Raw genomic sequence first — 103,149 nt, forward strand, 5'->3', positions numbered from 1 at the left:
GGGATTGTCCCACACTCTTCCTCTTCCTCACTCACCTTCTAAACTTTATTCGCCGACCTTCCTCTTTGCAAGGGCAATTAAAAACAAGAGTGATTGCTCTTGAGAGGGTCGGAGACAATCAGCATCTCAATCAGACAAACCAGGTCCACAATCTCCAGAACCATAATTTCAGCTAATCACAGTGAACTGCTTCCCAGTCAGTGTATCCACTGTTTTGTGGGGGTTCTTTGGAAGTCTGACACCTCCCGTCCAAGGTTCCAACTGCCTGACCGCTCAAAGGCCACAGTCCTCCACATGAACAACTTTCCTTCCTTCTCTGTCCGTCCACTGCCCACACCAGCCATCCAGTCAGTGTCCAAGCCCTGCTTTCAGGCCCCTTGGAGAATGAACGATGCCCCCACCCTGGACTATGGGATGCTGCTGGCCCCGGTGGGCTCCTCTGTCCCGGGGGGCCCTGGTGGCAGCAGCAGCATCAGTCCCCCTCTTGCCCTGATCGGAGGGGACGCTGAGCAGCGCACCGCCTTGGCCTTCGTCGGCCTCCTCATGCTCTTCCTGGTCTTCTTGCTGGTGAGGTGCTTCAGGATCCTGCTGGACCCCTACAGCCGTATGCCATCATCGTCCTGGACCGACCACAAGGAGGGGCTAGAGAGGGGCCAGTTTGACTACGCCCTGGTATAGGTTGGATGGAATGGAGTACAGTGGGCATGGAGAGGGGACTTCTGGGTATTTCAGTGTTCAGGGCAGAGAAAGTGAAAGATTTAATTATTTCAATATAGACATTCGCCCAAACTAATTTGCACTAATGAAATAATTTATTTAAAAGTTTCTAAATATAAAAAGGGGAATAGTAAGCCATACAATTAATTTAGCATGATCTAATTTGCTAGTTACATCATTTATTTAATTTCTCCTTCGTTTATATGCCACATTTCTTGGGAGTAGGGGGGGGGGGTGGATCCTTCAAGGCAAAAAAGGTTTGAATATCGCTGTTCTAGTGCATCAAGAGTCACACAGGATAGAGCTGCACCGCTGCCTTAACCCGTTCCGACTGTTCTGGCTCCATGCACCTGCATCACCCCCACAACACTTTTCAGGTTTTCAAATTCTTGAGCGTAAGGTTTTCAAATACATGCAGTGTGCTTTTGGGGTCAGTCCCGACACACCATAGTTCATCATGTCGATTTGATAGAGATAGCAGAGTACAGAGCAATCCTAAATCACAGTGTTTACACATGAGCAGCTCGCCCTTTAATAACCTGAGGTCTGTTATGACACATCCTAAAGTGGAGTGCTGATTAAGGATCTTCTGTATTCATTCTAAACAAATCAAAAATTCCATAAGCAGCACGCCATTTTTTGATGGTTTATGAAGTCCCAGGGATTTTTTCCCCTCGATATTATATGTTGTGAGTGTACGTTTGGTGTGTTATTGTGTCTTCATGTAGGTATAACTCAGAAAGCCATATCTTAAAGTATATACTCTCTTATTACTGCAATCTCTGGCTTTTATGTTGTGCGCTTGCCCCCTTTGCTCTAGCTAACATGCCAAGCTTGGCAAAGACGCTGTACATCAAACTGCAACTATAGTGAAAAAAAATCTGTATTTTTCTATCCTTGGACCCAAGTTTGGGAGTCGCCTTTTTTGCTATTGTTCTCAGTGTCCCCAACCTGAGTGGGGACACTGAGAATTGTTGGGACATTGACAACAGGATGCCCCCTGTCTGAGATAGGGATGCACCCATACCGTCACCGGTTCAAAGTTCCTACTCCAAAATAAAATGAAGAAGCAAGATTTGCAGGCTCCATTCCACAGAAATTTTCAATTAAGACTAATAAACACTCAGTCTTCAAAACGAGTCTCTATTCTAACTATTGTGTTCACGGAAATTCGCAGTATTATTAAAAGTACTATTATCGGTGGATCCCGTTTTTTTTAAGGAGGCATCCGTACATGTCCTGGTCCACATTTGGAGGCAAAGCAGTAGCTTTGCTTTTTGTGTTTTGTAAGTAGAGACTTTTCCGAGTAGCTGCTTTGTTTTTGCTATACTGGGTTGAATCAGTGCAAATAAAAAAAAGATTGTCCTTCTTCCACTACTGCTTCTAATTTCCCTTTGTAGGTGAACTGCAGATCGACCGTGTTGTTCATCCCGGAAAATCAATAACGCTCACAGCTCAGCGCTCTAATCACTGCTGTTTATCACTTTTATCTCCTGTGCACATTCACCCACCAGAACAGGGAGAAAAGAAAAGAGCAAACAATCCTATAAAAATATAACCCACAATACTTTTATTGCCGTTTATGTCGCAGGACAAGGGTTCACAAAATACTATTTGAATCACTGGAATTGTACAGATTGCAAATGCGTGTGATAAAGCTTTGGATCCGTCCTTGCATAGAGAATAGTTCAGCCAATTACAAGATTCCTGGAGAGCTGATCAGCCTCAGATAATCGATCAATCAGATGATTGATATGCTGTGACTGAATGATTGTCACTTTCACCGTCATGAGAACATTTTAACATCTAGGAATTCACACTTCTTGTTATTTTTTTTTTCTAAAATAAAAAAAGCACTTGTCAGTTACATCATTAGCGATAATGACAGCATTGTTGTTGTTTCAAGTTTGACACTAAAGCTGAGATACAGTACGCACACGTAACATTCTTCTTTTTTCTTTTTAAATGTAGTGGCAAATAAAATAAGAGAAACAATTACTGGCAAAAAAGATACAAAAGTATACAAAGTTCCCAGGTTTTTTCTAAAAATGGTTATGTGTTATAAATATTTGCCCAGACTGTTGGACAGTGCAGCAACCTTGGATGTTCAGACTGAAAGGATGGTTTAGCACCAGAGACAGACAGAGTAAGAGATGGCTTGGTCTAGTTCGAGATCTAAAGACAGTGTCAACTCACAATACTGAAATTAAACATCCACCTTAATTCCTTTTTTACGGTTCAACAAAGACCAGGATTATTTATTTAAACGCCCCATAGGGATGAGCTAAGAGATGAATTATCAATGACTTGATTGGTTGACAGCGATGCTAAAGGCACAGATTACCAGGAAAAGATGTCACATTTGTCATTTGTCTAGTTTTTTCGTTTCTTTTTTTCTGAGCAAAACAAAGTTAACAGCACTTTCAGGACTTCAATCTTGGGGTTTTTGTTTTTTTTCTAACTTTTCAGTAAATATTTGCTTTGGCAGCCATGACTCTATTTAAAGCACAACAAAACATAAAAAAAAAAAAAAATCTACATTTCACTTAAAAATATACAATTTAATTTTCAAGAAGCAAAGTTTGATAATATTGTTTTTCAGCATCAAGACAATACAAAAGACGGACACAAACAACAATACAACCTAGTACAAAATGTCACTTTTTGCAATCCGGATTTGAGACTGCATTTTCCTTTTGTACAGCTTTAAAAGATGGTATTCATTTGTCTAGCACCTTTTTCTTTTCTCTTTGAGAAAAAAATAAAACAAACAAACATGAAAACTGGAGGCCGACCTGATGTGTGTTTGAAGGAGGTTTGGTGTTCGCCCTGTGCGCGTCTTTAAATATCTGACATCAATCCCTAATACGTGCAGCTATCATGCTGTACCACTGTGTGTTTATCTCCAGTCGTGTTTCTCTTCATGTTTGCGGAGATGTTGCACCCACAAAACACGAGGTTCAAATCCCGCTTAAAGAAAAGTATACAGAGTTACTTGAAGTCTACTTACAAGTCGTCGAGCTCAGCCTCTGTCGGGTGACAAACTTCAGTGAAAATGGTCGGAAAATTTGGGGTTCGAAAAGTAAAATACAACTCCAAAATTTGGAGTCAATCGTGTGGATTCCCTAATTAGCAACTGTGGCTAATTGGCTGGAGCAAAAACAGGACTTTCTAAAGCTGAAACTATTATTGTTATTATTATTATTATTCATAATAATAATATTAATAAACTACGGCCAACAAGCTTTGGTAAACACAAAACAGTTGCCGAACTCTAAAGAAACTGATTTTAAACTTCCCGTTGCTAAGCTAACACTTTAGCATAAACTCAACTATGACCTGAGCGCCTGTTGCTGCTGTTCTACCTGGACATTGTAGTAGACGCTGAGCGACCAGAGCGCCCTCTGTTGGTTTGCAGGCAGCATTACAACCTGGGTTTCCATTGATGGATATCGTGAGGAGCACTGAGGTAACGGAACGTGACACACAAACACACACATGCGGAAACCCACTCAATCCCTGTTTGTCAGCACGTGGAGGCGTGACAAAGGTAAATTGTGTTTAAAAATGGATGAATAACGCTTGTTGCCTACTCTGGAAACTAGTCGGGGTGAAGAGCCTGGAACGCTGTGTAGATGATGCAGTCCTTTGTGTGAACATTTTTTTTTGAGCAATACAAATATATTAAAAACGACAAACTACAATACTGAATAGGGCAGAGAAGTGACAAACCTTGCTCCCCAGTGTTGTGATTTTTACCTGGATTACAGAGAGGCCGGAGAACGCTAAGACCACACGGTGCTTCACAACAGAATCCTGAGACCCAAACCTCACCACGCTACGGTGCAGAGGAAGAAGAATTAAATCGCTCACCACTGTACCGCAATTTAAAACCATCTTTGGCCGCTCTCAGCACCTTCTCACGCTCCAATAAGAACTCAACTATGTGCGATTCCTTTGGTTGATTCTAGAAGTGCTTGGCGCACCTTATGTCAGCCATTTTGTGTTGAGTCTGACGTGTCGGACGGGGTGGCTGTGGTCTAAACACTGACCGCCTCTCTGTCATCTCCACCACCCCCGCCTTCCAGCTCTCGGGTAGAACTGGGTGGGGGGGTCGTTTGGGGGGGGGGGGGGGGGGGGTCGTCATGTGACAGAACATTAAAACATAAGACAATTAAAATAAAACAGTAACAAAGTGGTGGTAGAGTTGGGCCGGGTTGACTCAGTCTTTCGTAGCCCTTTGTTTACCCCCCACGGTCGGTGGGGATGGTCCAGGTTGTGCGGGGACGGGGGGATAGGGGGGCGGGGGCGGGGTTGCAGGATAAATGGGTCAGGTTAGAATACAAAGGTCAATTAGGGGTGTTTAGGGTTCTGGGGTTAGTCCAGGGCAGCTCAGCGCTCGGAGCTCAGTGCAGGTGGATGTGGAGCTTGATGCGGAGGGCGTCCCCGATCTCCCCCAGTAGGTAGTCGCTGTCGTGCTGGTTCTCCAGCTGCCGCAGCTTGCGGGGCCCAAACAGCGGCAGGCTGGCGATCTCCAGCCGGTAGTAGCCGGCGGGTGGCGGCCTCCTGCCCAGCCGCAACACACTCTTGCCGTCGCGGCGCTCCAGCAGGCGGAAGTACTCGTCGCCGTTGCCGTGGGTGATGACGTAGCGCACGTGGTGCTCCAGCGGCTGCAGCGCTGGCAGCAGTTCCAGAAGAGGCTCCTTGTTCAGCAGAGCAGACAGTGAGAGGTTCATGGGGATGGACGCCTGGGTGTCCACACTGGCCATGCTCACCACCGGCTCCTAGGGGAAGAAAGATGAGAGGGAGGGTTGGAGAGAGAGAGAGCGAGGCGACAAGAGGCTACAAATATACTATACCAGGGCCCAACTAACTTTGAGAAAAGGTTGGCAACTTGGCAACCATTTTGACCGAAACGTCTGCCAAAGTGGTTGCCAAAGTGACAGATAGTCACTTTATTCGATACATTTATTTTACTTGCAACTTTCAAGAGTCCCTTCTATTTTAAATTAGATAATGAACAAAATAAGCCAATTCAACAAGATTTCTGAATAAAAAAAGGGTTGAGCTGAAAGTGTGATTTATATGAATTAACCCCAACCCTGAAACTGTGACCAAACCAGAGTCCAAAACACGAGTCCACGTTAAACACTGTACCTGGTTGAGATCGTTGTCTCCAGCGTTTCTTCTGTGCCGTCCATTCTTTCCTCCTCCATTGATCTTGCACTCGTAGCAGGCCTCAGGAGACAAGCTGTCGTCATCTTCACCTTCTCCTCCTCCGAAGTCGCCTGAGAAACCTGCTCCTGTTATACAGTGACTGGGGAGGGAGAAGGTTCAAGAAAGATCAGTTCTACATCACTAGGCATAACTTGACCACACATCGTTTAGTGTTTTACTATTGAAGTGGTCATTTTTTAATCTATATTATTTCATTGAAAAAATTCAGTATTTTATAATTCTTCTAGCTGGTACTTTATAAACAACATCTATTCAATGTATGCTCCATCCTCCTGTTTCCATTGTTAGTGGCTAGGTCCGCCACATGCAAGAAGTGAAAGGCAGCCACATGGAATTTTATAAAGCGTGTAGCATTCTGTGTCGAGTTCTGGGTGTATAATTCGACCAACACAGACAATTTTACGGAATGCCACTATTCCAAGAATATTACAATGACAGCAGTGCCTCCTTGCCCTGATCTGCCACATAAACATCCTTGGTGTCACTCCTGTAAGATATTTAACTATATCTGTTATTGATGACCAAAATCAGAAATTATTATTGTTTAAGCAATTTATTAATTCTTTTTTTCATACATTTCTTCTGCCCGCTAAAACTCACCCCTGTCCGGCCCGGTAGTACCCTCCAGGGCAGCCGCACAGATAGCCTCCGTCTGTGTTAGAGCAGCCGTAGCTGCAGGGGTTGCTGCCCAGCGAGCACTCGTTGACGTCCTGGCATCCGCCCTGCTCGAAGTCGAAGCCGGATGGACACACACACTTGAAGCTGCCCAGCGTGTTGTAGCAGGAGGCCGAGCCACACACCGAGCCGCCCTGGCACTCATTTTCATCTGGAGGAAGGAGGGAAGAGAGGAGGGGGAGGGAGAGCAAGAGGAGCAGAAGGAGTGAGGAAATGTAGACAGCAATAATAATAATAATAAATATAGCGGCAGGCAGCAATACACGTCCAGTTTAGTCGCGTTAGGTACAGCTTTCTGAGTTTCTGTAATGCTGTGATCAGAGTGTTTCTGGGCTGTGATACGAGGTCTGTACGGTGCTGTAACGGTGAGCCACTCCTCCTCTCGCTCTGGGCTAATTCGCTGCCAAAGGGGATTGGATTTGGGTCAGGTCGGGTCACGCTGAGGAAAACCTGTTGTGATCGGGGGTCGCTCCCAGTCCACCAGGTCCAATGCGAGGTCGGGGCGGAGGGACGCGTTTTTTTTTTTTAACGTACATTTAATATTTTTTTTATAAATTGCGTATGAATGAAGACACGTTGACTTTGAATGAAGTATCTTATTTTCCATGTGTTCGACCAATCACTGTGGACTTACGTCACTGAATGTTCCCCTTGTGTCGTTTAGCTTAAAGGTCCCTCAAGAACGGTGTTTTAACATTTACGATCATTCCTGGCTCATGCATTGCCGACACAAAAGAAAGGGTCGGTTCCTCCAAGGTTCTTATAGTTTAGCTTTCTGAGCTTTCTGATCATAGTTTTCGGAGTTTTGTGAAACGCAGCATGGGTTACAGTTTTCCGAGTTTCCTTTAAACGCAGCATTGGCTCATTGTCTGTCTATGTGTTGCTAGTGGCTGAATTCTTCTACTTCTGGCAAATTACAACAGTTTTTCACAAATTTCCAAATATAGATCGATATTGATCAAACTCGAACGAAAAGATGTCTGAAACATCCCTGTTCGAACGAGACCTCAACCATGTCTGTGCATACTGTGATTGTTGTGTTCCAGATACCTTTAGCCGGAAAAATGCCAAGAAGATTAAAAAAAAAAATACAATAATCAAATAATATCAATTCATATTTACATTATAAGATATACATTAATAGAAGGAAAATAATAATAATTTAAAAAAGCAAAGAAGCAAAGCATATGAAATGCATTTGATAACAGAGTAAATAGTCCACAAAATGACCACATTTATCTCTATAGTTACATCAATATCTAGTCATATCTAGTCTTACCATGACTAAAATAGACTCACCAACACACTGGTTCCACTGGTAATGTTGGACGTAGCCCTGGGGGCAGCCGCAGCGGAAACCTCCCAGCATGTTCTGGCAGCCGTGCTGGCAGCGATTGTTGTTGTTGCACTCGTCCACATCTGAGGAAACCACAAACAGGGAATCATCAGAGAGTGATTCAATTTAATACTGTTGAGATGTTTTTAAAGACAAAAAAAAATGTAACATAGCTCGTTGGACAAATCATCTCTCTTAAGTATAAAAGTATCTTCTGTAACATTTGGTTTTATAACATTAGAAACATTGTTCCTGATGCAGAACTTGACCAAACTTGACAGAAAATCAATACACTGATAAATAAAATCAGACTTTAATATGAAATTAAGAGCTCAAAAATTCTAGTGTAAGACTATGCAATGACTTTTACGGACCAATATTTTTTCAACTGAATTTAAGACATTTTAAAACTTTTCAGGACCTCTAAGGACCTGCAGACCCCTCTGTGGTGGGAAAAGGGAGTGAGGGACCTTTGTCAACACGTTTTAGAAAAGAAAGTGCATCAACAAACAGCCTGCTCAGAAAGATGTGAACAGCTTCCCCACTGTGAGTCAGACTGCCAGGAGATCCAGTTTGCATTGTGTGGTTCAGGTCTTACCTTCGCACTCCAGGCCGGTGGTGTCCAGGGAGAAGCCTTTGGAACATTCACAGTTGAAGCTTCCCGGGGTGTTGATGCAGGCGGCCCGTGAGCCGCACATGCTGCTCTGCGCCGTACACTCATTGTTGTCTGAAGAACAAAGGATTGGTGAAGTTTCAAATCTAATTTTATGTCCTTCAACTTTACAAAAATCTATGGGAAACATTGATATTCAACGTCTTGCTCAGAGTAACTTAAATTGCCCTCCGGCCCCATGCTGAGGACCAGATCTTATTCACTAACTAGTTTTGTTCATTTAGTCTCCACCTCTCACCTTGCTCTTGCAGGTATTGCACTAGTTGAGCGGAAAGTAAGATTAATACAATTGTGGAAAATAAATAAATAAATAAACAAACAAACAAACAAATAAATAAATAACATAAATACATTTAATTTAATTTAAAAAATGCAAATGTAATTTAATGTGATTCAAAAAATAATGAGCTTGTGCGCTAGCCATTAAAATAAGATTTATATTGTATATTAATAATGGCCTGAAAACTGGCCATTTGATTTTGCCACTCTCTAAAATGGCTGGTATTGTTTGCGGTTGGAAGGGGGCGTGATAGGCCATTTTTGCTGTTTGTTTGGTGTGAATGAGGAACATTTCTTGACTCCCGCCCTCCACTCACCGATGCAGGCGGTCTGATGCTGGGTGAAGCCGGGGGGGCACTTGCAAGTGAAGCCCCCAATGGTGTTGACGCAGAGGAACTGGCAGTTGTGCTGCTTGGTGGAGCACTCATCCAGATCTGGAGAGAGACCAGAAGGCAGAACTGAGTACCCAACAACCATCTGAGGGCAATCTGAACATGCACTAGTCAGGTTTGTGGTAAATTTTAAATATTTTTTCATAAGAAAAATGTCAGAGGCTCAATACCTTCATATACAAATTCTATACGCAAAAAAATGATTTTCACCATTTGAGGACACAGGTCAATTGAGATTTCACACCTTTGCAAGTCTTTCCGTCGGGCTGCAGGGTGTATCCTCTGGGGCAGGAGCACAGATAGCTACCCTCTGTGTTCTTACACAGGAAGTTACAGGGCTTAGGGGACTGCGCACATTCGTCCATATCTGGAAGAAAATACAGAAAGGGAAAGGGAACGAGAGAGAATATGAGTGGGTAGTGAGGTGAGACTTTCACAGCTTCCTTCAAAAGTTGGAAGTGGGAAATGTGCCGTACCAACGCAGGCGGTTCCGGTGTAGTCAGTTTTGTAGCCCACATTACAGTGGCAGCGGAAGGAGCCGATGGTGTTGATGCACTGGCCGTTCTTACAGAGCTCTGGAACCACCTGGCACTCGTTGATGTCTTGGTGAGAAAACAAAAGAATAGTGAGTATTTATATCAGACCATAGCCAGTTATTCCAAGAAATGTCATTGTGTCGTTAAGCTCCTTTTACGATGAAGCAATAAAAGCACAGACTGTCTCCACTTAATGCTGTTCCTCTGACGTACAAATTCAATTTACAGCAATTATAGATGACTCATTTGTGCTGTGGACCCGTAGAAATAAAATGTCATGACAATAACCTGGCTGAGGTAAACGTAAATGTATTTTTCAGTATTTATGTTCATTGCATTTATATGAGCACAAGCCCATTTTTAGGTCCCAAAATTCTTGCAACCAGTTGGAGACAGTACCACTATTTTTATGCGTTACAATTTACATTTGCGTAACAATTCACATTTCGGAAAAACGATGAAATCACAATGGCCTTGTTTTAGCTGCTACTAGACGTTGAAAAACAGCTGCTGTTCTCACCTCTGCCATCGGTGGTGTACCCGGGCCCCAGCGGGCACATCTTCTTGTACTGCACAGTGCCGGGCAGCGGGCACAGCTCACACTGCGGTCCCCAGCCCCGGCCCACGTTGCAGCAGCACTCGGACTTGGTGACACTGTTCCTGTTGGTGGAGGTCTGCTGGCACATGGTTTGCAGGACCTCTGTGTAGCAGAAACCCTGACGGTTGTCTGCCGAGAAGGAGAGACGGAGGTTAGAGAGCGTGGACAAGTGAAAGACAGAAAGTCTGTATAAATATGAAGCTACTGGTAATTCACAGCTTTATTCATCAATCATCTCACCGATGCACTCGACTCCCGTGGAGCTGGGTTCAAAGCCGTCGTTGCACTCGCAGCGGTAGCTTCCCACAGTATTGACACAGCGCCCGTTCTTGCAGATGCCGGGTTTGGCTCGACACTCATTTAGGTCTGACCATCAAACCGAAAAGACAGAGAGATAGAAGAGAGCTCTGCGGTTAATTTTTTATTTTTATTTTTGTAAACTCTGCGGTTGTTTTATCTTGCTGCTGAAAAAGAAAATGTCTAGTGTCTCAACATTTAAGACGCTCAACTCACCCATGCACCCCTCTCCGTCAGGCCTACGCTGCATGCCGGGCGGACAGATGCACATAAAAGTACCGATAAGATTCTTGCAGGTCATTCCCTTGGAGTCACAGTCGTCCAGACCCTCTGAACACTCATCCTGGTCTGAGGTGGGGGACACAGACACAGTATTGTGAAAAACAACAACAAACAAACAAATATGTTACTTAAGACAACTGATTTATTATCACAATTTCATGGACAATATTTATGAAAGTCTTATTGATAGAGCACAAGTCTTGTTGGTAGTGGAGAGTAAGAGTGAGATAAAATGAAAGGGTGTGAGAGGAACTGTGAGAGAGACCTTACTTAATGGTATATGTACGTATATGTACACCGATCAGCCACAACATTAAAACCACTGACAGGTAAAGTGAATAACATTGCTCATCTCGTTCCAATTGCACTTGTCAAGGGGTGGGATAAATTAGGGGCCAAGGATCAGAGTGGCTGGATACCAGTTGCTCCTTGGTTGGTCTAATGAACAACAAGTAAAAGCCCCATCTCCACACACACTCAGGAGAGGAGCCCTTGTCATGACACATGTCTATCTGGCCCTGGGCTAATTCAATCCAGCCCACTCTCTACAATAAACTGTGTTTCTGAATCCCCGTCGTCTTTGTCTCTGTGCTGGAGGTCCCTGACAACACCACTCGGGTAGCGTGTGGTGGGCAAAACGGCCACAATAATATAATCTCATAGAGAAAAATTTTGATTTATTTTGTTTCCTTAGTTTCTCACTTATATGGAAAATCAAAAAGGTAAACCTAGCTCAGATAATTAGAGCAAAGTTTTTTTTGTTTCTCCTCCAGACAGCGGTGCACGCCGGCTCCCGTGCCTGTCTTTTTATTTTAGATCTATTTATTTCCGTTTGTTTACTACATGTATGAAGGCAATTTTTTAAAAACAACTGAGTTAAGGGACTGTCCAAGTCCTTACTCCGTACTGTTCCAAAACAGTACTGTTCTCCACGTTGCTTTCCATTGCTATGGGACTTATTTTAGTGAAAGCTGGGGCTCAAAGCTAGTTTTTGTATTAAATAATTTACTTGTAAATAATAAATCCTGCACTTCTGGAACAGGGAAACCGTATTTTGCCACATAACATTATGTTCTATGCGCGCGCAAACCCTACTGCACGCGCGCGCCACTGATAAAATCGTATATCGCTGATCGCTTCCCCAGTGATTGGCGATTGGAATTTTGCACGATCGCCCAAGCCTAACAGCCACTGAAACCAAAGATGCAAATGTATCATCACGGCCACACAATGCGCCCAGACGACACTAAACAAGCTTACTTTGGTCAAAAACTACAAGTATTTAGTGGTACTAAAACTGCTGTTTGTTATATTGAGTGGATCCTTCAACATTTAAACTTTAGTAATATGAAACTACCCCCCCAAGAAACCCCAAAAAACGTTCATGTTGATTTGCGGAATTCAAGTTTCCCGACATGGTCCACCATTCACCAGTCACGGTTATATATACTAGCATGTGGCATGTTTTCTCACCTCTGCACATGCGATGGTCGTCTCGCAGCACATAGCCAGACGGACACATACACTCGTAGGAGCCAAAGGTGTTCACACAACGGAATGCACACAGCAGAGGATTCTGGGAACACTCGTTGATGTCTGGAGAGAGAGAAGGCGAGAGGGAGAGAGAGAGAGGGAAAGAGAGGTTAAGGTGCTTGACAAAGTCACACCCATTAATATGTTTTTAATACATGACTGTGTGTGTGTGTGTGTGTGTGTGTGTGTGTGTGCGTGCGTGCGTGCGCCGTACCGCACCTTCACAGGTCATCATGGATCCGGGCTCGAATCCCTCCTGGCAGGAACACTCAAAACCTCCCACAACATTGGTACAGGTTCCATTCCCACATGGGTTCCCAATGGAACACTCATCAGTGTCTGGGAGAGGATGGAGAGAGGAAAGGGGGCAGAGGGAGAATGAGAGGGCGAGAGTTAGTGATTAATATGTTTTCATCACAATATTCCATACTTTAAGCTAAATTGTTTCTGACGATAGTGAATGAGTCATAATAAAGGTCATAACATAACACCTCACTGTATGTTATTGCTACATTGCCAAATTCATATTGTTAATTTTTTATTATACATTTTGAGGTTCATTGTATATTTAACAATTGTCTATCTTCTTCTTCTTCTTATTTGAGGTTAACTGTATATTGGCAACTTTTCAGCAATTCTTTAGGTTTATTTAAATATTGCCATTTTCTTTTTTCTGTTTGTAATCCTATTACTTTAGCTATGTTGTGTGGGGGTGGTGTGGTTTAAGCAGCCACACCTGTCTTGGGTCTAGGTAATTGGGCCACGGATCAGGGTGGCTGTGAGGTAAAACCCCTACCTCAACACACACACACAGGAAAGGAAAACCTGTCATGACATGTTTTCCATCTGCTCCGGGCTTGTTCCACCTTGCCCACCGCCAGCGCCACTTTTGCCTGCTACACCGGTGTGTAGCAGGCAAAAGTGCTATATCCATCTATCTATCTATCTATCTATCTATCTATCTATCTATCTATCTATCTATCTATCTATCTATCTATCTATCTATCTATCTATCTATCTATCCATCTATCTATCTATCTATCTATCTATCTATCTATCTATCTATCTATCTATCTATCTATCTATCTATCTATCTATCTATCTATCTATCTATCTATCCATCCATCTATCTATCTTTATTCATATGGTTAATATGATATGTGATAACCTAGGGCATGTACAGGTTTAGAGCTATCTATCTATCTATCTATCTATCTATCTATCTATCTATCTATCTATCTATCTATCTATCTATCTATCTATCTATCTATCTATCTATCTATCTATCCATCTATCTATTTATTTATTGCAAGGAGCCCCCCAATCTTTTGAGGAGCTAAGACACTTTTGTAAAACATGCTTTTTGATCATCATACTTTAATAAGGAGGGAATATCAACAAAATGCCTGACCACCAGGGGCTGATGACTGTTGGACAGTTTCTTTACATTGGATGGTCTGTTTTCATTCTAGACTTCATCAAAAAGAGGGTCTCCTCACCGATGCACTTGATTCCGGTGTAGTCCAGGTTGTATCCGAAGGGACACTCGCAGCGGAACGAGGTGTCCGTGTTGATGCAGATGCCATTCTGGCAGATTCCAGGATTGTCCAGACACTCATTCAAATCTGGAAAAAAAAGTATTATTATTATTATTATTACCAATATTATTATTATTATTATTATTATTATTATTATATTATTATATTATTATTATTATTAAAGAATATTTTATCACAACCTACCAATCTACCAAGACACTGTTACATTCTTTGGAAATTCAGGTCAAGTCAGGTCAAGGTTAGATAGTGAGAGGAATTGGTAGTATGATGAAATCAATGGAAACAAAAATGGACAACTGGGAGTTTTTTTCAAAATGGGAGTGAAAGATTGTGGTCATTGTGTTTTAACTCACCTTCCCTTGTGTCTCCCAACCCAGGCCGGGCTCCGTGGCCGTAGGGACACAAGCTGTGGAAAGCAGCTGCAGAACAGGACACAGTTTTTTTTATGGAGTGTAGTTTATTGTAATTTATGATAATTTCAATTATTACTCAAATTGTGTTTGATTTGGGATTTTGCATATACCGGTATGTTTATGTGCGTATATTTGTGTGCATCTGTGTGTGTTGGGATTTAGGGTTTCTGTTTATGTGCATACATAAGTTTGGGGTGTGTGTGTGTGTGTGTGTGTGTGTGTGTGTGTGTGTGTGTGTGTGTGTGTGTGTGTGTGTGCGCCCCCACTTACCCTCTGTCTCCCTGGGACATAGCTCGCAGGGCAGCCCCCAGCCCTCCCCTGGCATCTTGCTGCAGCAGCACTTGGCCTTGGTGGTGTTGAAGGCCTTGGGCACGGAGCATTTCCCCACCTCAAACTTGGTGAAACAGAAGCTCTCCCTGGTGTCTGTGGCGAGACGGGGAAAGAATCAGATCCAAAAAAGTTCGGCCTCTGGCCAAAACAATATACTAAATTCTAGCAACTTATTTCACCACAACTCCCAGGGATGGAAGTGTTGTTCTCACAGAATTCACTTCAGAACTGTCCTTAGTTGGTCTTTTAAGTGCCATCATAACCTTGCCCCTTCCTACGTTAGTGACATGATGTTCAGATACGCTCCAAACAGATCCCTCAGGTCAGCAAATAATATATTCATAATACATGTCTGATTAGTTGAGAATCGTCCTTCAGCCAATAAGGAGCTAAACCTCTCATCCAGAAAACCAGAGAGCCATTGAATCAATTAACACCTTTGAAAAAAAGAGCATAAAAACACAGGTATTCAAACTGACTTTTCAGTAACACAGTACATTTGCTTCTTCTGTTCCTTAAATTATTATTTAATTAAATCATTATATTGTTTCATCAGTCTATTTTAATCCCCATTAAAAATCACTCTAATGGCACTGCGGAGTTCTGAGCCACGGCATCTGACACAAGAAACAGAGGACAGAGGGGGAGGGGTGGGGCCTAGTCAGAGATGTGTGTAGTATAGAATATAATATAATAGTATAGAGTATAGAATATGAACCAATGTGACGCACTGTCCCTTCTTTATGGGCTGGCCGTTGGACATTTTATTAAAAAATTTTAATCAAAAATGATAAAGACCCCAAGGTGCACCGGGCAACCGGGAAAATGCCCGGTAGGCCAGATTACCAGAACACCCTGGGCAGGACTTCTGGGCATGGCTCACTATGTTTTCATACATTGAAAGTAAATCATGCAAACTATGACATGCACTTTGGTTTGGTTCTGGATATAATGTAGAAAACAGTCTATATTCAGTTACACAACTATGACATCCTAAAATAACAGGTTGTAGAGTATAGACAAAGGTTGGTTGAGGTTCTTGTTTCTTTACCAAAGCACCGGCGCCCGTTCTCAGAGAGCACGAATCCCGGCTGGCAGATGCACTGGAAGCTGCCAGGGGTGTTGGTGCACGTCCCAAACTGACAGATGTTGGGTTCCACCTCACACTCATTGATATCTGGGAGGAGGGGAGAGAGAGAGAGAGAGAGAGAGAGAGAAAAAAGAAGAGGTTATGTGTAATATTGCGTGCGTGCACGTGTGTGTGTGTGTGTGTGTGTGTGTGTGTGTGTGTGTGTGTGTGTGTGTGTGTGTGTGTGTGTCAGCCCAGATGGCTGGGTTGCTGGTGTCTGTGCACCCTGGTGTTAGTACCAGTTTGAACAGGTGGGTTAGAATATCTGTGGAAAGCACAGAGCCATCATCTCTGTAGTTTTCTCTGGTGTATTTAAAGTGCATCTGCAGGTTGTCCAAGGGTCAATGATGTGATGCTTGTTTTTTTGTGTCCACATAAATTATCATAAAGAGTAAAATCCAAAATCAACTGGGGAGTCTGAAATGTCCTGGTGATGCAACCAAATGAATAAAAGTGCAATAAAAAAAATTATTCTCCACCAAGAATTCGATTGAGATTCTTGGTATAAATAGCTTCACATCCTTCAGTAGCTCAAAAAATAGCAAAAGACGATTGATTGCTTTTATGTCTGCTTAAAAAAAAAACCTTTGTCCCAAAAAGTATAAGTCTCTTGATGTCAAGGTTTTTGACACCTTAAGACTGGAAAGAATTTCACTCCTTGAAAGCTCCAAAAGACTGTCAAGCTTCTACTAAGACTCTACTGATACAACCTTTGACATTATGTTCGCTCATGATATCTGATTACACTAATGGATTTATTTAGTGCGTGCGTGTGTGCGTGTGTGTGTGTATGTGTCTTACCTATGCACTGGTCGTTCTGCACCTCGTACCCTGGAGGACAGATACACCTGAAGGATCCGTCTAGATTCTGGCAGAATCCAGGGGAGCAGGTCCCAGGCAGACTCACACACTCATTGATATCTGTGTGTACGTGTATGAGTGTGTGTGATTGAGAGAAAGGGAAAGAGAGGGCCATAGAGAAACGTGAAATGTGAAGAAAGACAAAGAGAGAGTGAGACTTTCTTTATTAATTTTCAAATGCACTTTATTCATATGGTTAATGTGATAACCTAGTGTACAGGTTTAGAGCTATCTATCTATCTATCTATCTATCTATCTATCTATCTATCTATCTATCTATCAATCAATCAATCAATCAATCAATCAATCAATCAATCAATCAATCTATCTATCTATCTATCTATCTATCTATCTATCTATCTATCTATCTATCTATCTATCTATCAATCAATAACAAATAAATTATACATACCAGGATACAAACCACAAAATACAGAAACACAACTTACACAAAACAGAAAAAAAGACAGAGAGAGAGAGAGAGTACAAAAGACAACGAGATTCTTCTGGTCCGAGACCCTCCGATTGATCACAATCACAATTGAGGTGTAAAAGCTTGGGACTCACCGACGCAGTTCTTTCCGTCAGGCGTGTTCTCGTAGCCCTCCTGGCAAAAGCACTGGAAGGAGCCCAAGCCATTGATGCACTGTCCGTTTCTGCACACCTGACCCTGCAGGGTGCTGCACTCATCAATATCTGTACCCAAAAACACCAGGACACAGTGTTTAAAAAACACAAATCCACCAAGACATTCAGCAGCACACTGGTGCAGAGCAGCTGTGTTCAACTAGAATGCGTTGCTACAGTAAAAAATTGGAACCAGGAATACCGGGCATACAGGAATGACAATGGATCGTATGACCTAAACATGAATGAATATACATAAAATTCTTCCTAAATCTATGTGTTTCTAAATCTATCTACAGTACATTTCCCCTCTGAGGTTTTCAAGCGTTTCAAATCTAGTTTTTCCTTTTGGAAGGGGTCCTTGCCTGTCTGAGTGCACCCTTTCCTCTATTTGCTGAAAAGTAGGCTTGAGCTCTAATAATCATTGTGGTTTAGCGGTACAGACCCATGCAGTCGTTGTTGTGCGTGAGCTCGAAACCGAGGAAGCAGAGGCAGTTGTAGGATCCCACTGTGTTCTTGCAGGTTCCATTTCCACACGGCTGCCGGTCACACTCATCGATGTCTGGGATGAGAAAAAGCATCATAAGAGGTGTGGGACTCTCTACCCACTGGTATTGGTTTAGGGAGAGAGATGGAGTCTTTCTGACAGTTTTATTTATAATTACAAACAAAAAAGCTTACTGGCCAAAATGATAAATAATAAACAATACTAATAATAATAATAATGATAATTATCAGTCTGGGCCCTGCACCGAGGAAAGAAGTGGGAAAGAAGCCGCGGCTTAACCGTGGCGCTTGGTCCGCCACAAGAGGTCATTCAAGACACCAATTAAGAAACTATATTACAGGTTTGACTGGAAGATGTGTTACTTTTATATTAGACTCTCACCCATGCACATGGTCTGGTCGGACGTGGCCTTGTAGCCATTGTGGCAGAGGCAGCGGTAGCTTCCCTGAGTGTCGATACACTCTCCATGACTGCACACGTTGGGGATCTCCTGACATTCATCACGGTCTGAGAGAGAGAGAGAGAGAGAGAGAGAGAGAGAGAGAGAGAGAGAGAGAGATTGTGAGTTATGATTTGGTCCAAACACGATAGTTGTTTATCATTTTGAGATGGCACTTTCCACCCAGACCAGACTCACCCACACAGGCCCCGCTGGGCGATAGTTTAAACCCAGGCGAGCACTCGCAGCGGTAGCTGCCCGGGATGTTGATGCAGTTGGCGTTGCGTTGGCACAAGTTGTCCCCACTGTTGCACTCGTCGATATCTGAAGGAGGGAAAGAAAAAAGACGTTATCGATCAATCACAGGGTCCATAAGTGTTGGCTGGGGAGCAAACACAGAGGCGCCACTTTGGCTCTGGTACAGGACAGTCATTCCCTTAATGTTATAGGGCGATTTAAGGTCCTAGTGGGCGACTCTGGGCTTCCATAAAGAGCCAATTTACAAGCTTTAAAAGGGGATAATTCATAAATCATGTGGAAAAAGGCAGCGTTAGTGCTGGTAAAATGTCTCACTGTGAGAGCTCGTGTGTGACTGTATTAAAGGTGTGTATTTGTGTGGTGTTAAAATAAAATTATACTGTATATAATATACAGTTTATCATTATAATATATTAGATAACATACTGCATGTATATATTTTATATATAATACTATTATTATTATTTTAGTTATATACTATTATTTTATAATATCCAATATATAGTATATATTATTATAATGTAATATATTATAAAATAATATATCTAATTATGTGTGTGTGTAGTTGAGATACGTAGATGTTATACATAAAATATATAGTGTGAATTGTTTTTTATAGATATTAAATTTTTTTACAGCTTGTTATTGGTTTTCCCTGAGAACAGGGGAAAGAAAGAAAGAAAAGAAAAGAAAAGCTCTATAAACATATTGGTTTTACCTTCACAGATGAGCAGTATATTGTTGTAGCTGAAGCCCATGGGACACTCGCAGCGGAAGCTTCCGATCTGGTTGATGCACACCCCGTTGGCGCAGATCCCCGGAATCTCCCGACACTCATCGATATCTGAACAAAACAGTGATAAATCATTATAAAGCATGGACAACTAACTGAAGTTTGAACATGGTGCTAAGAGGATGAACTTTGACCTTGAGATGACCTTACCGATGGGTTTTCCAGTGTGGATGTCAATGATGAAGCCAGGAGCCTGGTTTCCACAGAGCAACTGGTACTCAGCTGGAAAAGAGGGTGTTATTATATAGTGTGTGTATATAAATATATATATACACATATATACATATAGACATATATACAGTGTATAAATGTCTATATTAACATTTGTATATACATTACACAATATGCAACTCAAAGTTCTTTAGATTAAGAGAATGCAATCAAATTGTAACAACAACAGTAATAATCATTGTAATAATACAAATCATTTAATAATAAATAAGCAACCAAACAAAATGCATTTAATGGAATTAAGTAAATATTATATCCATTTCAGTTTTGGCTGATCAATTTAGAACGAGAAATTAAAGGCTCATTCCTTAGCGTCAAAATGATCTTATTACTTACTAGTCCAAGCAATGATTCTCAAATAATTCTCAAAATAATCCTCACAGTAGTTTAGGGCCCTTTAATATTAGATATTTGATTACAGACTTTGACAATCATGTATGCATCACGGACAAGATGTCAACATGACAAGATGACTTGTTATCAACATGTAATATTGCGCAAATCGCTCATGCAACAGATTCACTTCACTGTGTGAGTGAGGACACTGGAGGTCAGTATTGGGACTCACGTGTGGCGGGCGTTGGGCAGGACTCGCAGGGCTTGTTCCAGCCCTTCCCCACGTTGTAGGCACAACAGCACATCTTCTTGGTCATGTTGAAGGACAGCTCGTTCTCACACGTGTCATTGAAATTTCGGTAGCACACGCTCTTCCTCATATCTGCGATGCATGAGGAGGAGTAGAAACAAAGTCAAATCTGTAACTGTAGATTTTATTCTGAGCAGCAACATATAGAGACCCAGTGATATGTTTGTTCTTAGGGATGGCAAGATCAAAACATTTCGAGACATTCAACATCAACGCTTGTTTCGAGATCTTCTAAAGGTTTCCAAACCACTGACATCTACTGGCAGATGCAGTCATTGCAGCTGTTAATTATAAGTGCTTTGAAGACTCTCTTTTGTCAGACCCATTACCCACATCATTGAAGAGGAAAATAAAAAAACATAATCAAACCACTTATTTATTTAGTTCTTGGATGAGATGACTGACGATCATGTGACTACAAGTTTAGAAACAGTGGTTGAAATGCTGAATGAAAAGCGGAGGAGATTAAACGCTTCCAACCGATTCAATCTTCCGACTCAAAATTTGCTATCTCTAGCTGTTTACTCACCCATGCAGTTATTCCCCCCGTTGACCTGCATGTACTCGGGCGGGCAGACGCAGGTGTAGTTTCCCAGTGTGTTGTAGCAGGTTCCTGGACCACAGATCCCAATGTGCGCTGTACACTCGTCAATATCTGCAACAGAACAAAAACAGAGAGAAATCAGTTCTGGTTTCTGTACTTCAATGGAGACTGAGGGATGGATTCATTTGAAGTTTTTTTTTTTACAGGAGATTCCTGCAATGTAAATATCAGGGTAAAATAAATCTACAGTTTAATCTGTACATATCTGGCTCATGAAAATGGCCTAAAAACAAGTAAATAAATAAATAATAATAATAATAATAATAACTACATACACAATGAATTTATTATACAAACGTCCTTAAAAATGAATTTCATTCAACTAGTAATACAAGTCATATCTAATGGAGCTCTCTACTGAACACAATTTTTCCGTCTTTATGTTCTCACCTTCACAAATGCGTGTCTCCTCATTCAGGTAGTATCCTGCAGGGCACTCACACTGAAAACTGCCAAACGTGTTGACACAGTTCCCTCCCTGACACAGCCCTGGGAGCTCCTGGCACTCATCGATATCTGGAAAACAAAATAGATGTTCAAACAATTTAGATTTGTATATAGAGTAGCCAGACTCATCTGTATTTTCTGCTGATGGCATCTAACAGTAATACTAGCGGATCCAATGAATAAAGTAAATACAGAAGATAGAAAATAGATGGAAAGTGATAGTACTTGGTTCTATAAAGAGCTGGGAAAGACATCGGATTTCAAGGTCAATGTTTTAATTGTTTTCTATGTTTTTTACAAGAATTGTATAATGCATTACTGCCACAAAGAATTGACAATTAAAATTGAAAGGGAATTTATTGATTATTAAGATAAAAATGAATCAGAATGAAAAAATTCATTTTAAAATTTACAATGAAAAGTCGAAATATATGGTTTTTGGTATGATATTTTTTTGGCAATAACACAAAATTGCTGCCCTTTCAAAACTCCAAGAAGCCAGTTGATCCCTTACCTTCCAGGATGACCGTGATGGGGTTCGGCCTGAATCCTTCTCCTCCAGGACAGAGAGTCTTGTATTCCGCTGCAGAAAAGACAGAAATCAAACTTTCACCTTCCCCTAAACCTCACCTGACACTTAAAACGTGGGTTAAAAACAGTGGGTACTAAAGCACCGTACTGGAGTTGGCGGGTGGACACATCTCACAGGGGTTGCCCCAGGCACGGCCCAGCGAGCAGCAGCAGGACGCTCTGGCCACGCCCACGCCAATCTCCACGCTGCAGGAGATCCCTCCATCACCACGGGCCAGTGTGTCCAGGAAACAGTTGCCCACACGGGTGTCTAAAATACAAAATACACATTTACATGGATGCAGGATAGACCTGAGGTGGACTGGCTGGAGTCCTGAACCCCCCCAGACCGGACCTGATGCTAAGCTACATCTCTACGTCAGCCACACATCACCAACAACACACTCCCATTCTAATAATGCTGTATCCATTACAGCCTAGTCCTCCTAAAAGGGGAATCATTCTCTTTGTGACCCATTCTCCAAGATTCTTACATTTTCTATTCCCAAGTGAAATCTATGGGAGATTTTCCTTCCCCGGGTGGGGAAGGAAAATGTTGACGTATGAATCTGACAGATTTGCCACTGCCCGTCGTTTTTTGGCCAGATCGCCTCGGACGGCCACGCAAGGAGTTAAATGTAAATAACATTGATGTTGCTCGGTGGTGCAATTTCCGTGATTCTCCGTCATTATTTCAGTTCAGAGCCACTCACCCACACAGCCTACTCCGGTGGGGTTGAGCTCAAAGTCGGTGGGGCAGTTGCACAGATAGCTTCCTGGAGTGTTCACACACAGCCCGTTGATGCAGTTCACCGGGTCTGCGCACTCATTGATATCTGCAATAAGAAATCATATATACGTACACCCAAAATCCAAAGGCAAACAAGGAAAGAAAGGGTTATACTATTCTTGTTTTCAACCTGATTTTGAAGATTAAGATTCAAGAGAAAATCAGTGATGAAGGGAATAAACTGACATCATCAAAACATCTGACATCATCTAAACATCATCTATCCCTAACCCGATTACTATTATTTAATAACTGAAAGTATATACTGTACATTGTAATGAATCAAAAAATATTTTCAATATAAATTGAAGCTTTATTTAGATTTAACAAAATAATATTGGTTAAATAGGTTCATTAAATATTACACTTTGTTCATTTATACTGATACTTTTGGGATGATCTGTGCTAGTAGTCGCTCTGCATGTCACACAGTATAAAATAAAATAAAATTGATAAATTTGATTCTAAATGTGTAGCCTGGAGAGCAAATCAAGGGCCAGGGATAAAACCATTCACTCATTATCATGATTCACTGATTTTTATTTGAAGTCTATTTTTAGGGGGAATGTAAAGCCTATAATGATTGTATCACCATCATCATTGTGACATTTCTGGAGTTTCTGGAGATCCAAGAGCTACGTTTGGATTTATCCTGTACTTACCAGTACAGTTTCCACCGCTGCGGTCTAGTTCATAACCATCATCACAGACACAGCGGAACATCCCTGGAAGGTTCTGGCACGTCCCGAACACACAGATGTTCTGGAAGTTACACTCATCAATGTCTATGACAAAGGGGGGGGGGAAATGTGTAAGTATTTGTTTTTATTGTAGACCTTATCCATCCTGGAAGGGGAACCCCTCTTTGGGATCCCACCTCAAGACCTTGAGCTTTCCTTGCACAAACAGTCCTTTGAATGTGGTTTTGTCAAGCCCACTGATTGTATCTGTGATAAAGGGTTATACAAATAAATTCCAACTGACTAGAAGTTGATATTTGATTATCAATAAACATTTGATGAAAGCATATGAAGAACAAGGTTCATTGGATCCCATTGAACATTGGATTCCAAAAAAAATAACAACCCTCAGCTCAAAATGGCAACTGAGGGCTGTTACTTATTATAGCGAAGTGTATCTCTACCTTGACAGGCCTTGCTGTCCTCTGTCGGGGTGAAGCCCATCTCACACTCGCAGCGGTAGCCTCCTGGGGCGTTCAGGCACTGGCCGTTCTCACACAGGTTCACGTTGTCCGCACACTCATCCATATCTGAAACGGAGTTTGTTGTGAACGGATGATCCAATATCAAATTAAATAATACCTCATCGAGAGTGATTTAAAGGCTTCTGAGTCATACCTGAGCAGGAGAAGCCATCCCCGTTGAAGCCCTCCTTACAGGTACAGCGGTACGAGCCTGGCGTGTTGACGCAGTCTGCATTGGGGTTACAGTTGTGGTCTTCTGCTGAGCACTCATCCTGGTCTGCAGAGAGAAAAAACACAAAAATAATATGTGCCTCTTTTTAAAATAATAATAATATAATTCTGACTGAGTTTTTGGTAAAGTTCTTTCTTTGTTTGCAGTATACTGTCTTCAGAACAAAGTGGGTAAGGAAGCAGGAGGAGATGATCTTAGAAGTTGAATGGCTTGCATACAGGCTTTTCTCAGCTTCTTTAGACTGTATCTTCTTTCCATCTAAATGATCTCATAATATATTAGATATGTAGTGTTTACAACTCTGAGATTTACCAGACGAATCACTCACCCACGCATTTGATTCCGTCTCCGATCCAGCCGTCTCGGCACCGGCATTTGAAGCTTCCAGGAACGTTCACGCAGGCGGCGTTCATGTCGCAGTTATGAGCTCCAATCTCACACTCGTCGATATCTGTGGGTATGGGGACTTAGATTAGCATGCCTTCCAAAAAATAAACATATTTTACTGGCTGTTCATTTTTCACCTACAAACATCAAATAAAGAAATAGTTTTGTTTCCTTATTGGTACAAATACTGACAGAATGTGTGTATATTTTAGTCTTTATTTTATTTTCTTTGGCATTAAACACCACATTGTTTGGGATGCAATGTAATTAAATAACTGGGAAAATGTTTTCACTTAATGTTGGTAGGATTGACGGACATTTTTAAACTACCAAATTATTGCAATAATAAAACATCAAGGCCATATTAGAGGGGTTTTTTTTTTGTCAGAAAAGAGACTGGTAGAGTAGTTTTTGCATACTACACATCATACATAAATGATTTGTTTTAAAAATCGAGTTCAGTTAAGGCTCCATTGTATGCATGGATAAAATGAATCTCTTTTTACCTGGACTGATAGAGACCCACATAACAGGAGTGTGTGTGTGTGTGTGCACGTGTGTGTGCACCTGTGCAGCCCGTCGACCCCTTCTTGACGAAGTATCCCAGCTGACAGTGGCAGATGAAGGAGCCCTTGGTGTTCTCGCAGTCGCCGTGGAGACAGATGTTTGGGTTCAGGTCGCACTCGTTCACATCTGCACAGAGAAGGAGACGCACACACACATATACACACACAATCAATATGAACATTCTGGCTCTGGAGAACACAGTGACAGAAACAAAAGTGACAGAGCGAGTCACAAAGATAGATGGCAAATCAAATTAGGAATACATATATTAATGAAGCGTTTAAAAATAAATATGAAGTATAGTATATCCTTTATAGTCTTTTTTAATTATTATATTGTAGAAATATATGTTAATTATATATTTTCTATTCATAATATATTTATTGTTTATTATATATTTATTATATGTATATATATTTATTGATACAATTTCCTACTTTTGTCAGAATGTGAATTTTTATAAATTTTTAGGTTTATTTTATATTGATAATTCTGTCTCTCTATCGCTTTATCTATCTAACTATCTAGAATGAAGGGAAGGAGAAAGAAGAAGAGACAATAGCAAGACAAATACAACTTGAAATTAAAACATTTTAGAAAAGTTAAAGTTAAAGCGACAAATTATTAAATTATAAACAGGCCGGTCAAATTGTCAGATAATAATGCTCATACAAAACGTAGCCCCCCCACCCCCCACGGGACAGAGGAGGAAGGCAAGTGATGCACCTGGCACCCACACTTAAGCTGGCACATGCCGGCACTCACTTTCATTACACCACAGGGTTTGTTTCACCCTCTGACTTGTACATGCAAGTTGATCTGCCAGGCCAAGCACATCTGGTACCTACACCAGTACTAGGGGGTCGATCCCCAAGCCCTCTCCCCTCCCAGCTTCACGGACTCAGTCCGCGGCTCCGGGAAGTAGCGAGGTCCATGCAAGGGCTGCTGTAATCTAGGTGTACATTATATTTGTGTTTGTAACATAGATGTTATTTAAATGTGACCGATAAGGTTCAACATGGTCCGGTAATAAAATATATTTTCTGACACAAGTTTTACGACAGTGCTGTAAAAAATAAAAATCAAAATAAACTCTCGGGGCACCAAATCCAAAATACTAAAGTTATATAGTGCTGCTTTAAAGAGTCAATTGTTCCAATCAATTGATAAATGATCGATTTATTGTTATCTCACCGATGCAGGTCCTCATGTCCATGGAGGCCATGAAGCCGTCATAGCACAGGCAGCGGTATTCTCCTGGAATGTTGGTGCACTGGCCTCCATCACAGATGTCCGGGCTCTCCTCACACTCGTCGATATCTGAACGACAACAAAGAAACAATTATTGACCTGTAAATAATAATATATTTACAGATAAAAAGAAACTGTACAAACTGGATAAAGACCTACGTATATTTTGACTTTCTTAAGTGCCAAATTGATTTGATTTCACAGTGCTCCTCTTACTATAGTGCCTACCATTATTTTCACAATTTTATTATCACCATAATGCTGCAATCTACCCATTCAAATTCCCTGTATATGTAGTTCACTGTTAGTAGTATTAGAATTACATTATTATTATTATTATTATCACCATTCTACTGTTCATCACTCCATAGATAGATATATTCTACAATACTACACTCAACAATACTTTATATTGGGATCACGAGTTAGTTCAGTAAGTTGTACAATTGCTGTTAACTTCTGTTTATATGTCTCCATATATTTTAGTTCAAATTTTTATGTTTTTTCACTTGCATTGCTCTGCCAACTTCTGCTGCTGTAACATTTTGAATTTCCTATTTTATCTAATATCTTAAATGACTAATTAATGCCAGTGGACAACAGGTATAAAATACCTGCACAGGTTCGGAGGTCGGGCATGAGGGCGTATCCTTCACTGCAGCTGCACTCATACTTTCCCTCCGAGTTGGTGCAGTGTGTGTCGCAGCCTCCGTTCATGATGGTGCATTCATCAATATCTGCATTGATAAATAAAAAAATTACACCGTTAGAATTGAACAACAGGAACAGATGTAATAATTCATAATTAATAATTAAAACCTTATTTTAACATTAAGATACATGGAAAGTATAACAATACGAAAATGAAAAATACAAGAAATGTAAATGTTCTAAAAGTTAATAATAAAATGAGGGAGAATAATGAAGAAGCATTAAAAATCAAATAAAATGGGTGTCGAAGTCTCCCAATGTAGTTATATGGAACCGTGGAGCTCAACATAGAAGCATGTTGTATTTTTCGGTGTGTGTGTGTGTGTGTGATCCACTCACCCACACAGCCCTGGCGGTCAGGTGTTGCCTGGTAACCGGTGTCGCAGGCACACTGGTAGGTGCCGACCATGTTGACACAATGCCCATTCTTACACAGGTTCTCACTCAGCTGGCACTCGTTCACATCTGGAGGGACGGAGAAATACAGATTCTACTCATCGACTGGGTTCTATAAAATAAGTTATGTCCAGAGATCTAGATGAATGATGAAGAATTAAGATTCTGCTGGGGGCTACATTTCCAAATGATTGCCACTTTAGTGTTCTTCCAAATTTTTTTGTGGCTACAATTTCTACATTTTACTACACCAAAAATTTTAAACCCTATAACTGTATTTTTTGGATATTATTCTCTCTTATTATTTTATACTGCTTTTGCATGGATGTGTTATTTTAATTACATTCAGCCAGCATGTATTTCTGACATTGAAACATTTTGTAACTGGCATTTCCCAACTTATCAATGTTTTCTCACTTGGTCCCGTGTTTCCCAGCCAAATAACACAAATAGGCCAGAATATTAGAAGAATTACAGTAGTTTGATGGAAAGCAAATAATTGGTTGAGATGTCAGTGGCGGGACAACAAAAGTCAGGTGGGACAACAAGAAAAACTGACTCTTTTTATTCAAGGACATTTAGTCATATTTAGTTACATTATCTAGTGAAATTAAAATGTAGAAATATTTTGTTTTGACCCAATGTTCCAATTTTTATGGCATTACCACACCCCTTAACGCTAACGTTCTGTCGTATTCAGAGGGCCAATCTACATTAAATCAGGCCAAATTAGAAACCCTCAGTTGAATAGTTAACAAAATCGCTACCATATGATATAAGAATGACATGATAATGTATAATACAATAATGACAATATAAAATATTGTACTCTGTGAACAAAATTTTTCAAAAATAATTTATTGCTGTTACTAGTCTAGGTTTCATAATAGAGTCCAGATGAGAATGAGATGATCTATAGCACCGAGTGCGTGTGTGTGTGTGCTTGTGTGTGTGCATGGCCCACCTTCGCAGGCCGCCCCGTCGGGGGTGAGCGCGTGCCCGGGCGGACACTCGCACTCGTAGCTTCCCTCTGTGTTCAGACACGTTCCTCCATGACACAACAGGGGATTCCTTTCACATTCGTCAATGTCTGAGAAAAAGAGAGGGAGGGAGAGCAAGAAAAGGGGGGTGCAGAAAAAATGAACGGGGGAATAATACACAGAAAGAGAGATGGAGATGTACAGAATAAAAACAATGTGTTGAAATTAGTCTTAGTGGACCCTATAATCAGGATCTGCATGAGCACCATCTGCAGCAGGAGCTACAGTAGCACTTTATGAAATATTTTAGACTCGGCACTGACGACACTAAATCTGACAATTTACTTAAAATAGTTTCAGTACATTTAAGAGCAAGTACTTAAATACTTTTACTTCAGTGGAAATGTCAATGTGGTACTTTCTCTTTCACAAGAGTAATTTTGTCTCAGGGTATTTGTAGTTTTACTACAGTAGAAAGTCTGAGTACTTCCTCCACTGCTGTCACACTGCGTGAGTGTGTGTCTGAGTGAGTTAGCGTCACGGCTTACCCATGCAGTTCTTCATCATCATGAAGCCACTCTCGTAGCCTTCGAAGCACTCGCACTCGAAGCTGCCGGGCGTGTTAACACAGGTACCGTGGCCACACAGGTCCGGCGAGATGCGGCACTCATCGATGTCTGCACACACAGGAAAGCATCGTCGAAACATTGATTTCTATGCTCAGTACTCAAAAGATACTGGATACTTCAGTTTGTCTGTTCGGTGCTGCTTCAGTACCCGTGCAGTTCCTCTCCTCTGCCGTGAGCGCAAAACCACTGCTGCACCGACACTTGAAGCTGCCGATGGTGTTCCGGCAGGTTCCGTGTGTGCACAGACCCTGGAACACCTTACACTCGTTCACATCTGTTGAGAAGGGGAGCCCAGGATTAGATTAACAACCTTTTACATCAGTAGACCTGATTTTCCACTTTGACCCCCTCATACTAAGTCATCTGGGTAAATACTAAGTAAGGTATAATGTACAGTCCGGCAGACTGTACATTATACCTGTGGAGCCATATGAGGGTCGTGATCCCAGGCGGAGAAGTGGCACACTGTGACAACTATCATTGTTGACAGATCAGTGGTCTTTATCGAGAAATAATTTATGGCTATTACTCCAAAGAGCCATGTAATAACTTTATGAGAACAGTGTAAAAATCCTCAAACTGAACCTCCCCTCTCACCTTTGTAGAAGGGTCTTCCGGTCAGAATATCCCCCCTGTTGGCAAAGCCGGGTCCTCTGGGGCAGATGGCCCTGTACTCGGCCGTGTCTGCTTTGGGACACTCCTCGCAGTCGATACCCCAGGCGGCGCCCACCGAGCAGCAGCACATGTCCACACGGTATCGCCCTGGCAATGGTTCCCCGCACTCATCCTCGTGCCACTTCATGTAGCACTGCTCGCTGCGGACGTCTGCAAAGAGCCGGGTCAGCGGTTGGATGAGACCAAGTAGAAGGACGCAATCAACTTAGGCAAACAGTTTGGCGCAAAAGGGTTAAACTTAACTGTAAACCTTAACTGTAAAAAATGACAAGGCACTTTGACTTAAAACACTTGACTTGGAAATGTCGCCTACACTTCTAAAACTTCGGTAAGTAGGCCATTTTAGGTCAAATATTAAAGTTGTGCCAACTTACAACCACAGCACCTCTGGAGTTTTTATCTCAAATGAGACAACTCAACTGTGTAGTTAATATAACTCATTCATATACACTAAAGACAGTGTCCTCTTTTACAGTGGTTGCAATAAAGTTGCGTGCCAGAACATTGTTCAACTAAATCAAAACAAATACGAAAATAATTTGATGTATCATATATTATCTTATGCATCATATGTGTCATACTGTAGTTGTTTGTGGATTGAGTGGTATTTTCCTCTCACCCACGCAGGTGCGTCCGTTGCCGTCCAGCGTGAGGCCTTCCGCACACTCGCAGTTGAACGAGCCCTGTGTGTTTACACAGCGACCGTTGGTGCAAACCCCCGGGAACACCTCACACTCGTTTATATCTGGAGGGAGACAGACATGACAGACACATTATCACCATGAGGGACACGCACCCAGGCATACGACATGCTTAATGCCCAGCTAATTAACACAGAGAACATGAAGGGACATCAATTGATAATTACGGTGATTCGAATACGACTGGGAGGGTCATGAGAGCAGAACAGTGAACTCTGACGTCCTTCACGGCATCTTTATCTTACCTTCGCAGATGAGTCCCTTCATACGAGCAAATCCTCGAGAACAAGCGGTGTCTGGGGAAACGGAGAGAGAGAGGGATCAACGTGTCTGTCGGTCCAATACGTATGCGTGTCTTTCACCGTTCCTTCGTTCATGTTTTCATGTCTTTGTGTCTGTACTGACCGATCTCGCATCGTTCGCAGGGGCTTCCCCACGCCGCACCCAGCGTCGAACAACATTCCGACTTGAGCGTTGCTCCATTGATGTTGACCTCGCAGCGGCCATCTTGGAGGTTCAGCCAACATGTGCCCTTCATACTGTCTGTAGTAGTAAAGAAGTGGAAAAGGGGCAGAGATGCTTTATTCAGTGATGAGTCCTAGTGCACCACATGAACATCGAGGCAGGTGAAGCTCTTTCAGTGGTTTTCTCTTTGCTGCTAAAAATCCAGTTGGTTGCATTCCTAATAGACAGAACAAATCTTCGATCATTGCGGAAAAAAAAACACTTTTCCCCCAAAATCGCAAGGCCAACTGAGTAAAAGAAAAAAAACAAAACAATGTACTCTCTCTTTCATCCATACCTGAGGGACGGAGCCTTAAATCAAAAACAGAGACCGAACCAGAGGAAAGCCTCTCTGCTCCTACATTATGTATTTATCTAATGATTCATTCCCCGGTTCCTGGAACAATAACATCTGCCGTCCGCACATTTCTCTGAGACTCTTCCAATTTCCCAAACCAGACGAACCTCCAACGATGTGCATTTTCCTCCTGCGATACTTTACAGGCTGCCAAACATGTCAGACCTCGGTACAAGGTCCTGAGGAAACACTGTAAGTCATTCTGAATCACGGTTGTGTTTGTCTTCTAAAACCTTCTTTTTTTTTTTTGGCAATAATCAAGACCAGATTTATGAAGATATTGATCTAATGAATCCTTTAACTTTGCCTTTTCTCATTCAATCTGTAGATGATCATGGGATGGCTCCTGGAAAACTGGGCCAGGGCCGCGTTTATTTACATGACACAAGAATAAATGTTGACTTAAATAAACTACAATTATTCAGGCTGAAATTACAAAAATTACTTTATATCGGAGATCCACTCTCAAGTCTATTCAGTCCCCTGAGGTGCTGTTGTAGCTTTTTTGTTCATTTTGGGGGCAGCCTTACCCACGCAGATGGTGTTGGTGGAGTCTAGTTTGCTGCCACGGGAACACTCGCAGTTGAAAGACCCAACCACGTTGCGACACACTCCGTTCACACAGGGGCTGGACTCACACTCGTTGATATCTGCACAACACATGAACACACACATGGCAGGAAACACTGTGGGTCAGGGACGGAAATATAATATACAGTATGTCAAAATATGTAATTATTTGGCTCTAGAGTGTGTACATAGTTTGTCTTTGAGCAACACAGTTACTGGAAATACACTGCAGCGCATCTGGCGATAATAATCACTACATAATGGTTAATGTTTAGGTGTTTGAGTCTTATGTGTGCGTACAAAGTCCCATTGAGATTTAGAATCTCTTTTTCAAGAGAGAAGCAGCCAAGACAGGCAGCAGAATAACATATGGGAGAAGGGTTCTAGTTCTCAGTAAGAAAGCAATGACTTAGGGATGCAATGATACATGGTATGTTATCGAAACGTTCAGTAAGCATACATAATCGCTGTATTACGATATCAAGGTAGAAGCCCACACAATAACCCCAAAATAAACCCCTGGGATGGCGGTGTCCCTTTTTATTACGAACTTCTCTTCAATCGCTTCCACTCGCACAGGGCGCTCGCTTCACTTCTCTCTCTCCTCTCCTCCTCTCCACTCTGACTCTCCGTGGAAACCCGCCCCCTAGACAACTGGGCCAATTACCCACTGTCCTGGACACCTCCCCTCCAATCAGAGGAACTTGTGCAAATAATAACAACCCACCAATGAATTTGAACCCCCGTCTCCCCCCTCTCTCCGCAGTCATACACACAGCGTTACACTAGTTATTTATGCCAGACTACTATAAAAAGGTTTTTTACGCATTTTAACTTTATTTTTTTTCTTCAATATAAAGATACCGAAACTTTACTCTTACTGTGACCCAAAAACCATGATGCATACCGAACCATGGGCCCGCTGTACCGTTACATCCCTATTATGTACAGTGGCATCCTAACGATGTAGCCTCCAATTCTTTCATTTTAGATTTAAAAACATTTCAAGAAATCAATTTGGTGACTTTTAAATAATTCATCAAACACTTCCAGTGTATAAATGACCTTTGTTGCACATACATCAGGGACAGAGATAAAGAAGACATCATTGTGTACCATAATTTGCATGTTCTTCTACATGTGTTCAGGAGCATCTCACCTTCGCAGGTCTCTGAGTCGGGTTTGAAGACAAAGCCCTTGGGACAGGAGCAGGTATAGGATCCAGGAGTGTTTCGGCACAGGCCATTATCGCATAGCAGGCGGTTCACCAGACACTCATTGATGTCTGAAACAGGGAAGAGATAATATATAAACACAGTATATATATATATATATATATATATTGAATATGTCCTACAGTTGATGGATTAACCATGAGTTAATAGGACTTTTTAACTCATAAATCATACACTGAATCGGTCACTAGCCGGCTTACCGACGCAGTTCTTGCCACTGGTGTCAGACTCGTAGCCAATGTTGCAGATACAGCGGTAGCTTCCTCTCAGATTCTCACACATGCCGTTCTGACAGATGTCTGGGTCCAGGGCACACTCGTTGATATCTGGACAGGGTGAGAAATACATATACGCATACTTATATATATTTATATATATATATATATATATATATATATATATATATATATATATATATATATATATATACACATATACAGTCCATATTGTTGTAATAACATATTTAAAACAATATTTATACAGTATATATATATATATACACACACACACACATATATATATATATACAGTATATATGTATGTATGTATGTATATGTGTGTGCATGTGTATATATATATATATGTATATATATATATATATACATACACACACACACACACACACACACACACACATATACATACATACTGTGTGTATATATATATATATATATATACACACTGTATAAATATATGTTATCTCTTATCTCAATAGCATTGTTAGTACAAAAATGAGGACTGTTGCCCACCTCTGCCATCAGCAGTGATGCCGATCCCGCTGCTACACACAGCCTGGAACTCAGCTGAAAAATAAACATAAAAACGTTGATCAGAGTGAGAATCAGAATCAGGATTTAGTGTACAGTATTTATAGTTTGCACATACATATATTGGTGGTTGTCACTGACTCTCAGTTCATTACAGAACATACAGGGAAAAAAAAGTAAAGCAAACTTTATGAAAACTACAGTCCCACCTTAATTCATAAGAAAAATAGAATCATCAACAGCCTTAAAGTTGATTCCTCTCCCCAAATCGACCAGTGATCGCCCTAATCAGTAAAATGTTTGTTTTCCAGATATGTTTTTATTGCGAGTCAAAAAAGCATTGTTAACATGCAGCTGGTCATTGGAATTGAATTAGCTCCAATGTTGTTGAAATTATGTTAAAAATATTATTTTTCCTGTCTACCAATCTATATTTGATATTAAAAGTAAAAGTTGAATCAATGTCTTTTTGATGTTGATGAGAAGCATACAAATGGAAATTTGAACCAAAATAGACAGAGCTAAAAAGTTAATTTTTGACATTTATTTTATGGCTAAATGATGTCCCGTGTTTGGGGGTGGGGTTGCTGGCTCCTCACCAGAGTTTCGGGCGGGGCATGGGTGGCAGGGCTCTCCGAACCCGTGTTCAGGGTTGGCACAGCAGCACTCGGACTTGGTCACAGCACCGGGGAACGGCCTTGAGCATGTTCCCATCTTGATGGCTCCGTAGCAGGTGGTCCTCATGTGCGTGTCCACACACACCCGGCCATCCACGCCGATGGCCAGGCCCGGGGGGCACTCGCAGCGGAACGAGCCCTCCGAGTTGATGCAGCGACCGTTCATGCAGATTCCAGGCGTCTGGCACTCATCAATATCTTTGAAAAACCATTAGGGTAAAGACAGAAAGTGTTATTAGTTCAGCTTGTGATTTAATAACATTTTTGGAAGATCGTTAGAACATGCAAATTAAAGAAAATATTTTTCTGTTTGATCCAACACCCATGTACATATTTCAGGCAAGGCACGTTTATTTATGTGGCATATATCATACACAAGTGCTTTACATAACACATTAAAGGAAATATATAGAGCTACAATAACTTCTGCATAATATGGAACATGAAAGCAAGTTCCTTTCAATAATCTCTTCCGGAGATGATTATGAGATGATTGTAATGAATGATCAAAAAAAGCGAACAAACTTAGAACTCTTTGGGAAACAGGACAGAGTTTCTGTGGTTTTTCTGTACATACCGGTGCAGTAGCGTCCATTGGGTGCGAGGGCAAAGCCAGGTTTACAGATGCACTTGAAGCTACCGTCTTCGTTGATACACATCCCGTTCAGACACATGTTAGTGGTGGCACACTCATCGTGGTCTGCCGCAAAATAAGATCGGAAAATTGACAAAGTCAAAGTTTAAGCAAAGGCTGTTCACTCTTAACACAACTTTCAAAGGATAGTCATCTCACTCTAAGGTTTCTCATGCATATCACCATTTACATTTCATATTTGGAGTTAAAGAGTTATGGTCAAGTTTCAAATATAAAACTATACATTACTATAAAAACTCAGTATCTTCTTGGACTGATACTAGTGGATGGTGAGGAATTTCTGTCTCACCGATGCAGTTTTTTCTGTCCGGTGTGAGCTCGAAGCCGGCATTGCAGATGCACTGGAAACTTCCCTCGGTGTTGACGCAGCGCCCATTACGGCACATCACTCCGTTAACAATGCACTCATCGATATCTGCACGGAGCAGGAGGAGAAGGGGAAACAATAAGGACAGATTGGTACAATTATTTATTTGTCGCTGTCATATGTCTCATATCCCTCAAAATATTAAAGAACATAGAGTACTTAAAATTAAATTGTGTGTTGTTGTTTTTTAAACATTTCCTTGGCTGCTGGTTGTAAAAAGTGAATGCTTACATATTGACTATTCATTAATGAGAAAAAATGTAACTTAAAAAATAATTATATTGGGATATTTTCAGGGGTTTCATTCAACAGCGATGAAATGTTTCATTGAAAGGTCTTAATATTATTGCAATAAAACACAATTAATAAAAGTCATCTCTATCATGAAAAATGCAATTGATGGTATATTATTCTTTGGTAAGTTGAAAGCTAGAATGTACCAATGCAGGCCTGTTTGGTGGGGGTGCCCTGATAGCCCTCACGGCACTTGCAGTGGTACGACCCGGGCGTGTTGACACAGTCTCCATTGATGCAGGGGTTACTCACACACTCGTCGACATCTGGAGAGAGAACAGACATATAGAAAGTCATTTGAATGCATATAACTAATGCATCAGTTTATTTTATTGTTGACCATTAGATTTATTGTAGTGTATGCTGACTTATTTTTCAGATTTATTGTGTATTGGTAGGTTTTACTTGAATTTTTCGTTCGTACTTTTACGGTATATTGACAAATATTTCGTTTTCATGGTTAACTTTTATGTTTATTACATGCCATTAATTCAAATTTTCTATGATATTACTTCATAATTATTGCCAATTTTTCAATTTATCGATCAAGCTATCTATCAATTTATTCACTTATTTAAATGTATAAGTATGTGGTTGTGTATACTGTACATATAGTGCTCAAACCATTGTCGGGGTTAAAGTATTTTCATGAGTTGTATTCATAGTGGAATTGTTATTCATTAACGCCTACTTATTGTGTACAGTTCTTTAAATGAGCAACAGGTGGCAGTGCAGTGCATATAATTAACCAGCGTTAGATTGAGCTTATCTGTCTGCATAGAAAACAGTTCGGTTCCAGCCAAACTCTCATCCCATGACAATCAAGCTTAACATGTGCAAATGTGTATGTGTGTAGAATTCTCACCGATACATTCCCCGCGGACGTCCTGCCTGTAACCCATGTTGCACTCGCAGCGGTAGCTGGTGGGCGTTGGCGTGCAGCGCCCGTTCAGACACAGGTTTGTGAAATGCTTGCACACATCAATGGTTTCATTCACGGAAACAGTGCCTGCAACACACAACAGATAACAGATAAAACCAATTCAGATCTCTAGATCAGAGGTTCTCAACATTTGATAACTTTTTGTCTCTGGGATCACAATTTAAGATTTCTATTGTTATAGATGATTTAGTGTCTGTACTCTCGTTAGGGAGATAACGGTGACACTATGATCAAATCAGTCGATATAGTACATCAGTGGTTCTCAACCGTTTTGCTGCCAAGGCCCCCCCGTGTCCCAAAAATATTATATACAGGGCCCTGATACATATGATACAGACTTTCACCCTGCTGTCTTCAACCAGCATCTGTATCTACAAAGATGATGCAAGTGTTTGCTTTAAAAATAAAGTTAGATAAAAAGTTGAATGTTTTTGCTCCAAAAATAAGAAATAAATCCAAATTCCAAAAACCAAAAATGTCATAAAAATAAATACAGAAAAACAACCGTATTATTATCAAAAGTATTTTGAATGTTTATTTGACATTTGTAACTCAGTGTGAGCACTGCAGGATCTTTGACCAGGCAACATGCATGATGGATCAACCAGAGTCTATATACACAAATTTTATATATATTTTGTTTTCAGTGCTGTCATGGCTGATAATCAAGTTTCACACAGATATGTGCTGCTGAATGGTATCAATACCTTATCAGCTGCATCATGAGCTACTTGGAACTTTTTAATTGTACATCTGTTCTCACCGTCCGTGACAGATATTGGTGCAGTCTCGCTGGTTGAAGTTTGTTGATAAGGTAATGGTCGACTGTAACTTGTAATTGACAAGTTAGGTATTTCTCCATTTTGTGTGAGAAAAAATGTAACCTATAGACTTGTTACACGGTGGCGCGCAGTGGACCGCTGCTCGGTGGCACGCGGTGACGGATCATTCAGAGCAAGAGATTTGATCAAATTAAAATATGTTTAGATAATATTAAATTGGAAGAATATTTATCCTTTAGTTATTTTGTTGTTTCCATGATTTTTGTCATTTTCTATATTTTCAAGAATTTTTATAGTATTAAAGAAATATTCCCAGACATCTCAAGTCCCCCCTAGCAACTCTCGGGGGCCCCCTAGTGGGTCCGGGAAAGCCCCGGTTGAGAAAGGCTGTTGTACACTCTCTAATGGTGCTTACGTGTTGTAAATAAAATAATGATGAAGTTCAACTATTAATAATTTTGCTGGGGACCCCCTGGAACCTCTTGAAGGACCCCTTGGGGCTCCCGGGACCCCAATGCTGAGAACTACTGCTAAATAATAACTCACCTATAATCGGGGGGGTCAGGAGTCCTCCTCCGTTTCCTCCGAATCCGCCGTTTCCTCCGAACCCTCCTCCCCCAACTCCTCCTCCATTGCCGCCGATGCCTCCCCCATTCCCATTGCCGTTTCCGTTGGGGAACTTGTAGCCATAGCCGTAGCCGTTTCCGTTCCCGTTGGGGAAGTGTCCGTTAGGCGTGTGTCCGTTGGGGTAGCCGTTGGGGAAGCCATGGCCCTGTGGGACGCCAGCAATGCACAGGCGTCTGTACTCATCTGCAGGAGGACAGAAGGGAAATCAGTGGAGATCATTCTTATTGTTCAGGAAGGAAGCTTATTTTGAATCTTAAATGGATCAAAACTAAGTAAGGGAAAAAGGGAAGCCACTCATACCGCTCATACATGACTACTTGTATGAATAAAATAATAAAATAATACATTGAGACGGAATAATGATACTAAATGATTTTAAAACTAATATGCCTAGTTTAAGCTTCTACTAAGAAGAATAGTTGACAGCCATGTAGTGTGTCATGTAAGGTTGGAGTATAAACTGAGGTATAGTCTGAGTTATAGTCTCTATATGGACTAGATACACACATACACATACACACACATGTACAGTCCGCAGTTAAGCAAAATCACTCTGTGACGGATCAGATATAGTATGAACAACCAGGTCTGATGCACAGAGCCCTTGAAGAGACAGGGGTCATTTTTCTGACCCAAATTTCTTTTATCTTTGTGGGTTTTTTTGTGTATCAGTTTGAGTGGCAACTCGTGCACACACACACACACACACACACACACACACACACACACACACACCAGATGAAGACACACTAACAACACACATGATAGTCCTGTCTTGTAGTGCTTAGTTCTGTAATTTGGTTAATTTGGTTGATTGTTTGTATCCTGTCGAGGCTTTCTGAAGCGTGACAGTGTTCACGGACAAGTCACAGACAGGGCATCATGTGGAGTTTGTCAGTTGTTCAAATCATCAGAGGAAGTGAGGGTGCATCATCTAAGACATCTAAGAAGCAAAGGATCTGAGAAACTATTGAGTCTTTGATAAAGGCAAACAAGTTGCAGTCCCTGTCTTTAATGTTGAGTGACACTGATTGTGCAGAATGCATTTTTGTGTGACTGAGTTTGTGCATGCTTGTGTGTGTGTATGAGCCCTTACCTGACCCTCTAACCGGGCACATTTCTGGGATCTGCCCGAGGGCCCAGCAGCGGCCATTATCGCAGCAGCACTGCATCTTGGTGTATTGGCCGCTCAGCTCGGCAGCGCAGCGCCCATTCGCCAACGCCGAAAAACAGGTTCCCACGCGTTGGTCTGAGGGAGAGAGGGATGAGAAGGAGAGAGAGAGAGAGAGAGAGAGAAAGAGAGGAAGGGAAAAAAATCTGACCACTTCATAACTTAATAACTAAATTATTTGACAGTCCATTGGGCGATGGTCTATTAGAAAAAAATAGATATCAATGAATGATTAGTGATTTAATGTGATGTATTATAGATATAACAGAGTAGAGATACAGTATACCATGAGAATGGATGAGAGTCACACACACACACACACACAGCCACACACAGCCACACACACACACACACACACACACACACACACACACACACACACACACACACACACACACACAAACACACACACACACACACACACACACCCCTGTCCTTTCTAGGTCAGCTAGAGAGGAAGCTGCTTTATTGTCTGGGAGAGGGATGGTTTGCCCAGGTTCTCAGCTAACAAACATCTAACAGGCATCTAAAGGGCCTCCTTAAAGGGGCCCTACTTGTTACAGTTACCCAGGTCAGACTCAGTGGGGCAGAAGATGGGGGGCCAAGGTTCAGAGAGTGTGTGGAAGGGGGAAATGGAAAAGACAGGGGTAAGGGGTCCCTAGGCATTTGGGCTTGGTATGAGTGTGTGTAGTAATATTGTGTGAGCATGAAAATGTTTTCTTGAACGTATCTGTGTGCGTGTGTGAGTGTACGTGTTTATTTGTGCTTGTGTGTGTGTACCCATGTCTTCAAATGTGTGTGTACATGCCTGAGCGTTATGGACGCCGCCGAATGTGTGCAGTGTGTGTGTCTGTAGTTTGACAAAGTCAACACATAAGAAAGAACATATTTTGTGGATTCAGAGGAAGAAAGAGGGGGAGGATGAAAAGTCATGGTGGGGGTGTGTGTGTGTGTGTGTGTGTGTGTGTGTGTGTGTGTGTGTGTGTGTGTGTGTGTGTGTGTGTGTGTGTGTGTGTGTGTGTGTGTGTGTGTGTGTGTGTGTGTGTGCGTGCGTGTGTGTGTCAGTAGAGGAGGGGGGCGGCGCAAGTCGATTAACTCCGCTAATGAGGCAGCAGTCTGGAATTAATCAGTTCCATGTGGAGCAATCCTTCCCAATTAAATACGACATGAGAGGCTACACTGTGTCTGGGAACGACAGATACATACACACACATAGTACACACACATATACAGTACACACACAGAATGAACACACATTCATCTAGAAATAGGAACTAAAATACATTTAACTGGAGGCACAAACAGGTATACGTGTTTTATGTGCATAAAAATGGATATTCATACAGAAATACACACAGACATTCATATCTAACACTGAGAACTTTAATGTTACTTGTTCTTAACATTTCAGTCTTTGTTGTGATGACTGAGATAGACAGACAGATATCCAACATAAACCTGGAGCAATTTTACACTGAGCGGCCCGCAGAGAAACTACTAGCAAAAAGTATCCTAAAATGGTACAAAAGCTTAAGGTTTTGTTAACCTATTTGGCCAATATGATAACTGAAAATCATACATCAATGAAGGCCACACCTGGGGCTGCAGGTGAGCAAACCCCTGGCTTACTGTCACAAGATGTCGCTTTGGATAAAAGTGTCTTCTAAAACCACAGACTAGTAGGGCTGCCCCCTGAAAGTCGACTGAGATTCTTCAAGTTGAGCAGTCGTTTTTTTTTTTGTTTGTTTTTTCAGTCAGTGTGCATTACAATACCAGGACAAAACAAATAGGAGCTTACAAAATGCACATCTTCCTATAGGAAGAGCCCCCCCCCACCCCCCCGACTTCCCCGCGAGCAAATCGTCGAATATTCGCATTGGACAGCCAAATCCGATTTGACTAACAAAATTCGAGTTGGGTACAGCCCTACTAAATATTTAATGGAATTGTAAATACACATACCAGACATACAAGACAATACAATAACCCACAAACAGCACAACTTCTACACATCCAGGCGTAGACATAGCCCAAGTGGAGGAAGTTGTGAGTGAGAAGGAGAGGTTGAAATAAACAATGGTAAAAAGAAAAAGGGAGAAAGGAGAGAAACGGCGGCTACAGTAAGTGAAAGGTCTGGTGGATGGATTGGGGGGGTTGATGATGACTCAAATTGGATCCAGGCCTCAGTGCTGCCCGGCTTCACAGCACGGACTGACTGGGACAGGGGCTTTCGCAGCCTTTCACCTTGAAACAGGGCATTAGGCTCTGATTACTGACAGCTCCCAAAAACAACTCCCATCAGCCTCAAACCCCCCAAACCATCACCCCCTAAATAGCACACCGTTCCAGGCCAACAAACACAAAGACAGTTTGTCTCCTGTTGAAAAACACACATCCTGGTTCAGCCCTGATATTAATATCCGTAATGGGAAAATGAGCAAACAAACCATGTTACGGTCTCACGGAAATCCAAAATAAGAGACATATCTAGTCGCCAGTCAATGATGGTCGATGCAGCGTAATTTGGTTTTCGGCGCTCAGTCTGGAGGCAAACGTGTATTTGGATCACACTCTCTTCCATTTCATTCAAGCTTAACTCGATCTGGAACGCACAGAGGTGATATTTGATGAAAAAAATGACTTTGTGGTTCTAATTTACTCGGCCTAGCGTTGGTCTTGCTGGATCTGGTCTAACCCAATTTTTGGACCCGGACCTGAGACAAAGGCAGGAAATTTGAGGGGGTTTGAGTCTAACGTCTGCAGCCTTGATACCGAATCTGGCATCTGGTTTTTTTTGTTCTCGTGGGTTTCTCTCTCATCCTCTCTCTCTCTCTCTCTCTCTCGTTCTCTCTCCTTCCCTCTCCTTCCCTTTTTCGCCTCAGTGGGCTCCACAAGAATGATGGCTGTTACGGGTGAGAAATCACAAACCGAGCGAATGAGTGTTACATGATCCAGAGATCGGGGGGGGGGGGTTGATAAATGATGGTTGGAGATGGAAGGGCAGAAAGCGAGAAAAGGGAGGTCTGAGGATGAACTATGCACTAATCTCCAATCTCTAAAGCATTGGAGTTTGGAGAGGAAGAATGAACAATGGGGACAGTGTAGGAGAGGTAGAGAATGTGTCCATGACCCTAAACAAGCTATAAGTGAATGATAAGATATTTACATATTTAATATTTACAAATATGTATTTACATATTGTAAATATCATGATCATACTTTTCTGGATTGGTTGTATTTGTGTCCTATGTTTTCAACAGTCAGAAGAACACTTGTGGATCCAATAACCATTAAGATACGTGAACAATAGGTTATTCTATAACCTAACCCAGAGTTGTATGGGTATTGTACGAGGGTCCCTCCTGTAATGACTGAATTTGTTAGCTGAAGGAAATGGCTCATATCTCACTCTAGTGCTGTTCTGGCAAAAAAATAAAAAATAAACATTTTACCCTGTAGGTCAAAGTGGAACAGGTTCAGCTGGTTTAAATGAAAAAATACTGAGAGACAAAATGACGGACAGATGTAACACCTTTGGGGAAGGGGGGCTCAAGGTGCGCGCGCGCACACACACACACACACACACACACACACACACACACACACACACACACACACACACACACACACACACTATCCAAAGATACACAAACAACACAGCCAGCCAGTAAGCCTCCCCAACAGCTAATTTCCGACAGGCATGTTTCCAATCAATTCTCTCTTCACTTTCTCTCCCTCTGTAGAACTCTCTCTCTCTCTTTATCTCTTCACCACTCTGTCTTTTGTTGAGGACAACATAAACCAGTAGTTTATATAGTCCCAATAGTTTTTTTCGACTATTTTCTCATGCTCTCTCTACTTCTTGACTTTCCCTTTTGTCCGGTCATTCCTCCTCCTCTCTCCCGAAATGTCAAAAGCCATATTATTGGTCCCATATTGGTCCCACATCGTCATGGTCAGTATTGTCATCCTTTTTGCTTCTCTGTGTTCTTCTAAGTGAGACCAGATGACCGTTACCTTGAAGCTGGACACATGCTTGCATGGTTTATCTGTGAGAAGAGCTTTCAACTCTTTGTTTGTGGATATGCAAAATGTGTGTGTGATTTTGTGAAGTTTATGACCCCATCCGTTGTTCTCTTGGCATTTAAAACCACCATTTCCCCCCTCAAACTTTTCCAAAATGACAACAGACAAGCCCAGATATTTTCAGCAGATGCTGGAAGATGGCTTGCATGAAAAGGAGAAAATTGTATTATGTGACAGATTGGGGTAGGAGGCTCCAGCCATATTTAAGTTCCTCCAATCAAACAACCCGGCTCTTCAGCAAATGCCCCAAAGTGAAAGGGAATTCGGGTTAGTCATTTGATACTGATCGGGGGAAACAGAGTGGCCCTGAGCTGTCCATTTTTGGGCTGAAGCTTGAAACAATATATCGACACCTGGGGGGGTTTCGCGGCGATGGCCATGTTGGTTTAGATGGTGGGGTAAGGATTTCAGGAATATAGAGTACATTAACACCTGGTAGTGTTTCGAAGCAGACGTCAGTGAACTATGCTTTTGTATGATTGCATGTGTGTGTGTATGCAACTTTTTGTTTGTAATGTTAGAATAGAGCAATACTATCAAGGCCAAGGACAGAGTGCACATGGCTGGAGTGCACGTGGCAAACACAGGCCCGTGGGCCAGCTTGACTCATCAGAACACCATTCATAGGAATAACAGAGGGAGAGATGGCAAGAGGGTGAGAGGGAGCGAAGTTGCACTCCAGATGTGGAGGAAGACAACTCTGTGTGTTCATGAATAGTGTGTGTGTCTGTGTGTGTGTGTGTGTGTGTGTGTGTGTGTGTGTGTGTGTGTGTGTGTGTGTGCGCGCGCGTGCATCACATCATAGACTGGATCAGAGGTTGTGTAAAATTGCACATACACGTCTGCATTTGCATGACACGGTGTATGTGTGTGTATGTTTGTGTCTGTGTCTGTGTATTTTTGGATCTGTGTGTTTGCATGCGTGCACACCTGAGAATGTGTATGTGTACGCCAGATGTTTGTGTGCGTGTTCATTGTGTTAACTCACCCACACATCTGGAGCCGTCTGTGCTGGTGATGTAGCCTCGTGGGCAGGTGCAGACATAGCTGCCAGCGGTGTTGGTGCATTCGCCTCCGTCACACACACCTGAGATGGTGCTACACTCATCGATGTCTGGAAATATCAGCATGCAAACACATTTTAATCATAAATACCTCCATCATAAATACTGCCTCCATCATCCTGCATTAAGTCATTGGCATGCCTTGAGTTTTCCCCCTAACAAAATGTTCTCCCTGTGTTCTTCTGGGTGCTCTGGTTTCTCCTCACACCAAAAGATGTGCAATGGAAAAAAAAGTATGGCCTTGAGGAAGTCACTGGCTTCAGAACTGGAGTTTGTACCCACTGCTTCTCACAGTTAGTGTGGGTTAAATGCAGCAGACAAATTATGGGTTTATGCAAAGTGTACTTGGCAAATAATGTGATTTTTTTTCTTTATTTTATTTGTTTAAAAAATCTACATTTATTGCACAGTAACAACAGTGATCCCCTTAGACAAAATTCAATAGAATTTAAAACATCCTGGTTCTGCAGTTGAGGATCCTGCAATGAAAGTGTCCTCTAGTTTCCCTGGTCTGAAACTTGGGCCTATAAGTCATGCTACTCTACGTTTAACAGTCTAAAGCCGTTCTTATAAGACTTCCTAACTCCTTCACAAGGAATAGAACCAAAAGACAGTGACTGTAACATAATGCAGTGTTCCCCTTCACCATCCCTCCACCGCCAAGAATCATTTTCTACGGTATGTTACCAATAATACAGTTTTGTCGCGCTACACCAGATATTAAACTTCAAAGTCTGATGCTGAAGTAGCACTCACTCCATAAACAATTCTCAATTTCACCAAACTGATTGAACTTACATCACAAAATGCATGCTGCGATGAAGACAACCAGATGATTACTACATAAGCACTTAGGTAATGATCCTCCAGTGTTTTACGTCCTTTAAAACGCCATCTGGCCCTATTTGACACACTAGCAACAACATGGTACGGTACAAATACTACCACGGTACTACTCCCTTAAACAGGGCTAGTAATGCCTAAACATATAGTCCCCAAATGCATTCGATTTAAAGCGTTCACTAAATGGTTTAAGTACTATTGACCTGATTATAAGAACTACATCTACAACTGCCGTCGACCTAGATATGGAAGACGTTCACATTCTAGTACTACCCCCACTGTAGTCTGAGGACTTTAAAACAAAATGAACTCAGCTCCAACAAAAGGGGGAAACTAAACTGGGTTGAGCAGTCAACCTTATAGACCAGCCAGGGACTGGGTCTCTGAGGGTACCTGGCTCCGAGATTTGGCAGGTACACTTTATTACAACTCATTTTATTCAGACAGCTCCCAGCTGGGGAGGGGGCACCCAAAGTTCCAGAAGGTAGCAGGTTTTTATAACGTGTCACGCATATGTAAACACATACGTAATTACAGCTTCATTTTTAGCCATAATTACACTATGTATAGAACATAGCTATGTATGTGTGTATGAGTGTATACTATATCAGGGTGGGTGTTCCCCATGTGTGGAATCAGTTGTGGTAGTTGCAGCAGTGCGTGTGTGTGTGTGTCTGTATAAAGATGTCTGAAAGTGAAACCACACAGGAATTGAGCGTCACTGTGGTGCCGTCCTGGCTGGTTGAAGAACAGTTCTACGTATTTGCATCAGAAATATAGTATATAACTATAATATATTTATTATTTATAAAGTACATGAAAAAGGTTACCCTTCTCTGTGTATGGATTCTAGTTTGTGTTTCAATATGTCTGCCTCTCCAAATATTCCTCAATGGCTTCAAAATGCAATGATGCAAGTCAGTCACATTTCACTCAAGTACAATCGAAAATGAGCCATGTCTATCCTTTTAAGTCTAACTTGTGTGCAAATTAATGCAAGCGTGAGAGTTACATAACTAGCTGTGTGACGAATATTTGTGTGAGAGTGTGTGTGTGTGTGTGTGTGTGTGTGTGTGTGTGTGTGTGTGTGTGTGTGTGTGTGTGTGTGTGTGTGTGTGTGAGTGTGTGTGTGTGTAGTGTGAAGATGTCGGGAACAGGGAGGTCTGTCTGCCTCTGTAATGAGATGTAATGTAAGTCTCCAAAATGCCGTAAGTGTTTCTTTGTTCGCTGTCAACAGCTGGTGTTGGCCAGAAAGACTGTATTTATGTCAGGAAAAAAAGCTGGAGCAGCAAGGGAAGGCAGAGAGGCAGTTAGGGAGTGGAGTGACCTGGACGGGAGGTATGAAACCAGGTGGGCTGAGGGGCGCAGAGACGGCGAGCCCAAAAACTTGACACAAGTTGACCACGTTGAAACCTCCCGACTCCTAAACCTTAGTCGGTCTTCTCTGGAATCAGCTCATCCATTAAAATAAATTCATTCCAAATTCTTCCATCAAAGGACTTTCCCTTTAAAGACTTTGTCAAAAAATACATGTCATGATTTGTGTCACAAATTTGTTTGTTATCCAGATCCAGATCTATTGAGTTCGGATTCAGAATATAAATCACAACTGCGTTCAAGGTTAAAAACTGCAGAGATGTGTTCCTCTTCCACTTATTTACCCTCACCGCAAATTTTAGGTATCAAATACTGATGCTTTTCATCTCATCATCTTGGGATGTCTTCAGAGATCTGTCTCGTCTTTTTTACTTCAAACGACAACATAAGATAACTTAAGAAAAAGTGTTCACACAAAAGTCTGGACAGAAACAAATTACCATGACAATGGAAAGTCGGCAGCAACTGCAATAGATGGAGAGGAATGACTCAAATTCTAATGATTGCCCATGTGTTGAAACCAATGGTATAGTTCCATGGTATTGATTACAGAACTTTAGTATATTATGAATCTATACCATACTGACCTTTGCTTTCTTTGACCAACCCTTTGTAGGTCAGCGTCCTTCTCATAATGGCCGTGGGCTGATCGGAATTTAAAATAAGGGCATTTTCACAGTGATTCTCGCTGCAATGCTCTCAAAACACAGCCGGTCTTAAATAGTGCTGTAATTTTGTTTGACGGATCAAGACTTCCAAAAGTTGAAATATTTTTTCAGTAAAGCCTATATGATGCCAACTGCTTAGCTGACCATGAAGAAAAGCATGACTTGTAGCTAGCTAACCGACAGCATCAGGTTAAACAACATCAGCTCAGCTGTGGTCCACTCCTTTCATTGTTTTTTTTTAAGGTTTTCAACCAACCAAGTGTTCTCCTTCTTTTTCTCTTTCTCTTCGTCCCTCTTTTCATTTATTGTTATCAGTGGAAACATCACGTCTGTTCTGAGGTATAAGGTAATAAACCTGGAAAAGGAAAATAAGATGTTTCATTGATCTGAAGGGAATGGTCTGTGTGGCTATTTGTGTGTAAGCACCATCGATAAAGTTCAACTATTTGCGTGGCTTTCCCAGCACGCCTGAGCCCCTGGTAAGTTTCTACCCTGTTTCCATGGACACATCCATGGGAGTTTTTGAAACAGCACACCCCTCTTGGCACTTAAAGGTGGGCTGGAATATGACTAAATGGGCCACACTCTCATTAACCACACACTGTGGTGTGATCAGAATAGTGACTCACGACTCTCGCCCAAAACCACTACCGCTTTGTGGATGAATTCAGTTCAATCATCCCTCCTCATTCAAACATAAATCGTCTACTGTGGCTCTCAAAGGGCCTGTCGTAATGTTTAAGGTGCTAATACAGCCATGGTCTTGACGTGATGATATACAGGGCACTGGATACATACAGTGATACAGTATATATATGATGTATTATGATATATAATTATATATTGTAGTCAAGGACACCCAAGGGCTACACTTTTGAACTTACAGACATTAAATCATCAGACATTTTGTGAGTCTGCAACATCTGAGTCAATAAACTATCAAGTTCAAGGCCTGACTCAAGGTTCGAGATCTACAAGAAGAATGAATTTAGGGTCAACGATACAAACATGGTATATAAAACTACAGTAGATATTTCATCCTTCACTCCTTGTTCAGTAACTACATGGCATTTGGCTGAAACAGTGTAAAATCGCTCTCTAATCCTCCCTTAAGTCCAGGAATGCATCGGCTCCAGTGTGAGAGCCACAACTCTGCTCTGTCTAAGTTTTTGATTATTTTAACTGCACATTGTTTAAATTCCATCCAATCGACACATAGTAATGTGACCCAACTCCCCATTGTGATTTTTTGTGAGTTGGTGTGTGTGAGCATCCACTTAGGCCAACAACCTCAAATCCAATTTAATTAGCATTTAATCTACCATGAACTTAATTTCTGTATATTGGTAATGGAAAAATACAATCACATTAGCCATTAGTTGGTGGCTGGTTACATATGTTGACTGTAATTCATAAGTTGGTCAAAGGGATTGCACATAATAGTTAGGACAAAAATAATGGTTTTCCACTCCTTGATTTGCATCTGTGCTTTACTGGCTCATCTTAAAGCCTCAATGTATTTCATCCAGTTCAAAATTTGTGCTTTTATTTTTTTATTATATGTGTCGTTATTCTATTTCCTTTTCTTACCTTTATCATGTATTGAATACTGACATGAATAATTTGTCTTTATTTACTTGGAATTTGAATATGTGCCCCTTGATTGCTCCACCCAAATACGTTGTTTAAACCAACTCACCTTCACACTTGTGGCTGGTCTCGCTCTGGCGGTGTCCGGCGGGGCATTTACACTCATAGGATCCCACTGTGTTGATGCAGGTCCCTCCGGCACATAGGCCTGGCACGGCCTGGCACTCATCCACATCTGGAGGAGAGAGAGAATAGGAAGGGATGGGTGGAGAAGGGGAGAGGATGGACACATTAGTTTCATGAGACAGTGGTTGTGGTTTGGGAGATCTGTCATGCTGAAGAATGTCTAATGCAAACTATATACAGACCATTTAATATGAATTTGGGCCACTTTGTTTTAGTTTAGACCAGATTTTATATAATTCAATATTTAGAGGGCTATAATTCATCAGAAAAAAACCCCATTATAACGCAAATTTTCCATGTATATATTAAACAGAATTTATTTCTCCTATGAAACCATTTTGGAATGAGAGTGAGGGGAAAAAACGGGGAATAACTTGGCAGTGTCTGAGTGAGTTTTGGGCCTACTTTCTGACAGACAAACTACAGTTTAGAAGGAAATATATATTCACACACTTCCCAGAATTCAATGTGAGTCACTCATGCATTGAGAGTGTGGATGTGGGTAGATACAGGACTCGTCAGAGTGAGCGGGAAAACCTCTGATCCAGTCTATGATGTGATGCACGCGCGCACACACACACACACACACACACACACACACACACACACACACACACACACACACACACACACACACACACACACACACACACACACACACACACACAGACACTAGGCCCACATTAATCCACCTCAGTGCCAGTCAGTAAACGGGACACTTGCCGGGATTTAAATCATGCTGCCAAGCCCTCTGCAATACACACCCACACACTCGTGCACACACACACACACACACACACACACACACACACACACACCCACACCCACACAGAAAGAGAAATTGAAAGTCTGTTTCTGATCACTAAAATACCTTCACTTTCTGCTCTTATTTAACAAAGGCTGAAAACATAGTCTAATACAGAGGAAGTTGGTGAGCCAAAGGCTGAGAGAGAGGGAGAGAGAGAGAGAGAGAGAGAGAGAGAGAGAGAGAGTGAGAGACAGAGAGAGAGAGAGAGAGAGAGTGAGAGACAGAGAGAGAGAGAGAGAGAGAGAGAGACAGAGAGACAAAGAGAAAGAGAGAGAGAGAGAGACAGAGAGACAGAGAGACAGAGAAAGAGAAAGAGAAAGAGAGAGAGAGGTAAAGACAGAGGGAGAGTCCTGCCAACATCCTGATGCAGCCTGGAATGCAATCTTTACATTTGGATTCACAGTCATGTGCGCTTTGTACTTCTGCCAGCAAGAGTCTGCTGCAAGCTATGAGGCGATTAGGTGTCTCCTTTTGTCTGATTGTGTGTGTGTGTTTAGATAGATAGATAGATAGATAGATAAATAGATAGATAGATAGATAGATAGATAGATAGATAGATACATAGATAGATAGATAGATAGATAAAAAGGTCTGAAATATACTTATGGTGGTAGCAAATGTTTTTCCAAGTTCCCATGAACACATCACTTCCGACACGTATTACAGTTTTCCAAGCCTGTGAACACATCCCTTCACTCGCTTTCAACAGGAGACTAGGACAGTGTCCGCGTCTTCTGACGTAATACCAGAGAACGAGTCCACAAGTTAATGGATTGCGGATGGTGTAATAATAAAAAAAAATCGTAAAATGGGTCACTTCTCCAACCCTGAAATCTGATGTTTTCACATCACAGATGACGAGGAAAGGCATTAAAACGTGAGTCTTAGGCTAGATTCACACAGCCAGCCTTAGTGCTCAATTAGGATTAATAGCTCAAATGAATTGCTTCTAAATGTGGCCAATATCAGATTCCAGTGTAAACTAATCACAGGCCTGAAGCAATCCGCATACGCAGAAGTAACAAAGACGTCACATGCATCGCGCTGTTGTACGGAAGTAAACATGGCAGAAAAATGCCCCGTGGCCCGGTGGTTATCGAGCAGCATGGGCCCATGTTTCCCTCGGCTCAAGCCAGCTTTTTTGTTTCGCTCAATAAGAACATTTAGTAAAATAAAATTTATATGAAATAAAAACCCAATGCGCGCAAATTGCGCCCCGATCGCTCCCTCAGAGGACACGCTCACACACATTATTTTTAGATCCGGTGTTATTCATAAAACGCAGCGAGCAAGGGTGCCCCCTCGCCGGGTCAGTCTATTTATGTATTTATCTATCTATTATTTATTTTCCCTCACCACGCTGTATACGCTGCCTGCAAGCGGTCGCAGTACGGGTGGCACGGTGGGGCATCCGCGGTGCGCCGCGCCCTGTCCGCTGGCCCTGAGGTTGGGGGTGAAATTCCGAGTTTATTCTCAAACTCGAACTTTCTTTGCATGACGCAATTACATTTTTATTGTATTGTATTTAATGTCTTTATTTTCCTCCGTGTTTAACAGGGAAACAGTCCCAACCCAGCGCCCCTCCCACACACCACCCACACACACAACCCCGATCTGTGAACATTTTGTGAGCTGCGGTCCATTCCGTGACAAAAAGAAAATGGTTAGGAACCCCAGAGTGCTCCAGAGTGACGTAAAAGTCGCATGAATTCCGATTTGTTCAGACTGAGGTTGCAAAAAAATCTGACCTATATCTGATTTAGGACCACATATGAGTGTGGCCCAATTCCGAATTCAAAAGATCCGATTCCATGTGATTTGTGCTATTCACACCGTCATTACAAAAACAGATCTGAGTCACATATGAGCAAAAAAACAAAACGATTTGGGCCACTATTGCCTGCAGTGTGAACTGCAGGCAATAGTGGGATCAATTAACTGAATCAATTAGCATATTCGTCTGTGATGTTGACGGGAAGTCGAACTTTTCACCCCACAGTCAAACAACTTAATTTACTCCGCCATTGTCTCTAAAACAAGTGCCTGTGCGCACTGGTGCGCACATGAGTAAACGCACATGCAGTGTTCTGGTTCTGACTGTCACAGCAATATTTGAATATCACTAATGCAACAAATAAATTTATTTTGGGGTGCATGGTTTGGTGTTTGTTGAATTTTTATGTTAAAAAGTGGTTGCCAAAGGGGGCAACCAGAGGTCACAAAATGGTTGCCAATTGACTCAATCTGGTTGCTGAGGGGAACCATTAATGTTGAGCCTTGGTCATACTATATTATAATAACTATATATAATACTATATTATATAACTTATTTTAATAATTGATTTTATTTCTGTAGGCACCTGGTCCACATTATCATTGTACTGTTCATCTTGCGCTTGGTGTTTTAACTTTCCGCTTTTGATTCTGATAACCTTGGGAGATCTACGTGCTCCAGATAAGTTGTGTGGGGAAGCAAAGGATTCAAGTTTATTTTATTATTATTATTATTATTATTATTATTATTATTATTATTATTATTATTTCATATTGTAGTGTCTGTCAGACTGTTCATGTCAACAGAGTAATTACACTGTTGTCAAGGCGTTTTGCTCCACCAGGTGTTTTAAGCCTCAGGTCAGCAAAACACTTGGCAATCCCCTTTCTGAGGGGCCTATACCATTAAACTCACCCTGAGGGATACTGGTCGTTCTGAGAGAAGATGGAGTATGTTTGTGTGTGTGTGTGTGTGTGTGTGTGTGTGTGTGTGTGTGTTTGTGTGCGTGTGTGCATGTGTGCGTGAGTGCGTGTGTGCGTGTGTGTGTGTCGGGGGTGGTATCTGAGCGCCCAGCTGGGCTTATCTGCCGGGGGACATGACCTCCACATGTGCCATATATTGGTGCAGGCTTCTTATGGCTTAGTAGGGCCAGCCACAAAATGTTATTAGAAAGGCATGAGGAGGAGAAGAGAGTTTGTGTGTGTGTGTGTGTGTGTGTGTGTGTGTGTGTGAAAGAGAGAGAGAGCAAGAGAGAGAGAGTTTACTCAGATAGACGCTGGTCTGGGGGGTTTCTGGGATTCCAGGCCTGCAAGGAATGTTGAAGAAGGAAGGTGAAACTCAGTTCGCGCGCATGCTCTCTCTCTCTCGAAATGTCTATACTCTGTACTGACCTGGGATTTTCCTGTGGTTTGTCTCTTATTTTGATGTTTTTTCGGTTCTCTCATAATCACGTTTCTGTGACATGATGTACTGAAAATAAGGAACCTTAAACGTAAAAGAAAAAAAAGTCTCTCTCTCTCTCTCTCTCTCTAGGAAACCAGATACTACAACTTAAACAATGTTCAATTCAAAAAACAATAACCTGGTTAAATATCATTATTTTTAAATGTAATTTAGAGTAGTAATCCATAAAATTTGTTTGTAAAAAAAAATCCCATATATTTTAGCAGACACTTTCAATGTACGTATGTGCTCATCTAGATGCTGTTCCATTTGTGGTGTAGGGGTGGTGTGTTTGAACAGCCATACCTGTCTTGGGTCTAGGTAATTACGCCCAGTACCAGAGTAGCTGTTGCTCGTAAGACCAATCAACATGCAATAGGTAAAAACCCCCATCCCCACACAGACACAGGAGAGGAGCCCTTCATGACATCCGTTTTCCATCTGCTCCAGGCTTGTTCCACATTGCCCACTCTCTACAATAAAACGGGTACTTTTCAATCCCATCGTCTGTGTCTCTGTGCCAGAAGGCCCTGAAAACACCATTCTGGTGCCGCTTTGCGGGCGGAAGCGCTACACTATTGTGGCAGCATCGGCCTTTCCCAGCAAGAACACACAAAAATTGTGTAAACTGTCGATATGGATGAATGTTCACAAAAAAGAGCAAATCAGTCGATCAGAAGAAGTCATACTTTAGAGGAAGGAAAGTGACCTTCTTATAAAAAAGGGTAAATCTGGATGTTGAAAAAAAAAAAAAAAAAAAGCATTACAGTTTCGAATAGAAATTCTGGGACAACACAGGCGATTTAATGTATTCCCACTTTAACTGCTGCTTCCATGGCACGTGCCTGTTTACAGGAATATTTGGGATTGAGCAATAAAGTTGCACAAAAACAACCTCTATCTAATGTGTGTTATAAGCTTGCATCCGGAATCCCATTAGAATGTCAATGTTAAGTGTTGTTGTTGATACAAGGTTGGGATGTTGTTGACAGGGATGGGAGCTGCAGCTGAGGCAGTGACAGATAAAGTAATGGTTACCGTGTTTGTTTTTGTGATGGGGTTGGAGAGTGAGTGTTAGGAGTGTGTGTTAGTGTGTAAGTGTTAGCACACCACTTCCTCATCACTTAACAAGTTAAAAAGAAGATCCCTCCAGCTGTGTGTGCCCATGTGTGTACGCCTTCAAAGGTGTTGGGAATAAACTTATCGAATCGACTTCAGTCGACAGTTAAAGTCACTCTTTTCTGGGAATGAAAACCAAAATAATACACCATCAAGGATGAACCCTTAACCCAAGCTGGAGTACAGATCTGAAAATAAACTCTAGACACTTTATGTCTAACTCCAAGTTTTTGATTCCCAGAAAATCTGCTGTGTAGGAGAGAGCAAACTGCAGAAGGAGGAGAGTGGAAAAGGGCGAGAGAGACTGATCGAGTGCTTTGGCACAGAGCGGCTTCTTTCTAACCTTGGCAGGCTCCGGTGCGGATGTTTGGAATGAAGCCTCGTCTACAGGGGTGTGGCTGGGCGGGGCACTGCTCACAGGGGTGGCCCCAGGCTCGACCAATCGTAGCACAGCACAGGGTCTTGGTGCAGACGATGCCGCTGAGCTGTCCCTGGCACATCTGGTTATTCACCTGAGTGAAGCAAGGCCCAGTCCTGTAGTCTGGAGTGGAGGAAACAGGAATACAGTGTTAAAGATTATAATGCTAATAATGTGATTATGTTAATCATATTGTGCACTCGGCACCCATTGCAGCCTGGCCGTCCTGGAGGTGAGATGCAACACTCTGTCTCCCATTCTCAAAGTTTCTTCCATTTCTTTTGTCCTCAAAGTGATTTTTTCCATTTTTTTCCTTGCCAGGGTGGAGGTTAAGGCTTGGGGATGCCGTTGATTTAAAATGAAATGTCCTCTTCTGAAGCCCTGACTGACTGACCTATTGACTGACCATTCTCTTATTTCTAATGCCCTGACACATTCAGATAAATAAATAAAATGGTGAAATGGGAATTTACATGCTCATAACAAATGTCACACTTCAGTCTAATTGAATTGTTCTCGTATGTCTTTCAAAGGAATGTAACAGTATTTATGAGGACTTGAAACAGGATGTGTCAGTAGGAGCATAAAAGGGTCCTTTGAGAGAGCTTGAATTAAATTACTCTCCAATTAATTTGGTTAGAATATCAGATTAAGCTGAAATCCACAACCACAAAGTGGTCGTCAGGAGGAATTGGACTGGAATTAGTGATGAGAGTGGTATGGTGGCCATGAATTTAATCTCTGTCATAATAAGTTAACCTATTAAACTGACATATGTTGAAGTACATTCCAGTGCATTAACTATGGGTTGGCAGTGAGCTCAACAGTGGAGGTTTCTATTCCCATGGATATAATGGGATTAAGGCAGGGTGGAATCGCTGGTTTCCATCAGTAATAATAAACCCTGTGGCAAACATTTCTGCTAAGGAAACTATGGTAAGGCCATCATCACACTTCTTAATCAGACCAAACCTCACCAAATTGAACCACTGAAATTTGGTGGGCTGTTTCCACTTAGTACAGTTTACTTGGTGATGGATTTCTTTAAGAATCCCAGAAGGTAAAAGAACATTTTTCACAGCCCTCCCTCACAAGGTTGTTAGACTGCTAGGCTGCCCTCTGAACAACACCCAGAATGTGGTGGTGGTGAATATTTTGTGGTGCTCTCAGGGACTTTGGTAGGGCAGGAGTTGACATTGAGCTTGGGTGCTAAGGACCTAACATTTCAGCATCACCATGGGTCATATTTCATGACACAAAAACTGATGGGAATGTATTTATATGAATGTGCCGGAATATCATAGCCCTTCTTTGACATGTGTAACAGTTATTAGAACAAAACATAAACTTATGCTCAATGGTCACTTTGCCACCTTACCATGGAATAATCTTGTGAACTGTACTTCAAAAATCAAATCTGATACAATGACCTTGTTCTGAAGCCATTTAAGCAATATGACCTTGTCCTTTCAATCTCTCATGCGTAGTCTAAACTCAGCACAGTGTCTTGCAACAGTGCCCTGTGGCTGAAGCCCTTATTAAGTTCATGGCGTTGGCGCCAGAGTTAATATAACCTTCATTAAAAAGGTAGATGGTAAGATTGTCACAGTGGAGATTAAAAAGGAACTGCATGGTTGGCTGGCCAAGCCTCTAACAAGGGGCGAAGGTGAATCTGAGATGAGGGAAGGTTCTCTGTTTGGCTCTGAAGGACAGCGTGAGATCCACCAGCAGATAAGAGACAATTTTGGGTGTCCTGTAGGATTCCTTTCTCAGGTCTTATTGGTTCCTTGTGCGACATGAAAGGTGGATCAGGAATTGATGGAGAGACACCGAGAGTGAGGAAGAAAAGTACGCCGGTCAAACTGATCATGCAGAGTGAAGCCTTGGCCTCTCGCCAGCTCCCTCTGTCCATCTGTCTCCATTTCTCCTGACCCATTTTCGTCTGGGTCTCTCTGCTGGTCTTTCCTCTTCCTATCCCCTTGTCTGTTTACCAGCTACGATCGGATCTCCCCTCTCTCACAATCACCAATGACCTGTCTGTCTTTTCCCGGACAATTTGCAGGGAGGAATGCAAACCTCCTGCTGAGCTGCAGAGACCCACTGCCGAGCCCTCGGCTGCTCACATCTGGGTTGGATTATTGTGGCCTGGTAGTCGCAGCAGAAGGACATCCATGCCGTAATTGTCCAATCGTGTTCCGGACTCTAATACACCACTTTACATGCACATGCACACATGCATATACACATGTACTCACACAATTGCAGTATTCAAGCATGTGTTGCCAACTCTGTCTGCGTGTGACATATTTATAGTTTGAGTCACCCTGAGCTAAAATGCAATGGTCATGGACATAATGAGAAGAATAGGTCTTTAAGACTCAATCAATACTGGATCTCTATCTAGGAAACAACTGAGAAGAGGGAAAAATGTGCATTTATGAACAGACAAATGTCATAATAGGAATGTTGAGGACAAAGATAAATTATATTTTATGGTTTTTTTCCAGACTAATTCTATTGACTTTGATGTTGAGAACAGGGTGAAGAGTCCAAGAGTTTCTTGAAATAGGGGACAGGAGTCTATCTTATGTCTGACCGTTCACTAGCACCAGACAACCGTGCACGGCAGCCAAGATCAGCAAAGCCGGTTATTCCCATGTGAACTTACTCATTTAGTCGTTTGCTTTCACACTCACTCATTCTCTTTCTTTTAGTCTCAGACAGACACACACACACGCAGACGAACACACTGGTTTGTGTAGGTACACACACGGGTTTGAACAAAAATATGGCATACGCCTGTGCCGTGGTGTCAGGCCAAACAAAAGAGTAAAGCAATTCCAGCTACACTTTATACAGAATTTAATAATAAACGACAAGCCAGGGCAGGCTGTCTCACTTGCACTCACATCCAAATAGCATACTAGCATACTGTTCAGTATCATGTGAGCATTTTTAGGATGTCTGAAACTATAGTATGCATCAAATAGTATTAGAAAAGCACAAGACATGACATTGTACATTAGGTGAAACATCTTAGTAAGCAACCACTGGACACTATGCTGACCAACTTATCCCACAATGCATTGAGAAACATTTGCTCTTGCGCTTTTAGATTCAGAGAAGGTTCTAGCAGGTTAACATGTATCTTGAAACCTACTGAACATACAGAGTGTCATTTTCATACATACTGTATGTCGGACAGTACGTGTATGAGTGCAGAAACACGCATCAGCATCCATATCACATGTATCTAGGTTTGAAAATGCAGAGGAGACGGGTTGGGACAAGGAGAGCTGCACAGCTTCCTGGCTTGGTCCTCAGTCGACAACATTCGGAAGCAATTTGGTCTGATTGTAGTTCAAATTGCTCAATAGATCAAAAACACTGGCCTGATCCTTCCTCCATTCCAATCACTCCATGCTTTATTCCTTCCCAAACACTCCCACACACGGCCTTAATCCACATTTAGTCACTTCTGTCTCACGTCCAGATGTCTCCAGTTTCATTCAGTCTCTACGCTACCTAACACTCTTGGCAGACATCACGCCGAATCAAAATTCCCTTTTTTCCATTATGAAACATTATCAAAACCTACTCTCTGTCAACTCTACTGGAATCTCCTCATTCTTAGGGGGATTTTGTTACCGTTTCATTTTGTAATCAGTGCCAGAGTTCTAATAAAAGCTGCCTGTGCTTTCTGGCCAACCGTAACCTCGCCCAGAGTTAAGGTTAACAAGGTCACATTCTCGCCCAATGACCTTTCACCTGCATCAGTCCTCACTGGCACATCAACCAATTCGATTTGGCGTTGTTAATATGAATCGGCAAATCACATCAGAGAGTGTTGTTTTAGTCAAGCCGCCCCAATGAAGGTCTGGCAACGAAGCCAAATGTAATCACTCGCGGTACAGTGATGTCTGAGGTGAGAAGGTGGTTAATCCCATCTGGAACGCAAAGCCCTCTGGGAAGGCTTTCCCATGGAAAGCATCCAGTTGTAAGATCATAGAGTTGTGAGCGAGCCTCGACTGGCCGAGTGTACTGAGAGGGCTAACGACAGAGGGGAGAGAGAGAGAATGTGAATTTAAGAGAGGGAGTGATTTATATATGAATTATATATAGCGTTCCCAGGACGGGAATTGTTCTGAAGATAAGGCGCTGGTGAAACATGACTTAATTACAAAGAAATTAAATCATCGGCATTCAAACACTCCCCTAAGTGGAGGTCAACTGGTCAGATGAATAAAGAGAGGAAATATATGCTGTGGCCTATTTGTGTGTGTGTGTGTGTGTGTGTGTGTGTGTGTGTGTGTGTGTGTGTGTGTGTGTGTGTGTGTGTGTGTGTGTGTGTGTGTGTGTGTGTGTGTGCATGCGTGCATGTCTTTGTGTGCCTCTCCAGACTTTACACAGCTGGAAAATTTAGTCCGGGCCAAAGCAGACAAGCATCTACACCACAAGTCATCGCTTTACTTCACCTGTTAGGAGGGGAAGTGGAAAACCTAATTTCACTCTACATGTTTGTGTGTTAGCGAGCGTCTGTGTGTGTACGTGTCTGCTTGCGCATCTGTGTCTGTTTGTGTGTGTCTTTGTACGTGCATATTGTGTGCATTCACGTAACATGCTGGCAGGTCTTGTGGAATTTCTGATTTAATTGTGTTGTTTGTGCTGTTGAGTCTTTGTGCATGTAAATAAATGACTCAAATTTGTCCGTTCTGTTTATTTGTGCATGTGTGCATTTCTACCAGTGTGTGCGTGTGTGTGTATATTCTTAATCTTGGCTGAACCGTGGCCCTCTCTGTTTCCTTATCAACAGGCTTTAAAATTGTTCTTTCCTTCAGCACTAATCACTCCTTGAGGAATCCTTGTTTTCTCTTCTTGCATAGCAAAGGCAGTAATTCATACGTGACTAAATGTTTCACACACACACACACACACACACACACACACACACACACACACACACACACACACACACACACACACACACACACACACACACACACAGACACTCACACTCTAATATACACACAACATAACATGCTCAGACTGTTGAAGTGGCTGTGAAAAAGATAAGGCCTCTGTGGTGGATCGTAGGCTTGGGCGATTGTGCAAAATTCCAATCACCCATCGCTGGGGGGCAGCGATCAGCGATATAAGATTTTATCGGCGGTGAATGCGCGAATGCAGTCTCCCCATTCCAGAAGTGCAGGATTTATTATTTACAAGTTAAGTATTTACACAAAAACATCCAGTTTTTACTAAATGAAGGCCCATAGCAACGGGGAGACGTGCGTGGAACAGTACGGAGTAAGGACATGGAGGTTAGGACAGTCACTTAACTCAGTTGTGTTTAAAATTTGTTTCACACATGTAGGAAACAAACAAAAATTAATCGTTCTAAAATAAAAACCGGAGCCTGTGCGCACTGCTGTCTGTAGGAGAATCAAAAAGCACCTGAGCACCTGCCCCATGGCCCCAACAGTATCCTCCTTACCTGGTGCTTTTTTTTTAATTAAAGGGTGTCGTGGTAGCAGATTGTCTGGGAACGATATATTCAGGAGGAGCACTTCATGAACCTTGCACGTCGGTGCACCTGCATTGTGCGCACAACAGCTCCGCTGTGCTGCTCTGTTTGCCCAGAGCGGCAAAAACGCAGAGAACCGGAGCTGGGGGTCCATGTGCCTTTTCTTTTTTTTGAGCACCTGCCCCTAAAAGTCTCTGTACTGGACTGTAGATGGAAAGTGAGACCCGATCACCAGTGGTTACTGGACACCTCTGAGGGGAGAAGGGGAGAGCCTCTGACCCCTCTCTCTCCCTCCCTCTTTGGCCCTCCCTCTCTCTGCTCCAGTTTCAGAACATGGTAAACTGCACTTATACCATTTAAATTCTCGGATTTTTCCTGGAAGATAAAAATCAAAACAAAAAACAAAACAACCCAACATCTGTCATCAATGTCAATCGCGATCGATGGAGTCGATCGCCGATGACGGAGTCGATCGCCAATAGACGATTTAATCGTAAATCGGTCCAAGCCTAGTGGATAGTTTTCTACAGTGATTTAAAATGCTGTTTGGCGCCGACCAAGCGGGCTGACCACAACACAGCTCATGATGCTAATAATCTAGATGAGGTTGTAAAAAGACCCCCACTATGCGCTTCTTATACACACATACACACACACACACACACACACACACACAAAGGTTTAAAAAAAACCAAAATGGACACAAGCTTTGCCTGCAGCAACCACTTAAAAGCACTTTAAACAGTCAGGCTATAACGCTTACTTCCCACACAAAGGAAATATGTCCTCAATTTGGCATCTGTAATGTCCTACTGACCTTAAGGTCACTGACTGCTTGGCTTCTGCGACACCGTTATAATAATGAATGCTCTATTGTATTTCAGGATCTATTTTAAGTTACAGAGATAAAGGTATTCTTGTCTATGTTAGAAAAATTCCTTTCGCAACAAGGGACAACAAGGGAAACAATAACTCAGGCCATATAGTCATCAACGACTACTACACAAAGAATAATCAAACCCAGTAATGGAAAGCCTTTTTCCAGTCACGCTTTTGCCTGGTTTTCTATCAGGCAATTCCAAAGACTTTCTGAAGACCTTCTGCTATCTTCATCGCAATCCCAAGGTGCTACTCGACAGTAGGTTTGGCTGGGGCACCTTTTAAGATTTTCCATTACTTTTTGTTTATTAGAAGGATCATCAAAATTTAGAGCCCCCATGAACGGGCTCTTAAAAAGCAGCATGTCTAACACGACTTTCCCAATTACACATACGACCTTGTCATAAAGCCATGATGTCATTGAGGGTGAAGCCCAGTTAGACCATTTTCCAGACACGGATTTAAAAAATGTTGCTGGACTCTACATTCTTAGTCTAAAGCTACAGTTCCTCATGTTGGGTTTCAAACACTGGTCCCTTCAGTGCAGTAGCACAATATACTTAAGGCCAGGGGTAAATTGGGTCTGGACACAAGTGGATGCCGTACACTCACATTTGTAAATAAGGAAAGATATTGAAGGGGTCCCCTTGCCAATGTTGCCATATTTTTCTGTATGAGCCATTCAGAAGGGATCAAACTCAATGATTAATTTGTGAACTCCCATGAAATTCACATTAGTTTAATAACATCTATAGACTATTGGGAAAATATTTACTTGGTCTCCTTATTGGTTGGATTAGAAGAAATACAATCATAATGAATATAGCAAACAAAATAACCTGGCACAGTCCTGCAGGCATGTTCAGACTTGCTTGTCTGTGTTTTGTCCCATTGATTCATACTCAATATGAAAGAAATAGAAACACTTCCTTCTTTGCAGTTGGTTTATTTTCTCTGAACTGGGCTGTTAGGTGGGAATAAGACTGACCACAGAGGCTATGTATGCCTGTTAAGACAAAGGACTGAGTTGAGCAGTGTGGACACTTTGGACACAAATCACTTTGCATCTTACACACACGCTAAACATTATGAAGCCATGTGCAGCCATGGACATTAACACATGCAATGGACATTAACACATGCAATAAAGAACCCATACTGTAGGTACATGCTGCACATTATCGCACAGCCAGCAGAATACAAGCCTATAAACACACACGCGCACACACACACGCACACGCACACGCACACACACACACACACACACACACACACACACACACACACACACACACACACACACACACACACACACACACACACACACACACACACACACACACACACACACACACACACACACACACACACACCGGCTCAGTGGTTAGCATTGTTGCCTCACAGCAACAGGGTCCTGGGTTCGAATCGCGGCCATCCCGGCATGTCCATTCTGTGTGGAGTTTGCGTGGGTTTCCTCTCACAATTGAAAACACATGTATTTTAGGTGTCAATACCCCTGTTGGTGCCTCTGCAAAAGAGATGGACTACAGCTTCCCACTGCTCCTAGTTATAGTATGGGGCAAATGTACGATGATGAAAATATATATTCTACCCAGTTCACCAATATTGTTTTAATGTCAACTCCTACTCAGCAGTTGTATTTCTCAGCCATAGGAAGTCATTGGCTCACAGCCTAAATCAAAACTATAAAGTACACACACAGAGGTGTGAGGTGCCGGAAAGGTGACCCCAGAGTATCTTCACATCTGCAACATTAATTTGATGTGTGCTGTGATGCTCGTTTGAGGATAGAGTGGTTGCACCATGTTCAGATAGTCATCCTCCCAGTTACTTCCATGATTGAATAAAATGAGTGAATTAGAAATAGTAAATTACCTTCAACTGTTTTGGCATATACTCCACTCAAACTAGTAAGCTAACAAATGATTTTGGAGGATGAAGATAAACAATTAGAAAAACGAATACAATTTTAATTGTATACTGCATGAGGCCTATACGGAAATACCTCTCAGCAGCCAAAAATAAAAACATATGAAAAAGTAGAGATCTAGTAGATATATCGACACCCTTGGAGTTTGCATATTGGACAGGTTTTTTTTCCAGATTGTTTTTTATGCCAACAAATGACAGTTATGATAAGCTTATCAACTATGTTTTCTATGTGGGCAAGATATTACACACAGGAAGAATTTGTGATCGAATTCTCAAATGAAATGATACAATTTCTACAACAGTTCCACGATGTGTACAAGCACATCATGGTATCGTTTGACAAGATGAGAATCTGCACTTTCACCAGTTTTTTTATGCTTGTTTCTACGTGCTTTGAGTGAGAAGTTATTAAGAAAAAAAATATATCACACTTGTCACTGTCTGCGAAAACTGCGACTCCAAAGGTATGGGAGGGGACTCCAAACTGTATGTGAGAATCAAATTCTCAAAACTTTTTCATCTATTTCTCTCTGTCACCTTTTTCTTCTCCTCAATTACGACACACACACACACACACACACACACACACACACACACACACACACACACGCACACACACACACACACACACACACAGATAAAAACACAGACGTACAAAGCCAGGCAGACAGAGCCGTAGACACACTACACAGACACAAACACACACAGACGCATAGTCAATAAACTTTCAAAGTGTGTGTTTGTCGTTGGGTTACCGGTGTCCAGTCGTCCACGCTGTTTGTACTTCTCTCCTCCACCAGGCTCTGTGTACACAGCTGAGTCCGTTTAACTTTCACCCCCTGTCCATTCTTCCTTCCATCCCTCCATCTCTCTCTTCCCCTTGCTCAACCATCATTGTCATCAGGAAATGTGCCCCCCACCCTCCACAAAGGAGGAAAGGCTATTGTGTCATCCCTGCAGGGTGGAGCAGGGATGGAGGACTGGGTGGAGGGAGTTTTATGGCCAGATGTCGAGTCTATTCCACTCCATCACCAAAAACATACACCACTCGATATGCAATGTTTTTGGAGAAAAAAAGACCCCCAGAGTTACATGGAGATTAAATAAAAAAGAAAAACTCGGAAAAGAGTTTATGTGCTGTGGTGGTGTGATCAGGATTGCTCAAAAATACTTACTCAAATAAAATTGAAGTATAGATAAAAGAAGTGACAGCCTCAGAAAGAAGAAGAAAATGTTGACTAAAAAAGTAACTGAAGTAGAAGTTACTTACGTCAAATCTGTTTTAATATCTCAATATTCAACATAATTGCATTACAACAACTCAAGCTATTTGGTGTTGGTTTTAAGGACATTTTTTACAGTGTTATTATAGTAGATACTGTATGTATTGTACAACATAATAGATTTGTAATTACACTAATTAAGGATGAATGGAAGCATAATCAAAATCAAGACCATTGCGGGCCAAGCATAGCGAGAAGAGACTCGCAAATGATGACAAAATGTACCAAAATTGAGTAAAAAACACAATATTTATTTTGAAAAAATACTCAAGTAGAGGTAAAAAGTACTACTAAGGTCTACTCAGAAAGTAGAGCTTCTCTCAAGATTAATCCAGCACATATACTGTACGTAACTAGTATGTGTAACTAATTCCTGTGACGTTAACGTGGGTTCACAACCTCACAGCATTTTCACAGTCAGCTCACACCACTGTATGGAGGGGCAGAGGTGGGGAAGACAGGGGGGGGGGTCATGAGGTCAAAGGACGAAGGTCAAGGCGAAGGTGTATATCACTAAGGGTGGGGGCTGGGGCTGTGACAGAGGTAAGGGTCAGGGGAAAGGTGAGCTGGGTGATTGAAGAGTGGACGTTTTTCACCCTTCAGAGTCATGTTGTAAGGGCTGAGCATGAATGCAGATGGAGACTGGGTCCATCCATCTATCATCCATCTGTCCATCCATTCATCTATCCATTGTTTTTTTCAATCCCTCAAGGTTTCACACACAAAGGCCTCATATTCCCAGGAGAAAAGCCCCACTGTCTGTGTGCACTAACAGTACACATGAGTTCACCAGAGATAGAGCTGTCAGTACACTATGAAAGACTCTCCGAGCAGATATACAGAGTTACGCACCATGTCTAGACTGAAAGGAACTTCACACACTTCAACAGGAAGAGATCAGACTTTCCAATGGCCTTCCTCCCAGTGTGATGTCTTCCAGAACACTTGTGGGGAGCTGTTCTGATCAAGGGTGTGGTCTCGTAGTGTCGTCTCACATCCATCTACTAGACAGGAACTCCCTTCCATACACGTCACCTTCCATACACTCATACACCCAGTGGAACTCCCGGCCTTGATGAAGAGCAGTCTGTCTTACACTAAACAACCCTTAGGATATTAGAAAAATCTACGTTCAGAGACTTGTGTTAAAAAGGATTTAATCCCCTTAAAAATTAAATAATAAAAAGAAAGGCAAAAGTGCATCTCAGCCAAATGCTCAAAATCTCCTTATGAAGAGCTTGCTATGGGTTCTGGCATAGCCGGCCCCCATTTGGGTTCTGATAAAATACCGAGCAGGTGTGGTCCTGTTATACTAGCTTGAGGGAACGTTACCCTGCCAGCGCTTAGTGGTCAGGTTGAAAAATAGATGTTCAAAAGGGCCAATACTTATTATATTTTGACCAAGGTAAGAAAGTCCTAAATTTTAATTTACCATGTTACATAAAATAAAAAACACAATTTCTAACCTTTTTTTTTGGTTTATCCTCTCAGAGAGGATAAATTCTGTAGGCTACAATCTGACACATGTATGGATCGTAGCTTACAGGAATGAATCAGATTTAGTAAAATCACCAAATCAAACCATTAACTTAAGAATCAAAATGAGTAAATTGTCCAGAGGTGAAGCCTGAGGTTTGCAACCCAACTAAACCTCTGAGAAAGCCGCAGAGGGAGAGCATCCCACCCTGTGCCAGTGTGGCTGCGGTACAGAGGGCGTGCACGGTGGCGGTGCGAAACTTGGGCTCTTACCTCTCTCGCACTGCGGGCCGGTGAATCCGTAGACACAAGCGCATCTGTTTGGTCCGATGCAGCGACCGCCATTCTGACAGCCGCTCTCACACACCGCTGGATGGGACGGGGGGCACACAACCATTGGTTTTCCCAGCAACGAAAATATGATATAGCACGCACATACAGTACAGTACACACTAATAACATAATCACATCATTTGGTGAATGACTTGAACATTTTCTATACATTCACACAGACGTATATTACATACACACTTCAACACCTCCTAGCGAACTCGCACACACACAAACACACACTTAAACTCACGCTGGCCACAGTGGCTCCCAGTATAGCCCTTCTGGCAGGAGCACGCCTCCCCTTGGCAGCTGCCACCGTTCATACACCTGACGTTACATGACTGAACTGTGGGAGGGAGACGGAGGAGAAAGGAAGGGAGAGAGATGGGGACATGGGTTAACGGAAGGTATTCATTTTTCTCAGCAGTACAGTGTCTTATTTTCATGTGTGTCTGCATAAGTGAGTGGATGATGGCGGTGGGTTAAGGATGTCCTGGGATGGGTTTGGTGCTAGCCATTGTAACTGTTGCTAACTATTGTAAAATCAAAGATACATATTTATTCATTCTGTACGGTATATTCACCACTTGTTTATGCATAGCCCTTTAATTTATCTATATTCTGTTTTTTTATTTGTTTTTTGAAATTGCTAAGCTTTTTTAAGCTATGTGTCTGCAACTGATGATACAACAATGCACCAAGTCATACCAAGACAAATTGCTTGCAGCTGAAAATGTACTTGAAAACGTGAAAAATTACTTTTTCATGTTTTGACAACTTTAGCTTTCTGAACTTTTTCTCGATTTTAGAAAAACGTTCCATGTGCTAAAATGTGTTTCTTTTTGTTCTCATACATGCATGTCAACGTCTCCACCTGGTAAAAAAATGTTTTTTATTTAATGCATATTTGGTATCCCTCTGTGCCCCCTCAGTTATTTTAGGTGCATGACGCCCCTTGAGAAAGATTACGACATTGTATTTTGTCCCATTGATGGATGGTTTACACAGCAGGTGATGCTTTTAACAGCTAATAAATCTATTGTTTGGTGTTGGCTTTGAAATGACCATATCATTCACTGTAGCTTGTACAATTTCCACTGATATTTATTTATTTAGCAAGACACTTTTATCCAGAGAAAAGTACATGAGGCATAAGTAGACAAACTGCCTATAGCAGAGTCACAGAGAGACAAAAAGCTATGAAGTTGGCAGGAGTCGGCGCAAAGGAAACAAAAATCCCAATCATCACCAATTTTGATCTTTGAATAGGAGTCTGGGTGCACAAGCTGGGACGGCGCGCGCGCGCACACACACACACACCGCTCGCTTTTCACGAGGCGTTTTAAAGCACATTACGCGTCGCCCCTGCCCAGACATCTGGGCCGAGACGTTGCTCCGCTTTAAAAGAGCTCATGCCACCTCAATTGTGTTTGTGTAACGCTGGTGTTTTTGCTGGAGCCTTAGATCAACAGAGCAGATTCAAACCCTCCACACAGACACACACACCAAACCCCCCCCCCCCCCCCGGGGGCGACGAAAAGCCGAGCTAATCAAGCAGACTGGGGGCAGGCTATAAGTTGAGCCAGCTGTATGCTACAGTGAGTCAGGAATGTGCTGAGAGGAAAGAGAGAAGGGGGAGGGGGGCTGACACGGGGAGGGAGCGTGAAGTCTCAGACAGATATTAGACAGAGAGAAAGGAACATCCAAATAACAGATGAACATACAGTGGGAGGTAATGAGAGAGAGAGAGAGGGAAAGTGGGGGAGAGAGAATGAGTGAGACAAAGAGAGAGAGAGAGAGAGGGATGGAGAAAGGGGCGGGGAGGGGTTGAGTTTTACACCATGTACTGTCAGGTAGAGTTGGTGCAGACATAAGGGATGGGCAGAGGGACGTCCGAGAAGAGCGTTAAACGTGTGCTTTCATAAGAGGAACAGTGCCGCTCCTTTTACGCACTCTCTCTTTTTTTTATTTCTGGTTGGTTTTTTTCATCCTCCATTTTTTTAACAGCTGATATTGCTTGAAACCACTTCTGAGCTGGTGTTGCATCTATCTATCTATCCATCTATCCATTTATCCATTTACAGTATCATCCATCTATCCATCAATCAATCATCCATCTATCTATCCATCCATCAATATTATCATCCAGCCATCCATCCATCCATCTATCCATCAATTTATCCATCCATCCATCTATCATCTACTGTATCTAATGAGGCTTTACTTTCCGAGTAGGTTACAAACTATACTTTTGACTTTTACTTGAGTATTTGCTATTTGGCTCCTCTCTCCCTCATTCTCTTTTTAATTGATTTTCCTCTCTGTTTCCTTTTATCTCTCTGTCTATCTATCGCTCTCTCTCTCTTCATCTTTGCTGTTTCTCTCTGGGTCACTGTCTGCCGCTCCCCCTGTCTTTCTGGCACGTTCAGCAGCCTTGTTGTGGGGAAGTGGCTGAGCGCGTCTAAAGAGCCTCTAATGAGACTTTCTGAGTTTGCACACACGCCAACAGGAGGCATTTCAGCCACTTAAACGCACCCACCGGATTCCGTACACAACCACAATAAGTACGGCTGCAGCGGCCCGGCTGACTGAACGTGCACTCGACTCAACTACACATTTTCATCTAAATTATACAAGTCTGGAAAACCCAAAGCCAAAACCGAGTTCAATGAAGTGGATGAAACCGCCGCAGCCGTGAAACATGGAAGGAGACACTGTGTCACTAGAGAAACTGAAAGGCAGCAGTGTAACAGCCTCCACCTGTCAAATATCCTTCCACTCTTCATGTATTTATATGAATAATTTCTTTAATGATGTCTAGGAGCGCTACGCTGAGTTAACACCCGTTCCGCCCGCCGTGTCCGCTATCTACACATTCAAACTTGAGTCTTCACAACAGCCAGATGGAGGCTGATGTTACTAGAAGGCCGATGAGAACTCAAGTCATCTCACTGATTGATGTTCACCAATTATTGAGACAGCTTTTGATGACTGTGGGAAAAGAAATTGCCAAACCGACCGAGCTGAGCTTGAATAGAAAATGCTATTCCATTTTCATGTTAGTTTACTCCTCCAAGAGATTCTCTCACATGCAGGCTGCGCAATTTGGCTGAAAGCGCTCCATGTCCTGGACAGCGTCTCGTGACAACACAGTGATGGATTACAGTAAATACCTGCGAGCTCTGGGAGTGGCCGGGGGGATTTAGGGGTTAGCGGGTGCACCGATATCTCTTCTCACCCTTTGTGTCTAGACCTTCTGTAAAGCTTGAACCTCAGCTGGACTCTGGGCCGCGTTGCTTCATCCACGCAGCACTGCCAAAAAGCAATTTCTCAACCCCCCACCCCACCCCCGACTCACTTTCCCTCTCTCTCTCTCTTTTCAGGCCAACAATATAAAACAGGGGAAGAGAAGAGAAGGGAGAAAAATGACCAGAGAGATGGCACTGTTTCCCCTGCAATTTTTATGCTTGAAGCACATTTTGCTGCTTTTAATGAAGCTTATCCGGGCGAAATCTTACTTTCTCTTTTGCCATTTTACCCATTAGTTTGGTTTTAGCCATATTCCTTTGTAGCTTTCATTAACTCCTCATGAAGCTGAATGTTGTTGGCTTGACCGTGCTGAATAGAATTGCTCACCTAAACGGAACATTAGATTTTAAAGATTATCAAGACTGTGATTTATGTTTGAAATGTACAATATAGTGTATATTATATTGCTTAAAATGGCCTACCAAAATTGATACACATTGGCCAATACAGGTATCCAAGAAATTGCAACAATACCACAACATAGATTCTAACTTTCAGTTCAGTATTGTAGAGGTATCGTGAGGACCCTCAAAGGCCGGTGGACCCCCAGCATCACCTGGCCCACTCCCTAGTGGGTACAACTACTTAGTGAAACCAGCTGATTCAATGCATGGCAGGACTTTTACTTTGTGAACACAGTCAACGGGGGTTGACTTTACATTTACATACATTTGGACGGAGGCAAAGCATAATGGGCCGTCTGGGGTTTGAGCTGGCGGAATTAAGCTCATACCATGTTACCTTACCATATGTGCTTGTACCTGGAACAGGGCCAGACAGGTGGGGCTGAAAGGGGGGGCAGGAGTTTGTTGAAGCAAACAAGGGCATTTGGAAATAGAGAGGATGAGCTCACTGGCAAGACTGCACCCCGTCCCCCATCACACACACAGACAGAGAACTCCGTCCCCCACAGGTGGAGAGAGATGACTTGCCCCAATGACCCTTGCTTGGAAAGCTGCCAGTGCAAGGGGCAGAGTGTGTGTGTGTGTGTGTGTGTGTGTGTGTGTGTGTGTGTGTGTGTGTGTGTGTCAGGGGGGTGTTGGTTACAGCTTCACAGACCACAATGTAGCTCTGTATTCCTGGCGGTGTTGTCAGCGAGCTGCTCACATCTGGGTGTTTTTTACGAGCGGCTAGACAACACAGGAAGTCCTGGCTGTGTGTGTGTGTGTGTGTGTGTGTGTGTGTGTGTGTGTGTGTGTGTGTGTGTGTGTGTGTGTGTGTGTGTGTGTGTGTGTGTGTGTGTGTGTGTGTGTGTGTGTGTGTGTGTGTGCGCGTGATTGTACATGGGCACACACATACATACATGCATGTCTGGTGAAACACTGAGGTGCAGTGTTTTATGGCTGTGTTCCTGGTCTGACTTACGCGCACGCATGCACGTCAAACACTCTTCAGAATGGGACTGTGATGTAGTCAAACTCTCGACCGCACGCTGAGAGGCTGTCAGGACGGGTTTTGGACAAAATTCTGTTACCTTTCCTCTCATCGTCTGTGACTCATGGCTCTTTACCTTCTTTCCAGCGGAGTGGACTCTGTGCTGTACACACATTATTGATTTCATATGCGAATTAGACCAATTTCCTCTCTAAAGAGAAACATACCTCATGCCTAGAATAACATTACATTGCATTACTTTGAGGTCTAGATGGCCTACACTAAAAAAAAAAAAATAAAAGGGCCTGGCTTCTAATTAGAAAGGCCCCTGTCTGGACTGCATTTCCCAGGGTTCACCAGTGCCCAAGCGTTGCAGTGACTGGAAGACTCTGCTCTCGGGACAGCTGTTTCTGAGCTTGTGGGAGGGAATTTCCCTGGTAATGATTGGGTAATTATAGTTATAGGAAGACAAGGTTATAAAGATGACCCCATATGATCTCTGCACAGCTGCTCTGCTCTGAAACATCAGTTAGTTTATTACAAGGGCAACTTGGTGCGAAGTTGGTACCCTCCACTGCTTCTGAATACCAGTGTGCCTGGCAGCTAATGGCCATCTTCAGCTCAGGTATTGAGACGTTTTCCCCCATCTTTGGCAGAGGGTCAACAAACCACGCATAAGTGAACAATGTGATGAGGATTCAGTGAAACAGGAGGCGGTGCATTGTTTCTGCCTGGCCACAGTCCCCATAATGGCCAAAACTCTTGTAAACAGCACAGTCACTGGAAGGAAAAACCTTGGAAGAAATATTGATGTAAAGTAAACTGGCTTCAATGACAGAAGGGGAACCGTGCTTCAACCACTTGCATTGGAAGGGACTGGACTTTGGAATTGGACTCTAGATTTCCTCTAGATGGCCTCAGACCCCTTTTGGGTTAGATTTTCAAGCCAGCTGTTAACCCCTTGACCACTCCAGCTCCTGAAATATGTAGATCTCTAGCATTCTTCCAGGGTATCAACAAACATGTGTGTTTGTGTGTTTTTCTTGTTCATAAATTCCAGGAAGACTCATAAAATAAATCATAGTGTTGGGCTTTTATTTCACACACATGCGGATTATACATACAAAACAATATAATCACAAACATATTTGTGATTTATTTTAACCTCTGCATTCCAGAGGCAAGATGTGAGACATAAAGATGCTATCTATAGGCCCTCACCAGCCCCTCACCATGTGCCAGAATTAGGATATGTAATTAGAGCTAAGGAAATTAGCAATTCCAAAAGGATCTCTATAGAGCTGCAATTTGTTTCCAACTGCAGTGAAATATGCTGTGAAACGGTGGACTCCGTTCAATGGCAGCCGCACGTCTACAGTCAAGAGTTTTCCTTTTCCTTTCGCAAGGCCTTGGACCTTAGAGAGCGATGTTGTAAAAATATACTTTTCCAGTCAGTAATTTATTTGACAACAAATCTAGGACAGGGAATGGGGCCCACTAGAAATTCAAATTAAAACATGGCTGAACAAACGGATATCTAATGGTTCAGGACAACTGGATATATCGATTTGAATATCATTTATAGAAAAAGCAAAGACATAGCTATTATTACGACGATTACTGTGGTGGTTAGCAATTGACTATTATGAATTAATTGATACTACTTTCACTGATTCTTTTGTGATAATACAGTATACTTCAGATGGATAGGGTCTATTTTATATGCTATAAGTCTACGACTAATTTCCCTACTGGGACTTTAAAAACATCCTATTGTATAGGTTTAACATGTTACCATAGACCGTATAAAAATGGCCACTCCGACTCACCCGATGGTTTCATTGGAGACAATTTGAAACCTCGTGTTAGGCTTTACGCTCCCTCCTAAATTTGGGCAGCGAGGTGAAGTCTTGGTGTGCCGGGAGCAGGGCGAGTGAAACCCCCATCGCTGGAATGCGATCAAGAGAACGGTCAACTCGGGCGACCACACCTTTAAATCAAACCCAATTAGCCACTGGCTAAAGGCTAAAGCACCTCTACATTGTCTTCAACACCAGTCCGTAATCGTTGCCGTTTACACGTTACGTTTAATGACGATATGCTAACAAGTAATAAATGATTTTTGGATGCGTTTGAGGTGAGTCACAACTTTGCAAATGGAGATCTCCACAGTCGTTAAGCAGCCTTTCTTTACTTGTGACCTTCGACCCTCATTAAAGCCAAGAAAAAGGCAAGAACAACTTACCACTGCAACCATAGCCTCAAACAAACCTCCAACCTCTCTCTAATTTAACAATTGTATAACCGAGGACTGAACCTATGTCTCTGGCCAAGCAGTTCCTGTCTTGCTTCAGCTGGAAAATCAGTTTCCTGTAAGTCCAGGCCGGAAAAAAAGTACTTATTCCCATCGCCATAAATCCCCTTTGAGGAGAGATGCGAATTCATCAAATTCTCTCTCTAATTTATCATCATTCTCTCTCTCTAACTTTTTGTTGTCTCCAAGGAACATGACTTCTTCGACCTTTCACTAGCTCTGACCCTGACGGTAATTTGTCTCTGTAATTTCACCCTCCAGGCTAGAACCCCAACACACACACGCGGGCACACACACACACACACACACACACACACACACACACACACACCACCTCCGCTTCCTGTGGGTCGGCCGAAAGCTGAGTGCAACTAATCCTGTTATACACCTTTCAACCAAGTTGACAAACTTGGTTGATTATGTGTTATTGTCTGTTGTGTACATTTGTGTGTGAATATGTATATAGGCTATAGCTGCACAGACTCATACTGTGTGTGTGTGTATGTGCGTGCATGTAGGATTAAAGGAATGTAACTGTGTGTGTGAGCAAAGTCTGGCAGGGTCCAGGCGTGACAGACGAGACCCTGGCCTTCTGATGCGGCGAGGCCTAACACATCACACGTTTCTTAATTCACAGATCCCACACATAGTTTCTACGGCCGCCCATGCAAGGTGTGCCAGGAGAAGTGGAGCACCCCACGTTTATTAAGTCCATGTTCTGCTGTTTGTGTGTGTGCGAAACATGACTCCACGACACTCCCCATATGCAGTAAAGCAACACACACCCACCCAACCACACACACACACACACACACACACACACACACACACACACACACACACACACACACACACACACACACACACACACACACACACACACACACACACACACACACACACATCCTGAGTGTAACTGGGCCCAGTGGAGCGACTGGGGCAGCGACGCGCTCTGCTTTAATCCTGACAAACTCTGTGACCTGCAGATCTCAGCCCACGCCTGGAACTCTGCATCATACCAGACTGACTTCCAAGAAAGGCGCATGGGAGGGCGGGGGGATGCAGTCAAGTTAGAATAAAGGTGAAACACGCTTCTCTGGAGATATGTGTCAGCGTATCTGCTGAGGTATGCATCGCAAGGAATTCTGGAATAAATGTGGACCATAGATGAAACAGTTCAAAACGTCTGTGGTCCATCTCCATCGTCAACTCTATGGTGATTGGTTCAAGAAGAATGGATCGCCGGTAAATGACCTTAAATAAAATAAAATTAAAAACAAAGAGGCTAGTGAAGATTACTTTCTTTTATGATTTGGGGGATTTTTTTAATGATTCTTCTTTGGTTAAAGGTTCATTTTGGCTCGGTAAATACTCATCACTACCCTCTCCTTCACAACCACTCCTGTGCATGCCTCCATTTGTTGTGTATATATCAGTATATTTTAGTATATATCAGCCTACACATCTTGCAGTTGCGCCAATGGGAAGTCACAAAGTGAAGTTAATGATTTATGCAGCCGAACAAGAAATCTTTGTCTCAAATCTTTAAAAAGAGAAGGTTTTTCCACAGCTCCACGGTTTTGTTTTCCGCTGTACTGTTTCAGTAGAGAAACCAGCGTGTGTTTGTGGGGAACATTGTGGGGACCTGGAAACCCAGGGACTAACACACCATGTGGTTAACAAGCAACCCCCTGGACCATCTACCTGCCAGTTTAACGGTAGTGGCTGTAAATAACAGCGTTTGAGTTAAATGGGTGGAGTTTTGTGGCATTAAACTGACCTCCTGCTCCTGCCCCACAGCTGGGGGATAGCTGGCCGTTGGAGCAGGTACACATGTTGGGTCTGGAGCAGAACCCTTCCCCACAAGAGTTCCTGCAGATGGCTGAGGGGAGGAAAGGTCGAGGAGAGAAGATAAGAGCAGGTTAGGAGGAGGGTGGAGAGGAGGAAAGCAGATGGGAGGGAGATGAGAAGCACAGGGGAAAAGGGAAAAGGAATTTGGGATTAATTGATTCAACAAATGTGATTCATCTTACCTGACAAAGCCCAAAGCTACTGTATGACAACAGACAGAATTATGACTAGAATTATTTATCTTTTTTTCATCCTTTTATATCGTGTATATTAGAAAAAGATTTGAGATGGAGGTACTTACGGACGATACACTGGTTCCCTCCGGGCAGCGTCTTCCAGCCAGGACAGCAGTACGAGTGGAAACGAGAGCCGCACACATTGGGCCTGGAAGAGCAAGAGCAAACACTACTCAGCCAGACTTCCCAGAAACCACTTTGCCAAAACCTTTAACATATACCAGCACGGCATACACACATAAAATATTTAGGAAGAGCCCCATGACTCACACGGATTCTACTTTCATTGCAAACAGTGAAAACACTGATACCAAGCCCCAGAAGATGATGGACGGTGACATTTTCAAGGAAAGAGGAAAGGGAGGAAAAGTTTCCTAACTTTGAAACATAGTAGTTTGTTTTCAGCTTTGTCTAATTTCAAACTTAAAATCTTAAAATAAAATTCCACGGTTTAGTTTCACTATGTACTCTCTGGCACATAATCAGTGTAACCCTCAACCCTCATCAAGACCCGATTCTCATTGGCAAAGAGCCTGCGTTGACCTTTGAACCGCTCTGACAGATGTAAGAGTCATCACAGCTTTTGGAAGCCTTGATTAGCCTGGCAGTTTGGCCACAAGCTTTCCCTCTGTGGAAATGGTTAAACCACATCTATAGATGACCAAGACGCACGCGCACGCACACACACACACACACACACACACACGCACGCACGCACACACACACACACACACACACACACAGACAGACTGCTTTTACAAGCATTTGCATACATGCCTGCTTAGACTCAAACACACACACACACAAGCAAAAAATCACATCAATCAATACCCATTACCACTATATTTCCTGTAAAATACATAGGCAATTGCAGTTTTTCTACTAAATGTTGTTTTTGAGCATGTGGTTTGAGTAAAACTCACTGCATGCACCAATCCAGTAATTTAAAATCCATATCGGGAAGGAGGTGAGTGTGTGTATATTCAAATGAAATGGGCTGCTGGGTTAGTTTCACAACGAGCCCAGAAGAGTCTGTCTTTTCAGACCATGTGGTTGCACTAATGACACGCCTAATGACCTTCCAAGGCTTGTAATGATAGGTCTAGAGTCGTCTGTGTTGGTGGTGAGCTGCTTGGATCTTTATGATGACATAATGGTTAAAGCAGCACAACTTGGTGACACAACAAAGTGTCATTCACATGCTGCAGCTTAAGTCACTGACCGCACTAAATCCGATGTTATGAGCTGAGACCATCCCTCCATGACAATATATTCTGATATCATATCCCCTAGCCCGATGAGAAATCTTCAAAGTTATTACTCATCTACATAAATAAGGGCTATACCAGAGATAGCAATCTCCCTTCTTAGTACTCGATGATGATGGAAATTGCCCCACTGTTGATGATATGTCCAATGTGTGTAAAGTTGTGGTGTTGAACTAAGCTTTTGAGCAAAATCAACTTGGTTGACCTGATCAACTTGAAGACTTGGGTTTCCGAGGGTTTGTCTTACTCTAGTATGCAAAAAAACCCATTATATTCCCTTTGCCTATATTAAGATTTCCCTGTGTGATTTCCTTGGTAATCATAAACATTCAAAATCCACCAAATAAGGTATTGCAGTCCAATACCAGGTGGAAATAGGTTATTAGTATCAGATACTATTTCAACTCCAAATCCAATACCAAACTCCTTACTGAACATGTCAATGCATAGACGCATATCTCTAATGGAAAAAATGTGTCATATGCCTATTATTATTTTCTTAAGACCACCAGCTAATGGTTTGAGTCCATGCTGCCCCATAAAAGAAAGAAGATTGGAGATCAGTACTTGGCATCGGCTGATACTTAAAGGTGGACGTCTCTGGTGGGTATTGATGTTTGAAAAGTGGTAATGGTGCATCCCTAATGTGAATTTATAATCTCAGGACACTCAAATACTCTCAGGGTGAGGACATTTGGAGAGCATGGGGAAGTACATTTGGACAAAACTGCTGAAAGTTTCTCCCGCGTGAAACAACGAAGATATCCAGCCGGTAACCATGGAACCAACCAGCCATCAATAAAGAGATGACAGCTGGGGTTTGGATCTGTGATGGATGGCGAGCCGAGAACACCTCCAAGCACAATAACAGATGGCACCAGGAGACGGAGACAGACAGAGAGAAAGGCAGACAGACAGAAACACAGACAGACCAATGGGTAGATAAACAGACAATAATAGACAGCCTAGCTGACTTACAAACTGTCTGTGTCTGTCTATGTGTTTGAAACTCTGACTGCCCACCTGTCTATTTGTCTGTAATAGACATATTGGCGGTCAGACAGACGGATGGGTAGTCTGATGACCTATGGACAGACAGACAGACAGACAGACAGACAGACAGACAGACGGACAGACGGACAGGTGGGCAGCAGAACACGCAAGTCAGTCAGCTGTAAATACATGGAACTGAGAGGAAACAGTAAAGTGAAGCTTGCCTTTTTTTCCGGGACATTCACAGTCACAGACAGATACAGACATGATGGTTGACTTTAGAGAGAGAGTGAGAACAGAGTGAGAGGGTGGAGACGGGAAGACAGGGCGGTGGGAAAGGAATGGGGGGGGGATCAGTGGGAGGGAAAGAAAACAAGTTTATGTTGAGGAGAGGAAGGATGAGGAGGGGGAGCAGTGGATGATTTGGAAAGAGAAGAGGGGACGACATGAGGAGGAGGAGAGGCCTGGGGGAGCTGGAGGGGTTAGGGTACATTTCTGGGGCAAGCATACAGTCCTGAAGACTTGAAATGGTGCATTGAACAAGGGCTGAAAATTCCAATACCTAATGAGGCTGAAACCAACTTTTTTTCAGTGACCCCTCCCCATCAGAGAGGGAAGGGAAGTAAAAGAGCAGGAAAGACACATAGACCAGAGTTTTGGCCCCAGGAGGTCTTTTTTTTTCCCCTCAATATTGAAGCAGCCCGCTGTTTTCGGGACTCAATCTAAAGCAGATTAACTGTTGTGTGACCGGGTCGCAGCCTTTGAAGCTGCCTCCTGGCGCGTGTCCTGCTCATTAACGGCCATTAATAAGAAGAAAAGGAAAATGGCTGCCACCACGTCCAGGAGGAAATATGAAGACAAAGGGCTGTTTTAATGTGAACCCAACTACAGTGGGGTCTGATTGGGGTGTGTGTGTGTGTGTGTGGGGGGGGGGTTATTTGGTTATTATTTTATATATATATATATATATATATATATATATATATATATATATATATATATATATATATACACACACACACACACCATATACACACACACACACACACACACACACACATATAAATGAGGATGCCAATGGTTTACATAGTGTATCCCAATAAAAATGAAAAGGGGACACTCGCAGAAGATTCAATCCTGTCAAGGCTGTCTTCAAATGCAGAATTCCAGGGGATCAAAGGTCACGGCAGTTCAGAGCAGCAGGCCTACCCTGAGCTTCAAGTAAAGATGCCTGGACTCTTTCTTTCTGGAGACATAGACCAGACACTTCCAGTTGGTATGGCTTGGTGCTGTGTGCGTCCGTGTGTGTGTGCCTATGAGTACATGCAGGTCAGAGGTCATGGGCTCTGTGTTTGACCTCTTCCGGAAGACTGTTACCTATCTCTGCTCCTGACAACACCTGGGCCTGTGATCCTCCATCACACGTAGGGTCCGGTTTTCAAGGCAATGAGAGTGAATGACCGCTACAAGATCTTTTCATTAATACGTTTTATTTATTTTTTATATGCTATCTGTACTTTCTCAATTTGATAATTTCATTGAAATGCAAATCAACTAGTAAATTAGGAATTATCCAGATTTAAATGACACTTACGGATCTCAATAGTGATACAATTTCTCAAATCGCCATTTCCTCTGCTTCAACAAATTCAAAATTCGAATTCACATGGAGCTGAAGTTGATCTATAAATAAAGATCCATGGACCATCTAAACCTGAGGAACTATGTTCATGTGTGAGGTGTAATATGAGGCCTGTTGGAAGATCTGACAATAAGCAATAAAGCGATTAGATAAGATAAGATCTTTATTGATCCCTATTGACAAATGAAGGTTGTCGCAGCAGAATAAATCAACAAATCAATCATAGAGTGATTGTAAAAATAAGTAGTCAAAGTTTAATAACCGCAAATTATGAGTTGTTTGTTGTTTTCCATGAAAAAATACATATTTCACCATCCAAGACTTTTGGTTTCTCCACCACAGTGAACAAATGTGCGACAATCTAAATCTGGTTTATTAACTGCAATAAAACACAGAGTTTTACAAAAATGACCGTAAATCAAATCAAGCATGCCTGCAAATAAATACTTGTGTGTTTATGTGCGTGCATATTTGTGTATTTAATTTGCAAATGTTGAATATGAGTAGCCAGCTAAAGGCTAAATCTCAGAGTTGGACATTAAATACAAACCACATTATTTACAGATTTACGGACTACATTCAGCTCCAGTTAATCTCTGCCTCCACCAAATAGCCTCAGCATTCACATATGTGTTAATTTAAGAAGAAAAAGAACAAATTGTACACACTCATGAAACTAAAATGATAAATACACAATGCCTCATGCATTCCAACTTTTCGCTTGTTTTTCTCCCTGCTATCTGCAGCATTCACACAGAAATGACTTAGCCACATTGTCTCAGAGTTAAACCATTGACAACAGAATTATCTCCCTTTCTAAAGCAATGTGTCAGTGAGGACTCTATCTGGGGAATGTGAGTCAGGAGCGCCTGACTCCAGGCCCATGAGGTGGTATGGATATTATCCCGGATGGCGCTCGAGTGGCTGAATATAATTCTCTGCTTTTGGGGCTGTCCAAGGCATCGCTGAGCTGAGCCAAGCACCTCTGTTAATAAGGAAGGTTAAAATCAGGTCCGTCTGCAAGACAGAGAACTTGGCTGAGACCTTTAACACAACAGCGGATTCTATTCGACTATAAATATTCAACTCACAGTGGGCAAAGTATATGAGGAGGAAAGAGTGAAAACAAAACTATTTCTTTCCGTCTCTCTCTTGGTCTCGCTTTCATTTTGCCAATCAGATAGACAGCCACCCAACCAGGTAATTAGCCAACCAGCCGGCCAGCCAACCAGTCCGGCAGCCAGCCAGCCACCTATTTTGAGATCTGATCAGATTCCATTGCAGAATTAATTAAAGACAGACGGCCGATTTGCTGCGGGAGCCAATAAATCAGCGCCAGTCAGCACCAGACCCAGCGCTACCAGAGACGGACCAGGGGAGAGCGGGTTCTCGCCAGCAAATAAACACTGCAGCTCCTGCTCAAGGCCGGCGTAATGATCATCATTAAACCAGCCTCTCTCCGTCTCCCACACAGAGGATCTGTGGAAACCCACACCCGTGTTACTGACAACCCTCTGTGGTTGGTTAAACGCCACAGTGGAAGCACTACAAAAACTGGGTTTGCACACGATGTATGATTTAGTATGACTGAATGGGTGACAAAAAGTGAGAGAAGCCTTCGGAAAGACCAGTGTTGTTTGAACGGTGAATCTGGGTTCCTCGTCACACCCTGTGGTCCGATTTACCCCGCGCTTCCCTTCAGAGGTGGTTAGATAACACACTCTTATCGGAAGATGACTAACTGCACGCTGCCTCAGTTCACAAGAACTGAGGCAGCGTGCAACCGCAGCTGAGGGGTGTTTTGGGATCATTGCGGGGCAACAGGGAAAGGCAGAGAAATACTATGAATGTCGTCAAACTGGTCATTTTTTTCTTATTTTTACACAGCGTTGTATCCATAGGAAGGGGTGTCGGGTGCAAACCTTGTGTTACACCCAATCAGTTACATCCTCATGCAAGCAGGAGCTGCCCACTGAAGACTCTCACACGGGAGCGTGTAATCCCAACACGACAGTATTTCCAGAACTGAGTAGTGTAATGGAAAAAGTCCACGGGCCTTTGTTGGTTGTTCCTGCGAAAGCTGTGCACGGTTTGATGAAAACAATATGAGATTCTAATTCTGCCTCTCCTCACACTGGCATTTTAACTGTCAACCAAAAGTGGTTTTGAATGGAAATTTGTATTGGATTCATTCTGATCTTTTCTTTTTGTTTTGCTTTCAGTACCCTCACGACATCTGTGGTTGGAGATTTAGCATGATGATCCCTAGCAGTACATGGGAACTGAAATAACAAGAGACTGCGAAGTGTCTCAAAGGACGCCTTGCTCTTTCTTTGGTGTGAAAAAAATTGATTTTAAGAGGTGTATGACTTAATATTTCACTTGCGGGGCAATGGGAACGGATGCCGAACATGTTGTCAGAGAAAACACCCGCGCTTATGACGCAACTCGTCACGTCCACTTGAACATTTCAGTGAAAACTACTATTTTAATTTCTCCACAGAGTTTTGTAATTTCTCTCCTGTGTTTTCTTTCTTTCTTTTTCTTCTTTCCCCTTCTGTCCCCTGCCATACGTTCTGTTGCTTTGTCACCTGCAGCCATGAAACAAGCGGCCCTTGTCGCCCCTCCCCGGGTGATACCAATACCTCATTTCCTGTGGCTTGGCACTGGGGAACCCTAAGCAGGGACAGATGACAAACTAACTGGAATAACTGATGCCGACATCTGAAGCGGGTCCCCCCCAACAACAAAACATCCTTTGTTTTAAAAAAATGTGGGAAATATACAGTAAAAAAAACTGCTTGCTGTGTTGACATGGATCCCACACCCAATCCAGGGGTGTTTTCAGGTAGAAAGAAGGGGGGACAGGGTAAGAGAAAGGGGGGGGTGTATAGTTGGTGTTGGTGGCAAGAGATGGTGTGGTCTTGATAATTCATTTCACAGCTCCCCAAACAGTGCGATACCCACATGCGCACACACGTTTGTTAAAATACAAAAACTGAATACATACAATAAATATGTATGTGTATGTATACATATACATGTACGATTTAATGTACATAACATTGTATGTGCATTTATACCCCCCCCCACACACACACACACACACACACACACACACACGCACACACACATTAACTACTTTCTCAAACGAATACACTCAGGGGAATTTGGGTTAAGCATTTATTTCGTCATCTTCTCATTAGATGTATGGACTGAGGGGTTTTTTTCTTCTCCCTTTCCCATGAAAAAGTCAATTTGCTGTAAATACAGTGGGAGTTTTTTGAGAGTGGCAAGAAGCCTGTTAACTTCGAACATGTGCTGTTTGGAGAAAACAATGTGCTAGTATTCAGCAGCATTATTTGGTTTTAAGGCTACCTTGGACCTAGCCCAGACAACACAGCAGTTAGAAAGGAGTTGCCAAGAAACCCATTTATATTGTAAACATACTTGCGATGGAGAGTTACTACTATGATGCTGAATTGTACACTGTCCTTAATGGGTGCAAAGCCAGCCCCACATGACAAACCCCACTGTGACCTTTACCACAGCAGATAAGAACAATGGTGGTGGTTTCTATCCCAACCATATTTTATCCGACCACTGTGCCATGACATGCTAGTGTGCCATGACAACTTTTTAAATTCCAATTAAATAAACAATGGAAATTTCCCTTGTGTTGCAAGATCAAAATTGCAAGGCTGTTGTAATTCATCAATCCCAGCAGGGTTAGCAGCTCTGTGTTCATATTATTAGGTCATATCAATGTTTTTAGAGGTTAAGGGGACAGTAGTGTGTCACGGTATTTTTTCTTCATAAAAAGTGTGCCGTTGCCGAAAAAGGGTTGGGAAAGACCTCTGCAGTCCAGAATTCAGTTAAAGCCAAGTACAACATGTGTATTTATTCAACATTCAGTACGAGATGTTTTTATTTCACAACTTATCGCAGCAGATGCACTGAAGCCCAGGTAAGAAACACAACAAACAACCCTTAACGTTTGTCCTCACCCTCTCAGTGTCTCCTGGCCCCGGCGTCGGACCCGCTGCGCCTCCCTCTGGTCCACGGCGCTGGTGAAGCGGCTTGCCTGGAATGCTCCATCACCCGTCTGCTCGCCCGTAGCATGGAGCGCCGTGAGGCACAGCGCCGCCCAGCCCAGCAGCACCTGAGCCAGCTTCCCCAAAGCCATTAGTCCGCCTGGCGATCCCTCCGACTGCCTTATTCCTCACCGTGTGGACCCAGGGTGAGCAGAACCGCACGTGCACGCACTCACACAAACACTTACAGACACACACACACGCACACACACATACACACACACACACACACTCAAGGATTCAGCCCTGGACTCGGACCAAGTCCTGGTGTGCGCTCCAGAACAGGGGGGGCTGGATGGAGAGGGAAAGGAGGGCAGAATTGAGAAACATGTTTTTGACGATAGTCCTCCTGGACCTGGACCCTAACTTGCTAGGGAGACACAAACCATTTCTGGACCGTGACCATTTCATTCTTTCTTTGATGACATATTGTTGGGATTAATGGTGGAAATTTAACAATCCCAACCAAATTTTAGGAAGAAAGGACAGGATATCACTGGTTAAAACAGTAAGATCCTCAAGATATCTGAATGTCTGAGGCCGGGCAAGATACACATTATTTATAGTATGATTAATTAACATGCGAGACGTACCATGCTTCACATGGGATATACATACATAAGGAAATGTAATATATAGGATAAAAAGGAAAAAACACAGGTTAAAAAAATGATGGTGAAATTGAGTTATGCTGAGTTATCAGAGTGTTGTTAAGATGTTGGGGGAAACAGCAAAGACGAGTAAATGTAATATGTATAAGAAATATAAATCAGTTAACTGATCCTTACTGAACTTATTGCTAAACTTCCCTGCCCTCCGAGTGGTTTGAGTTGACTGTGACTCGTCCTCAATTACCCATGCATGGGTAGAAGGAATGGTAGAAGTGTAGTGTTAGAAAAGGTGGGTTTACGTATTCAAGCTACAATATCAGAGATGAATACAGAAATGGCTGCAAAGAGATATTCTGAAATATTAATTTGTGCGCAAAATTTGCTCTGCTCAAGGTTGGGTCACGATGGTTTGCCATGTTTAAAAGGTGGGTACCCAGTACAAAAAAGTTTGAAAACATTTGAAAAGTGTCCTGTAATCTTAATGCTTATTTTTTTATAATATATGTGTAACGTATATGTGAACGCTGGTGTTACACTTTGTATATTTGAATTACAGCCATTAACTTTGGTTGCCACTTGAATGGAAAACCTCGTGCCGAGAGGGAGCCAGAGAGGGAAGTGGGGCAGAAGAAGGGTGGAAGAAAGAAGAAGGGGTGAAAGAGGGACATAATACAGAATTTCAAAGTGAGTCACGAGTGAACTGAAGTCCTCACTGGCTCCATATTTTCACGTCTAAAAACTAGATCAACTATTTGTGCATTTTTTGCAGACACAAATTCAATTGACCACTGTATTTCTACTGAGCATATTGTCTTACAGGGCTGACCCTGAATACATGAAGGAAAATTACATTGAAAACTATCCAAGGTCCAACTAGAGAGCAATGAGGTTTCTTCTCCCCCTCCTCCCTTTAGGACTGAGCTATGGGCCCCTCAGTGATATATAACCTCAGCAGCGCCGGCCTCCAACCCTGCTTTCTCTCTCCGAGCTTGGTCCGGAGAAAGAAAGAAAGAAAGAAAGAAAGAAGGAAAGAAAGAAAAAGGAGAGGGGGAAAGAGAGAGAGAAAGGAAGAAAGAAAGAGAGAGAGAAAGAGAGAAAGAAGGAACAAGAGAACAAAAGAGAATTATAGAAGAGAGAAAGAAAGAAAGAAAGAAAGAAAGAAAGATGCATTCTATTGTGTAGGCTGGAGAAGAGGTAAAGACATATGGCACACAGTGCACACTCCCACTGCTTCTGATTCATTTCAATGGGAGATGAGGGACAGATCTCGTGGAGGACTCACTCTAGCTTAAGCGGTTCCCAAACTTTTTAAAGGCAATACGGGCCCCTTGAGCGACTGTAACACCCCATCCATCCATCCACCCACCCCTGCTCCCAAAAAGGTGCAGGCTACACCCATTATCTGCCTGTAATAGGCCTAATGTCATGTGGTTTAACATTTAAGTTAAACCACATGACAGAAGGTGCAAAGCTCACAAAAACAAAAATAAAATGCCATCATTAGTGACTATACATTTGTAGTCAAATTAAATATATATATATATATATATATTTTTTTTTTTTTTTTTTTTTCCTGCGGGTCCCCTGCAATTCCTCCGAGGCCCCCCTAGGGGACCGCGGACCCTGGTTTGGGAACCCCTGAGGAATAAGAGGAAACGAGATTCCAACAAATCCAAAGTACTGCGTGGAGTATACCACGTCCACAGCTTCCCCACTTTACTTCCCACTTAATAACATTATTACTGTAAAGGATAATAAAGGGTAGAAAGTACAAGTTTGCTCACTTCCAAACGCAGAGCAGCTTTTTTTTGGGGGGGGGGGGGCGGGGTCCCGGCTGCAGAAGTGGATGAGGGCGGGATCAATGCACGAGAGCGAACAAAAGAAAAAGCTGATCCGATCGATTACCCAACGCATCGATAATCATCCCGATCGCACAGTGTCACACCAACGCACCGGCGGTGTCATCGACACAAACGCATGCGCTCATGGTTCCACAACCATCAAACCAAAGTGTGAAGCGGTCCCCTTTATGCAAACCCCGAAACCTCGAAAACCGTCAGATAATAATGAAAAAAATAAAATGCGTTATTCATTCTGACTCATTTTTACAAAAGTTTCAACGCGGTATTCGCACTGAACTCAGCGCCTGAACTTTATGAATGGGAAAAGCGCGACATCAGCTCCGGCGCTGTCTATAATTATCCCACATAAAAGACCGGCGATTGAACACATATTGCATCTTATTTATATCTCTATCGTCTCGCTTCCAATTAAGGAAAAAAAGTTAAACTGAAATTTCATTTTCGCAAAAAGAAAAAGAAAGAAAAAAATATATATAATAAAAAAAAGTTTAAAAAAAAAACAACCCACTGAGTTCCTTCCCCTGGCATCGCACTAACCAATGCTACTGCTTTTCCACCTTAATTATTCGATTTGTCAACAGCTCTATTATCTAGTCACCCGTCGTGCACAAAGTCTAATAATAATCTCACACGAAACTACACATATCTAAACAACAGGGACCATCAATGTATTGTCATGAATAAACATCATTGACATTACCTGATAACAGACTGGAGCACTTTGGCGTCGAGCTGGACAGGGTGGAGGGATTTGAGACAGGATTTGAGTCCCCAGAAGTGAAAATTGAACTCCAGCCTTGAGAGAAACAGAGAAAAGTTAGAGAATTGCCCTGATTGGGAGAGGGGAGGGGACAGAGACAGGGGAGAAAGGGGGGTGGGGGGGGGGGGGGGAGGGAGGGGGATGTAGTAATGGACTGCAGGACAAACCCACATTCCTCAAGCCTCCTGGAGTTGTTATAACAGGGGACCAGCAGAAGGCACATTTTCACACTATGGCTGACATGAGTTCACTACCATCACACTGCAGCCACTCTGGATCCTGTATGGTGATGGTCTAAATGTGTCAACCCTCCCACCCCCATAGCATAAAGAGCTCAGTTCTTTGGTTCTTCGGTACTTCTGCAGCGTGACAAGGTAATGCGTGCTGTTTAGACAGGCCTGCTATTTACTGCTCTGGCCACTGGAGCTTGTGATTGACACATCCTTGTGCTTTGTTGCCTCTGCTGCTGATAGGAAGTTAGCGTTGGGACGGGGGCCATCTGGGTGGTATAATTAGTGAGGACAGCTGAGCACATCTCAAATGCTGCTACCTACCGAGTTGACCTCCGCGCTCTGCCTCTCACAATGGGTCTATCGAGGACCAGAAAAGAACCCCTTCCGCGTACAGAGGCATTTTGGTGCTTTGTATAGCTATTTAAATACCTTGTTAACCATGTTTGTAGATGTGTGAAAATGTTTAAATAAGGGTTACAAAATAACTTCTTAGAGGGCAAGTACATGGTTCCTTGTGGCAGCACCGAAAGACTTGAAAAGATTGACATCGCACCTCGGCTTTCAAGGACTTTCTTTCCATCCTGGTTGTGCACACACTGAAAAAATGAAGCAAGGGCAGTGATCACAGGGGATCATACTTGTTGGGATTCTGAAACACACTCAAGGAGCAAGACTTAGGACTGAAGATAATATCAAATCGACCTGATGTTCTTTCAGTCTGGTCTGGAACCTGATCGCACGCGTTTCTTACCATTTCAACCAAACGATTGACCGATGACCATAAGGACCCTTAGACCAGAAGACCTTATGACTCTCTTAATATCTTAGAAATTCTACAAAGTCCTTTTGTGTATACTAGGCATTACTCAGACTCAGACTGTGTTTTGTTTGTTTTATCCACAGTCATTAAAGTATACTGTAGAACTGATGCACTGACCTAAAGCCTCGTTGAAACCTTGTTTCACCAACCAACAACTTGTCACTTTGGTCGGTCAGAGAGAGTAACCATTGGGACCCAAAAGTCTGAGGAAATGGTTTGTTTTTACAAGAACCTGCCCGTGTTACGTGGGAGGACTAAAGGTTCTTTCACACAAACTAACTCATTTCAGGTTTGAATACTACATCAAGGAGTACAGTAATGGTTCCATGAAGAATTGTTCCATAAGTCTACAAGCTTCCCTTAAGAGTGTAAGGATTGTCTTGGTCTCGGTGTTTGTCTTAGGAAGCAGGGTTAGAGGCCTACAAGAAGTGGCGTGTTTGCTGGGAACAGGGATGTCAAAATAACCACCTCCCTCTTTTCTGCGGCATGGTCATAAATACACAAGAATTCTACACAGCAGGGCGGTACGCAGCTTAATTCCTCAGTTCATCTTCCTCCTTGATCTTATTGCGAAAAGCATTGCCCATCAGCGCGTGGGTCTAATGCGGGGAAGATGTTGCGAATGCATATTCATTGTTGTCAAATCTTTGGCCAGTGTTCAGGGCAACGATTAACAGAGTTGAATAATTACTTCCATGTGCAAATGCTTTCATGTTTCCGTTAGATCAGGCATGATCTGAATTAACCCAGCCAAGCGGCGGGACCGGAGCCAGACCTCCAGGAGCAGAGAGGGAGAGAGATGATCCAAAAGTAGCTTTCATCTTCCAGGGAGTTGTTGAAATGGGAGAAGCATCCCAGGGTTCATTAGATTGGTAGGCACTCCCTCAGACTACGCACAGGAAAAACACTCAAGAAAGAAAAAAAAAGAAAAAATAAGTGCCAACTGTTTTGTTGGCAGTGCGCACATTGGACAACAATATAACTGCATGAGGAAATTTCCATTGCATCAAAATCTAGAACTTTGTATTAACACTCGCACACTCACACATGCACACACACACTAGCTTACACACACGCACGCACGCACACACACACACACACACATACACACACACACACACACACACACACATATGCACATGCACACGCACACGCGCGCACACACACATACAATCGGACGGGAGCAGAACCATGTGGACTGGTGCTGCCTCTGGCTTCATTCTGCTCCATGTTTCAGCTCGTTGTAGCGATGTGGAAGATATGGAACATGAAGTCGAACATGGAGGATCAGCCCTGAACACGCGGAGCAGTCGCAGGGTGATTTGTTGAGGAACATCTAACAGTGACACTGGGAGGAGCTGGGAACGATGGGAATGATGGGAATGATGGGAATGATGGGAGGTGAGACTTGGATCCCTATGGAGCTTCTAGTGTGTGCTTCTAGGTGTTGGTCCGTCTTTTATTTCCCCTCTCACTCCCTCTTTCCCTCTCTCTCCCTCTCCCTCTCCTCTCCCTCTGTTTCTCCCTCACTCTTTCCCCCTCTCTCTCAATGTCTCCCTCTTTCTTTCGCTTTATCTTCATCTCTCTCACACCCTTTCTGCACTCCTCCTCCCCTTCTCTCCACCTATCTCCCTCCCCCTCTCCCTCCCCCTCTCCCTCCCTTATTCCCCCACTCTCCCCCTCCCACTTTCCCACTCTCTCACCCACTCTCTTTTTATGTCCCTCTCTACCTCTCCCCATCACTCCCACGACTCTCTCTCCCTCTCAATTTCTCCCTCACTCACTTCCTCTCTTTCTCTCTTTCACATGTTGTCTCTCTCTCTCTCTCTCCCCCTCACGCTCCCTCTCTCCCCATCTCTTACCAGTCACCAGTCCCGCTCTTGGTGCTAAACAGAAACACATTTTGCAGACAGTGAAAACATACCACCGTCGGTGTGTATTGTACATGAAGGGCCCAGGGAAATACTTTTACTAGCCCGCAGCTCCCCTCGCCAGTTTTTTCTCCCCCACTTCTTTTCTACATCTTTTGCTCACAAAACACACTCAAAGCAGCACAGACACACCCAAATACATACACACACACACACACACACACACACAGATGCACTCACACAAACATATATCTCACATATCATACAATGTGTGTGATATATATGAGTGTATGTGAGAACACCCGCCGTCACCACCTTCAAGCAGCGTGTGCCCGTGATGTTAATGTCTAGCACAGCCATAATATCAGTGGAGGAGAGGACATTTTTTAGGGGGTTGTCATCCTGTAGGTTTGACAAACAATGTTAACATACAACATGACCAACGTGTATGATTATTTTATCATTTGCAGTTGTTATTTCATGGTGGAATGAGACTTGCTGTTAGTGTTAAAACCCTTGCAGTAATTGACAAAAACAAGTTATTTGTTTAACATGGCCCAGTCTAGAAAATTTAATAGGAGCAGAAGTCGAGGGTTTGAAGACGCAAAGTCGTAGATGTGCGTCGCTTAGACTGGGCTCCCTCCAACTGCTTGCATTATATGAAGGATGACAAGCTCGTACAAAAACCAGATGAGGATCTCTCCGTCCCCACATTAGGGCTCCAAATCACATACTCACACGCTCACACATTTGGGCACACAAAGCCTCCACACACACACACACACACACCATATTAACACATAGGCAAACTTGTTGAGTAGGACTACCTCTGCAACAACCGCGATGTTGCAATGCTGTGCTTTGAGAGTATCAGCCACTTTTGTATCAACGCAGATGCGTTGTGTGTGTTGGTTGAATTCTTGGTGTGGTGCCCAACCTCTCCCAGTGTTGATTGAGGGAACCAAGAGAAACCACCGGGGACCTCCAGGAGCCTCAGGGAGCATTCAGACTGTCTTCAGCCCAGCCAGGAGATCCATCACTGGGCCAAATCACTTCCATGACGGCCCCTCAGCAGGAAAGGGTTTCATGGCCAGCATTAGTCATACTTGTTGTGTTGTTGATCCTAAGGGGGTTTAAGCGGCATGTATCTGGGTCATTCGAGGTTGAAACAGGCCAAGAGGAGCGGATGTTAGAACATTTAGATTTCTATGGATGCAGTAATGTGCCAGATCTGTTTTCATATAGCTCTGAAATCTAGTCTGAGTTATCTGAAAGGAAGAACTGAAAAATGAAAAGCATGGACAAGGGTTCATTTTGATGGCGTGTTAATACAACTCCCAGAGTTTAGAACCACGTGTAGACATGATGTCTGACTGTAGTCATCGTATAGATCCTGAAACTAACGGAGTTCACCAACAAAAGGTTGTCAGACAGAACATGCTGTTCTCCTTCCCAAGGATGTCCCCCTGTTTTTACCAATTGCTGAAAACAGAACCATTCTTTTACCTTCTTAACTATTACTTTATTTCCTTTTCTAGCAAAGCTGCTCTTACATAGCCGTTAAATTGTCATGGGATAATTATAAGGACACCAGGAGGACCTGATCTTTACACTGTTTCTGGTGGCCTGTAATTGTGCTGATCTGGGAATTTGTGCCTTTCCTAGATCAAAAGTAACAGGAATACTGGTTAGCGTTAGAACAAGATATTCCTTTATCCTCGTATTGTAAACACATTTAATGTCCAAAACAAAAGGTTTCCTCTGAAATCGCACATCTGACAGGAACTTTGCTTTATTCTTTGATTCTCTGTGGCTGAAACACCAACAGAGGACATGAAACTCAACTTTGACAGGAGAAAATAAGCAATACAGATAGAGGGAGATAGAGAGAGAAGGAAGAGAAGCAAGAAGGCAAATTTGAGGTAAAGGGGGATGGGATAAGAATAACAGTATTTGATTTTTTGTTATTATTTATACCCAAAGAGAGAGAAAAAGGTCAGCAGGGTTAATGATATGGCTCGCTGACACTTCCAAACCTCAAGCGAAACTCCAAAAACCAGAGCGTCCCAGCAGTTTGTGCTCCTCCCTGACTGTCACCATTCCCATTTTCCAGGCAACATTCGTTCATCTGCTGCCTGTCTCACCCCGGATCTTTTTGGGAGAGGGTTGGCCCCGAGGTCATAGGAGCACAGAAGTGAATCTGTGGGTGTGTGTCTCTGCTGTTTATGTGGATGTGCATGGGAAGATAATGTTTATGTTTGTGTTTATAAGTGTGTGTGTGTGTGTGTGTGTGTGTGTGTGTGTGTGTGTGTGGTAATGGAGCAGCGGTTTCCTGGTGGTGTCATGGTCTTGGGTTTTGTGGTTGGAGCTGCTGGGGTCAGGGTGGAGTGTGGCCCCTCTCCAGATGATCCCAGCTCGGAATGTTGTGGCAAAATTAAAAGCACTATACCACACACACACACACAGACACACACACACACACACACACACACACACACACACACACACACACACACACACACACACACACACACACACACACACACACACACACATAATATAATTTAATTTAATTTCATGTCATTGGCTCCCAGTGTGACTGTTGATCATCAGATATTTCCGACAGAACCATATAGAGAAAGTGCGAATGTGGTGCGTCTGCTCCTGCTTGTCTGTTTATGTGTGTGTGTGTGTGTGTGTGGGTTTGTGTGTGTGTGGGTGTGTGTGTGTGTGTGTGTGTGACTGTGAACGCCTGTCTCCATATCGCTCACAGTTTGGTTATTGTGTTGGCTCGGGGAGGTATGCGCTCAGAGAAACAAGAGCAGCTTGTGCTAAATGGTTTAAGCAGTAACAACATTTTTCAATAAATTCCTCCGGCTTACGCACAATTCGGCTCATCCGCTGTTTTTATTTCTCCCCGAGTTCCTGAAAAACACCATTAGGGGGTGGGCCAAACACAGCTATTAAGATATTTCAGATATCTGCTGCTTCCTCCGGCTGCACGGGTTATTTTAGGCCCTTCAGCCGCTCTGACATCATCTTAATTGTATCTGCAGCCTCGCTCTCTCATTTTACGGGGCTTGTTGAGATTACAAAGCAGCGCATCTCGTCACGTGCTGGGCAGGAGAACATTCCTGTCCCTCACCTTCTTTTCCCTCCGGCTCTTTTTCCTTTCTTCCTTTTCCTTTTTTGTAACATCCCCTCCTTCTAGAAGTTCCATGACCACACCTCATGTCAGTATGTAGTGGTTACCCTGTCTCCCCGATGTTCAACATTTTCTCATCGACTTTGTGCTCCGTCTATGGCTCCGTCTATACGCTGCCCCTCACGCGCTTTCTTTTTCTCTCTCCTCCCTCCTCCTCCCACCTCCTCCCTCCATCCCGGTGTCCCTGGCCTCACCTCAGCCTCCACCCGCTTGGCTCAGTGGCTTGGCGGCGGTGCAGCTGCGGAGGCTGAGGTGATGGAGCGACGCAGGAATGCTGCGACTTCAAAGTGCAGCCCGACGAGACACAAAGACCGGCAGTGTTTCGGGACGGATGAGAATGTGTCATCTCATAAAAAAGCGCACAAACAGATCGCTCCGCTTATCCAGCATCAGGAGAAGACGAGGGGAGCGCATGTGAGGCCGCTTCGTGAGAACGACGAAGGGCGAGAAGGAGGGAGAACACGTGAGGGCTTTACCCCCAACGACGGAGCACATTGTAACTTACACTGTGTGGAGCTTTCTAGGCCACGGTTAAATGACTGTTAAAACATACAGTCTGGAGAGGGATGGAGGGAGGGGAGGAAGGAGGGAGGGGGGGTTCAAAGAAATGGGAGAGAGAGGGAGACGGAGAAAGAGAGAAAGGGAATGTTGGAGAGTGGTCTGTTTTGGACCCAATATGTTTGGAGGACTTGGCATTCAGTGGGCCGTGCAGTGAGACTTCCTGGATGAGATCTCCAACAAAATCCTTGTAACTCACAGAGGACAAAGGTTGGACCCCTCTACCCACCCACCCACCCCACCCTACCCCCCAAAAAAAGAAATGAGAAGAAAGAAGGAAGAAAGTAAGATTCCAACTCCAAGAGAGCAGAAAGATTCCTCAGACTGCTCGCTAACAGTTTGAAGAGCTAATGGCTTTCAGATGTTCCCAAAGTCTTTTTTATTTTCAAAGGAGCATAAAACATTCCGTCTCAGAGGAATCCAAGCAACGGCTGGAATTCACAATAACACTATTCCAACACGTCGGAACTCGGACCAAAGTAATTATCCTTATGTTAATTAAGTCTTAAGACAGTTAAGTGTTCATGCCTCTTTCTTTAAAAATCCAAAATATTTCTTGGGGTTTCTTACAGAGTTTTGGGAAGTTGCTTTTGTTTGCTGCGGTGAGCGTCCCTCTGCTTCTACAGTGTTTTAATAGGTGTAAGGGGTGGGGGTGGGTGGGAGTGGGTGGGGGTGCTCCCAATTTCCTGTTTGAACCCCGGGGAAGTGGCTCTTGGATGTGGTGAGGTCACTCCTAACCTACAGTTTCCCCGTCCATCTCTCAGCCACATGTACATTCTGACCATCCCCGGGGGACGCCGCCGGTTCGATTCCCATGCCCTAGCAACTTTGGTAGTTATCTCACTGCTGGTTGGAGGCGAAAAATACTGTGAAAAGTAGTGTTTACAGGCTACTTTACTGGCAGTTTGCACATACCTGATTGGCAAAAGCGATGTTTAAAAGATGTGATGTCACAGAAACTAAGCATCTTAGTTCTATTAAAACAGATAATTACCTAATTTAAAACTTCTGTCGTTCCTGCATCTGTATGAACTTTGTATCAAGATTCACATGGTTTCATTTTTCCCAAAAGAAGCAGAATTATACAAATCTATGCGCTTATGGAATTGTTTTTCAACATTATAATACCTTTTTGCTACGTCTCTCCCTCCAGATGCCACAATTCCTGCTTCATTATTCAATTATATTACAGCTAACGCCAGGTACAGAGTTTTATCTTTACAAAATATGAATTTCATTGAATCCGTATGACCCATATTCTAAAAAAAAATGTACTAATGGAAAGTAAAACATATTATTGTGAGATTAAGGACGCACCGGTACTGGTGAACTGGAATACTGGTCTGATACAGAAGAAACAAAGGGATGCAGAACTGTAGAATATTCCCAATGCAAAGATCAAATACTAGGAGTTCAAGTTCAAGTTCAAGTTCAAGTTCAAGAAATTATCAATTATGTGAGCTGTTAAAGCCAACATTTGAGTTCATGCTTTTTGATACAAATATGAAATATGTTAGATGTAGCTAGAGGGAAAACGGCCCCAAATAATAGTCTTAAGTCTTCCACACTTTTCAGTAAAAGTAATGGATTGGGTCAGTATTGTATCAGTCAAGTTTATTGAAGGGGTCAAGCTGTTACGCCAACCCTTTTTACTTCTTTTGAAAATGACCGAATGGTTTTCTGATTCATATTCCCCAAAACATGTAAGAGATATCTACCGAGTAATATATCAAGTAATATTTGTTTTCCCCAAATGTACACAAATGTCCCTTGTTCCAGTAAAACCTCTCTTGTCATGCCCACTAATAGAACCAACAGGACCCAAGTCTTGTATTGAAAAAAAAGCAAAAGGCAAGGCATGCCCCTGGTCCCTTTTCCTTGTTTTATGATGGGGTGGGATGTGATGACAAAGGAAAAGTCGGGATTTTGTGTTTAGTAGAACAAGAGAGGGTAAGAACTTGGACACGTATGTCCCCTCTCCCTGACTTCTGAAAGCTTTGCACTCATGTGCGCCATAAACTTGTCGTTTCACTTTCAGCGGAATAGCTAATTTGCCCCCCGGTGAAATATAAACCTGTGTGGTTTGTGTTCTGCTGAAGTATCGTATTTTAAAAGGCCTAAGTGCTTGTTGAAGGTTTAAAGGTTGAACATGAACCTGCAGGGGTTCAGGGTTCCTTCTGGTATAAAGAATAAAGAACATTTTATAGAACGCTAGATTGTTGTCCCGTTGTGGGCTGGACCTGTAGTTTAATATCATTGATCATTTGCATTAAAACAATTTAATTATTTCCCTTCCCCCTTTGTACTTTCTCTCTGTTCTGTCACTCGATATTTGTTATGACTTTGAGTGGTTCCCTCATAAATGATGGTAGAAGAAAATATTTCGTCACCTTGATGAAGATAACTGGAATTTCTTTTGCAGGAGTATCAATTTCAAATTGATTCACTGCTTTTTTTCCCCTTCTGATTTCATTGCATCTGCATTCTGTTAGCGTCATGAAGTGTTATGTCATTCTAAAAAAAGAAACATTAAACCTTTAGTTCTGGGACGCAGAGGAGCGCTGGCAGCCACAGTGGCCCCCAGTGGCTCCCATTGGCGTCCAGTGGCTCCCAGCGAACCCCAAGAACTCCAAGTGGCTCCCAGTGGCTCCAAGTGGATCCCAGTTGAGTCCAGTAACTGTTAGTGTTGGAAGCTGAAAGGTCTTGGACTCACACTACAATGTGAGGAAACTCCAGTGTATTGAAGTGACTCTCCAAGCTAATGGCCCCTAGGATGAGTTTAGACCTGTTTGGACCAATTTCCTCCATCTGGATGCTGAAGCTCTACCATTAAAAATACATTTCAATCACTGTCGGCTATGTATAAATGTTTATTCATAAATGCTGCAAAACAGGTGAAGATGGCCGCAGGATTATGGTTTAGTTTTCAGCAGTTTGAATCTTCTCTTTGTTTCAATTATCATTCCAAAGCACAAAGACACTTTAACGATATAGAAATGAGCCAAATTTCCCCGTTTTAATGCGAGGCCTCAATTTTGCCAAAACCGAAACACACAAACCAGTGTGTGTGTGTGTGTGTGTGTGTGTGTGTGTGTGTGTGTGTGTGTGTGTGTGTGTGTGTGTGTGTGTGTGTGTGTGTGTGTGTGTGTGTGTGTGTAAAAATGTAATGGAGTGTATATGTATTTTTGTCTGTGTCTGTGTCTGTGAACATTTGGTCATGCCTCTGTACAGTATGTACAGTAGAAAGCCGGCAGGGCCCCCATGCCCACCAATGCCCCGCGCAAGGACAAGGCCCGCCCCTTCACAACTGGCCAGATGCCCCATTCGGCCACAGGCCCCTAGCGCCTAGCCACACGTAGCGCAGGCCCCACCCGACACCAGCCCACCCCCCCCCCCTCCCCGTCAACACCCCCCGACAGCCATATGTGGCCCCTCCACCACCGCCAGCACCAGGGGCACCCGCCGCAGAGAAGCCACGCAGCGGGAGCAGGGACGACAGTCGCCTCCCGCACTACAACCCACATCCTCGACGGCAAGCAGCTTACAAGGGGCCCTGGAAGGCACCCGGCGGCACTCCCTGCAGCCCCGCCAGGTAGCAGCAGGGCGGAAACTGCCCGACACCAGGGGCAAGCTGCCAGGACCTGAACACAGCTGGCAAGAGGCCCACCCGGTCACCCCCCACTCAACCACACCCCCACACTAACTCACCAGTGCCCCGCCACCCTGGAAACCCCAGTGCTTTATGTGCGCTGTTGGTAAATGCAGTTAAAATTGCGGGGTGTGGGGGTGCAATCCCTCCAGGCATATTGAACCCAAGTCACTCACGCCCCTCCTGCCACTCAGACCCTGGTTTGGTGGAGTATTGTTTTGAGTAAGATTTGTGTGGGCGTGTATGTGTTCTAAGCTAATACTGTATGAGTGGTAGTAAAATAGCTGGCATCTTTTCATCTATTGCTTATGGACCCACAACAGCCCCGCTTTGACACAGCTGTGTCCAGACTCCAGAACACAGAGATGAAGAAGATAGATAGATAGATAGATAGATAGATAGATAGATAGATAGATAGACGGACAGACGGACGGACAGACAGACAGATAGATAGATAGATAGATAGAAAGATAGATAGATAGATAGATAGATAGATAGATAGATAGATAGATAGATAGATAGATAGATAGATAGATAGATAGATAGATAGATAGATAGATAGATAGATAGATAGATAGATAGATAGATAGATGGATAGATTCGATTTTTATTAAATATGTACCCTTCACAGTGTAAGAATGAGGAGGAAAGACAGAAAATAATTCTCAAAAAAATCCTCTCTGAACATTTTATACTGTGGTGAAACAACATCCATGTGCACGGCGCCAATAAAAATAATGAGAAGGAGGCCTCTCTGATCTATTTAATGAAAACTGAATTCACATCCCGCTGTAATGACAAACAAACCCTGTTGTTGATCAGCGTCATGCCCTCGTCCCTGCGACCGTCTGTGACACATTTGTTTAGGGTCAGGGCTGTATCGCTTGAAGACACGCACACGCCACCAGGCCTAGTAAAGCTTTATCAATGGACCACCCAGGACGTTTACACAAACCAAAGCAGCGCAGGGACGGGGATAGAGTGTGGAAACACACAGTACACAGCGACGCCGGGGAAGATCTGAGGAGATTATCAGTCAGTTTTCACACCCGGATCTGCTTATGTACACACTGTGTCCACTCGGACGTCCACACACACACACAGTAAACACATAAACACAAACAACCACACACACACACACACACATACACACACACACACATGTATGGCGATACACATACATATGCAAAACTGCAACTGGGTCTGAGGCTGTATGGTACTGGCCATGGCAGCTTCTCTCTGAGGGTCAGTTAAGGTTGAAGACATCAGGTGGCCAGCTGTGTTTGAAGAAACGAACTTTCTTCCTCTCTCTGTCTCTCTCTGTGTCTCTCCCTCTTTCTCTCCTTTATCTGGTCCAGCCAATCTAGTTCACAACAGGTCCGTTGCTCAGAATAATGCGTCTCAGGCGACCACCTTCGCTGCTTTGTCGTCTGTTCCCATCCCCTATCAGGAGCTCCTTTCTTTACTGTTCATTGTTTCCAGTCGCCTTATCTGTATCCGAGGGTTCGTATACATTAGGATCCTTCCCAAAGCACTGTTGTGGTTCGTCAGAGTTCACATAAAAATCTAGACTTTTTCCCAGGACTGTCACAGAAGCTATGAGGGGAGTTGAGGAAGTCTACGATGGGGAGTTTCAGTGGAAAGACCCCTCGGCTCTCTCTCACCCATGTTTGCCGGGCATTAACAAGTGTGATCTTGTTGGCCTGGGTCGTAGCTGGTTGTCACCGCGCTGGGTCTCCCACACAGGCAGGGGGCCTTTGAAGTCTCCAGCGGCCCCCCAGACAGAGAGGCCAATGGGTGGGGTTATCCAGCTCACAGAGGGTAGGGGGTCAGGATAGAGGGCGGTGCTGTAGCAGTCCAGCTGTTTGGCCTGCCAGCCAGCGGAAGATGGCAGATACCCAAGAGTCAATATTTACTTCCTCACCAGTGAACCCTCAAGAGACTCTATGAGAGAGTAGACTAGGATTGTTTGTGGTTGTTGAAAGTGTTGTCACTCGAAAGCCCAAGGACAAGCTCTTCCAGGATTAAATGAAAATGAATGCATGACGCTCTCTTGGTCTTCCACTGTAGAGAGGTTTGTAAAAAGAAACAACTGTTGCTTGGTGCAGAATTGTCGCTGTGGAGCTGTGTGGTCCCACTAAGGAAGTGCGTACACCATTGAAGAACTTGGTCCCCAACATCTGGTCCTTGTTGAGGGCTTTGATTGTGCTCTGCTTAGCTTAAGAGGCTCAGCTGTGTCAGCGCAACATGTGACTTGATTATCGCGCTATACTGTACAATACGGCGCTGTACGGACCCTAGGCGCTCAGCGGAGTCTCACAAGTAATTGAATATTATGAGCAGCGACTGTGGGTGAACGTGCACCGCCGGCATGATCCCCTTTGGCTCTCCCACAAGGTTCGTCGATAGAGTGAGAAAGAAATGGGGGCGGAAAAAAAATACCCCTCCTTCGACTCACTTTCCTGTTTGCAGAAATCTGGATATCTACAATATACTCTATGCTATGTGTTTGTGTGTGTGTAGACCTACTGTATACAGTATGTGTGTGTGCATGTGTTTCAGTTCCTTCTGATCAGACGAATACCACCAGGAATGCGACTACCCCTGTCAGGTCCCCCTGCAGCCCGTCCATCTTCATTAGAGCAATTCACAAATAGCGGTCATGTGATTTACAGCCATGGGCCCTGACTGTGGAGATATAGGGCAAATTCCTCCCTGCGATCAGTCAAGTTCCTTATACACGGCAGGAGCCTCGGGGAGAGAGAGAGAGAGGAGGGATCGAAAGGGGGGAAAGAGATAGGAGACAAGGAGAAAATGAAGAATGTATATTAAGATATACAGTATGTAGAGGAGAGGAGAAGAGACACAAGGGACCAGTCGATGTTAGACAGAGAAGAGAAGGAGACGAAGCACTAGTGTGAGAAGAACATCGTGGATAACCATGATTTGTGGTTGGACACTGAAGAAATAACGGGAAAGGGAAGGAAAATAATACAAAGGAAGGGAAAGCAAAATAAAAGTGAGGGAAGGAAATGAAAGGAAAGGAGAGGAAAGGAAATCAAAGATTCAACTTAACCAGGAAGGGCTCTGCCAACGACCAAAGTAAGTGTCCCAAAGTAAAGAAAGTCATGCTTGGTCCTCCTCTGGGTGCCAGGGGGATAGTTGGTCTTTATCTTGGAGAGTAACTGATTAACGCCTCTGCCGCCCAAGCTGCACCGTGGCTTTTTTATGGTATCAATTAATGGTATTACAAGGGTGAGTGAGAGTTTGCAGAGAGATAATAAAATGAGATGTCTAAAAAAATGAGATGGCAGAAGAGGAGAACAGCGAAGCCAAGAAAAGTATCCCCGCAGTAGTAGGGCCAGGGTTTTTTACTGAAAGGTGTGGGAGTTTACTGTCTTGGAAATGATCGTGGATGTCTGGTTGGCACTGGACACCAGTACAGGAGGTAAAAGTCCAGGCGTAGAAGAGTCTGAGTCCAGCTGCTGCAGCTATGCGGTCCAAAGTGAAGAGCTGCGAGTATCAAACAGCGTATAATAATCATCCTCGTTGACATTTCTGTCATTTTCATGATTTTGTGATTGATCATAATAATTAATGCAAATTCATTATTTATTTGACTTTTCAGCATTAAATGGCCAAACCAACTGATCTGACGGACAAAGCGCTTAAACTTGTCGCCGTTTCCCAGATGAAGATCGGCATTCTCTGACAGCACTTTTTATATTTGTTGCTCATTCGGTCCAATGTGCGTACAGCCTTGTACATGCCTTGTTTCTTTTTCTGTATCTCTGAGCCCGTGGTTCCCTATGTATAATAAAAGAAAAGATGAGCACTAAACCATTTCCAGTTGTTTCTGTGAAATGGAAGGAAGTGATTGTCATAGGAAGTGATGACATGACTCTTTCTTCATTAAGAGTACTTTGCTTTGACTTGCAATTTTTGCCAATTCCTGCAATTGAACAGCAAAAGAACGTACGTGGACATGCAAGCAAATTGCATCACAAGTTTTGACCAAAGCCGCTGCAAAATCAAGCGTTTTTGCACTCACAACACTCCACAAAACTCAAAGAGGGACCGACTACTTGTACACGTGAGATAGAAAAACAACATTTTGCTGTGAGCGCAGCTATCAGTGCTATCAGAAGACTTTATCAGCTACACCTTCTGGCCAGCATCTCAGCCACCGAGGGCAAAATGGAATAATAGGTTGGTAACAGCTACAGTAATTCCCACACATTCCAGGCTTTCATTGCTGAATCCAGATAAGAGCGCTGCAGTGGTGGTCATTGTGGTGGTCAAGAGACGGAGTCTATTATCAAAAATATAAGGTTGTTATTTAAAGAGTATGGCGTACATTATAAGATCATGTAAAAGATACTGTAGCTTCCCCCTCAGAACCAAACAGCCACATGGGCCGCTCGTTGTTGCCAAGAGCCAAATTACTTGGTAATTGGGAGTTAATATCAATAATGGTCACAATAACGGTGTGGTGATAAGTCTGAGGAATTGCAATGAAGATTAAAACGGCGCTAACAATGACGGTGACACCAACGGTGATGAAGACGGAGATCACAGCGATGGGAATCATCCAAATTACAGAGACGGTCCCATGTGATTGAAGGCCAAGGTGTCAAACAGTTTCTTTCATGCTTATCAACTAAACCCAGCCGCCGCTGGCCTCCAATATGTTCTACCCCATCCTTCCTTCCCTTCACCGTGAGGAGTCCTGCACTATTCTCCATCGGCGCTCGTTCTCACGACTGTGGAGGAATTTGTCCAAATATGATGCAGTCGGAGGGGCCGTAATGGCCGCCCGATAATGATAATGATTACCGAACATGATGATGAAAGATGCGTTGTGGTGAGTAATTCTATGATGTCACTGGAAGACAATGGAGCGGCGAGGCTGGGCCCAGGCAGCTGTGCACGTCCCGACCTGCAGCGATCGCAGCTCGGCAGCGGCAGCGCTGAGGGCAGCTGGGATCAATGAGGAGCTGCGGGGGGTTGGAAGCAGGTTTTATTAAAGGGGAACACGCTTCATTTGAGAATTCCTCTCTGATTTCCTCCGGTCCGATCGATATTATGTGTGAACATGAGCAAATGCAACGCAAATGCCAAAAAAGATGGAACAGAACAGAACAGAACAGAACAGAAAGCGAAGAACACATGGAATGACATCAGGGTTTAGGAGCAGTTGTGTGTGGAAAGGATTGTGATAGAAGGAGGCCCAGCAGAGTGGGATTTACTGGGGATGAGGGTGTATTTTATGGCTTAAGGTTGACAGCACTACAACAGAATGAAGACCACTGTGGAACAAAAGAAGAATGACTCCCAAGAAATTGGTCTTATATCCTTGTAGGCCGCTATGTTTATTGTAAGATTCATTTATGTTATAAAACAGGTTGACTCATTTGATTTGCACCTCATCTTTCATTTCAAAATTTTCAGTGAACTAAGGGCTTGGATTAGCGACAGCATTTACTTATTTACTATTTTTGGTTAGAGTTAGCCTGTTTTGGGTTCACAAGTTAACATAGCCACCTGTACATGTGCTGCTCCATTTCTCCATTCTGTTAAATGGCAACATATAATTTGGTTTTTAATATTTTTATATTTTATATATTATTCTTATTCAACTTCTGTTGCTCTAAAAGCACAATTTCCGATTACAGTCTTATTTTATTTATTTGTTTATTTATTTACTTATTTATTTACTTATTTAGTTTGTTAGTTATGCATCTTGCCCAAGGTGCCGGTTTTTGTATTGTATATCTCGTGTTGTATTTTGTATTATCTTTTTATTTGTATGTGTATATTTCAAGTTAAGGCATTCAGTCAATAGAATGTGTTTTTGCTTTATTTCCTTTTGGGTTTGGAGTGTTGCTGCTTTGGTTTCTGGCCTCAGAAGGGAGTTGTCAGCGGTTATAGATATGGACTTTCTTTTGCCTGCAAAAACAGGATGTCTCAATTCTTTACTTACATTGTGTTGGCTTTTTGGCTCAGCCTGCTGGGCGTCTATAGCTCCATAGTGTTTCCATACGGGCAGTTTGGAGACTATACCTACTTATTGGACAGGTTTCAATCCAGGAATAATTTATAGTCCGGAACATTCCTCTCTGACCAGCTGTTACACACACACACACACACACACACACACAAGAGGTCCAGGTCCCACCATCCATTCTGTGTAGTGACCTCGCGTGAGCCTGTCTCCATTTTTCATCTCTA

At 42.9% G+C, this 103,149-nt stretch overlaps 2 protein-coding genes across 2 annotated transcripts; one reads left to right on the top strand and one right to left on the bottom strand.

Annotated features, from left to right (window-relative positions):
• Positions 1-294: 294 nt before the first annotated feature.
• On the top strand, positions 295-678 carry LOC307232366 (cortexin-1-like; the record flags this gene model as incomplete). The annotated part of the gene is made up of 1 exon (XM_080003355.1): positions 295-678. One exon carries the CDS (start codon positions 295-297, stop codon positions 676-678), a length of 384 nt encoding a protein of 127 aa, XP_079859481.1.
• Positions 679-2,264: 1,586 nt separating this feature from the next.
• Positions 2,265-86,615, bottom strand: fbn2b (fibrillin 2b). The gene is made up of 65 exons (XM_080009205.1): positions 86,523-86,615; positions 83,263-83,640; positions 75,418-75,500; positions 75,046-75,147; positions 66,519-66,614; positions 66,209-66,304; positions 54,746-54,943; positions 49,182-49,307; positions 44,519-44,644; positions 39,370-39,522; positions 38,193-38,456; positions 36,787-36,930; positions 36,068-36,187; positions 35,550-35,675; positions 35,183-35,305; positions 34,528-34,803; positions 33,911-33,964; positions 33,362-33,487; positions 33,086-33,211; positions 31,887-32,006; positions 30,900-31,037; positions 30,740-30,790; positions 30,413-30,538; positions 29,716-29,943; positions 29,267-29,392; positions 29,038-29,166; positions 28,474-28,599; positions 27,453-27,578; positions 27,017-27,139; positions 26,346-26,471; positions 25,152-25,277; positions 24,526-24,648; positions 24,120-24,242; positions 23,906-24,031; positions 23,424-23,546; positions 22,685-22,807; positions 22,081-22,242; positions 21,916-21,984; positions 21,345-21,470; positions 20,880-21,005; positions 20,273-20,422; positions 19,624-19,695; positions 19,399-19,524; positions 18,621-18,746; positions 18,365-18,490; positions 17,921-18,037; positions 17,416-17,544; positions 16,789-16,908; positions 15,910-16,035; positions 14,799-14,951; positions 14,469-14,534; positions 14,056-14,181; positions 12,776-12,895; positions 12,497-12,619; positions 10,958-11,089; positions 10,685-10,810; positions 10,367-10,573; positions 9,787-9,912; positions 9,555-9,677; positions 9,236-9,352; positions 8,565-8,693; positions 7,930-8,049; positions 6,556-6,781; positions 5,875-6,034; positions 2,265-5,501 (listed from the first exon to the last, which is right to left on the bottom strand). The coding sequence occupies exons 2-65, from the start codon at positions 83,439-83,441 to the stop codon at positions 5,124-5,126; spliced, it is 8,688 nt and encodes a 2,895-aa protein (XP_079865331.1). The 5' UTR covers positions 83,442-83,640; positions 86,523-86,615; the 3' UTR covers positions 2,265-5,123.
• Positions 86,616-103,149: the final 16,534 nt, after the last annotated feature.

Source organism: Zeus faber (genome assembly GCF_960531495.2).
Source record: "Zeus faber genome assembly, chromosome: 1".
Lineage (NCBI taxonomy): Eukaryota > Metazoa > Chordata > Actinopteri > Zeiformes > Zeidae > Zeus > Zeus faber.

What these genes read in the sequence shown, in the direction of transcription:
- fbn2b (XM_080009205.1), bottom strand. Translation starts at nt 83,441, where the DNA reads ATGGCTTTGGGGAAGCTGGCTCAGGTGCTGCTGGGCTGGGCGGCGCTG. An exon ending in AGAGGAGAGGAACTGCACGG is followed by an intron (nt 29,167 to 29,266) that starts GTACTGAAGCAG and finishes CTGTGTGTGCAG; the next exon opens with ACATCGATGAGTGCCGCATC. An exon ending in GCCCAGCGGGGCCTGTGTGG is followed by an intron (nt 18,491 to 18,620) that starts GTGAGTCTGGTC and finishes TCTCTCTCTCAG; the next exon opens with ACCGTGATGAATGTCAGGAG.